We start from the raw sequence: 144,179 nt of genomic DNA on the forward strand, positions 1-144,179 counted from the left end.
GGGAGGTTATCGGTGGCATTACTAAATCGGTGATTTAGTAATGATACTAAATTATCATGCAAAAGGGAACAATTACATACTTGATTGTTTAAGGATCCTCCCTCCAAGTAATTTTCATCTCCAGAGATCTAACAAAAAATACATTAATAGTATGGAATTTCCAGATAGGGAAAAGAAAGAGACAAAATGCACATCATGTTGATAAGGTTATTACTTACAAATACAATTTTGATTTTTCTTTGTGAATATAGTCATGGATAGAAGGATAGCCTGGTCTAGGCTGAAAAAAAAGGGGAGGGAATGTAGTTGCAGGTGCTACAACCTGTCATATAGACTGAATCATTTTGTTACCATAGAAACTCTGGTTGCTATGATGCAGCTCTAAAGCCATCCTTGGTCTTCATGGGAGAACAGCTTGTTCCAACTTGATGCTTCAATATTGCTCATAGCCTCTTCTCCCAAAATACATCTCTCACACGTTGAAATATAAAACATGATTAAAAGCTTATTGACTGAAATGTTGTTCTATGAGTCTTTCAAGTTATTTGTAAAATAATCACTAAAATCTAAAACGTTTTCACTTGACAAAGCATGAGCTTTTGTTTACTTGCAATACATATCAAAAGCTTTCAAACCTAAAGGAATGAATTAATAATTTAAGTACATAGGTAGGGTTCGTGTTATATCAACTTGACAGTTAATTTGTGTCAAAAAATGAAAACTCTGAAATAATAGGCAATTATGAATCTGACTCATAATACACTTTTCCTCAAAAGAGACATTATTTCACTTTAAGTACAGGAAAAAAAGACATTGTAGAAATTTTGGACTTGAGATGAATCTATGAGATTTTCCTCTTTAAAATAAGCAGGCTATATAGAAGACTAACATTTCCCACATTATCTACATTGTGTGTGTTGTCTTGCCATTAAAAATGATTTTTCTTAAAATTACAGAACAGGAAAATGCCATTTTCTTCAATGATTTTCAATGCCACCTTTAATGTTATTCTTTAGTTTATTAAAGGCTTATTTATCCTCCACCCTCATTGGAGATATAGAAGAGAATGCAGTAAACTCTGGCTCTGTTTAGGCTTGAAACCTGATGGGGAATCTGCTTGTAGAAAGCAGGATTCTCACTGGAGACGTGTCCCCTCTAACTTGTGGAGAATGACAGAGATGAGAGGAGCAGAAAATGTGGGGCCTGATCTAGTCATCTCCCCAATACAATTCTTCTTGTGTTGAGAGCTGGAATACCCAAATACAGCTGAAGCGATTACACAAAGCAGCTTTTTCATAGATAAAGGCAAATATCAGAAGGTTCTTCAAAATATTATCTTTTGAAGTTGCCAGCATGTTCAAGAGCCAAGAATTTTTCCTAGTTGTTGCACTTCAATTAATTAACACATACTAGGACATTTCATAGGAAAAGAAAAAAGAGATCTGTAGATATCCCCAGCATTCTCATTCACACACACACACACACACACACACACACACACACACACACACACACCAATTGTCTTATCTATCTTTGAGCTGTAACATTGCCTTCCAACTTGCTAATGGCTTTCTGGTTTGAAAGTTTACAAGATGGGCAACCAAAAGGCAAATATTGAGAAAGAGGATAAAGAAGTCCATTGTGATCTCACGACAGTAGATTTAGCCATAAATCTACTGTTCCACATTCCAAAAAACTTACTTGCATGATCTTAACAGGATTCTTCAAACAGGATATGTTACATGGCAATCCTATGCACACTTATTTGAGCGTTGTTGCCTTCTGTTCAACTTCTGCACAGGGCTGGGCTTCAAGAGATGGGGAAAGGTAACCATTTTCTCACCAAGAAGAGTCATTCCATATGTCACAACCGTTTTATTTTTCCAGATAAATTCCAAACACATCCAGATGTGCATTCATGTATCCGACGATCATTCCAAGGCTTTTGACTAACCAGTTTTTTTTAAAAAACACACAACACTGCTTGGTTTTAAGAAAGCAAGAAATCATTTGGTCGGCTGGACTGTGACCTCATCAGCTGATATGTTCTCCCCAGTGGTCTCCCTGTTTTTGCCTTGTTGCAAAATAAAGACCGAAGGCCCCAGTCTCAGAATCATGCCACTGCCTAGGCATTCATCTCCCTTGTAGAAAACAGCAAACTGGAAGACAGAAGAGTGACAATTTGTACTGTATGAAGCGTGAGGCTGTGATTGAGAAGGGTATGTGTGTGTCACCTGACTACTCAGCTTTTAAACATCCCATATGACGTAGAGCAGGGGTCACCAACCTTTTGGACCTCAGGGACCACTAAATTCATAATTTTAAATCCCGCGGACCACTAATATGATCTGCCTAATGATCAGATGGATGGGCATGGCAAGGTGGTCATGTGACTGGGTGGTCATGTGACTCAATGTCACTCACGTCGAGGGGCGCCTTGCCAGCCTCTACTCGCTACTCCCCGCCTGGGGTCCTTAGGGCCCCAACAGAAAGCAGTTGCTGGAGCTAAGCAGCCACCATGAGAAAGAGTTGGCAAAACAGCTGGCTCAGTTCAAATTGGATCTGACCGAGAAGGAGGCTCAGTAGAAGCAGCTCACTGAGGACTACGAGCATAGGCCTTCCAAGCAGAGGGAAGACCTGCAGGAGTGCAAGGCCAGGTACCGGCGCCTGGAGGCTCAGCGGGCTGAGATGGTCAGCTAGTTCCCGGCCATGACGCTGTCCCACTGGAACGAGGCCCTCCAGCTCTTCGCCCAAAGCCTGTACCATGAGGCTGAAGCAGATCCCAAGTCGGAATTTCTGCCCCCCAACCCACACAAAAAGACCCCGAAGGGGGAGACTCTCTGCAGCAACAGAAACGTTAATTGCATGTATCCGGCCCAGGGGCCGTAGTTTGAGGACCCCTGATTTAGTGCAATATAAAAAATGCAAATAATTTTTCTGAGGACCACCAAAATTTTCTCGTGGACCACTGACCACCAGTTGGTGACCACTGACGTAGAGAATAGGAAGGTGAATTCATGGCTAGCATAATTATTACCATAATTATTAGGTATCTTTCTTAGCCGTGTAAATTGAACTGATAAAAAGTAGCATCTAAGTAAATTATCATAGGATAATTCTTGCATTCAAACAGATTTTTTTTTTTCAGTTCACATGGTAAGGAGAGCTTCCCAAAGAAGTCTGAAATATTGAGTTCATTATAACAATCCAGCAAACCTATCAACAGTGAATCACAACGGGTTATATTCACACATCTTAGAACGAACGCGCTGAATTAAGGAATTCAATGGAGTCTCTCCCTTTTTCCAGCTGCATTATTTCCTTTGTTAAAAATATGCACGATTTAAAATTTGAATTTTCTCACCGTTTTTAAGCAACCGTGATTCAGATATTTCTTAATGCTGAGAATTTTTTTTACCAACTGGGTAGAGCTCTTACATCCTACTCTTTTTCACAGACTCTCGGTTATTTACAGAATCTATTCCACAACGTCAGCTTGCATGACAGGACTTGATAAAGCCTGCAGCTTAACAAGCCCTCTGAATGTTTTTTGCTAATTAATGAAAGCTATCATTCTTCTTCCATTACAGTTGCTATTTTTGCTGTGTTAACTGTGGTGAGAAGGCAACGAAGGGCAGAGAAAGAGTAGAGTTCCACTGTATTTAGTCAAGTAAAGAAGTGTATTTTTTTTCCCCAAAAATTCTCAAATAGCTTTCTCAATGTTTCTCAATCTCACCAACTTGAGAAGATGGGAGGACTTCAAGTCCCAGAATTTTTCTAGCCCGCTTCAGCTGGTTGGGGGAAATTTGGGAGTTGAAGTCCACCTATCTTCAAATTGCTGAGATTGAGAAACAGTTCTAACTGAACATTAGACTACTGAATCTCTCACTCTGTCAAGGACCTAGGAGTACTCATCTCAAATGATCTAAGTGCCAGAGCTCACTGTAACAGCATTGCCAAAAAGGCATTAAGAGTTGTTAACCTAATCTTGCGAAGCTTCTTCTCGGTAACATTGTACTGCTAACTAGGGCATACAAAACCTTTGCTAGACCAATTCTCGAATACAGCTCGTCTGCCTGGAATCCACACTGTATATCGGACATTAATACAATTGAGCAAGTCCAGAGGTATTTCACGAGAAGAGTCCTCCACTCCTCTGCTCACAACAGAATCCCTTATGCCACCAGACTTCAAATTTTGGGCTTGGACAATCTAGAACTACACCGCCTACGGTCTGACCTAAGCGTAGTACACAAAATTATCTGCTACACCGTCCTACCTGTCAATGACTACTTCAGCTTCAACTGCAGTAATACATGGGCAAACAATAGATACAAACTAAAGGTAAACCGCTCCAAACTCGACTACAGAAAATACGACTTCAGCAACAGAGTGGTCAATGCCTGGAATGCACTACCTGACTCTGTGGTTTCATCCCCAAACCCCCAAAACTTTAACCTTAGACTGTCTACTGTTGACCTCACCCCATTCCTAAGAGGTCTGTAAGGGGGGTGCATAAGCACACCAGGGTGCCTATTGTCCCTGTCCTACTGTCCCCATTTATTCGTACTCATTTCCTGTGTTCATGTCCATGTTTATATTTATATCTGTTTTCTTGTACATGTTTGACAAACTAAATAAATAAATAAAATAAATCTTAACCAGGAAAAAAAAGTGGATCATCTTATCCAGGATAAATGTAGACAGAGCAGGCTTGCCTTCCCACCACACCTTTGCTGAGATCCATAGATCATATCAGATATCTTCTGCACATATTCTATTCCATTTCCTTCAATACTATTAACAATGTTTTTCTTGGAGAATAAATGAGGCCTCCTTGCAAGTAAATACCTATAGGTATAGCTTAATATAGCTTAATTTCCCTCATTATTACCATTGCTAGCGGACAAACGCAATACAGATGTTTATAAAACCTTCCTCTCGGTGTTGAGAATCAAACAAAACTCAAGGGAAAATTATTATGAATCACGCCAGCCGTGTTGGATCATGTTCAAACATTCAGCTGTTAATAGTAACGTATAGAACCAAGATTCCTGCTGAGATTTTCTACTCGCTCATATGTAATTGTTTAATAAATCAACCAATAATATGTATGAACAAACTGTCCAGTTATACAGTGCGTGGACAAAATCTGCTTCATACTTTGCTATTCAATTTATCTGTTCAAAAGTGCAACTGAGTGTATTTACAGGGAAATACGTCCTGCGAGGATTAGAAAATTTAAGATAATCACAGAGAAGAAGGCTCAGCACATACCTGCCCTGCTGTAAGATCCCTTATTGGCTTAGACAGAGTCAACCATACTGATCCATCTTGATTTAGGGTTAATGTACAAGGTACTAGGAATAAAAAAAAACAGCCGTTAAGTGATTGACTTTTATGGATTTGATTTGATTGCCCAGCTACATAACTTAGGCTGGCTCACATAATTAAACAATCAAACCACCAGAATTAAATACAGAATTTAGAAAATACCCTTTACAAACACATAAACCCCAATTAAAACCAGAAATTAAAACTTCAGAACCTGTGTTCTCAGCCAATGGTATTTGTAATCTGAGCAAATAACATGTTTCCTTCTATAAACATATCCTGTAAATATTTCCTTCTATAAATGCCCTCTATCTGTGCCATGTGTGCCACCAAGATCTTCCCATTAACAAAGACTAGTCACCTAGCGCCATCAAGTGTTGGAAGCGGAAATTGCACTCCATCATTTTGTTCTGAATGAGTTCTGCAGGAGGTTCCTCAGCAATCCAATGCACTCTGCTTGTCCGTAAAAGATCTCTGTAAAGTGCAGGGTGATCCCTGCAGGGAGCCTTCAGAAGGATGCAAAAATTTTAATTTACAACTGAGCCTCTCAGTACTATATATAGATAAAATTAGCAACAGGTAAAAGGAAACAAAAATTCAAAGTTAAATTGGAAGGCAAAATAAAACTTCTGCTTTGAGAGTGGAGGTAAAAACATCAATCATTAGGTCCTCTTTCTATCACAGCGATGATAAATGCAATCTTTATTGCATTCGTTTTCAACAATCTGGGAAGAATGCTCATTTTATTTGTTTTATAAAGGGGAGACCATAGGAAATATCACAGGGTGGTTTGATGGAACGCTGAGGCGGGCAAATTTAATATTACTTACCATTTTCCAAAAGGCAATGCTAAACTTGACCTACCGTATAGTAAGCTATATACCATATAGAACCAGCTGGCCAGGATTTCTATTTTTTCCCTTTCGATTTCTTCTCTCTTTATTTGAACTATCTTAAAACTATCTGAAGCCTTTTATATAATTAGACCTTTATGGGCTCCGCCTTCCAAAATAAGGGAAGTAGTCTGCTAATTTTCAATAGCCATGTTGTTGGCTGCTAGTAAGATGATCACAGGGGTCTCCAATAGCTATTCGGGACCACAGGCCCCAGGGTGCTGAGCCCTCATGGGTCATACAGTAATTTATTGAAACTAACAGGCTTATACAGTTAAACTAGATCAGTGTTTCTCAATCTTAGCAACTTTATGACACATGGACTTCAATTCACACAATTTTGAGAATTGAAGTCCAAAGTTGCCAAGATCACAAAACATTGCACTATATACTGGTAACTGTTATGGAATGTTTTGTTTCCTGCACAAAGCAAGAAAGGTTGGGCCTAAAACCTAACCATGGTTTGTTTTAACCATAATTAGCTTATACGTAGCTAAAGCTATGAAAGTAACATGAACAAGAAATTATGTTTTTGCACAGGTAGATATTAATCTTAAGTGAGTGCTATAGCTCCAAAATGTCATCATTTAAAGGGCCAAAAAAGAACAAAAGCACTGCTACAAGAGTGGAGACACTGCTCCCCATATAAATTTAGGCTTAAAGGAGCATATTAAGTATAGGTAGTTCTCATTTAGCGACTTCAGTTAGTAACGGCAACTCCATTGTTAAGCGAAGCAGTTATTAAGCAATGCACAACTGCACCTACGATCTTACTTCCACCTTTCTTTGCCTTACAATCCGCATAAATGCAAGAATTGGACATAAAGTTACTGTTTCATCATTGGCGTAATTGCAAAGTTGCTATGTGAGGACTACTTGTGTATCCTTACCCCATCCATGGGAATAGGGAAATATTGATGAAAGAGGCAGCAAGTGGACAGTTTCAGCATGTCCATCAAGGTGCTGCTGCTTGCTCAGCCCCTCCCAGTGCTGCTATCACATTGTGTGACCCTTGATACAATAATCGAAATCTCACAGCAGTTTCCACCCTCACAAATGGGCATCTATTACCCTTTGATAAGGGGAAGAGAGAAGCAGGAATCTAAGGATGCACTGTACAAATCAGCCCTTCCAAACTGCGACAGGAACCATCACTAACAATAGAACTATGGCATCAGGATGATGGTTTGACTTAAAGATGAAACACTTAGGATGAAGGCATGCTTCTTTTAAAGTGAAGCTCAACAGTCTGATCATTTCTTTCATTGCTTGCCGTTTATTGCATACTTTGTGCCAAAGTCCTTTTCAATTTTCTGTTGATCAAAAGCTAGTTTGAACAGGATGTAAAGAAACTTCTCGACACCCGGTTGACTTAACAGCTTTGGTTTTTCTTTTGTATGCAAAAGCCAAGAATCTTGGGCCAGTAATAACCACATTCTTTTAGGCAGCAATCACAAACGGTACAAATGCAAGCAAACTTACCACAAAAACTTCCCCAGAGGCAATGTTTTTATCTACAACAAACCATGCATTACTGCCGATTCTGAGCTTAGCTCTCTGGCCAAACGTATATAAGAAGCAACCTAAGAAAAGCAAGATACATATTTTAAAATATAACCCACAGATATGTTGAAAACAAAAGGGAAAGAAAAGATTAAGAATACCAGCTGTTTAGTCAAGAGGCAAAATGCAGAAAAGAAACACACAACTACTGAATGTATGGTTGACATTTAAACTCATGTTTAACAGTCTCATCCTAACCAACATCCCAATAAAGGGGCAGGTCTTTGATTATGCTGTTGCAACCAGTATGTGGTCCCTTACCCTCTTCCCTCTGGTCCTCCAAACTCTATGATTCTAAATGCTATCATCCAAGCTGGCTAGGAATGAGATTTGTATCTTGAACAAGCTGAATAAGATCAATTACAAGTTAGTACCTACGACTCTGGAGCAGTATTTATTAACAAAAGCACCAAAAAAAGGAAACAGAAAATTAGGTATCAGGTATCAAGTATAAGCTTACTCTGTGAAAATGCTATTAACTACAACAGGATTTTCTGTATTTCATCGGGGAAAAATAGAATTCCAGCAAGCACACATTACAGATTAAAATAATCTGCCAAGAGTTTATATAGATTAATTTCCCTAAAAAACAGAATGTATGGTTGAAATTTAAACTCATTATGCTTAAGAATCAATGTAACAGCTTCATCCTAACCAATATCTCATCTCTAAACCGATTCCAATGTGACTTACTTCCAAGTTCCAATAACACTAGCAAAAAGTAGCTCAAAGTACTTTTAACTCTCTCAATATGCATCGAAATGAAGGGGACACAACTTGTCTTAAGCGGGTAGGCCCCCAATGGTGCTGGAAGTCAACAATCCACAAACGAGCTTAGGTTGGGCAAAGGTAATTTTCGTAAAAGATGTAATAGAAATTTCGGAACATGAGAATGAGTTCTGAATATAATCAGCACTCTTAACCAACAATTACCTCAGTGTAGAATTGCAGCCAGATGTGTTTAAAATAATATATATTAACATGTTAGGCTTTGGTAATTACACAAGCACAAGAATGTGAATGCTGATTGATTGGATTTATAAACTGCTCCGTTGTAATACAATCATCAGCAATATATCTCTGGCAGGTTTTCTGAAATACTCCTAGACAGCAGTCACTGTTTTTTCCAACAACAACTTATTAGCCATCAATAATAATACTGATAATAACAATAGTAATTCAAATAATATAATTAAAATATAGCTAAAATAATTGTTCTGGAAAGTTGTCTACCAAAAGGAGCCTGGAAAGCTCTATTGAGCTTTCAGAGGCATTGCCTCTGAAACTGATCTTTCCTTTCCTTTCCTTTCCTTTCCTTTCCTTTCCTTTCCTTTCCTTTCCTTTCCTTTCCTTTCCTTTCCTTTCCTTCCCTCTCCTCTCCTCTCCCTTCCCTTTCCTTTCCCTCTTTTCTCCCCACCTCTCTCAAAAGATCTGCAGTCAAATAAGATGTCAGATGTCAAAGAAACCACACAACATCTTCTCCCAATGTCCAGGCTTAGTTTAACCCATCTCCTCTCCCACTTGGACTGATCAAAATTCCAGGCGCCATCCTATGGAATCTCTTTCCATATGCAAACCACCTCCTCGAACCCCCCAGGCCAAGCCGAGTAATTATTACTCCTCCTATCTCCCTGAAAAAACATTATTCTCCCCTTACAAGTCTGGTCTAATTTTCAGCATTAATAGATTCCTTTCTTAAGTATGTTTATGTTTAGCCTGCTTTACACCTTTTATTTTTAAGGAGATTAAAGGATCCACATTTTGTTCACTTTATAAAATCCCACTTCCTTAGACAGTATCACCTAATAAAAACAGTAACCAAATGTTTAGTAACTCGCCACTTAGTTCGAAGCTTTTGTGGCCAGATGTTTTTAACAAGAGGATATTGTAGGGGCTTGGGTTTCCAAATTCATTCGAATCCATTGCCAGGTAATAGCATTAGCACTTAGACGTACCACTTCACACTGCTTTACGGCCCTCTCTAAGCGGTTTACAGAGTCATCATATTGCCCCCAACAATCTGGGTCCTCAATTTACCCACCTCGGAAGGATGGAGGGCTGAGTCAACCTTGAGCCTGGTGGGAATTGAACTGCCAAACTGCTCGCAGCTGGCAATTAGCAGAAGTAGCCTGCAATACTGCACTCTAACACTGAGCCATCATGGCTGAAGGTGATGAGACAGTTTGGGGAAAACTAAAGATTTACTGAGTTTTATGTTGCTAAATTCGGGGGGGGAGGGGTGTTAATGTAGAGATCTTTATATTTCACATCATTTAATAGGAACTGAATGAAAAAACACTTGCTCACCCTTATGTCTTCCAAGAATTTTGCCATCTTCAATGGAGACAAAATTTCCTGGACGTGGTTGCAGATACTACAAGGGGGGAAAAACATCCTCTCAATTTAAATTCCATTTAAAAGTAATAACTTTGAAAGTAATAATAAAATAAAATGTACACGTGTTCATAAAAATTGTGAATCAGTAATTTCTCACCTCAAGGAGGAACTCTGAAAAATCCCTTTTACCAACAAAACAGAGGCCCATGCTCTAAAATAAAACACAATTGATGGTCATCCTTTAGGGATTTGGAAAATTCAAATAATGGCACTTTATATCTATCTATTCCCACCTACAAATCCACCTATCTAGAAACAGGCTAGATGCACAAATAATCTTTAAAAAAATATAGTGAACTTTAGAGGAAAAATAAACAATATGAAATGCCGACAGCTCATAGAAAAATATGTGTTCATCAGAAGACTATCCTACTTGGCTGCAATGAAAGCTAGAAGAACTAATTCCTGTCTTAGAAACGATCAAAAGCACTAAAATGGCACAATTGGTAATTTTATCCAGAAACATGATCAATCAAAAGAACAGCTTTTGGTCATTTCCAGATTGCAAAGGCGTCTAAACTAATGTTTTTCAAACTTGGCGATTGATGGCTGGGGAATTTTTGTTGTAATCCACACATCTTAATCAGAGGTGGGCTTCAAAAATTTTAGCAAGGGGTTCTTTGCCCAGTTGCTGGGTGGGCGTGGCCATGGTGGGTGTGGCCTAGTTGGCCTCCTGCACCATGGTGGGCGGGGGTGTTTTTGCCCTCCCCAGGCTCCAGAGGCTTTCTTTGAGCCTCCGGGAGGGCAAAAACGGCCTCCCCAGGCCCCGGAGGCCCTTCCCAAACTTCCGGTAGGCCCATTTTTTTGCCCTCCCCGAGCCTCCGTGCACGCCCTGCACTTACCTGCATCCAAAACGGGCCGCGTGGGGACTCCTGGAGGGATGGGGTGGGCGGGGCGGGGCGGGGCCAGCCAGGAGTGGGATTTGGGGGTTTTCCGAACTGCACAGAATCTTAGCTAGAGGTTCTCCCAAACCCCTGCGAACCCCCAGCAGCAAACCCCTGATCTTAATGGAAGAGTAGCTCTTCCACATATGGACCAGGCTTCAGGGGAACACTATGAAGTATGAAGAGGAAAATGAATGTGTAAGATTGAGAAACACTGCTCTAAGTTATAATGATAGATCCCCCCCTTATAATGATTGAGTTCTTTGAGTAGGAAATGTTACCATGCCTCTTTTTTTTTCAACACATGATAAAGCTGATGTTCTGCAGCTATCTTCTTCACAAAGTCTTTTGTTAAGTCTCCAAGAGGAAAAATCGTTTTCTGCAAAGCTTCTTGAGAAATTTGACTGAGGAAGAATGTTTGGTCTTTATTGTGATCAGCTCCCTGAAGAAGTTTGACAGCTGCAAGAGGAAAATTTGGTTCGATTCTTTAAATCACAGAAAATAGTAACATGGCAGAAAACAATAAAACAAGCCAACATACTATGCAGTTAATACTATATACCAAGAAAGCTGAAGTAACAAATAAAAAATGTGATTTTGTTTCAAAGAATATTCAGTAAAGAGGCTCTTGATTATGATACGGTATCTTTGATATCAAGATGATGATATATAATGTGATATGATACTTTGATATATAATCAATATGATATATGATATACTACTTTAAATCCAATGCAGATGATTTTTTAACCATTTTCTTTCTGCAAAAATGTAACATCAATTAGCTGTTTTCTTCATCTTATTTTCCAGTTTTAATCTAAGAGTTTTGCAGACAAGGCGCCTACTACTAACCATTCATTTCATTATACTAATTGATGCTAGAGATGCTTTTTCAAGAGGCAACTGGACTTTCTTGTTTTTCTTTGAAGACGTTTTGCTTCTCATCCAAGAAGCTTCTTCAGCTCTGACTGGATGGTGGGGAATGGAAGGATTTATATTCCTTTCAGGCAGCTGGTCATTTGCATTCTTCTAGAGCAGAGGTCTGCAACCTTAAGCACTCAAAGGGCCATTTGGACCCGTTTCCCACAGAAAAGAAAACATCGGGAGCCACAAAACCTGGGTGGGCGTGGTCAACTCGATGTCACTCACTTCCACCAGTCACATGACACACACACCGCGATGCCTACCCAGCCGGTCATTAGGGCAGAGAACCAGTTGTTAAAAACACCGGGAACCACAAAACCCTTTTGACATTTCTCTCCCTCCCCTCCCTCCCCCCCTCTCTGTATCTCTTTATGTCTCTCTCTCTCCCCCTCTCTCTGTATCTCTCTGTCTCTGCCCTGGCTGCTTCTCCATCACCTGCCGTCGCCCTTACCTTCTCAGGCCAGGCAAGGAGTGACTGGTAGGGGAGGGCAAGGGGTGGGGCCAGCCAGTGGTGGGATCACCAGACAAGGAGCCACAGCAGAGGGCCCAAAGAGCCGCATGTGGCTCTAGAGTCACAGGTTGCTGACCTCTGCTCTAGAGAGTCATTGAGGCCACTTGGAGGTTTATCTGTGTCCTCAGGGTCACCTGAGTAGTGCAAATGGGTGTGGAGCCTTCTTGGCTGAAGGATGTTTTTCTGCCCTGTGTCCCTTCACTGTTGAAGATAGGCACAGGCTGTTGGGGATGAGTCTGTGTTGTCTGCATTTCAAACTGAAGTGTAAATGATTCCTGTAATCTGCCATTTTTTTCTGGAAATCTGTTTGAAGCTTCTTGTATGTGAAGTGAAATGTCGTCAAAGAAAAACAAGGAAGTCCAGTTGCCTTCTGAAAAAGCATCTTTGGGACAACCATGACCTGGATGACTGAGAATTGATGCTTTAAACAGTGGAGCACTTACTGTTTCTTATTTCAAATCTATTTCTGAATAGTCCTCGTGCTTCTTGTTTGTATTTTTGATGAAAAACTTCATTATCCTCCAGGGAGGTCCTCGCATAGTGTCCAGTTGCTATTGCATCAGCTCCTGGTATGATTTTGAAAAAATAAAGGCAAATTAGATACTATTATTTTAGCAAGACGTCTAATATATTTCCCGACTTTTGTTTTTATGATATTCCTCATATTGATATTTCTCAATATCCCTGATATTTCTGTACCTGTCCCACTTTGGTCAGGAGGAAACATCACTGAATTCAGTAATGCTTTCTCTGAATACAAAAGTGTAAGACTACGCCTTCAATTAAGACACAGATTGATCTGAAAAGCCAGATCTTGATACGCTGTAAAAAGATTGTATGCAAAATTGGGACTGATTTTTAGGTTTATTCCACATCTTCATTTTTCAGAAAGGAAAACACCACTGAAAGTAGAACTTACCAATGTTATTCATAGCATAGTGTAGGAAATAATTGAATTTGATGTTTTTATTACATATAATATCAGGATTAGGCGTCCGTCCAACTTCATATTCATTTAAAAGGTAGCTGTAGGTAAGGGGGAAAAAAACATTAAAATGATTATGAGTTTTTGGAAATGCAGAAGCATGTTTACTGCTCCATCAAGAATCCCAATTACTTGATATAAAGCTAAACACCTGAATCATATCAAATTCATCAGAAGTAGCTGATCAGCATAGAGAATACTCTTTGCCCTGACCAGATTTTACTGAAGTTGTTTCAGTTTATAATTAGCTCATTTTAATCATTTAAAAATGACATGGCTGAAAAAAGGATTGATTTATAGTAGTATTTTTCAAATGACCCTGGGATGCTGCAACCATCATAAATATATGCAGTTCCTATATGCCCAAATTTTAACCATGTGATCAAGTGGATGCTGTGACAGTCATAAGTGTGAGGACTGGCTATAATTTTTTCCCAATGCTGTTGTAATTTCAAACAGTTACTAAATGAATGGTTGTAAGTCAAGGAGTAGCCATATACGATAAATAGGAAATGGTGAATTACTTCCATATTATCCCCAAGAAAACCATGTGGCTGTGTTGTAGTCATCAGAAGTTAAATTCAACTCAGCGAAGTCTGTATCTTTAATTTATCATTTGTAGCTCTTCCAATAAGCTTCCTTTGGGTCCATAGAGGATTGTTTTTACTTGTAGAAGCAAAGAAGTTTTATTAGACTTCAGAATGTTCTAAAATTGGGCCATTTTTCATATATACTTTCTTAACCAAAGCATAGAGCAGTGATGGCTAACTTTTTTGCCATCGCGTGCCAGGAGCGGGGGAGTGCGGGGGGATCTCGCGTGTGCATGCCCACACCCATAATTCTTTGCATCCTGCCCTGCGCATGTGCACCCGACTCCCCCGCGCTCCCCCTGCTCCTGCCACATGATGACACGGTGGGCCCGATAGGCCCGTTTTTCTCTCTCCCCAGGCTCCAGAGGTTTTCTAGGAGCCTGGGGAGGGCAGAAACTGCCTCCCCCCCCCAGGCCTTCTGAGGCCACAAACGGGCCGTTTCCTGCCTCCGCAGGGCCTCTGGGGGGTGGGGAAGGCCATTTTCGCCCTTCCCAGGCTTCTAGAAAGTCTCTAGAACCTGAGGAGAGAGAAAAACAGGCCTTCCCCACCACCACCCCCGAGGCCATCCGGAGGCAGGAAACAGCCTGTTTCCCTACTTCCGGTGGGCCTAGAAGGCCCGAAAATCAACTGGCCAGCGTGCGCATGCGCACCGGACCTGAGTTCGTGTGACCACCAATACGGCTACACGTGCCACCTGTGGCACGCGTGCCATAGGTTCGCCATCACGGGCATAGAGCATTGATGCTTTGCTAGATTATAAAAAGCAGTAGAGGAGAGAAGAGCTAGTCAAGGAAGCTTGCAAAGCCTACATAGGAAACCCATTCTCTTTATTTCTCTTATTAATCTTCCCAGTCACACAAAGCTAAGAGCCTGGTGGCGCAGCAGACTGATAGCATTGTGATCAACACCAGCTGCCTGCAATTACTGCAAGTTCGAATCTCCCCAGGCTCAAGGTTGACTCAGCCTTCCATCCTTTCTAAGGTAGGTAAATTGAGGACCCAGTTTGTGGGGGCAATAAGCTGACTTTGTATAACTATACAAAAGTATGAAGGCTATTGCTTAACGCATTGTAAGCCACCCTGAGTCTCCGGAGAAGGGCGGCATATAAATCAAATTAAAAAAAAAAAAAAAGCTTTCTTTCAGCAAAAGATTTATGAAAATTCTCTTACCTAAACACTTCATTCCAATATTCTTTAACATAGGAAACTTGGCGAAATGGAATATTGAGTATCTGACATACTTTATAGGCATCTTCACAATCTTGATTGCCTTGACAAATTCCCTTTTCATCCACTAAATCCCAGTTGTTCATGAATACCCCAGTCACATCATATCCTGCTCAGATGGGGAAAGTAAGAAATGAGAAAGTATAAGTGACAATACTATACAAGAAAATTTAACATACTGTGGATATCCTTACAAATAATGTTCAATCTTTCCCTTTTAAAAAGTGTTTGAATCATCAATGGCAAAAACTCATATCTCCTACACTTTATCCAGTTTTGGATAACTGTGACTGTGCTAATATAAAATATACTATTCCCAGAATAGTAAATTGTGGACATGACAAGTAGAAAATCTTCATTCTAGCTAGGTGTGTCAAAACATGTAGGCAATAATGGACTGAATAGCTCAGACTAAATGTTTGGATGGAAGATCACTATGAGAGTCCAGGGTTGCAGGAAGGGCCGAGAAGCTTAAAAAATGTGCTTCAAAAGATAGCAAGGGCAAAGCATTTTGAATACACGTAGTCCTCGACTTACAACAATTCATTTAGTGACCTTTCAAAGTTACAACAGCAATGAAAGAAGTGAGTTATGATCTCTTTTTCACTCTTACGACCATTGTGGCATCGCCCATGGTCACGTGATCAAAATTAGGACATTTGGCAACTGATATTTAGGCCACTTGCAGGGTCCCGGAGTTATGCGATCCCCTTTTGCAACCTTCTGATAAGCAAAGTCAACAGGGGAAGCCAGATTCACTTAACAACCATGTTACTAATTTAATTGCAATTAACTTAACAATTGTGGCAAGAAAGGTCGTAAAACGGGGCAAAACTCAGTTAACAAACGTCTCACTTAACAACAGAAATTTGGAGCTGGATTGTGGTTGTATGTTGAGGACTGCCGGCTGCCTGCAATTTGGCAGTTCGAATCTCAGCAGGCTCAAGGTTGACTCAGCCTTCCATCTTTCCGAGGTCAGTGTGAGGGGAAAATAATGGGCAGGGGAATTTGGGGAGGTGAGATGGGTTCAATACTGACATAAATTGCCTGATGCAAGTATAAAAGAAAATTTGTAATCAGCATGTGCACTTGATGAAATGGTAGCGGACATGGACACAGTAGTTCCCTATGTGCCAAAATGATTGGGGGGGGGGGGGCTGAGGCTGTGGAAAAAGAGGAAGTGTATGCAATGTTATGTAATTGCCTACAATTACATAAACAAAGTATGTAATAAAGCAAAGGCTTTATGTTTGCTATGTTTTAAATTCTAATAAACCCCTGAATCCCAAAGTGAGACTTTTGTGGTGTGCTGTCTGTTCAACTATTATTAAGCGCAGCTATGTTCATAATTTGGACCTAGATTGTTGTGGGGCAATATGCTGACTCTGTAAACCGTTTAGAGAGAGCTGTAAAGCACCATGAAGCGGTATATTTTTAGAATAGAATAACGAAGTTGGAAGGGACCTTGGAGGTCTTCTAGTCCAACCCCCTGCTTAGGCAGGAAACCCTACACCACTTCAGACAAATGGTTATCCAACATCTCCTTAAAAACTTCCAGTGTTGGAGCAGTCACAATTTCTGGTGGCAAGTTGTTCCACTGATTAATTGTTCCAAGTGTCAGGAAGTTTCTCCTTAGTTCTAAGTTGCTTCTCTCCTTGATTAGTTTCCACCCATTGCTTCTTGTCCTGCCCTCAGGTGCTTTGGAGAAGAGTTTGACTGCCTCTTCTTTGTGGCAGCCCCCGAGATATTGGAACAATGCTATCATGTCAGCCACATATAGGTGTAAATCAGGGGTGGGCAACTGTGGCCCTTTTACAACCTGTGGACTTCAACTCCCAGAATTCCTGAGACAGCCAAGCTGTCTCAGGAATTCTGGGAGTTGAAGTCCACAGGTTGTAAAAGGGCCACAGTTGCCCACCCCTGGTGTAAGTGCTAGTGCTATTGCTACAGTCCTTCCCTCAGGATTCGCCCACCTGAGGTTAACTACGACCCCCTCTCAAAGGCCTTCGCAAGGGGGATGCCGGGAGTTGTAGTCTCCATATACCGGAACGGAAGTTCTACAAAGCTCGGATGGATGAGGGGGGAGTTAAAGGAGGCCGTAAAGGAAATACGGGGCCGGCTGCTTTCTGCCCCCTCCGTTCTCCGCTCAGGGAAGCCTCACCTTTCCGCCTCAGCAGCAGAGCCGCCACGGCGCTGTCCACCCCGCCAGACATGGCGCACACCACGTGCCGACGAGCGGCCCCCATCATGGTCTGGCTTCGCTGCTTCGAGAGCCGGCCGCGCTTCTTTTTCCCCGACCGCGGCCCCAACCGTCACCTGAAGCGGGGCAGAGGCAGGACGGGGCCCGTCTGTGGGCGGAGCTGAGCTCACAAAAGGCCGGGGAAAGCGGCCTTCTCCTCCGCTCTCCCTCGGGAGGAGGGCCGACTGTGGGAGGAGGGCCTTTCCTGGCCTTTTATCTTTGGGTGAGGAAGAGGATGGAAGCTCGAGTCCTGCCTTTTTTTTGGATTCACCTCAGGCGGAGGAATGGGAGCAACCGCTGGAGGACACCCGTGTGCACGTGTGCGCGCACCTTCCGAGTCAGGGATGGTTCCTGGCGGCCTTAGGAAGATTTTGCAGCTGTTTTTGCCATCGATTGCTTTTCGGGTCTGAGAGAAAGGGACTGGGTCTCCCCGGTCTCGAACCAGAGGCCTTAACCGCTCGCTGTAGCAGACTGGGCCGGTGCAGATTCGCTAAACCTGTTTTGGGATCGCTCGTTTTGAATAGGTTGCTGCTGTTCTGCCAATATGAAGCTTAACAACTTCAGAAATTGTGGGCGCTTCGTCACTGGAGGTTTTTAAGAAACTTGTCTGCAGGGTATCCTGCTTCAATAGAGGGATGGACTAGATGACCACCAAGGTCCCTTCCATTCTATTCTATTCCACTTCATTCCCGTTCCATTATATTACATTATATTCCCATTCCATTATATTCCCAGATTGTTGGGGAAAATATGCTATTTAGTATCCTGTCTTTGCTGTAAGCCGCCCAGAGTCCTCGGAGAGTGGGCGGCATAGAAATATGAATAATAAAAAGTAAAAAAATATTTTACACCAAGGCAAATTCTATACTTTTATGAACCATTCCTTAAACCAGGGATCTCCAACCTTGGGCACTTTTAAGACTTGTGGACTTCAGTTCTCAGAATTCTGGGAATTGAAGTCCACAAGTCTTAAAAGTGCCCAAGGTTTGGAGACCCCTGCCTTAAACCATTATTTTTCCTACTTAGCAACTTGAAGAAGTGTGGCCTTCAAATCCCAGAATTTCCCTACTTTGCATGCTGGCTGGGGTATTCTAGGAATTGAAATCCACACATCAAGTTGCCAAGTTTGAAAAACACTACCTTAAACAGAGGTACTTTTTTTTATTCTTAAGACTATACTATCTTGTTAGTTGATGATTCCCATATTATTCTTGGATAACCATCTTAAGGAACTTATGTAAAGACAGGTCACCTGACCTTTCTTAAAATGATAAACGCTGGATAAGAATTCCCTTTTCCCACTTGCAGTTAGCCTTAATGTAAATGTGCCATGTTTCCTTTTTTTTCTCGTTACTTAATGATTTTTCATTCCTTTTATCAGAAGTGGGTTCAGCCTGGTGCTTTATAACTACTTGAAGTTGGTGCAGGTGTGACCTATGGTCCCTGACCTCTACAGCCACCCTCACCTGGGCATCAAGAGAGCCTCCATCTTTCCTACTAGCCTTTTCCACTGTGTCCAACACATTTCCAAGTCAGTTCCTAGCTCAACGTGTTTTAATGTATCCCTATGAATGAGTGATGGGAGGCCATGCAGTGAAATGGGAAATCTTATTTTGCTGGGCAGCTACCCTGATATCACTGACAGGTGTGGGAGAGCAGCATAACAATCTGAACTGGTAGAAAATGACAATTCTCCTGCATCCGAACCTATGCTTGATTTGTCAGTGAGCAAATCTTCAGATGATCCCATGCTATTTGAATAAATCATGTTGGAAGAACTAGGCAATCCCCCCCTCTCCCCAATGCAGGCTGGAGAATTTGGAGAGGAAGGGATCACGAGAGTTGAGAATACATTGACAATACAGTTGAGAAAGGAATGCAGATTCCGAAGCGGAGAGCCACAAGTGCATAGTCAAACAGGTATATTTCGTATTGTGTGCCAACTTGCTGTTTAATCATCTCTTCTTGTCCAATCTCTGCTCTTGTGAAGGGTGGGGAGAGAAAAATGGGTCAAGCACAGCAGATTGCCTACCAAAATTGTGTTTTTTTAAAAAAAAAATCCCTTCAAAAAGCAGAGCAATGACTAAACAGTATTATTTTATATTATCATTTCTTTCTTTTTGATGATGAAAACAAAATATGCAATTCCTATTTTATGTTGCAGGACAAAACTTCACGTACATCTGAGCTGTTGCAATAAGATAAAGAAATGTGATAATGGTTTTGCTTTTTACAACTTTTTATTATTCATGCTATAAGGAATTCCATGAGGCAAATAACTTTTCTAACATGAATTGCCTTGACAAGCCACTTAGAAATGAAAGGTTTTGGGTCTAACACCCAGTTAACAGCAGTTAGTTGCTGCTAACTCCAATTTTTAATCAGAAAGGTGAATGATTTTAAAAGCTGAACCATAATGAAAGGTAGTTTGGGATAGTATACTGTAGTTTTATACTGAATTCAAATTAATAAAATAAAATTTGCACACGGGGTGGTTGAATATCAAGGAAAAGTCAGGCACACATTCTGTCCTGCCATAAATAGACGTTCTGTATTTAAAAATCTGCCATTCTTAAAGAGATTGAATTGTGATTGTGTTGGAAAAAATATCCAAATATCCATCTGGGTTCAGTTCCAAGTGGGAAAAAAGACAGTGGAAACATGGAGACTGCTTGGAAAGATGGTTTAATGGTGGACAGGATCACATGGTTTGAGTTCCTGAACAGAAAAGGGCCGAGATGCTGAGCGTGCCTTGGTTTTATGCCCTCTCTGAGCTTTGAACTTCCTGGGGCACAGGAAGAGTATCCTGATTGGTTGTTAGACTCTCAGGGGGTGGGGGTCTTAGCTAGCCTTGCTGGCTGATGTAATCTTCCCAGGTGCCATGTGGTGAGTTTCTGTTGCTAGATGGGTCCTATTGTGTTGCAGACTGTTCACTGACAAAGGTGGGGGGAGGCAGGAAGCTGCTTTGTCTTTAAAACATCTTTCTCCATTTCTCATCCAGGGAAATATAATATTCTGCCTTTTTAATATTTCGTAAAATATTTCATTCTTCTAGGAGAGGGGTGAGTGCTAACTTCCTACAATTGTCTTCAGAGACACTGAATATTTTGCAATAATTATTAAAGTGTGTAATCAATATTTAAAATGCTTAACTTTATTTCAGTATATTTGACATACATCTACAATTTACTTTGCACAATTTTGAAACAAATAGTTTTACCAGGAAATACATTTGCTACAACCAAAATTGCTTAAAATATAAAAAACCCATCTTTTCTATTTTTCCTAGCAGCAATATATCAACATTTCAAGTTCACAATTTTAATTTCATGTCTTTTTTTTTACAGTATTAAAACTACTCACCAGTGCAATATTAGTTGCTAAATTCTAGAATTTTTTCCAGTTTGAAAACCATTTTTTTTAAAAAAAAAAAATTAGAATTTCAGAAGAGGTGAATTTTCTTTATTTCCTTCAGGACTTAGTTTCATCAAAGGAGAGTTCAGATCTATTAGCTAGAAGTAGAAAATATATTATTAAAACATTTTACATTCTTGGAAATATAAAGAAACCCATTTGTTAGCAAATCTACATTGACAGTGCAGTGTTGATTACAACCAATTGCACCCAATTCAAATATTAATTTTGCAATAGCTAAGCAATGCCAGCTTTTGACAGAATTTTGAGGTTAAATTTTCTAATATTACATGCAGTATATATAACATCAGTTATTGAACAAAGCTTCAAAGATAACAGTTGAGTAAACCTCTAAATGTAAAATACGTGTAATTAAACTTTTTATCATCAACCCACACTTAACAGTATTAAGAGCAAGATAAAAATAACCTTACCTGCCCTGTAGGTTTTAATGGAGAGGCTTTAGTTATTTCAGGAGTGTTAAGATCAATGAGAGGTTTGTTTTCACATTCCTGGATGGCAACTGGTGTTTTATCTGTTTCAAATTCTATCAACAAGTCCTAGAAAAAGTGTTTTAAGTGTTCCAATATCATATTCTCAAAAATACAGCATGTCAGGTTACATAACATCTATCCCCACCTCCCAAAATACAGTACCTAAATCTTTGATATTCTGCTGCTCCAAACAACCTTTAATTTCAGTGCTTGTGTGATCTAATTCAAAATTTTCCCCTTAATGAGTCATCAGTGTAAATAAGTTTCCCACCTACCTTTCCTGAAAACGGACTCTTAACAAGAATATTTATCTCAAAGTATTAATAGGAAGCACCGATGGACTATTAATATAACCAACATTTGAAATAATTGCATTTAAAATATTTTCAAGAGATATGGATTTGCAAAGCACATTTAAAAGCAAGACCAACAAAATCCTTCATTATTGAAATACCATAAGAGCCTTCCTAGTGTAAAATATTACCGTAACAACTACACTAGGAGGTGATAGCATCTTTCAAATTTTTTGAACACAAGCAGCAGTTGTAACACTAATTTTTACTGTAATACATGCTTTGTATTTTGACATGGCAGATAAAACACAACTTACCTCCTTAGCTAGTATTACTTCTGCTGTTTTCCCTTTTTTAGTAATGTCTTGTTCTATTTCAATAAAAGGTTTATCTGGTGAAAAAGTAAGTGCAATAGGTGTAATTTTTGGTGGAGATAAGTCTCCTTCTGTTGAAGATGGGCTTGACATCCATGTCTTGTTCTTAGTCACACATTTAGAACTAGGTAGAAACAACAAAAAAGCAAATTTTATGCAGAATTCCAACCTTGGAATCATTTATTTCTATTCAGTATATGCAATTGTTTCTTTACCCCAATCCGGCAGGAAAACAAAATTACATGAGAAATGGACTGTCCTTAAAACTTACACTAAAATAGTTAAAGATACTGTTAAGATTTTTGTTTCAATAAGTAATGTATCTTTCGCAAAATCCTTAAAGCTCATGGATCCATGTTTTCATTATAGTACAGTAAAAAAGACAGCGTCCCACAGAAATACATAGTTATGGCAAATACATAGTTACATCACTTGTACGTCATCAGTTGCAGCCAATAGAAATCATAACTCTGTATTTGTAATACATCACAGTATATGAATTGATTATCTGAATAATTCCAATGCATTCAGTTGATGGATACCAGTATGGAATGTCATAGAAAACCCTGAACCTTTTCTAGGGTGTGTTTCATGTTTTTTTCAGAACGAGAATTACTAAAAAGCAAGAAAACAGACAAGCTCAAGAGAGCACCAAGGACCCCTCATTTCAACCCTGAGCTACAAATATTATCCTTTATTGGTATCAGAGAATTCCATACTGAAACCTTGTAGTTTTCTCTAAAAGAGCTAAACTTCACTCAACATTCAAGTCAATATTTGAGCCAGAATCCCCTTTGGGGTTAGATAACCAACTTTATAACTTATTTATTTCCCATCTTTATTTTTTTACAAATAACTCAAGATGGCAAACATATTCATCACATTTTTTGTTGTTGTTCTATTCTCCCCACAACAACCCTATGAGAATTGGGCTGAGAGAAAATGACTGGCTTTTATAGCTAAGACAGGACTAGAACTCATGGTCTCCCACTTTCTAGCCTGGTACTTTAATCAATAGACCAAACTGGTTGTCTATATATATATATATAAATAGCATTTTTTGAAATCCGAGATAAGCACAGGGCATATTAATAAACAATAATTGCAAGGATGAGGAAAAATGGCAGAAGACGTACCTAATTCCTGTAGCCTTTTTAGAAGACACACTGGAGATGTGTCGAAAAGCTAAACAATTAGGGGATGATATTGTTCTGGGCACTGATTGGGAGGTCAGTGCTGGAATTCCCGAGGTACTTCGACCAACAGAGATAGGCAATATAGAATGTCTTCTGTCAGGAGTCCGTAAAAAAGGCTTCACAGCAGAGCAGGATTTTAATACAGTTCTTTCTAATTGTTTGACAGGTGTGGAAAATGCAACATTGCTACAGAGATTAAGAAAACATAACAAATTTAGAACCTTAAAATTTCAACTAAAGAGTCCTTATTTTTAATAGCTTATTCATGTTACGTTCAGTATTAGGAGGATAACATATCACAGTGGTTTCAAAAGACATACATAGTCCTTGTTTATCGATAGTGACTGGGACCAGGAATTACAACAATAAGCAATGCAATTGTAAGGCATTTTGTCATGTAACCACCACATCAACTTATTACAGCAGTTCTGGCGGTTCCAGATGGGCAAATCCCATGCAGTCACGGTATTCCATGGTCACCATTTGCAACCTCCTTCCGGCTTGTGTGCCTGTTAGAAACTGGCAGGAAAGTCGCAAGCGGTGATCACATGAGCTTGGGATACCGTGACATTGTAATCGTGAGCCATTTGCTGAGCATCCAAATCGTAATCACGGAGATGCTGTGATGGCCACAACTATGAGGACTAAGTACCTCTTGTTTAGCAACATTGTAAGTTTGAATGGTTGCTGCACAAGTGGTTGGTCAGCAAGGACTATCTGCATTTTACAGGGTTCCAAGTCAGATACTGCCCCAAACCATGGATAATTAAGCTTAACAATTATGTAATGTAATATTTGAACCGTCAAACATAAAGCTATACAGTGCCTTGCTAATTGCCTCAGTTTGAAGTTTCTGACAAGCTTGCAGTTATCTAATTTGCAAGCACAGAACTTATCTAAATATATGGATATTACAACACTGCCGGATAGCTTGACAGCGTTTTTATTCGTTTTTCCAGGAAATTAAACAATTTGGATTCTATCAAGGTTTCCAGTCACCTATGTTACAGGACAACTCAATGAAGACAAACAACTGAAGTGAAAATCAGTAGCTGTCATCCTATAGAAATTTACCTTTCAATATTGCTACCGGATAATACTGGATTTGATTGCAATACTCTGGTGACTTCATTTTCTGAAAAAAAAAAATATAAGCAGAAAATAGCTGAGTGTTCATATTAATTTTCTTAGATACATAAATATTTAATTGCTTAGATTAATTTCCTTACCTCGCTTTAAGTTTGGAGCTGCTATTTTAGAGTTAAGTTTGAGACTTGAACTTTTACTTGCATTTCCTAATGTGTTTTTTGATAATACTTTCTGAAGACTAGAATCTGAACCTTTCTGCAGATTACTGCTTGCGCTCTCAGATGTCAGTGTAGCTTTATATTTGGCTATATTCACAGGATTTCCTTTAGCACATTTGGGTGTGGGTTGTTTTCCAGATGCATCAGAGTGGGCAGCATTCACTGAAAATCCTTTCATAGGTTTAACTATGGAAATCTTGCTTGTTACAGAAGAGCACCTGGAGATGTCTGCAGCTTTTGTAACACTCGTTTTGACTAGGAAATAAGAAGACAGCACAGACTGCATTATCATTATTGTAGCCAATGTTTTTTAAAAATGTCACAAAAAGAAGCACCCGTCCCTGTTACAATAACCTTATACTATGGATAGCAATAAATATATGTTTGTAATATGAAATCACAAAAAAAATGTTGTGTGCTCTGTTGCAAACTGTACCCCCCCCCCCTTTAGTACAGCATGATGCTGCATGCATGAATGAAAGGAAAAATAGATTGCAGCATTCCATGTCTGGTTGAACTAGTTACTGTACCCCAATGCCCTTCACCCAACCCACTGGAGCAATCCAGGATACTTCCGTCACAAAGGTATCTGAAGCCATATAAGAAAATAGGAATACTTCCTTCATTTTACATGTCATCCATCTGGGTCACCAATGTTATTTGTGTCTTAAAACAGCATCTGAATCTAGTTTTTCTTACTATGAACCTTATTGTTCATTGTTCTTAATTAGAATTTTACTCACACATTTTTAAGATATTATTACCCATGCAATCAAACCATATAGGAATAATTCATCACATCTGTATCATTCTTATATTTATTTGAGCCTAACAAATGAGGTTTACTCAATCACAATGCAGATGAAGATAGAGCAGTGATTTATTGTATTTGTCTTTTATATTCTGATACACTTACACTCAGTTTTAACATATTTAAATTATTTGCTGTTAAATTTCACATTTTTAAAATGCTGCTAAGATATTTGTGCTGTTGAAGAATTTACTCAAGAGAAGCATCACTGTCATTACACTTTAATACAGTTTTGTCTTCCATGAATAGCTGTGGCTCCTTCCTTCTCCACTCACTGTCCAACTCTGACTACTTGAATATGTTTTCATTAAGTCACAGTTCCCAATTCCATACCATACACTAGAATCAAACCACAACTGAATAATTACCACTTCCTCTTTTAGGAGAAATTGACAGACTTGAATTCAAACTTGAATTCATGCTGGAAATAGAGGAGGAGGAGGAAGATGAAGTATTTCTTCGCATATGAACATTATTAGGCGGTTTCAGTTGTCTCGTCTTCATTTCCAACTGTAAAGACAATGATAAATGATTTAGCTGTAGGCCAAAGAAATATAATCAGGTATATTGTTCTTACCACTGTGCTTTGTTTTTTTCCTCATCAAATTGTATCTCTCTCTACCTGGATAATTTCAATTGTAAGTACATGTTTATCTCTTTCTCTCCATTATAGTAAGGGTCCCTAACTCCTGGTCTGTGCGATGCATGTGCAAAACCATACCCTTCCCTTCCCCCCCATGTTGGTCCACAGAGGCAGAAAAATTGGGTACTGCTACATTAATAGCATATGGATTTTCTTCTGTTTAGTACAAAAAATGAGGTCAAATTAGACAGAACTTACTACTTTGCAAATTACATTTCTGCATCAATGGATTTTTTTTGCCATGTTGATTCATTGCAAGGGAGAAAATCGAAACAGCTCTCAAAAGACACACCAGTTAAAATGTATTTTTTTAAATTAAATTTTTATGCCCCCATCTAATTGATACAGAGATTAGGAGCAGCTTAAATTATGAAAAAAAAAAGTACTTTCAGATAAAATATTGAAATGCCATGTATTTCAACATCCAAATCCAATTAATGATTAGTTAAAGAGTATTCACCTTGCTGGGAGTAGGAAGAGTTCTCTTGCTTTGCATGGATGAACTGGTAGAAAATGACAATTCTCCTACATCCGAAGCTACGCTTGATTTGTCAGAGAGCAAATCTTCAGATGACCCCATACTGTTTGAATAAATCCTGTTGGAAGAACTAGGCAATTTTCCTTGTTTGGGCTGCAAGATTTGGATTTGAAATATTTGTAAAACAAATAAATAAACAAAAATCTCATATTATTTCTATTAAATGAAAACTGTCTTGAATAGTTATGCCATCAAACTATAACCAGACCATTAGTTAAGGGGATCAAGTGATATGTTATTAGAATGCAAATATTAAACATTTCAATACTATGAAATCCAATTCATTTATGCTCTCCCTACTCCCCAATGTATACAACTGTTTGAAATACAGTTGAAAGTGTAGACTGTATTGAAAAGCATTTTTCTCAAGTAATACTGAATACTTCACACTGAATCAGCATGAATTACAAAATTCATTTAAGTCTTAACATAACAGTGTGACCTGGTCAAACTTTGGAATGACTTTGAATTGAAAAGGCAGGTCTTCTGCTTTGCTTTGTCTCTTATGAAGACAAAGCTCCTTTCTGCTGCTGACCCATTCAAAATGGCATACCAGTTCATTTTGTATCATAACCAGATACAAAAAAAGGTTTGAACTAGAACCTTTGAAGGTCTGTTTATGTTAAAGCAGAACTAACTACATTTCAAGAAATTGGGGAAGCAACTGATAAACCATCTTCAAAAGCTTCTCCCCTCTGGCTCTCTTCCTTGGCATCTTTAAAGTTTTGCTTTCCTCCCCTCCTCTCCAAGTTAAGATTCTAATTCAAATGTCAAGCTAAATACATTTTTGCAGTAACACCATTAGCAAAAGCAATTAAGACTTATATACCACTTCACAGTGCTTTACATCCCTCTCTAAGCGGTTTACAGTGTCAGCATATTTCCTCCCAAGGATGGAAAGCTGAGTCAACCTTGAGCCATTGACTCAAACTGTCGAACTGCTGGCAGCTGGTAGTCAGCAGAAGTAGCCTGCAGTACTGCATTCTAACCACTGTGCCACCACAGGTCTTAAGCATTAGGCACTTAAATAAGCAATAAGATTCTTACAGATTAAGAGTTGGAAGGGACCTTGTAGGTCTTCTAGTCCAGCCCACTTCCCAAGCAGACCTTACACCATTTCTTAATAAATTACCCTAGCCTCAAACTATATCTAGCAATACCTACTTTCACCTAACATTCTGACCAATCCAGGAAATACGCAGATGTTTCAGATTCAAACAATAACCTTAAAAATCAGGAGCACAGAGCTGCATGCTTTCTCAAAAACAGAAACATCATCATCAACAAACCCATAGATTTAAATACAAATTAGACAGAAAATTCTATTCTAATTAGAATTAGATTGTAATATTGTGACACAATTTAAAGCTTAGATATAATGCAAAAGAAAAATCTTTACCTCGCCTGCTACTGAGTAGTTGTTATTTCTAAGTGCAGGTGATGTTTTTACAGTCTGAAATTTGCTTCTTTTTTTAAGGCTTGTGTCATTCTTTGCTTGGGGTGAGGATACAGTGTGCATTTTAGGTAACTTATCTGTTTTAGCAGGACTTGGCGTGTTCAGAGACACTCGGGGAGAACGTGGGCCCTCCATTATTGTGACAGGTTGCCTTAAACGCTTCTGAAGTTGACTGCTTGGGCTTTCCCATACATAGTATGTCTCTCTTCTAGAGGTTGTTGGCGTTTTATCTGTCACTATTCCTTTTTCAAGGATTTTCAGTTTTGACTTTGATTCTTTCACAAACTTTTCAACAATCTCTGTCTTTTCCTCCTTCATATGAATAGTACTATTTTTTTCTGTTTTGTTTCCACTTTTAAGCTGGAAAGCTAGCAAGTGAGCTTCTTTAAATATTTCCACAAATTTATTTCCTGCAGGAGGGCTCCAAGGTAGATCATATATACGTGATTGAATTTTATTTTGACTCTCTTCATGGGATTCAAGCTGCACAGCAATACATTTTTCTTTATGGCCCACTGGTCCAACAAAAACTTCATCTTCATTTTCACTACGACAGAGAGAAATTAAGTCAGGTAACTGCACATACTTCTCTCTGTTCTTAATGCACCTTGATTTTAATGCTAATTTTACCTTGTGGGAGACAGTGAAATGTCAAAATCAAATTTTTCTTCAGTCAGGAGGTGAAAATCTGTAATTACAGTAGTACATCATACATTAGTATTGTAACATTTATAATGCTTGTTAGTGAGATGGGTGGCATATAAATTTAATAAACAAACATATCTGGGATTCCCTTTTTTTCTACAGGAACCAAATTATTATTCCGTACACCTTCAAATTATTGTACCATATTGCCTCAAATAGGCATTGGTTTCATGAACTTTCAGTTTAATGGATTGACTCTGCTTAACAGATATTCACAGGATAGGAACATCTCTTTATTTATTCTTATTAATGGAATAAATGAACTAGTAATTGGCGTGGAAGCTATGTTAATAGAATTTATAATAGGAAAGGTATTTGCTAGCAAGTCAGCTTCTTTGGAACTTATATCCTAAAAAGGTTCAATGCAAGAAGTGTCTGTACATATAATAAATGGTTCGGTTAAAACATTAGCATTAACAGTAAGCAAAAGTAATTATAAATAAAATTACCTTTGGTTATTTTCATTAGGGATTTATTTTAAACTCAATTTATGACCGCAATTGAGTCCAAAATTTATGTTGCTAAATGAGAAATTTGTTGAGTTTTGCCCTATTTTAGTAATTAGGAAGACACCTTATGACATATTGTTTTAACACCTACCATTGGAAGGAACAGCTGTTGTTTTACATTCTGAATCCAATGTTTTTTTGTCTTCCATGGTATCACTGCAAAACAGTTTCACATCTCATGTTAGATATTAAATACTTAAAACTATCACATTGTTTTGCCAAAAATTAATTGAGAATAATGATAAAAATGGTCAAAGAGCTTTTATAATCCCAACATGTTTCTGTCTTGCACTATAAGAAACTTAAATATTCTAAACATATTATTAATGGTCTAATTGACTGAAGTTTGGTTCTTCTTCTGTTTAGTATTTACATCCATCATATGTACATCCATCATCCTATTTATTTCTACTGTTTAATGTGACAGCAGAGGTACAGTATAGCAAATATCCTGGTTTTGATAGGAACCCAGATCAATTAAGTATTCCTTTTTCTGCATTTTACAGTAGACAAACTAGAGCCCATTTTAAGAACTTGAAGCTTTGTATAAGACAGATTTGAGTTTGTTTTTAAGATTGGAATTTTTATTCCAAATAATTTTTCTATACTTCCTCCCACTAAGAATTTTTGCAGCAAACACTCATTATAATAGGAATTCTAGCCTTATATACAGCAATTTTTCTTTTAAAAAAAATATGGACAGCTGTTGCCATGGAAACTGGGAATTTCAAATATGTTACAACAATGTAATATTAGGATATCTTAATGTACCAGTAAACCTGATTGTGCAACTCCATTTGTGCAACAAATTGAAAAGCATTTTCAGACAGCAAATTATGGTGAAAAATTACAGGTCACTTCCTTTAATACATTACAATAATTTAACACCATATGAAGATGGACTAGCAAACCTGATCACAATTTGGCTTCATAACATTTCAAGATGTATCCTTGCTTAGCTTTTAGATATGGTGATATTTTCAAGTTAGCTTTTTTCATTGCTTCCCAGCTATGCTTTATTTGAACAACACCGGAGGAAAAATCTTCCTCCAAACATAAATTTCCTAGCTAAATCCCTCTCTCTTCTCTAGTTTCATTGAAAACTTTGAGATTATAGCATTTGAGAGCTAAATACATATGCACAGTGCAAGAAGGTCCAATCATTTGGCTTGGCTATAAAACCATCAGAAAAACAAGCTCCACTTTCATCTGTAATCCTTCAGCTTTTTGACAAGTTGGATGCATTACTCTACTCAAAAATTGCATTTTTGAGGCACCTGCAATTAAGATCTATATAAGATCATTTTAGGAGCTTACTTTCAAACCAATAAAACTTCGTGTTCTGTTAGACAGCAGATCCTTTTAGAACACTATTTTTCAACCTTGGCAACTTTAAAATGTACCGACTTTCAACTCCCAGAATTCCCCCCCACCCAGGATGGGAATCTAGGACTTGAAATCCTGAACTTACCCAAATTGGAAAACGCTGATTTAGAACCTTTTTTTTTTTTTTTTTTAAAGATTGAAGCAATGCAACATGCTGAGCAATATGCAGCAGAATACATTTTGCATGGGCCACAAATGGAAAAAGTCTTTCTCTGGAGAAAAGCAAGTTTGTTCTTTATACCTGCAGTGTCTCTTACGATCAGGTGCCTTATAAATTGAATAAATAAATAAAACTAGACAAATCCCATCGCCTTTTTTTTTTTTTTTTGAGGGAGGGGGGAACTAAAGATCCCATTACGTTTCGTGCTCTAATCTGCCACTTTTACATTCCATACCCGGCCCAATCACCTCCAGGCTTTACGTGCCGCCTCACCGCCAGGCCAGCAACCTCCACGAGGCTCTCGTGGACCGTTCACGAATAAATTGGGACACTCCTCGGAGGATTGCGCGCCTGGTCCGGTTTTCCTGTCTTGAGGCGAGCAAGGTATGGCTATGCGGCACCGTTTGTCGTTTGCGCATAGCCTGAAAACCGCTAAATGTAATTCCTTCTCCCCCCGCCCCCCCCCCCAAAAAAACCGCCTCGGGACTAAATTCGAATTCACCTCAGAAAGGGGTCAAAAGAAAACTCCATTCGCCTCTTCGGAATTACCCGCGCGATTCCATTTGAAATGGCCCCCTCGGCCCGCCTCTCTAACCAGTTTCTCTCATTTCATTGGTTGATTTAAACAACGTCACAGCCTATTGACCAATTAGAGAAAAATGACTGTCGCTCCGCCCCTCCTTATCCTGCTTTAGTGCGCCGTGGAACTTGTAGTTTTTGGTTTTGATTTGTTTTTTGCCATTGGCCTTCTTTCTTACCGAGCGACGCTCAAAATTCTTACCGCTCGGAGATCGCTGTAGGAAGACCATAGAGTTGGGGGGAGGGGGGGAACTTGCCTTGCCTAACTCTATGGTCCGGCTTTCTATTATAAGGAAACACAACGACGTTTAATTATTGCACCTTCTGCCAAAGCACATTTTGGCAGGTCACCCTGATTCTAAGGGCTGGCTTCACAAAATTTAGGTTGCTGCAGTGCTCCCACAAATACGCAGGAACTGGGGAAGGAGGAGGGTTTTGAATCACAAGACCACAAGGAATTGTTTTTATTGGGCATACATATAAGAAATTATAATAAAAGAAATCCAATATCTAATTCTACATATTATAACTGCAGCTAGGATAACCTATGCACAAAATTGGAAAAATAACATCATACCAAAAGATGAAGAGGTGATAAGGAAAATTTTGGACTGTGTGGAGATGGATAAATTGATGGAAGAAATAAGATGAAATGGAATACTACTTAATATGGAATAAATAGTTGGAGGACAGGAATAATAAATAAGAAAATATACAATAGAGATGGGCTAGAGATAAGGAAGTATTAGGAAAATGGTATGAAATACACAATGTATGTAAAGTAATACATATAGAAATGTATAAATAAGTATAGAAAATATGTAAGAAATAAGGGAACCACAATTACAAATAGGTGAATATGAAGGAGGGAAAATACAAATTGTGATTATACACTGATACGGAATTGTTGTAAAATGGAAACTTTTTTCCTTTTTGTTTTTGTTTCGTTTTTGTTTTTTAAAGGAAAAAAACCAAAAAAAATTATTTTTTAAAAAAATAATCACAAGAGCAGCCCATTATTTAGCTTAATGCCTGTTATGAGAGAGCAATATATCATTCTGAATCATTGAAGCTGGGATGCATTGTGTTCTAGCATATATATGGCCATTAAGCACAATCCGTGCCTAGATACTTTCATGAATTGTTTATTAGCTTCATCTTGGAGTCCCCTCCCAACGTTTCTTAACTGCCCTCAGAATGACTCCTCTTGTCAACAAAGAGGTGCAGAAACACTGATGAAATTTTCCATGGCTGGCTAACACCTTAAACTGAAACGACCTTGTCTTTCCTCTAGAAAGTGTCAAATCAAATATCCTCTGCACCAGAGTTAAATTTGTTTTTAACATCACCATAGCCTACACTTCTGTTTTTGTTCTAATTGCAATGTTAGTGTTAGCTAGAGCAGAACACACACACACACACACACATATATTTGCTTGGCAATTTGTTTCAAAAAATTCTATATTTTCAAAATGTGATTGGGCCACCACCAGATGATTTATGAAGAATTTAGCAGGCACATACAACTGTAAGATAGGCCATTGTCAGTCTTCATTTCAAAAATCTTCTGCACATGATAGGTTTATGCCTCTGGTGCCTCACCCATCTGGGCCCCAACAGAATACTAGCTAAGAAATACAGGGTTTGATTATAAAAACAAATGTGTTCTCTTCCAATATATGATAAACGAAGTAACATGCAGTTCATTTGGAAAGGAACATATTATTTCTATCAGAAAAAGAAAATTCAAAATACAGATTCGTTTTTCTTTCTGGAAATATTTGAATGGATGAATTAGATTAACAATATTCATTGCTAATACCCTGTTCCCCCCAAAATAAGACATCCCCTGATAATAAGCCCAATTGGGCTTTTGAGCGCATGGCAATAAGGCTTATTTCAGGGTTCAAAAAAAATAAGACAGGGTCTTATTTTCAGGGAAACATGGTATTTATCATGCCATTCTTTGGGTTCCTAATAGAAAATAGTCAGTTGGAGCAGCTAGGCAATTTTATATACTATCTTGGACTCCTAAAGCATGTTATAATCGCGGCACCCAGCTCAATATGTACATAGTTATAGTTTGTATTATTTTTATATTTGTCTCTTCCGTTCAACTTTGCCTGATTCTTGGAGACTCCCTGGACAAGTCCCTGCAGTTTTCTTGGCAAGGTTTTCCAGGAATAGTTTGCCATTACTTCCTTCCTAGGGATGAGAGAAAGGGACTGGCCCAAGATTACACAGCTGGCTTTGTGCTTAAAGTGGGGCTAGAACTCACCTCACTTTATAAATCTGCCTATTTCCAGTTTAGGAGGAGAGTAACATTGATTGATGCAGAGGTGGGTTTCAGAAGGTTCTGACCAGTTCTGGAGAACCGGTAGCGGGAATTTTGAGTAGTTCGGAGAACCGATAAATACCACCTCTGATTGGCCCCTCCCCCATCTATTCTCTGCGTCCCGAGTCCCAGTTGATCAGGAGGAAATGGGGATTTTGCAGTAACCTTCTCCTGGAGTGGGGAGGGAATGGAGATTTTACAGTATCCTTCCCCTGCCACGCCCACCAAGCCACACCCACAGAACTGGTAGTAAAAAAATTTGAAACCCACCACTGGTGATGGTGGTAAAATGTCAGGAATATGGTACCAAGTAGTATCTTTTCTGACTAACTATCATTAAAAACCACAAGTGTATATTTAATAAAATCTGTGAGTTGGAAAAGATGCTATCAGACTCCTACTCTCCCCCCCCCCCACTTCCAAGTAATGCAGGTACGGGTAATTTCACATAATATCTCAGGAAAAAATAATATTGGAGATTTGGGCTGTAATACTATCTTTATATTCTGGGGTGCATATATTTTCTTTCATCCAGATGCAACACTGGTGAAATCCCAAAAGTGAAGGTGAAGTGTATTCTTGGTGTCCTTGCTGGGTATTAATTTAAAACTAAGTAATTTATGGGATGGAAACCTCCCATGTAGGACTTTCTCCGGGAGCCCTTGAGATAAACAGGAATGATTTGCTTTTTCAAATCTAGAAATGCAAATGCTTGTATTGACAAAAAAACAAAAAAACAAACCAGTATTCCAAATATCTTTTCATTAAGTTTTGAAACAGAATGGTGTCTGCTTCAGTCAAGCTTGCCTCCGTTATTCTGCCCCATCCCCACCCTCCTGCTCTGTTCCTTTTGAAGTCACACATGATATAAGTAGGGAGGACTTTTTCCACTATTCCGCTTTTGGAAAAGGATAGATTTAGCGGCTTCTGTTTATAAAGACTGAATAGCCAGTAAGGAAAGAGAACACGAGTGTGATCAGGACCTGCCACAGATCCATGGCATTTCCTGGCATTTCATCCTGTTTAGTTGCACAAAACAGCTTTTTTTGCTACTAATTTCACCGATTAATAGGCCTTTGGCTTTGAGAAAAAAGGCATAAGAGCCATCAAGAAAGAAATGAATGTGTCTAGAAGGTAAGTGACCTAGGGTTCATAATCTGAAAGCAGGAAGCAATTTCACTGTCATTTATCCTTTCCCCCTCTTTAAAGCTGAGTTTTAGGGACTCTGATAAGGAGTTGCCTTTAGAAATACAGAATTGTTGCAAGCTTTGCCGTAACATCTACTGGAAGATTAGGCTGTGGAAGAATAGGCTGTAAACCATAGAGGTTTGAGAACACAGAAGCCGAAGGAATTGAGGATGTGGGCTGGATTACTGGACTCTTCTGTTTGCATAAATTTTAGCTAATAACAACTCTTGGAAGGCCAGAAATCGATTGAAACAGGAAAACAGAGTTAAAGGTTTTTTTATGCTTTCATTTTTCTGGACTTGCTGTTTTAAGTGGAAATTTACATTACATTTATTTGCATGCAATATTTTCTTTTAAAACCAAATGTCTATTGTAGCTGATGTAAAATTTTCTAATTGTTTATGTGGGGTGCCCATATCCATTTAAACATTTGAGGAAAGGAGTGGATTGCCAGTAAATCTGGTTTTCAGATGCTCTTACCCAGAAAGAAGTTGTACAAAGAAATTAAAAGATGTGCTATAGAGATAAGTGAGTTTAGGGCTGCAGCATAGGACATTCTTCTCCAGTTCAGAAGTGGTCCAGCTGCAAGCCATTCATAACATTTTTAAAAAATTATAAAGTCAATTGAATATTATTGCAGTACAAGAGTACTGCATATCATGATTCTATCACTTAGCTCGGTGTTTTCTTGGCAGTAAGACAGAATTAGCTTACCTTCTTTCAAGATATATATTTAGTTTCTCAGTATTGTAATCTATTTGGTGAGTTCCTATCTATGCGCTAACTAGGACTCCATTATTAGGATGGCCAAGTTGAATAGATGATGCTATTACTGTGATAAAACCAATGCAAGTCCATTATAAATAGGTATTCCAATTCTATTTCCAAAATAAGCAGAACTACTCTTAGACCACTAAGAGTACATTAGTACATTAATGTACTAATGTACATTAGTACATAAGTACTAATGTACATTAGTACATAAGTACATTAATCACCTAAACTCAAAGTGAAATTAATGAAACATATGCATAGGATTTTTCTTCTTCTTTTGATTTCAATGGGACTTTTGCTTCCAAGTTCCTTGCCTTAATGGAGAAAGTAAGTTCACACATATATTTAATGAGACAACAGATATATTCAACAAGTTGTAATGCATTTGGAGACATGATTTGTTTTTGTTGCTCTCTCCCTTTTTTCTCTCAGTTCGCTAAATTAAAAAAAAAAATGAATAGAGCAAGATTCAGACCACAATGTTAAATATGCTTATTTTCCTTCAAGTCTTACTGAATTTAATGGGATTTATTTCCAGTCAAAATTCCATATTTAGAATTGAACTGCATGTATCCAGTATGCCCATCAATATTCTCAACAATTTGAAATTCAAATTAAATGCCGTTCAGAGAAGGAACAGTTAATTTCCTTAATTTCCTGTAAAGCAACAATATATGCATTTTTAAAAAAACATCTAGTGCATATAGGAACCAAATATCTGACAAAGATATTTGCGTTTTAAGACTGAAGATTACCTGTCTGTTTTGTGGGTGTGTCTTCAAGACAAACCTAACTTCATGGTAACTACAGGGACTAATCCTAAACCCTGTTAATTTTGTTGTTCATCAAGCAACCTTTGGGAGGGATGATAGGGAAGGAAATTGCTAATCTTGGTGCTTTTATTTTGGCAGGATTCATTGTCTTCGTGCTCATCGGTCTAAGCCATCAGCATACTCTAGAGAGAACTGGCACAATTCTTTTGGCTGCAAACACTGGTGTGAAAATGAGCAAACAACAGTCCGCGTACTCTATACACTGATCGTCATGGTTATTCTCATTGCAGTCTGGGGAGTATGGGCAAGGAAAGATTACTGAGCTTACTTAATCTTTCTTTCTTTCTTTCTTTCTTTCTTTCTTTCTTTCTTTCTTTCTTTCTTTCTTTCTTTCTTTCTTTCTTTCTTTCTTCTCTTGAGACTCAAAAATTCAAGATCCTGTTGAAGACAATATCAAAAATAGCATTTTGAAGCAGTGATTTCCCCCCCACACCCTTCAATTCAGGAATGGGTTTATACTACTTTCTCAACTTTCTTAAATGTAAGAAAAAAATGTAAAAAGATTATTTTGATATAAATAATACTAACATGTATAACACTCTTAAATTAACTATTAAATAGCCATGTTCAAAACAGTTTTGTCAATAAGTTGCTGATCTGGAGATGCCATCATGAATGGCCTTGAATCGTATTTCAGGCATCAAAATACGGACATAATAATTAGGAAAGAATTGAGGTGGTAGATTGACTATGCAGGTGGTAGATCCAATTCAATATTTGGTAAAATGTACCCTGTACATGCTTCACTGATTATAAGTCTCATTGTAATCTGGGATTTAATTCTGAATTAACTAGACTATGCTCTCTAAAAAGGTAAAGGTAAAGGTTCCCCTTGCACATATGTGCTAGTCGTTCCCAACTCTAGGGGGCGGTGCTCATCTCCGTTTCAAACCAAAGAGCCAGCACTGTCTGAAGACATCTCCATGCTCATGTGGCCAGCATGACTCAATGCCAAAGGCGCATAGAATGCTGTTACCTTCCCACCAAATGTGGTCCCTATTTTTCTACTTGCATTTTTTACATGCTTTCGAACTGCTAGGTTGGCAGAAGCTGGGACAAGTAATGGAAGCTCACCCCGTCACATGGCACTAGGGATTTGAACCGTTAAACTGCCGACCTTTCGATCAACAATCTCAGTGTCTTAGCCACTGAGCCACCGTGTCCCTCTTTACTTTATGCCCTCTATTCAGGCTAAATTCAGTTATTTAAAAAATGGGTAGATAACAACAATGCTATGTTCTTCCTCCCTACTATATAATGTTAATAGAAAACTGGATAACCGGAATCTGAACTCCTATGTAGAGGTTTATATTATTTAATTTATAGCTAAGTGTGTAGCAGGATTTCTAACTCAGAAGACTGAGATCCGGTGATGCTGAACTTTAACTCATGCAATTATTGGCCATCATGGCTAATGGCCATCCTGATTAAAGAAAACAAAGTACTATAGCCCACATTATCTGGAGGGCATTGGGAAGCATAAAGATGCTGCAGTGACATTTTTGGGGTTCTTCAACTAGTATGGAAAGGAAAGGAAAGGAAAGGAAAGGAAAGGAAAGGAAAGGAAAGGAAAGGAAAGGAAAGGAAAGGAAAGGAAAGGAAAGGAGGAAAGGAAAGGAAAGGAAAGGAAAGGAAAGGAAAGGAAAGGAAAGGACTCCAGGAGTCCTGCCATTTACGTAACCATTGGCATTTAAAAATTCTTGTCATTTCCCTTTTATCTGCAGCATGAATGTAACACTTGCCCATAATACTGAAGGATTGGAAAGGTGAATTAATTAGCATTAGAAAAACTGTCTGAGTTCCTGTGGTAAAGGTTATATTTAAACATGTGATTATTATAGTATTGTTTCTTTGCTAGAGGATCACCATTTATTGCCCAAGATTTATTCACAGAGGCTGAGAACACATGACACCAGACTTCCTAAATTTTATGACCCACTGAAGATAAAAATTATGAATCTCATTATCCAGTTAATATGGTCAATATGCGTGCTGAGTAAGGATCATGAGAATTATAGTTCAAGGTATCTAGAACATGACAAGTTAGGGGTGGTTGTTAAGACACCCATAAATACCAGGAAGAAAAGTTTAACATTCAGTTTTCCTAAAACCATAGAACTGTAGTTGAAAGAATCCACAATGATCCTGTAGCCCAGTGTTTCTGTGCTTTGTCATTTTTAAGATATGTAGACTTCACGAATTCCACACCTCTTAAAGTTGCCAAGTTGATATGATTAGACCACTGATATGGTCTAACCCTCTGCAATACAAAGTAGGCAGAAAAATGTCCAGCTTTTTATAAGCTTCCAAAAATAGAGAACCCACAATCTCCATAGGCACACTGTTCCATATTGTACAAATTTTACTGTTAGAAAGCTGTTCCTTATTTTTAAATGGTCTACTTATCAGCAACCTGTACCTGATTTTTCTTACATTTTTAATGGCCCTGGAAAAAGAGATGCTGATCATCGTCCCCATGGCCCTAGGAATATAGTTATTTTCTGGCAAGAAATAATGGAAAACTATGTGCAGCACATCTGGGAACATTGGATTGGGGAAATTTGATTTAAACTATGTGTAGGTTGCTTAAAAAACTAATAACGGTGGGCTTTACCAACCACAAGCGTTCCTTTAGATTAGAAAGCTTAGCCTGAAATTTCAGTTTTTGCAGCCCTCACCCCTACCCCCAAAGTCTAGAATAACACCAAGACTTCCAAAAGTTGTCATGAAATTGTAGCTGATGGAGAAAATGGTTCTGAGATTAATTAAATTAGAAGTACTTAACTTAAATCTAAATGAAATCAAGCTTAATATGTGACTTGGTTTATCAAGTCAACTGTAGTTCGTGGCCAGCAAAATGGTTTATACTTATGACCTGTATGAATTGGAGATTAACTGGTTTCGTTTATTATTTATTAATTTTTCACATTTTTGAACCACCCATCTCTCTCTCAGAGAGGCGCTCTTATTAACTTGGCCTCCAAGGTATGCAGAGCCAAAAGAGGTACCAAATGGGTGCTATTCACTTTGTAGATGCTTCAAAAACTCATGTCACCTCCTAAAACTTCTAAAATTATGGGAATTTTTTACTTTCTTTAACTCAGACACTAGGCTGCTCCTTTGCTGCTGCTATAAACATTGAAAAGTGTGGTGATTTAGAAGCAAATTGAATTGTGAAGGGATTTCTTTTGTGTGTGATTTTTATGCAGGGATTCCCCTCAGACCTGAACATCATCATCATCATCATCATCATCATCATCATCATCATTATTATTATTATTATTATTATTATTATTATTATTATTTATTTATTTATTTATTTATTTATTTATTAAATTTGTATACCGCCCTACTCCCGAAGGACTCAGGGCAGTGAACAGCCAAAAGATAAAATACATATAATACAAATGTTAAAAAACCATTAAAATACAATTAAATAATTATTTCAAGGGTCCTCCCAATATAAAAAGGCAAAGAAAGGCTGCCTTAACAACTACTTCATAATAGAAGCTGAAGATTTCTACCTATCTCTCAAGATTTTTTACCAACACCCAAGCTAGACTATCACTCTGAAGTTTTTTAAAAAAATTTTTAAAAATCATCCAGGCTCAGTTCATCTCTCAATGTATTCTACCACTAAGGGTAAAATTGACGAAGCATTCACCCAGGGAACAACAAAGTTACAGCACATCAGTTTATGTTAACTGCGTGCGAGACATTTTTCATTTATGTTCAAAAAAGGATATGATTTAAATCTACCTGCTCGCCACCAGTTAAAGTTACCAAAAATAGAAGCTTCATTTCAGCCAGCAAGACAAATGATATATTCCATGTGCCATTTGTTTTGTCAGGGAACGAAAACAAATCTTTAATTTTCCATGATAAAATGTGCTACCAAGGCTGAGCTGTGTTCAAAGCTCTTTATCCTTTTCTCATCCATTTCTAGTTTTTCTTTTCTTCCTCAGCAAGATTTTTAAAAGGTAACTTGTCGAAAAAAACCTGTAAAACCAATCAAACTTTTACTATTCCGTGTTGCCTAATCCTTCATAAGAAAATATTGCAAATATCTTAATGCAGTAGTAAGGGCTAGGTTAGAACACACCTTCAAATACACTGTTGGAAAACTGGGTAGTACACAATTTTATTTTGTGCTAATCCTTTTTTCTTTTATTTATTTTTCAACAAGTGCTTACGTTTCAGATTTCACGGCTGACATCTTTATTTCTTCTACAAACAATATAGTACAATGCATAATTATGGTGCATATTCTAAATTTCCCATGTCCGACTGGGCAATGTGTAAATGGGTCAGGAGTTAGTGGACTGAAAGGGTTTTTAGCTTGATATGTGAACCGTGAGCTTCTCAACTTTGATAACTCAAAGAAGCATCTGGAGATCAGGTTTTGTTACAACTTGTATGAATACATCAAATGCATCTAGTTTACCAGTAAAAACATTCGTTGGCCAAATCTACAACTGTCTATGTTATAAATCTCTGAGGAAGGTGGGCAGTTGAAATATAAATAGCTAAACGTCAAAGTCTCAGGTCAGTTCTGGTGGTGTCACTCTGAGGAGTGTATTTACCCAATTTAAATGTCTTTAATTTGTTTGGGGAGCAAATTTGACATAACCCCAAGGAAGCAGTAGGACAGAACATTTTCTACATTTTTAAAGTGTAATCACATGCATAGATCTATAAAATAAAAATAAAAAAAGCTGCAAGATTTGGAACAAAATGCTCCATGTTCAAAGATTAAAGCTGTCAGGCTTTCCCAACCTAGCATTAGCACAATAAATGTATTGATCGTGCACCTTCCAGAATTTCCAGCCAACATGACCACTGCAGTTGCTATTTCAAAGACAAACAGAGGGCACCAAATTGAGAAAATCTAGATTAGGGCAATTCAGATCCAAGATTAAGGAAGAAATCTTCCAAATATGATCTTGGGCTTATTCCATTGGAGCACTATAGATATCAATCTGGTGCAACCTGCATTTTCTAGCCTACTAATAACAAGAAACCAGCTGTGAGTGATGTTCAGAAAGCTTGGGAAGAAGTAGACTCCCATGACCACCTGAAGAAAAATAACATCAATTTTCCAGAAAAAAAGGGCATTTTTAATTCAAAGGTGCAACAAAAAAATCAATCATAAGAAGAGGCTTCCCCAAAGGAAAAAATATAACGGAATGAGTTATGATCTAGTAACATGGCCATGCTATGCAGGTTATGTTTGGTTGAAACAAGAAGGTAGAACAACTGCAATAAGACTATAGAAAAAATAAAATTAGGGTTACAGCAAAGCGGAATTTATCTGTGTTGGGTGCATCTGATCAAAGAAGAGACGATAACCTCAAGATACAAAGTTTGGCCAAGGGTAGGAGAACTCGAACAACAGAGTGAGATGGAAGAAACTTAACAGTACCTATGAAAACAAATGACTAGTACATACCATGGTTATAAATATGGCTATTGGAGATGCTACAAAGAAGTAGAATTATCCTCCTGGAGAACTCAGATTAACTCTCAATTAAAAAAATTAATTAATTAAATTAAAATGTTTTTAAAAACTCACATGGAAAAAGTCTCTGTTTGGAGCAACAGAGTATGAGTTCTGTGAGACTTTCATTAGACTGAAATGAGATGAAAGCAGGGAATCGGTACAGAATTATCTTAAAGTTCCCATTTTTTTCATTGCCAAAAATTCTATTGATAATTTGTTGCAATTTTTTAAAAAAATTTTGATTTATATGCCGCCCTTCTCCGGAGACTCAGGGCGGCTTAAAATGCGTTAAGCAATAGCCTTCATTCTTTTGTATATTTATACAAAGTCAGCTTATTGCCCCCCACAACTGGGTCCTCAATTTACCTACCTTAGAAAGGATGGAAGGCTGAGCCAACCTTCAATTTTACTCACTGCTCTGTGTTTCCCAGAAAATAACTGAGACTTTGAGTCAAAGAATCATGGTGGCATGCAAAGCAGGGAAAGGGCCTCAGAATTCTGCAATTTTAAATTTTAATATTTACATTTGACAATCATTAATTACTGGCAGCAGAGCACTTTAAAAAGCTGCATCATTCTGCTTCGTGTAATAAAATTGTGCTTCAAATCAAATCAGAGATTCCAAAATACATTTAATGCTGGCATAACGAGAGGGAAAAAATTAAAATAAAATTTCTTTCGGTAACAAACTGCTGTCGTTCTAATGCGGTCATATTTCTTTGGTTGCCATTCTGCAAATGATGCCATCCAGCAGGGTGCCTATTTTTTCTTCTTGTGGAGTGAGTTTATATACCTGCAAAGATAATAGAATGGTGACTTTCTCAAGGGACAGCATGATTCTACAAAGTATTTATTTCTGTTTGTTTAAAATGGTTTGAAGAGGGTCATCTGCTCAACGCCTGGAGAGCAGATACCACTGGCAGTTTTACATTTCAGAGTTGCCCTGAAAGGGGCCACGGAGGCACAGAATAAAAGAAAATATCTCAAGAAACCTCTTCTGAAAATGTAGAAGTGCAGAAAGAAGCCAGAAACTCAGTTGTATACTAATATGATCTTCCTCTGAATTTCAGTAGCACAGGAGACATGACACTTAACAGCTTACAAGTTGCTTACCCCTAAGTTTATAGGTTGTGTTATGACATTTACATTTTTTATTAGTTACATCAGTCTTCCTCGTTCTGCTACTTTCCAAATATGTAGCTGGAAGTTAGGAAAAGGCTTGACTATATTGACATTTAGATTTCCAGGCAACTGAAACCAATTCAGTTTTTTTGGGGGGAGAGGTAAGATACGTAAGCGAAAGATTAAGCAAACACCCTTTTTATATGTTTGCAATCTTATACATCCGTATATGAGAGAAAACTACCCTAACCTTGATGATAATAGTCAAGTGATCACCTGCTACACTGCATTGAAACTTCAATGTTTTAATTTATTAAAATACTTGTTTATTATCTCTTCTTACTCAGAGAAGCTGAAACAAACCTTCTTAATTTTTTGTATGTCACTTATTTCAGAGAGATCTGCTATGGAAACTTGCTGGCCGTCTACTTGACTTATTAGATCGTTCACGTTCGCAGTTTTCTCTTCGTGTTCAATCAAAACTATGAGTACTGCAGAGTCGCTATCAGAAATGCCGAATTTTTTGAAGGCATCTGTAATCTAACATTAAAGGAAAATATAGTCTTGTATTAGTCATAGTCATTAGTACCTGACAATCTAGACGCTATTCCAAAAATAACCTTCCCATTTAGAAGATCCAATGATCTACATATTATTTTCACTTAACTGAGAATAAGGTATTTAATATTTCCTTCTTTCAGCTCAATACTTGCAGTCAATATTGAAAAGCTGATTTAGAGCATAGTACAGATTAAGAATGGTTAACATTGGGGGATATGTTTTAGCAACAGCAATAGCACTTAGACTTATATAGCGCTTCATAGTGCTTTATAGCACTCTCTAAGCAGTTTACAGAGTCAGCATTTTGCCCCCAATAATCTGGGTCCCCATTTTACCGACCTCAGAAGGATGGAAGCCTTGAGCTGATCAGGACTGAACTCCTGGCAATGGGCAGAGTCAGCCTGCAAGAGCCTTGGTGGCACAGCAGATTAAAGTGCTGATAAGTAGCACCAGCTGTCTGCAATTATTGCAAGTTCAAATCTCACCAGGCTCAAGGTTGACTCAGCCTTCCATCCTTTCGAGGTAGGTAAAATGAGGACCCGGATTGTGGGGGCAATAAACTGACTTTGTATAAAAAAGAACACTGCTTAGAGGGGCACGAAAGCCCTACTAAGCAGGTATATACGAAAGTATGAAGGCTATTGCTTAACGCATTGTAAGCCGCCCTGAGTCTCCAGAAAAGGGTGGCATATAAATTGAACTAATAAAATAATACTGCATTCTAACCACTGCACCAACATGGCTCTTCTGTTTTGATTATGCTTTGGTCTCCAGTAAAATGGGAAGCTGCAGCTGGAGGCTAGCAAAAACAAAACAAAACAAATCCCAATAGTAGGTGAAGCTTCTTGTATTATTATACTACTTTTTCCTCTTCCTTTCTCACTATAATTCAACTTTTTTTCCCCTCTTTTTCTCCTGACAGTATACCAACCCACAAAGCGGAAGAAAAATGATAGTCCAAAGAATAAAGGAATATGTCTGTAGAGTGTGAAGCTGCATGAAACAAATCAGAGGGACTACAGTATCTCAGTCCCAGTTATAACTTTCTCACATTATTGTTCGGTGAAAGGTTGAATATGATTTCAGCATTAAGTGTTCTTGTCTTCATTTTGCCAATTTTGTAAAGATGAACAGCTTTATTTGCAGCTACTAGTATCTGAAAAGGATCAACAACCTGCCAGAGAAAATATAATGAAGTTTTCAACTGCTGTAACAGTTCTAGAACAACAACTTGCATTTTTTAGTCTAATAAAATGATACTTTAGGAAAGCAATCCTCTACTTTATGGCTATGGAATGGAATAGTAATGGAACAGTACATTTAGGCTAACTCTGTATTTATATTAAAATTTAAACTATGCATCACATTTCTACCCATGGAAAGATAAGACACCTATCTCTTAATATTTATAATTTAGCTTTCAGGAAAATAATAATGCTATTCTGTTTAAAAGAACTTCAACAAAACACTTTTCACAGAAATAGAGTCAAGAAGGAAAATAAAATCACTAGAAACCATGTTCCAGAAGTTTGAGCAGGCAATTTAAACATTCAGGTGAAAATTATTTATTTCCTTAAAAGTTTCTACTCACTGGATTTTTTTTTTTTACAGACAGTATGTGACTTAGTGAATTCTGAACGTTACTAAATACGTAAAGTGGAGACAAGTTGCTTACCATTGAAGGATTAATTAATGCTCCATCAATAGCACCTTCCATTGCTTTCCCCCGCAAAATAGCAGCATTTTTCACACCATTAAATAGGATAAGAGTCACAAGGCAGTCAGGAAACAATTCTAACCGATGTGTTAAACATTCCATCTTCTACCAAAACAGTAAGCTCCTTCTGAATTAATCAAACCTGAAACATGTGTAAACATTTGAAAGTTACATTTGGAAACTGTTTAGATTTAATCTTCTATATTTGGAAAACAGAGACGTAATGAAGTTTAAAGATTAATTCTGTGAGATGACTAGAAGGGATCAAGTCTATCCTGGATTGCTATGAAGCGCGGCTAGTGATCTATCCGATGTTAACATCTGGAAAATTAAACTGAGTGGGTTTGTGTTTCAGAATTGATTAGGTTTTATGAAACGTGATCTTACACTAATTACCTGTTCTCCAACAAGCCTTGGCTTTTACATTGGAACAGCTTCCAGAATATTTTTTTCTACAGAGAAAAGATCATTGCTGTTCTCCTGAATTTTTTTCTCAGCCTTTTTGCCCCAAGTAAGAAAATTGTGCCAATATGGGTAGGATTATCAACATTTTTTTAAAAATGTGAACTTACAGTTAATTAATTTTCACAGCTGCCTGAGTATCCAGAGTTCATTTGTAGCGACCGTGTAAAAATTCTTTGCTCCCATGCACATATAGGATACCTCAAAGTTCTTATTAGCTCTTCTTCAAGGTCTTTCACACAAAATGACAATAGATCACACTCAACATTGTAATTAATTATAAGATGCACCTTTATAAAAATAGCTTTTCAAGCTCTTCGTTCCGACTTACACAAAGTGTGTTCTCATAGCAGAGACAAAGTAAGTTAAAGCTGTTTTTTTAATGTGCTCTTTACATTTTCATTTGACAAAAAACTGGTTTAGTCATAACATTCGATACCGATCCTGCTAATTTTTAGTTAACTATTTTTTTCAGGAGAATACCTACTGTATATCTTTCTATATCACGGGTGTCAAACTTGCCATGTCACATTGATGTCACGTGATGTATCGTGACATTTTTTGCCTTCGCGGAGCAGGGGTGGGCGTGGCCTGCGCATGACACATCCAGTCTGCGGGCCACTAGTTTGACACCCCTGTTCTATATCTATCCCATGGTTTCTTAATGACGCATTGTCCCATCTAAATTCAAGAAATCTTCCCTCAAGATTAATTCTAAAATATTAAGTTTAAAAATTGTTTTGTTGATGATGCTTGCTAAAAGAAAGGGAGGGAAAGAGGGAAGGAATGAAGGAAGGGAGGAAGGAAAAAAGGAAGGAAGGAAGGAAGTTCTAAAATTAGGTGAGGGTTAGGGTTATGGTAATATTTATATTGTGATAATTTAAAAAAAATAAGTCAGTAGAAAAGAAAAACAAAATTTAACATGGATAAAGGAAATTCACATTAACCTTTGCTAAAATACGACCACAATTGAGTCCAAAATTTATGTTGTTTAAGTGAGTTTTGCTCCACTTTACCTTTCTAGCTAGTTGCTAAGTGAATTTATTTATTTATTATATTTATATGCCGCCCTTCTCCCGTAGGACTCGGGGCGGCTCACAGAATAAAATCATTGTAGTTGTTAAGTTAGTAACAGGGTTATTAAGCGAATCTGGCTTCCCCATTGACTTTGCTTGTCAGAAGGTTGCAAAAACTGTTCACATGACCCCAAGACATACTGCAACCATCAGGGAGGCTGCAACAGTTGTGTGAAAAATGGCACTTTTTTCAGTGCCATTGTAACTTTGAATGGTCACTAAACAAATTGCTGTAAATCGAGGACTACCTGTATAAGTAATATAGTATAGTTAGAATTATGATATATTATTTGTACTATTATGTAAATAAAATACCACATTATTAATCATAATGCAATAATTAAATTATATTTTTATATTATACAATCATTAAATTATATTTAAGGCTATAATTGAACTATATAATTAATATTCATTATTTATAATTCTATAATAATTACCACTACATTAATTAACACATCTATTGATTAATGCATGTTATTTATTAATGCATAATAGAGCCAGTTTGGTCTACTGGTTATTAATTCATAAATGATCTAAATAGGATGATAGAGCAGGAACTCATCAGATTTGCAGATGACATCAATTTGGGGAGAATTGCTAACCCTTTGGAAGATAGACTCAAGATTCAGAATGACTTTGACAGACTTGAGTCAACATTGGGCCCAGAGAAGAGGGGGTCAAGCTGTTTTCCAAAGCACCTGAAGGCCAGACAAGGAATAATGGATGGAAACTGACCAAGGAAAGATTCAAGCTAGAAATGAGGAGGAACTTTCTGACAGTGAGAGCAATCAACCCGCGGAACAGAAGCTGCCTTCAGAAGTTGTGGGAGCTTTATCACTGGAAGCTTTCAAGAAAAGACTGGACTGCCATCTGTCAGAAATGATGTAGGGTCTCCTGCTTGGGCAGGGGGTTGGACTAGATGACCTACAAGGTCCCTTCCAACTCTGTTAATCTGTTAAAGTAGTGAGAAAAGTAGGAAACTGTATTTAGGCAGAAAAAAAGAAATGTACAGGTATAAAACAGCTTGCCTTCAGGAGTTGTGGGTGCTCCCTTGCTGGAGGTTTTCAAGAATAGTCTGGGCAACAATTTGTTAAGGATGATACATATGTCTCCTGCCTTAAGCAGGGGGTTGAACTAGAAGACCTTCTGATATCCCTTCCAGGTCTATGACTCTATTAAGGGGCTGGCCTAGGAATCAGAAGACCTTGAATTATATTCCTATTTTAGGCATAAAAAGCCAGTTGGTTGATTTTGGACCAGTCATTCTCCCTCAGCCCAGCCTACCTCAGAGGATTGTTGTGGTGGGGAAAACAGGAGGACACAGGATTGTTGTGGTGGGGAAAACAGGAGGAGGACACAGTATAATTTAGGTTCTCCACCTTGAGTTGGTGGGATAAAAATGAAATAAAGAGTGCAGAGAAGAACAACAAAGATGATTAGGGGACTAGAGGCTAAAGCATATGAAGAACGGTGCCAGGAACTGGGTATGTCTAATTTAATGAAAAGAAGGACTAGGGGAGACATGATAGCAGTGTTCCAATTTCTCAGGGGCTACCACAAAGAAGAGGCAGTCAAGCTATTCTCCAAAGCACCTGAGGGTAGAACAAGAAGCAACGGGTGGAAACTAATTAAGGAGAGAAGCAACTTAGAACTAAGGAGAAATTTCCTGACAGTTAGAACAATTAATCAGTGGAACAACTTGCCTGCAGAAGTTGTGAATGCTCCAACACTGGAAGTTTTTAAGAAGATGTTGGATAACCATTTGTCTGAGATGAAATAGGGTTTCCTACCTAAGCAAGGGGTTGGACTGGAAGACCTCCAAGGTCCCTTCCTATTATACTATACTATACTGTACTATACTATACTATACATTATAACTATAACTATGTAAACTATACTATACCTTTACTATTACTATACTATAAACTATAACTATATTATAACTATATCTATACTATAACTACACTATACTATAACTTTACTATTACTATACTATACTTACTATACCCTATACTATGCACTATACTATACTAATGTAAATGAAGCGAGCTCTGATAGATGACCACTGGATAACTTTCTATTCACTCTATTCTAAAAAGCAATGCATCCAGTTGGAAAAAGTACAAACTCAGCCAAAATCCTTTTGGTTCCTCTAGGACAGTGGTCACCAACCTTTTTATCGCCGCGGCCCGCTGAGCGCGCGCAGGGGTGGGGGCACGGCCCAGGAGCTTTTGCGTACGGCCCATTGCGCACGGCCCAGGAGCCTTTGCGCTGCAGCGTTCATGTCCCCCGGCCGCTGCGCGGCCCGGTGCCAGGTACTCCACGGCCCGGCACCGGTCCATGGACCGGGGGTTGGGGACCACTGCTCTAGGAGGCCTCTAAGTTGTCAGAAGAAAGGAACATTCTAATGACATACAGCTTAAAGGTTGGTTAGGTCAAGGGGATCCACATGAGTTAAAAGTTGTCTATCGTCAGAAGATGATTTGAGTCTATGCTTCAGTAATCTACAAAAAGAATTATAACTGTTTTGCAAAGAAACTCAGTAATTAGGAAATGTCAATTAAAAATGACAAATGTATATGATCACATAAACTGCTGAGTTAACCGAATCCTTTGTCTAGAAGGGTATAAAACCATTGTACCTAATTTCTGTCTTTGTTCAACGCTTCATGTACAGAGCTTTGAACCTATTGCGCAATATACAATTTGTCTCTGATTAACCCAAAAGTTGTGTTTGTCTTATTAAATCCACAACAATACTAACTATACTATAACTTTACTATTACTATACTATACACTATACTATACTAACTATAACTACTATTACTATACTATACACTACACCACACTATACACTATTCTATTCTATATAAAAAAGATAAATTATATAAATGCAGTAATTTTAATTATTTATTATTATTTGAACTTCACTCCTTCTAAGGTAATCTACAGAAGGAGGAGGAACAACGCTGCACTCATCCCACCTTTCCCTAACCCGTTTGCTCTTTTTCTTTTTCTTTCTTTTTTTTTTAAAAAGGCCACGGTAGGCATTGGATCCTTTCTTAAAGGGCATTTTTATACTGGTTTTTTTTTTCCTCCTACGGTGCTCTCCAGGCAACATTGCAACCCCCCCCCCCCACCCATCCACCCCAAACCCATCACAGCCCCTGAACACCTTGAGCACCAACAAAGAAGCATGCAGAAAAAAATTCACTCCTTAAGAAAGAGAAAAGGAGAATTTTTGCACCAGGGCTGTAAAGTAGGCCGGCACTACACCACACCCCCCGCCCTGTTTTGCTATCCCGGGGTTAGGAGGCCGCAGCCGGGCGAGGCCCACAAACCTGCATGCGGGGTCAAGAGCAGCGGCCCGCCGAGGCTCCTCCTTCCCTCCAGCCGACCCGTTTCCCGCCGGGAAGGCCTCTCCGGCGTAGAAACCTCCCCTCGTTCCCCGTTGCCGGTCTCCTTCCGCCCAGGGTGCCTGGGCCAAAGCGGACGGGAGCCGCCGCGCCATGGAGCGCTCCGAGGCTTCCTGCTTCTCGGCGGCCTTGAGCTGCACCTTCCTCGCCTCCTGCCTGCTTTTCTCCGCGTTCAACCGGCAGCAGCGGGAGGCCTACATGGACGAGGCCTTCCACGTCCCGCAGGCGCAAGCTTATTGCGCGGGGCGATTCCAGCAGGTAGGCGGGCGGGCGGGCCAGCGGATCTCCGGACGCAGCACCGTTGCAAAGTGTGGAGCTTTGCAGGCTCCATAGGCAGCTCCTTGGGGTTGCCTTCTTAATTAATATCCCGCAAAATAGACCTTCCCTCCCTCCCTTTTTTCCTATCACTTCTCCATCCTCGCTTACACGAAGCACAGGACCAGCCTCTTGCCTTCAGATTCTTTTGGACTACAAATCCCATCCTCTTCCCTCACCATTGCCTTTGCCTGGAAGGGGCTGATGGAAGTTGACGTTCTTCAAATCTGAAGGGCCCGTTTGGTTGGAGGGAGGAGAGGACAATCTCCTCCCTTTTTTTCCCAATAGACCAGGGTTCCCCCCAAGTGGTCAATATCCATCCATCCGCTATTTTGTTGTTACTGTGTTTAGTACTATGAGTTTAGAATAGAATAGAATAGAATAGAATAGAATAGAATAGAATAGAATAGAATAGAATTTTTTTATTGGCCAAGTGTGATTGGACACACAAGGAATTTGTCTTTGGTGCATATGCTCTCAATGTACATAAAAGATACATTCATCAAGAATCATAAGGTACAACACTTAAATGATAGCCATAGGTTACAAATAAGCAATCAGGAAACAATATCAATATAAATCGTAAGGATACAAGCAACAACAAAGTAAAGTAATATTTTATTAAATTATGTTAATAATTTAACATAAATTGTTAAATTTACTGGATAATAAATTTAACATAAATGTAATTTAACAAATTGTTAAATTTACTGGATAATAAATTTAACATAGATGTAATTTAACATAAATTGTTAAATTTACTGGGCATACATTGTTTCAATTTCTGCCATCAATATAGGGCACTGCACACCAAAACAATTAGACACAAGGACAGTTTTTCCCCGAATGCCATCACTCTGCTTAACAACTAATTTCCACAACATTGTCAAATAATTTGTTAAATCTGTATTACTATCATTCTTCTCTTCCTTCTTAGTATCTATCCCTTCCCACTTATTACTATAACCATGTTGCTTGTATCTTTCAATTTATGTTGTTTTTATTTGTTTCCTAGTACAATTTGATTGCTTATTAGTAACCTATGATTATCACTAAGTGTTGTATTTATGATTCTTGATGAATGTATTTTTTTTTCTTTTTATGTACACTGAGAGCATATGCACCAAAGACAAATTCCTTGTGTGTCCAATCACACTTGGCCAATAAAGAATTCTATCTATCTAAAATAAATGTTTGGAGAATTTGGGGAAATGCAAGGAGCTGAAATATGTTTCTTGTTTCGTGTTTTGCCTACATAGAAATTGTCCGTTTGTAATATTCTTTTTCATTTTATTTTTTTCTGATAGTGGGATCCAATGATCACCACATTGCCCGGTTTGTACTTGCTGTCAGTTGGAATCCTGAAGCCCATAGGCTGGCTCTTTGGCTGGTCTGAAAGCATCCTCTGCTCTACAGGAATCCTCCGATTCATTAACCTGCTTTTCAGCATTGGAAACTTCTATTTATTATATTTGCTCTTCTGCAGGATACACCATAAAAAGGTACATGCTGTATATTGTATCTAAGATAGTTTCGCTTTACATGATAGTTTTTAAAATATTAATATTATGCATATTCCAATATAATATTTTAAAATTAATATGTAGATGTAAAGATTAGATGTTGAAAGATGATTTTATTACGTATACTTAAATATTACTATTGTTATTAGTATTGTGTATTAAAATATTGTATAATTAAATGAAGGATTATATATACGGCGGAGCAAATACTAACTTGTCAATAACTTCAATTTTAATATTGATAATATTATATTACTGAATATTATAAATGTAACTAATATTATCAATATTATCATTATTATATGTATCAAAATTAACGATACCCAGATGCCACGCTGTTCATGTATTCAATACTTATGTATATTTAAAAATAAAATTATATAAAAATATTTAAAATATCTAAAACACTTTCACTCTACATAAAGCAACACTAATATTTGACAAAATTCTGAAGTCTTCTTGGATGAAACCTTTTTGCACACATTCCAAATACATGTTCTTAATTGTTATGCCTGCAACTATCTTGTTACCAGCTTTATTTTACAGGTAGTCCTCAATTTATGACCGCCGTTCAGCCCAAAATTTATTTTGTTAAGTGAGAAATTTGTTAAGTGAGTTTTGCCCCATTTTACGACTTTTCTTGCCACATTTGTTAAGTGAATCACTGAAGTTGTTAAAGGAGTAACACCGTTGTTAAGTGAATCTGGCTTCCCCACTGTCTCTGCTTGTCAGAAAGTTGCAAAAGGTGATCACATGACCCTGGGACACTGCAACCGTCATAAATATGAACCAGCTGCCAAGCATCCAAATGTAAATCGCGTGACCCTGAGGATGCTGCAAAAGTCATCAGTGTGAAAAATGGTCATGTCACTTTTTTGTCACTGCCATTTTTGTCAGTGCCATTGTCACTTCGAATGGTCACTAAATGAACTGTTGTTAGTCAAGGACTACCAGTATTGAAATGAAATAAGCTATTCTTATTTCCCTCTCCCAGGGTATCTCATCTTTGTGGTTTTAGTTGTCTTATTTCATTTTTTTTTTTAAAATTTGATTTATATGCCTCCCTTCTCTGGAGACTCAGGGCGGCTTACAGTGCGTTAAGCAATAGCCTTCATACTTTTGTATATTTATACAAAGTCAGCTTATTGCCCCCACAAACTGGGTCCTCAATTTATCTACCTTAGAAAGGATGGAAGGCTGAGTCAACCTTGAGCCTGGTGAGATTCGAACTTACAGTAATTGCAGACAGCTGGTGTTAATCACAATGCTATCAGTCTGCTGAGCCACCAGGCCCATTTAGAATCTAAAATCAGTTTAATCTTATTAATAATTATCTTATTTATCAATTAATAATTGATTAAACTTGTATCTGGTTAGCATTTTTTTCTGTCAAGTCTTATGATCAGTGGTGGAATTAAAAAATTTTTACTACCGGTTCTGTGGGCGTGGCATGGCTTGGTAGGCATGGCGTGGTGGGCGTGGCAGGGGAAGGATACTGTAAAATCTCCATTCCTTCCCCACTCCAGGGGAAGGTTACTGCAAAATCCCCATTTCCTCCCAATCAACTGGGACTTGGGAGGCAGAGAATAGATGGGGGCGAGGCCAGTCAGAGGTGGCATTTACCGGTTCTCAGAACTACTCAAAATTTCCGCTACCGGTTCTCCAGAACTGGTCAGAACCTCCTGAATACCACCTCTGCTTATGATCTTATCTTATGAAGGGGAAGTGAGTTTTTAAAAGACATTGTTGACATTTCATTTTGGGATAGTGATAGTAGTGATGAGAATTTGCACTGAGACGCAGAACCTGAAAGCCAAATTGGACAAAAAATAGACATGCTTCTCTCTTCCTCTACTTTGCTTTACATATACATACAATATACACTTTCTTTTGCTCCTGGTGCTTCTGCATCTTTTATTATTACCTACCAACTTTATTTCCATTCCTTAATATTAAAAAAAAATTACAAATAATCAAATACAGGTAGTCCTCCACTTACAACCACAACTGAGCCCAAGATTTCTGTTATGTGAGACATGTGTTAAGTGAGTTTTGCCCTGTTTAACGACCTTTCTTGCCTCAGTTGTTAAGTGAATCATTGTAGTTGATAAGTTAATAACCCGGTTGTTAAGTGAATCTGACTTCTCCTTTGACTTTGCTTGTCAGAAGGTCGCAAAAGGGGATCACATGACCTTGGGAGACAGCAACAGTCATAAGTGTGAACCAGTTGCCAGGCATCTGAATTTTAGTCACATAATGGGAATGCTACAAAGGTTATAAGTGAAAAATGGTCATAAGTCTCTTTTTTCAGTGGCACTGAAACTTTGAATGGTCACTAAATGAACTGTTGTAAGTTGAGGACTACCTGTAACAGGTGTGTTAGTGAAATGTTTTATTTTAAATATGTGTTTGGTGCATGTGTATGCTAATTATTAAATCTGCAAATTGTAACCTTACCTTGTAAAAGAAACGTTTTGTATCTAAAAGGAGCAAAATCGCTTCTTCTAAAGTGATGTCAATGTGTGAATCATAGAAGCAAATTCGACTCTGCAAATAATGTTTTTGCTCATGGGCAAACATAATCAGTTACTGAAATGCAGCAATATGATTATTCAAAATTCCATTAATTGGACAACACTTTTTTTTTAGGAGCTGAACTTTAACGGGGTGTGCTATGGTTTAATGCTCATATTTTTATCTTAAGTTATTTCCATTTCAAGTTCCTAGTGAATTTGCCCATGTTGTTTTTAATTTTTATTAGACACAATCGCCCTGATTCTTTTTTCTTGTTTTCCCCCCCTATCTTTTAGGCTGCCTCTGGATTCCAGAGAATCCTGTCAACCTTGACACTAGCAATATTTCCACCTCTTTATTTTTTTACATTCCTTTATTATACTGACACGGGGTCCACGTTTTTTACCCTCTTCGCCTATTTAATGTGTCTCTATGGCAATCATAAAACCTCAGCATGCCTTGGATTTTGTGGGGTTATGTTTCGCCAGACGAATATTGTATGGACTGTCTTCTGTGGCGGAAGTGTTGTTGCAGAAAAACTAAGTGAAGGCTGGAAAGTGGAATTACTGAAAAGCAAAGAGAAGAAAAACTTACCAACACAAAACATCTTTTCAGAGTCAATCAGGATTGTTCGATTTCTCCTTGGGTACTTTATGTCACTTAAAAACTTCAGCAATCTGATTCTCTTGATATGGCCATACATTACTGTGATAGTGTTATTTGCTACTTTCATTGTCCTTAATGGCGGCATCGTTCTTGGGGACAGGAGCAGCCATGAAGCCTGCCTGCACTTCCCTCAGCTATTTTATTTTTTTTCTTTTAGTCTTTTTTTTTCCTTCCCTCTTCTAGTGACACCCGGTAAATTTATCAATTTTCTCCATTCTGTGAGGATCTATTTTCTGCGATACAGTGTCCTCACAATTGTTTCTTTATTCCTCATCTGGAAATTTACTTACGCCCATAAGTATTTGCTTGCAGATAACAGACATTATACATTTTATGTTTGGAGAAAAATCTTTCAAAGACATGAGCTTGTCAAGTACTTATTAGTTCCAGTTTATATATTTGCTGGCTGGAGTTTCACAGATGCACTGAAGTCAAAATCTGTTTTCTGGAACTTAGTATATTTTGTATGTCTCTTTGCAGTCACAGTTCCACAAAAGCTTCTAGAATTCCGTTACTTTATTTTGCCATATATTATATACAGGCTTAATATTCCTATGCCATCACTTTTGAAACTTTTCTTAGAGTTGATTATATATAGTTTGGTGAATGCAATAACTTTCTATCTCTTTTTGAACAAACCGTTTCACTGGCCAAATAGTGAGGAAATCCAGAGATTTATGTGGTAACATTTTGGTTCCTAAAACCTGTTCTAGAGCTTTTTGTTACAAATAAGAGGTTACCATTTTAAAACTTCATCAAGGAAAATGAAGTATTCTGGATGTTTTTGTATTGGAAGAAATGTGAAATGTGTAGGGTTTTTGGATTGTTTTTATATAAGGGCACCATCAGTAATTCTTAAAAGATCAGGGAAATTATTTTACCCATATTCCCAAAATAATGTGAATGTAATGGACATTTTGATTATACTACAGAAATCATAAACCTTGACTGTTTTCATTGTATTTCTGTACACATGTATCAAGTAATTGAAAATAAGTTTGATTTGATGCCATTCAATTATTATACTGTCTTTTTACCGATTTTGGGTAATATTGTTTTGTGCTTCTGTGACATTTAATTTTTTTATAATATTTGGGGTCCAGGGATACAGGTAAAAAGTCACACAATTATCAGTTTATTGCAACTAATGTGCTTCAGTTTAAGGCTGAAATCTTGAATATTTTCCTGGCAGGAAACTTTCAATCAGTGGGGCTATGTAGAAATAGATAGGATTATAATGTGAGCAAGGAACAAATTGATTATGAGCTAAAGAACCATACTTAAATCACATATCATGGGCAAATATTGTATAATATACTTGATTTGTTAATCACTGAAAGAACTTCTAGATACCACAGGTTGCTATATTGAGGACATAAATAAATTTGTAGCCTCAGCATAAATCATAAGTCTTTACAGGGCCTGTTGTTATTATTAACCAAATATCAGTTCTCAATGATATAAGATGACAGTTCTGCTGATTGATTTTGTTATCAACGTAATGTCAAACTATGGCAGTTAAAATGTGTTTTTTTTAATAAAACCTGAGATTTTTTCATTCTGCATGCTAAATGCCAAAAAATAAAAACCAAATCAGTGTTCCTTATATTTAAGGGCCATGATACTTGAGGTGAAGCATGCTTATGTGAAAACAAATATTTAGAACTGTACTCAATAAGAATTCTTAGCAATGAATAAGGTAAAATAAATATAGTTTTTCATCACAAACCAAATATTAACACAATTGTGTTAATAAGCAATAAATGATAGACTTTGTTTTAGCTTTTTTGTCTCTGTGAAATATGTTCAAGAGTGCTCTTCCAGTTGTAACGGATTCCTCCCTCTTCATAGATATACAAAGTAAAATTAGAAAATTTTGCAAATTAGAAAATGTATCTTTAAGGAACCTTCATATGATTCTTAATTGGAAGTGTAGACATGGTTATCGTGATTTAATTTCTCACATGAGGAAAAGGCTCCCACTGAAAATTATTTGTACAGTATCTTAGCTTTTGCAGATTGTTCTTTTGATTTCAAAGTTACCAATTTTAAAGTGCATGTCAGTAGATTTGTCACCCTATGCATCTTTAAAAATTGTACAAATAGCACTTGGCTTTGGTAGACTTTGTGTGGAGAATAATCACAAACATCACACTTGCTCACAAAGTTAAAAGAGAAATTTTAATTTCCTGTGAAACATGAAGAAGAAAAAGTTGACAATTGGCTCTTCATTTAATTTTATATTTTTTGGAATTATTATTGTCCCTATTTTCCAATATTTTATCCTTATGATTATCATGGCTTTTTTTTTAGAATAATATTTAATTTAGTCAAAAAAAGTTAAAATACAAAACGCCAAAATATTTTAAAAAACAACAAAAAAAACATTTTTAAAAAGTGTCTTAAAAAGAGATTAACACATATACACATAACATCTTCCCTAGTTGAATGCTGATCAATATAATACAACCATGTTAATTTCCCATCCCTTACAAAACAGGCCAAAATAATTTTAAACTACTTTGGGTAACGAAATGTCTGCAAGAAAACAACCGATTTTTGAGAGGAATCAGAAAGAAACCCATCACTGGCTAGGGATATGAAATACTTGCTAACAGGGATGACTTTCCCTTTTGGAGAACATACAATGTAAAAGAAAAATACTCTATTAAAATCATTACTTGGAGGAGTTAGGAAGAATAAGCACACAAAGTAGGTTCACAAGGTGGCACTGTTGAGCTGTGCTTACTGTACAATTTGCGGCGTTTTTAACAGCTTTTGACAGAAAGTTTTAGAATAGTAGCCTGCAAAACGTAAAGAAAAAATATTTTAATAGAAAATTGAAGGGCGGGGTTGGTCCTTGAAAAATGGAATTTTATATATAGTGGAGCTATCCTCTTCTTCTAGTAAAATGCATCTAGTTATAATTGGAAAGCAGACCAATGTTGAAATAAGATGGATGTCTTTCTAAAATATTTATTCTCTGAAACTGGAATTAGTTGTGCTTTTAAAAATGGATCATCCAAGGGTTTTTCACCATCAGATCCTTTGTCATGCTAAATGTCACCTGTGTTCAGATGGGGCACTTGGAGTCAAGAAAGTCTGGTCTCTAAAATAAGTATTTCTCTTTGGCATCCAGAAGTGTGTCTTCTGGGTATGGCCAACAAGGTCAAGATGACAATTGCAAAAGGCTGTCATCTTGACTTTCTTTTATATACCCTATGGAACCCTAGTGCAGAGGATTTAACTCGATTTCATTGAGGACCACATCAGGGTTGTGTTTGACCTCGGGGGGGGGGGCATGGGGGCATGGCCAGGGGTGTGTGGCCAGCTCGACATCACTCCTGTTGGGGGCACCTGTGGTGGCCCGAGTGCTCTGCCAGTGAAAAGAGGCTCCTGAGCTCCATTTTCGGCTGCTATGGCCTCCTGCAACCCTCTGCCAGTGAAAACGGAGCTCGGGAGGACCGTTTTCACTGGCAGAGTGTTGTAGGACGTCTTGACAGCTGAAAATGGAGCTTGGGAGCCCATTTTCATTGGCAGAAGCACCATGGGCTGATCCTTCACTGTTTCCAGGGCGGTCCTGTGGGCCAGATCTAAATACCCCGCGGGCTGGATCTGGCCCCCAGGCCTTTAGTTTGACACCCCTGCCGTAGTGGTATCGCTTTAACCTTTGAACATGCACAAGGATCTCTTCCTTCCTTCCTTCCTTCCTTCCTTCCTTCCTTCCTTCCTTCCTTCCTTCCTTCCTTCCTTCCTTCCTCTCTGTCTGTCTCCCTCTCTCTGTCTCTGTCTGTCTGTCTGTCTGTCTGTCTGTCTGTCTCTCTCTCTCCCTCCCTCCCTCCCTCCCTCCCTCCCTCTCTTATTTGGATAGCTTTGCCCTTCCACTATATTACACTATTATAAATGGCCCATCATGGTGCAATCTTTGCTATGTTGTTTACAAAACACTCCACAGATATGAAAACCTAAATTAAATCCAGTGATCGGCATCATAATGAGCATAAATAGCTCAGGAACACTGGCATTTAATTTGCCTCAACAAATGCTAAATTTCCTTCCTTTGGTAGATTTAACTTTGAGTTCAGAGCATCTTGAGTGTCCAAACTTGAACTGGCATCAATACAACCAAAGATATATCATTGCGGCAACAAAAAAATAATGGCCAAGAAGATGGACAGATTCATACACTTAACCTTGTGATACATTCTTTTAATATCTTGGAAAAATATTTTTCTCTTTCTTTTCCATGGTCGTTAGGAAGTTGTGATACACTATCTCTAATTCCCCAGTTTTTCCCCCAGATTAAAAGGGAGTGAATTAGTAACAATTGTACTTAGCCACTGTAATGTCTCTCTCGAATTGTCAAATGTACAATATTGTATGCCACCCAGGATTGTATGTGAGAGGTCAAGTTATACAAATGCAATGAATGAATGAATGTATATTGTCATCTTCCAACTGTATAGAACATCAACAGCTTGATAAGGCACTGCTTTGTAGAACTGACATCTGCAGATTTCTCCAGAAATGATCTGAACACAGCCATTTATTTATTTATTTGTTTATTATTTGTATTTCTATGCCACCCACTCTCCGAGGACTCTTTTGGCGGCTTACACCAAAGACAGTATACTAAATAGCATATTGCCCCCAACAATCTGGGTCCTCATTTTACCCACCTCGGAAGGATGGAAGGCTTGAGCCTGTGAGATTTGATCCACTGATCTGCTGAACTAGCAGTCAGCTGAAGTAGCTGCAGTATTGCACTCTAACCACTGCGCCACCTTGGCTCATGGAGGTTGTGAATTCGATCCTAGGTAGAGGCAGATGTAGGTCTCCTGCTTGAGCAGGGGGTTGGACTAGATGACCTGCAAGGTCCCTTCCAACTCTGTTAATCTGTTAATGGAATTCAATAGGTAGCCATAAAATGTTATTTGGATTTTCTACATTTTTAAAAAAATATATATTTTAAAATGAAAGCATTTAACCAAAGTGGTACATTATAGATAAACAATGAAATTGATTCATTATAATTCTTTGACTTCTTGCATTTAATCCTCATGGCAGAGATTTTATATTTATTGGGACTTTTCAGTGCAGGGGACACAAATGTGTAATAAAAACTGTTTTTTTTTTTTAAAAAAAATGAAGGCTAAAATGCCCAATACAATTACTGCTCAGGAGAATTCATTTGCTGATGGTATAGAATTGTAAATAACTACAAGATTAGTGATGCCTGTCAGAAAAAGAAGACAGCAGGTTAACTCATTGTCCCTGTTATAGAAATAACACTAAAGGGAAATGTAAATTTATCACTGTATTTATTCTGTGTTCACTTGCTAAATTATTCCTCCTGTTATTTAAAAGAATATAAAATGTATGCCTGTTTATTTTCCAGAATGCTTTTTAATTCTAATTTTCTTGTACCATGTGTTACTTATTTTGATATGTGCATACATTTTTCTTTAAAATACTGGTGCATCCAGAATTTTGTCTTGTTTAAGTCAAATATTCCTTTTGCTTTGATGTGAGCATTTTTGTTTGCATGCTGCAGAATTGCCAAATGAATGTTTTTTTCACTGTATGTATCACATATGGGAGCAGGATTAATAATAGAACATTATTAACATGATTTCACACTCCATTGGCACCACAACGGATTTCTTTTTATTGATTAGGTGTCTTAATATTTCTATAAAATCACAATTCTCATGACTGGATTGTTACAATATTAAATATAATTGGTAAAATCTATGAAACACTAACTGTGTTGCCCCCATATTCAGATGTAGTTTTAACTAGCTGTATCTCTATGAATTCAGCTTATTAGTATGATTTTACCCATAACTGCCTGAAAAATTGCCCATGGAAATCATTGGTTTTATTTCACCATATAATTTAAAATCTGGGAATCCCAAGAATAATCTCTGTAACTAACATTTCCTTCTCCTTCAATAGACATGTTAAGAAAAAGGATATTTTTTTAAAAAAAAACACCAGACTTTATTTGGAAAGGTGTTTGATTTGCTGAATAGTTTTTCTTTTTTATTTCCAATTAATTTGCTCCAGAATATATTTAGAAAAAAAATTAGACAATCTATGACTCCTTGGGTCATTGTTTCAGATATATTTTCTTTCCAGATATCTGTATTGCCTTTATTGGGAAAGTTCTTTAAAAATTCAGTGAGATATTCAAAGATGTTTCTGCCTTGAAAGTAGCCCTTGTTGAACTACATAAGTGTACAAACATCAACAGCTGGCCACAGAAAATGTTTCATGACATAAGGACCAGGGGTGCGCTTAAAATTTTTTACAAAGGGGTTCTGTGCCCGGTTGCTGGGTGGGCGTGGGCATAGTGGGCATGGCCTAGTCAGCCTCCTGCACCACGGCAGGGTGGTTTTGCCCTCCCCGGGCTCCGGAGGCTTTCTTTGAGCCTCTGGGAGGGTGAAAACTCTGGAGGCCTTCTGGAGGCTGGAAACAGGCCCATTTCTGGCCTTCCCAAACTTCTGGTAGGCCTGTTTTTCGCCCTCCCCGAGCCTCCGCACATGCCCTGCACTTACCATCATCCAAAATGGGCCACATGGGGACTCCTGGGAGGGGCGAGGTGGGATGGGCGGGGCCAATCAGGAGTGGGATTTGGGGGTTCAAGAGCACAGAATCTTCTCTCCCGAACCCCTGCGAATCCCCAGCAGCCCACCCCTGATAAGGACAGAGTTGGTTGATGTACCTACAAGCAACTATTCTTTATTGTAAAAAAAATATATCTTTGTATATTTTTGTGATAAACTGGCTGAGACAGGGAAAGTGGTATGTAAAGTAATCTCCAGCTTTCTAACAAGATAATGTTCCAAGCACTCGGAAATTATTTTGCTGCATCCTGACTTCTTTCCTTTTTACAAAATATAAGAATGCTTCTATTATAGGAAAACTTGAGAAGGGGTGCAGAATATTTAGAACAAAAAGACCCATAAAAGTACCACTATTGTCAAGAAGGTCTGGCAATGTGACTCTCCTTTACAGTAGTGACCAAAATTGGGAAAAGGGTATTTTCTAAAACTAGCTAATACCCTGTTTCCCCCAAATTAAGACATCCCCTGATAATAAGCCCAATTGGGCTTTTGAGTGCATGGCAATAAAGCCAAGCGCTTATTTCAGGGTTCAAAAAAATATAAGACATATTTTTGGGGAAACATGGTAACACCACTTTTTTTTTTGGAGTAGTACCATAAAATTATATATCAGTGGAAAGATAATTTAATCAAGAATGTAACTTATGAAGGATTTGCTATTAAAATAGCAGTTACAGTATAAAGAAGAAAAGTGAAACACATAGAAAAAAAGAGATATACAAAAATTATCACCATGTCAGTTAATACTTAGTTGGGTAACCTTTAGCATGAATACAACGTCTTCCCATGGAGTGAACCAAGTCTTTCAGTTCTGCAGCTGTTATAAGGTGAAACCAAGATTGAATGATGGCTTCTATTAACTGGGTTTTATTGCTGGGTCGCTTCTGACTAACAAGTTTCTTTAGTCGGTTCCATAGATTTTCAATTGGGTTAAGGTTTGGGCTATTCCCAGGCCATTCCAGCAGTGGAATATGATTGTCTTGAAACTCCCCCCAAAAAGTGGTGTTATTAGCCATCAAACCTCAAAAATACACTTTTCCCAAAAGGTTTCCACAATTTTGTTCACTACTGTAATTCTCAGGATTTCAGATTAATTTTTAATGCACTGGAGCACTAACACTATTGGAAATAGGAGATTCATTAGTGGAAACATGGGCCATTTAGCATTCAATTTTCAGAAAGGACATAATATCACACTCTCAACTCATTCTTCAATTGTATAAATTGAAATCATGCAATTACAGAGATGTGCCTAGCTTAATGCTGGCACTAGTCCTAAATGCAGGTCAAAACAATCTAACCCTGAGGGGTGCAGCTTTGAGAATGGGAAGGGGCATACTCCGTTAGTCGGGAGGACGCTTCGCGGCGGTTGACATTTCCCGCCATTTTGCTTGTGGGTTTGGCGGCGGTGGTGCTGAGGGGAAAAGACCCAGCTCGCGCCTGCCATTGTGGTGCTGCGATATTAAAAGTCCAAAAAGATAGTATAGCGTGTGTTGCTTTTACGTCCAACAGATGGCGCTGTTTTTCAAAAGCATATTTTTACCTGTCACAGGTGTGACATCTGTATAATATAGGTATATAAAAACACGTGTGTATTCGAATTCAACGTTGTGTCAAAATTTCAAAGCAATCGGTGAAGAACTTTAGAAGATTTACGATTTTGAACAAACGAACATTTACATTTTTATTTATATAGATGTAAAAAAGGGCAATATGTAGTCTTTGGGATGCTTTTGTGTGCTACAAACCCCATCATCCTTCATCAGAGACTACTGGGGTTGTGCAACAATCTCTGGAGGGATATTCATGATGTTCATTGCCCATCTCAGATAATGAACTCGTTAACGTTTAATTGGACTGTATATTTGGTTTATGAATAAAATATAATTTGATTGAACTGAATAATTGGGTTTTATGATCTTAGACCTAGATGATAAACAAGGTCTGAAGGATTCTCGTAAGGATGTAGAAAAGAGATACAGTGCATGCATTGTATGAATGTAAGCAGAAGCTTGTAGGTTAGCCTTTTCCGTAATATAGTGTGCTTTTGTTTTCAGCTGAATATTTCTTCTCTTAAAGAGGCAGGCAACAACAGCAGAAAATAAGCAAAGCATGCCAAACAATTTGAAGGACCTCTCCTTTGCCACAGGCACTTCTAAAACACCTTCCAGTATTCTAAGCATTGCTTGTGAAGGCTGGGAATAAGAAAAGCCACATCAAGATGAATGATCTTAATATGGCTTTTGAAAAGCTCAGAATGTTCCTATGCCCAGTGTGCTACCTTTTGTCCCAATTAAAACTATTTTTGGGGGAAAAGACCAACATAAAGGCTGTGTCATTTGCATGGCATCAGTTTTCATGAGGCATGAGCTCACTCTACATTGGTCCACACCCGGGGTGGGTTCTACTTACCTTTACTACCGGTTTGCAACGGGATCGCGTGCGTGCCTTACTTCTGCGCAGATTACCGATGACGACATCCAGGGCGGTGTATGGAGTCTCCCGCCAGTTTTACTACCGGTTCTTGCGAACTGGTCCGAACCGGGGGCAACCCACCACTGGTCCACACATCTTAAAGTTGCCAAGGTTGAGAAATTCTGATCTATATCTATCTTATCTATGTATCTGCTCTCATTATGCAATTTGGGATGATCAGAGCTGGGGCATGAATACCCCACTGATCCAGTGGTGAAATTCAATTTTTTTTACTACTGGTTCTGTGGGCGTGGCTTGGTGGGCACGGCAGGGGAAGGATGTTGCAAAAGGAGCCTGTAGTACAGTGGACTAAAGCACTGTTATTAACATCTGCTGCTTGCAATTACTGCAAGTTCAAATCTCACCAGGCTCAAGGTTGACTCAGCCTTCCATCCTTTCAAAGGTAGGTGAAATGAGGACCCAGATTGTGGGGGCAATAAACTGACTTTGTATAAATATACGAAAGTATGAAGGCTATTGCTTAACACATTGTAAGCCCTGATCCTCCGGAGAAGGGCGGCATATAAATTAAAGCAAAAATAAATAAATAAATAAATAAATAAATAAATAAATAAATAAATAAATAAATAAATAAATAAATAAATAAATAAATCTCCATTCCCACCCCACTCTGGGACCAGCCAGAGGCGGTATTTGCCGGTTCTCCGAACTACTCAAAATTTCCGCTACCGGTTCCCCGAAATACTCAAAATTTCTGCTACCGGTTTTCCAGAACCTGCTGGATTTCACCTCTGCACTGATCCCTTTCTCTCTCTCTGTCCCAGAGACAAACTCATATCCGCATCAATTATTGTAAGGTGATACACAGATTTTTCTCACTCCTAACACATATAATTCTAAATTCCCCCAGTGATAGATAAGAGTTTTTGTTGCTCGGTGCATCTGGAGCTCTAGAAAACAGTTCTGCTAAGATTTCCCGTCAGTCAAAGGTATTCTGCCTTATTAGCAGGAAGATATATGACAAATTTATTTTAACAAAATTAATTTGAATACTTCGGTAAATGAATCCATTCCATGGAAGCCTTCAGCAACCTATCCAAAACAATTTGCATTCTGATTAGGACAAGACAAGAATGTCAGTCTGGACAGTAACATATAAAGAAAGTGACAGTAAATCGCAAGCCTCTGGATGAGATTATAAAATGTATCACAACAATCTTGCATTCATAGTGAAAACTGTATTGGAAATCTTATCATTTCCTTCTCATGTATTCCTTTCCCACCAGAAGTTTAAAAAAAATGATGGCATTCTCACTTTTAAAGACAAGAAACTGCAGCATAGCAACCGATCAATAATTTCAGGATTTCAGATAATTATGAAACAAGGCTATTATGTATTTGTCAACTTTGAAAACCTGTCAAACCACCAGGGTGGTACACAATTTTTAGCTTATTAGCAAAAGCCTGCAACAAGGGAAGCCAGAGCTTAGCTATAAAATGGCATAAAAAGGTAAAGGTTCCCCTCGCACATATGTGCTAGTCGTTCCCGATTCTAGGGGGCGGTGCTCATCTCCGTTTCAAAGCCGAAGAGCCAGCACTGTCCGAAGACGTCTCCGTGGTCATGTGGCCGGCGTGACTAAACGCCAAAGGTGCACGGAACACTGTTACCTTCCCACCAAAGGTAACATTTTTCTACTTGCATTTTTTACGTGCTTTCGAACTGCTAGGTTGGCAGAAGCTGGGACAAGTAATGGGAGCTCACCCCGTTACGCAGCACTAGGGATTCGAACCGCTGAACTGCCGACCTTTCGATCGACAAGCTCAGTGTCTTTGCTACTGAGCCACCGTGTCCCACTAAAATGGCATATAAAATGACAAAGCTACTACATTTGTGCTGCAAAGACCCAAATGGCAACTAGATCCATTTCTGGTTACTCTAGAAGGAAATCTCAGAAAGTGCCTGATATTAGACTTCCAGAATTCTCTGCAAAGCCATGCTGGCTAGCAGTGATGAAATCCGGTTCTGTGGGCATGGCTTGGTGGGCGTGGTGTGGCTTGGTGGGCACGGTTTGGTGGGTGTTGCAGGGGAAGGATACTGCAAAATCCCCATTCCCTCCCCACTCCTGGGGGAAGGATATTGCAAAATCTCCATTCCCACCCCACTCTGGGGCCAGCCAGAGGTGGTATTTGCCGGTTCTCCGAACTACTCAAAATTTCCGCTACCGGTTCTCCAGAACCTGTCAGAACCTGCTGGATTTCACCCCTGCTGCCTAGGAAAATAGTTCACATATGTGGAGAATGCCACATATGTTAAAGCAGTATTTTGCAACTTTGAGATGTGTAGCTGGCTAGAGAATTCTGGGAACTTAAAGTTGCCAAACCTAAAGTTGAGAAACACTGCACTAAGGAAATGTTTGATTATTATTTATCCTGCCAACATGGGGCCACTCAGTGGGATGGAATGGGTGACAAAAACCAGGAAATCCAACAATAAACTTCATAACTTATTCTGCATTAAAACTATAAGGGTAGCACCTCTCGTGGGTTTTATTCCTGAGGCAGAATAGAAGTCAGGAGTCAAAGCAACAAAGTTTAAGCATCAGTGCTTTTCTTTTCATTCAAGGACTGGAGGCTAGCATTTTAAGTTGCTTGACTGTGGCCCAGTCACAGAGGGCTGTAACATGAATCAAGTGTGCATTTATTTCAGAGCTGAACTAAGAAATGTGGTGACTCCCCATACAATACTTATTAAAGTTTGTGTAACCATTTGAATTGATTCTAAATTGTGTCGGCAGGGATATTGATTGATCATTATTACCAAAGCATCTATATTCCATTGATTATCAGTTACATGTAATAAAATGCATTTTTGAGCATCAATGGAGAATGAAGGAGAAAATATCTAGAAGGGGGGGAAAAAACCCAGCAAGAAAGAGGCCAACCAGTTGAAAACAAAATAATCCTGTGTAGAGGTAAGGTCAATAGAAAATTAGATAGGAAGGTTGTCTTAGCTGCCTGGAAGCAATTAATAGGGACACTAAGGTTTATTAAATATGGCTTGCTGCCTTTTGTTGCTCATTGACTAAATTACTCGTGACATAAAGAGCAGGTAGATGAGTTTCACAAGAGAGCATAGCTATCAGCACCCAAACTCTGACCTCTGAAAAAACCTAGTACACCCTTAGGAGATACCAGATCTGCTATATAATGATTGTGTGAGAGTATCAATGGAGAATGTATTTCAAGCATTTTGAGTCCTACTAAATGAAGATATTGATGTCCTGCTTGGGAGGCTCACTTTCTCTCTAACAATTGTTAGTTCTGAAGTGCAGAATTGTCCTGCATAGTGAGCCTAAGATTATTAAACAATATTTTGTTTTTACATTGTGCTGAATAACTCTGTGTATAACAAAACACACATATAGTAACGCTAACACACATTAGAGTGAAGCAGCAGATTCGGGGTATCATGAAAGGCCAGTAAAGTGTTACTTAATTTGTTTTTCTTGTATACTTCCTTCCCCCCCAAGGAGTAGCCTGTTTCCCCCAAAATAAGACATCCCCTGATAATAAACCCAATCGGGCTTTTGAGCGCATGGCAATAAGGCCAAGTGCTTATTTCAGGGTTCAAAAAAATATAAGACAGGGTCTTATTTTCAGGGAAACACGGTAGTACTCATGAATGTAATTTTTTTAATCAAAATAAATTATTAGTTATAATTATTATGTATTATTACATAGTTTGGATTTGGATTTGGATTGATAAATACAAAGATACGATTAATATTTCCCTTTTTGTGGTTCCCTGATGTTACAGCATTTGAACCCGATGGATGCCATCTGAATGTCATTAAAGAAAATTAAATCTCTTTTCAGTTATTGCATCTTAGTGCGTGTCTTTTTTTCTTGGTATAACCTGGAAACTCTATCCCCAGTTACATTCTTTATTTTATTTGTTTTTAAAAGATTTATGGTTGCCCATCTCGCAACAGTGACTTTGGGTAGCATACAAAACCAAACAATAATGAGAACAATCCAAGTTAAATGTTTGAGGCCAACAAAAAACAACAACACTAGTCACATCAGAGAGTTCACTTCACTTGTCTTTCTGACCAACAGCCATTTTGAAAAGCTAACAGGGTCAGGGCTATCCAGATTGCTGGGGGATGGTCTTCCATACAGCAGATGCTGCAACAGAGAAGATGTGGCTCCTGGGTCCAACAAGATGGCATTGTTTGATGGAAGGTACCTGGTATACGCACCTCCATAACTGTCTGGTTTGGCTCTGCAACCAAACAAGACAAACACAGACTTCAACGGATAATTAGAACTGCAGAAAAAACAATTGGTACCAACCTGCCTTCCATTGAGGACCTGCATGCTGCACGAGTCAAAAAGAGGGCTGTGAAAATATTTATAGACCCCTCGCATCCTGGACATAAATTGTTTCAACTCCTACCCTCAAAACGTCACTATAGAGCACTGCACACCAAAAGAACTTGACACAAGAACAGTTTTTTTCCCTAACACCATCACTCTGCTAAACAAATCATCTATTTCTCTAAAAAGAGTGCAGAGAAGAGCAACAAAGATTATTAGGGGACTGGACGGCTAAAACATATGAAGAACGGTTGCAGGAACTGGGTATGTCTAGTTTAATGAAAAGAAGGACTAGGGGAGACATGATAGTAATGTTCCAATATCTCAGGGGCTGCCACAAAGAAGAGGGAGTCAAACTATTCTCCAAAGCACCTGAGGGTAGAACAAGAAGCAATGGTTGGAAACTAATCAAGGAGAGAAGCAATTTAGAACTAAGGAGAAATTTCCTGACAGAACAATTAATAAGTGGAACAACTTGCCTGCAGAAGTTGTGAATGCTCCAACACTGGAAATTTTTAAGAGCCTTGGTAGTACTAGGGTTTAAGGCACCCTGTTATTAAGCTGCTTAAGACCAGCTGCCTGCAATTACTGCAGGGTTCGAATCTCGCCAAGGCTCAAGGTTGACTCAGCCTTCCATCCTTTCTAAGGTAGGTGAAATGAGGACCCAGTTTGTGGGGGCAATAAGCTGACTTTGTATAAATATACAAAAGGATGAAGGCTATTGCTGAGCACATTGTAAGCCGCCCTGAGTCTTCGGAGAAGGGCGGCATATAAATCAAATTAAAAAAAAAAAAAAAAAAAAAAAGAAGATGTTGGATAACCATTTGTCTGAAGTGGTGTAGGGTTTCCTGCCTGGGCAGGGGGTTGGACTAGAAGACCTCCAAGGTCCTTTCCAACTCCTATTCTATTCTATTCTATTCTATTCTATTCTATTCTATTCTATTCTATTCTATTCTATTCTATTCTACTCTACTCTACTCTACTCTACTCTACTCTACTCTACTCTACTCTATTCTATTCTATTCTATTCTATTCTATTCTATTCTATATAATTCCCTCAACACTGTCAAATTATTCACTAAGTCTTCATTACTATTACTCTTAACCTTTTTATTGTTCCTATCATCTCCTCCCACTTATGACTGTATAACTAACTTGTTGCTGTAACCTTACAATTTATATTGATTGTTTCCTAGTATGATTCGATTGCTTATTTGTACCCTATGACTATTATTAAGTGTTGTACCTTATGATTCTTGATGAATGTATCTTTCTTTTTATGTACACTGAGAGCATATGCACCAAAGACAAATTCCTTGTGTGTCCAATCACACTTGGTCAATAAAGAATTCTATATATCTATATCTATTTTGCCATTAACTCTACACTAGAACTACAATGACAGATTTTTTTATCACATTCCCTCCCGAGTTTATTATTTGAAAATAAAAAGTAGAAATGTTTCCCATCTCTCTCTTCACTTGTAGAGGGAAAACGTGTGGGCCGAGCAGCCTTTGCAGGCAAAAAGGAACATACTTAAGCAGAGTAATTGAGCAGATCTGAACGATAATACTGGAAGATATTAAACCTGGAAACTGTCTTTGTAAACAAAATTAGTGAGCTATTTAAAATGACATCATTAACATAGCTGTCAGGGAAAGAAAATCCTCCAGAAGGCAGAGCATTTAAAAACCCAGTCGTGAAGTACACGTTGCTCTCATTTAAAATGGAGTTTAAGAAAGAGAGATCAATTTGGAGGGTTATTTTTTCCTCAGTATAATCATGAAGAGAAAAGGATAAAATTGTAGTAAGGGTTTTCTGTCAAAATACTGGAAAATAAATAAGATTGAGTTCTTTCTTTCTTTCTTTCTCTTTTTAAGTCTCAGTAGGAGACAGAATAAAATCCCTGCTGAAGAGTTTTATTATCTGCTTGCCAAAGGAAAGCACCGAAGATGGCTGCATGTAGGCAATTAGGAAAATTAAGCCAATGGAGGATTTTCTCTGTGGGTTTTTTTAAATGAAAGTTTTCCATTTTTGTTTATGAGCTATTGTGGAGTAATAGTGACAATGTAGACTGAGAACTGCCTGAGTTTGGAGTTCAATAGAAGAAGCACATTTAAAACCAGGTTTTCACAAGCAGCAGGTTAAATGGACTGTACCAGTGGTGGGTTGCTACCGGTTTGCCCCAGTTCAGATAAACTGGTAGTAACAGCAGCAGGAGGCTCCTCCCACCTGCCTGGGCGTCATCAAATATGCTCTGTGCATGCGAGCAAACCAGTAGCAAAGGTAAGTGAAACTCACCACTGGATTGTACTATTCTATCTGTACAAGAAAGATAAAGCAACTAATTTTTTTCACATTTCAGAACTGTTTATATTTCTAAAGTGTGATTGCATATCTCCTCAAAGTGGAAGCCAAATTTGGTTCATATTGAAAGTCAGATATGAAGTGGTCCACACAAGCTATTCTTATATAAGTACTGCTTTGATAAATTTAAGAACAGGAGGAATATCTGGAGGATTTTCAAAAAAGGCATGAAGGTGGCCAGGATGATACGTTCAAAGCTATTGTCCATGTTCAATCACAGCATTGGGCTGCCATCTTGACTTTTTTGACTACACTGTGCAGGTACTCTTGAAGATCGGGTACACATCAGTGGTGGGTTGCTCCTGGTTCTGTCCGGTTCTTGAGAACCAGTGGTAAAAGTGGCAGGAGGCTCCACCCACCGCCCGGATGTAATAAGGTATGATCTGTGCCAGTGGTGAAATCTAATTTTTTTTACTACTGGTTCTGTGGGTGTGGCTTGGTGGATGTGGCAGGGGAAGGATACTGCAAAATCCCCATTTCCTCCCCACTCCTAGGGGAAGGATATTGCAAAATCTCCATTCCCACCCCACTCTGGGGTCAGCCAGAGGTGGTATTTGCTGGTTCTCCAAACTGCTCAAAATTTCTGTACCGGTTCTCCAGAACCTGTCAGAATCTGCTGGATTTCACCCCTGATCTGCGCATGCACAGAAGTGCGCTTGCATGCGTGAGCAAAGCGAGCACGCACACACGTTCCTGTCGCGAACCGGTAGTAAAGGTGAGTAGAACCCACCCCTGCTACACATTATATATACAATTGCAGATGTCGCTGTGCAGTTTAATTCACAACAGTCACAAAGACAATATAGTTTTTTTTTAATTTTCCATCTCAAATTCTTTGGGTATATATCATTCATAGCAGGCTGTTGGGGACAGATCCTGTGAACCCACAAAGAGGCTGTGTTAGTTATGTTTTGCCATTAAGTAACTGAATTAAAAATGAAAAACATATTGTATTTTGGCCTCACTGAGTTTATTCTTTTTATATATAATAATTTTATTAAAATTATGACAAATGAATGCAAACTAAAAATAAAAGAATAAAAAGAGAAAGACAAAAAGACAGAAAAAGAAAATAAAGAGAAAATAAGAAAGTAAATAGAATAGAAAGAGAAAATAGGAATATAGTAGAAAAGAATTGGCTTCCCCTTCATCATAAATCATTAGGAACTCATAACATTCTCTTAAAATACAACAAATGATCTCTTCTTCCCATTCCCATCTCTTACCCCTAATAGATTGCTGTTCAGGGTTAGGGCTAGGGCTAGGGCTAGGGCTAGGGCTAGGGCTAGGGCTAGGGCTAGGGCTAGGGCTGGGGCTAGAGTTAGGGCTAGGGTTAGGGTTAGGGCTAGGGCTAGAGTTAGGGCTAGGGCTAGGGTTAGGGCTAGGGCTAGAGTTAGGGCTAGGGTTAGGGCTAGGGTTAGGGTTAGGGCTAGGGCTACGGCTAGGGTTAGGGATAGAGTTAGGGCTAGGGCTAGGGTTAGGGCTAGGGCTAGAGTTAGGGCTAGGGCTAGGGCTAGAGTTAGGGTTAGGGCTAGGGTTAGGGCTAGGGTTAGGGTTAGGGCTAGGGCTAGGGCTAGAGTTAAGGCTAGGACTAGGGCTAGGGCTAGGGCTAGGGCTAGGGCTAGGGCTAGGGTTAGGGTTAGGGTTAAGGTTAGTTCAGTCCTGAACAGCAAAAGTCCTGTAAGGGTTACCAGAGATAACAAATATTTTAATTATATTTTATTTCTTAATTATATTTTTCTATTAACAATTTTCAATCTTCTTCTAAACTGAAGAAACTTCTTGGATGAGAAGCGAAACATCTTCAAGGAAAAACAAAGAAAGTCCACTCGTCTTTGAAAAAGCACCTTTGGACAACCATGACCTGGATGACTGAGAATCTCCATAGTCCTAAAACTTGATTTCTTTTCATTTTTTTTCTTTGTTCCTTCTCACAAAATTCTTCAAAGACTTTAACAAGTCTCTCTTTTAAATCTATTATAGATAAGCTATCCAGGTCACTCTTCTGATTTGTTATTTGTATATCCCTCTTAATTATTGAGACATCAGGTGATTTCATTTGTATATTCAGTGCAGCATCTTTTTCCATATCCATTTTCTTAATCTTGTTTAATAAACTTTGTTTCTTTTGTATAACTTTTTAAAAACACAATCTATCTACAGAGGCAAACATTTCCTGGTCCATTGTTCAAACATATCCTTCAATATCTTAAAATTTAACAAATGTAAGTGTTCTTCTCCTTTTATTATAATCCTTTGGTCCCTTCTGCTTCTCTTTAGTGACCAACTTTCAAAGTTCCATTCTATCATTTAAAAACAAATCAAAACAAAAATGTTTTTCCATAGGAAAATTTTTTACAGTCAATTACAAAATCTTATCCCATCTGGACCCTTGGTCTGTTTGTAACTTTCAAAATTAAAGTTCTAATCATTCTTTTGTTGTTCATTCCAAAAGATTTTTTTTTTAAAAGAAATTCTTAAACTTATTTTGTTAAGGACCTTTTTTATTTATTAATCACATTTAGGCACCACATATCTCACTATCCAAGTTGGAGGATTGAAGGAAACTTCACCCAGTGCTTTAAAGATTTCTAATAACTGAAAAACAGCTAGCATAGAACTTATGAAAGTGGTTGGAAAAGAAAGTAAACAAATCCAGTGTCCTTAAAAAAAGGACAGTTTGAGTGAAGAGGACTATTCCTCATCTCCCAGAGTTCTAAAACCACTGGAGATCACTGTCTTGCAGCCTCTAAATCCTTGAGAGAAGCAACTGTACAGAGCACTTGTGGGAAATCTCAAGTCCTCTACTTGTCCGTAGAGGAATTATGAAGCCAATCTACTTGCTGGCTCTTCATTTCACTGTGTTCATAGGCTCTGCTTTTTAACAGAACTGTCTTTAAGTTTTCCATTTTTTTTTCTCCTAACGCACTGAGTTTACTCTTCTTGACACAATAACTTTTTTTTTCCTGGAACAAAAATACGTGTTGCATGGCAACGCTTACATGCTCCTGCTGTTACTCCACCTACATACCCTACCACCCTCAGCCCTATTAAAAACTCAGTTTAAAATATGTTAGAATTTACTGTTTACCTCAGAATTTACTGTCACCAATTTCCCAAGAAAATATTTACATGCATTTGGTCACACAGGCAAAAAAATAAATAAATCAAATTATAATTGATTTATTGTAGAGTAGTTCATTTTAAGTCAATGACCACACTTCGTATTGTATTGGACTGCATCTCTGAGGCAAACTTATGCTCAGCATAATTACATCTTGAATTCCTCTTTTTCTAAACATCCTGCAGAGTGAAATGAGATTTTTCTTCTGACACTTTGGCTTACGGAAATATTTTTATTTATTTTATTAACATTTCTATGCAGCTCTACTCCACACGGCTCAGAATAGTGAGCTGTTTCTCTTTCTGTCCAGACAAAAGAGCTTTCCAAATACAGTGGTACCTTTGTACTCAATTGCTTTGAAACTCATCAAATTCGGTACTCAATGCATTTTGACGTGAACATTTTGCCCTGGTACTCATTGTTTGTTTGGTACCCAATGCACAAGCTAGAACCTGTCAACGTTGGTTGCCTTGTCACTCACTACATTATTCCTTACGGGAAAAATGTGTTTGGTACTCATTATTTTTGGTACTTATTGCATCTCCTGGAACCAATTAATGATGAGCATTGAAGTACCACTGTATCTGCATTTGGGGACTCTGCTTTTTTGCTAAATATTGAAACTCCATTTCAAGCATTAACTCTGACAGGACTGCTGTTTGTTAGTTAAAATGCTTTCTGGTCACTGAAATATGTCTATGCTAATTTCCCACCCTGAGATTTATTCTTTTTTAGCTCAAAGAGACCACATAGTATGTCTGGAAAAGCCACTGGTCACTTGTTATCTCCCCCCCTCTTTTTTTCCCCTCCTAGCAGCTAACACTACTTAGGTTTTAGGTGCAACATTTAAAGCACATTTTTAATGGCTAATTTGAAGTGTTCTGCCTGTGGCTGGAGGGAGGCTGCATAAAAATGAGCTCATTTCAATTCCACAAATGCAATGCATCCATTACTTAACTCTGCTAGCTAGGGAGCAAATGGTTATCATCCGATCATACTTTATAGCTTTCTGAGATGCCAGGAGGAAATTAGGCATGCTTCCTTCATGTCACAGCAGTTGTCTTCCAGTTAAAAATACAGACGTTGAAAGTAATAAAGCTTCAGCAAAATGCATCTTTCAACCTTTCCAGTCAAGTACTGTAGACCAGTCCCGAATCCCATTTGTCTCGTGTTGATGTGCCCATTAAAAAGGGCTCTATCAGTTTAATCTGATGTTACATTTACAGTAATTCCCAAGGAGCTTGAAACAAGATCTGCCAATATGATCCTTTATAAGATTGACAAAGCTAACAGATAGTGAGAAACATAGGTTAACTTAGCACTTAAAATCCAGTCTTTCCCAGACTCCTCTAATTTACACTCTGCTTGTTTTAAATCCCAAATTGGCCAGAATCTAAAGTTCATATTAAAAACTTGAAACTGTTAATGAAGTATATTTAGAAGAAACTATAAATGTTCAGCTGATAAGCTGCAATGGAGTACAAGGGAAGATGCTTCGTTTTGTTTGAAAATTGGCCTTATATGTTTTTTTCCGGTGGCTAAATTTTCTTATAAAACCCAGTTAGCAAACTAAATCTTCCTTCATTTGATTTGATTTATTTATTTATTTATTTATTGGTTCGATTTATATGCCACCCTTCTCCGGAGACTCAGGGCGGCTTACAATGCATTAAGCAATAGCCTTCATACTTTTGTATATACCTGCTTAGTAGGGCTTTGGCCCCCCCCCACAAGCGGTGTTCTTTTTTATACAAAGTCAGCTTATTGCCCCCACAAACCGGGTCCTCATTTTACCTACCTCGAAAGGATGGAAGGCTGAGTCAACCTTGAGCCTGGTGAGATTTGAACTTGCAGTAATTGCAGGCAGCTGATGCTATTTAACAGCACCTTAGTCTGCTGCGCCACCAAGGCTCTTCCTTGATTTGAATTAATCTGCTGGGAATAATCAGCAATTGAATAGTAGATTTGTTCTATTAATTAATAAGGGCATGCAGAATTTATAATTCAAAGAAGAGGAGGTGCAGGGCGCACACGAAGAATCCATTTGCAACTCTGAAGCATTATGTCTTTCCATAATGACTTCCATCCTCCATCATGAAGCTGATCTCCATTGCTGCAGTAGAATTCTGGGGAAAGATGCTTATCGGTAGTTTAAGACGTTGGAAACACTTTTGCATGCACGCCCACACAAATTCTGAACATCGTTTGCCCTTCAATCCAAAGTGATGCATGACTCTATTAAGCACTGCCTATGATAAATATTAGTAAAGGCTAAGAATAACTGTTTGGCTTTTCAACCAATTTTTCAGAGCTAAGGAAATCTTTCCGTAAACACTGCAGAAGGGAAAATCTGTACACTGAAAAGTTTTAATGAAGAAGACTGAGCACCTTTAGCAAAGGTTGGTTACCACCTTTAAAGTGCTCCATGGCTTAGGACCTGGTTATCTACAAGATCGCATTCTGCCACCGATTGCCTCCCACCGACCGGTACGCTCACACAGAGAGGGCCTCCTCAGGGTGCCGTCAGCCAAACAATGTAGACTGGCGACCCCCAGGGGGAGAGCCTTCTCTGTGGGGGCCCCTGCCCTCTGGAATGAATTATCCCCGGACATACGAAGGATCCCCGACCTCCGTGCCTTCCATCGTGCAGTGAAGACCCTGTTATTCCAGCAAGCCGCTCTGATGGGATAAATGATTTTAATTTGGTTTTAATGGGGTTTTAAAAATTGGTTTTAAAATGAGAGTTTTAAATTCGGCCTATGATTTGTTACAGATGAAAATACCTAACCTGATATCTGTAAATATGTGTGCTTGTTTATATGTCATTGTGTGATGTCATTGTGTCACTTACCATTGGTTAGTACTTACCATTAGCCCCGCCTTCTCTGTATATAAGTTCTTGCTCCTCCCAGATTAGTGCCTGTCTAATTGTGTTCCTGAGGAAGAAAAGAAATAAATATTACTATTACAAGAAAGCCTACAGTCTCTTATATATGGGCCTAACCAGGATAACCAAACTAGCAACAAATTGGTAGCAAGAGGATGGTTTGGTAGGCCCAACCGAACATAAAGATGCAAGACTCACATAACGACAAAAGAAGACCTGCCACCAGATACATAACGAAAAGAATGGCAGCTCAACTAACTCCTGACAAATATACACCACTTGAAAATATTAAGAAACAAACGCAATTACAAGAAAATGAACTGCTAACACCAAACAAAGAAGATGAGGTAAAAAGAAAAATACTAGAATTAATAGAAACAACTACAGCTGAATCAAATCTGCTTGTGAAAATCCGCAGCATAATAAACGACCACGGAACAGCAGCAGATAACGAAAATAACAAACAAGAAAACTGCAAGGTAAGAAATTCAACCTCTGACTTCAAAAATGACACCAAAGATGGCGACAGCTTCCCGCCTTTTTCATGGCAGCCATCTTACCCACCTAATACCTCTAAAATGCCTGACCAATTACTAAAAGAATTCCAAACCTCAAACTACGAAATAAAAAACAAAACCTACCAAGAAGATGATTACCCGAGTCCAAAAACAAATAAAAAACAATTATTTAAACAAAACAAAGCTCAACCTACTGAAGTAGAAATAGACAATGCTATACAGGTGCTAACTGCAGCACTCGGGACTAAACTAACAATACCAAACAAACAACCAGAAAATGAAATAGAAAATTCTAAACTACCATCTACCAAAGGCCAAAAAGAAATAGACTGTCTAAAGAAAGGCCTAGCCACCCGAAGAAAGACAAGCTGGCAATCATACTTACCTACTGAAGAGCAGCTCCCTGAACAACCCGGCTCCATTGGCAATGGCGGCCCGCCTCAAGCTCCACTTACTGACGACCTCAGAGAAGACTCCCCGATGAGCAGAGCAGCACCCCAGGCATTCTTCAGTCACCAGAGGCCCTCCGGAAACAAAGCAGAGCAACAGAAGGCCGTCTGGGACTTCACCCCAGGAGCTGCAGACACAGGAACCTCCCTCATCGACTGCTGGAGAAAAATGAGGACTGAGCATGCCCAGAACGAGCCTGCAAAGAAAGAAGAAGGAAACATAAATACAAGTCAGCGCAACATAGAGATAAGTAAATACAGACATACATCTACCATACCCAGGCCTTATTGTGAGTATGCTAAGGTCTTAAATCATGGACAGCTACTAAACATGAATAACACCTCACTACACTCAGGGACAATACCTCCAGACTTTATAAAATTGAAATTAGATGGAAGCAACTTAATGGAATGGGATCAGTGTTTACAGATTGTATATATGAAAGAAAATGTTTTATTTTTTATTGATAACCCACCAAATAAGCCTTGGACCTATGAAATAGACTGCCTCCACCACAAAGCATACTATATGTTAATTGTTTCTATTTCCCCAAGTATACTCCCCAGTATAGAGCATAATTTAACTGTATTTGAAGTATATCAAAAATTATTCAGACTGTTCTATAGCAAAAATGTAGCCACTACCACAAAAATCTCTAGGGAATTCTATTCTGCCAAACTAAAACATGATACATCCATGAGTGAGCATATCTTGAATTTAAACGCTGTAAGAGCAGACCTTATTCAAAGGGGAGAAACCATTTCTGACAACACCATGAAAAGCATTATAATTAACTCACTAGATCACAGCTGGGATAACTACATTACACTAATAGATAACCTAAGTATAGAGCAAATTACTTTAGAAAACCTTACCAATAAGCTTATTACTGAAGATAGACTTAGAAGAGAGCGATATACACAACAAAGAGAAGGTAGAAATCAAAGAAGGACTGATTTCAGGGCCAGAGACAGATACCCACATGAATGTCTCACATGTGGATCTGAAAGACATCAGAGTAGAGACTGTCCCAAGAATATAGGATACAGTGACTCATATAAACACAAGGATAGAAGAATACACTTTTTAGACAGAACCTCCCCAGATTACAGGTATAAGAGAAGAGAATCACCACACTCTAGAGAAAGACAAACATACAGAAATAACCCTAGAGAAAATAAGAAAGGATCACTATATGGAATAAGAAATAATAACACTTTGATATCTGATTCACTCAACACCTGGCTCATAGATTCAGGAGCCACATGCCATACAACTCATAATAGAGAAATATTAAGTAACTTCACTGAAAAGAAATATTATATTAAAGTAGCAAACCAAAATAGAGTCCTAGTGAGAGGAATAGGAGACACGCATATAAAAGGTATAGGAAAAATAGAGGGGGTACTATTTGTGCCCGAAATTCCAAATAACATATTGGCAACCCTAAAGTTAAGCTTAGACAATGCAATAGAAACCACTTTCAGAGGTGGAAAGGTATTCATGACTAAGAACAACAGAAACATAGGTAAACTATTTACAAATGATGGACTAACATACCTACTGCCACAAGATAACGAACTAGTCTATGCAAACTATCAATTAAGAAACAAAAAACCAAATTCAGATAGCCATGATGAAAATAATGATAAGAATGCATCAAACACTGATACTAATATGTCTGAAAATTTAAACAATGGAAAACCTATTCACGATAATTGTAGTCACTTACTCCACAGAAAGCTAGGACACGCGAGCTTTCCAGTCATACGAAAAATGTTAGAGTGTTCCGAAGATTTAAAAATAAAGAACTGTAAAAATTACTTAGAATGCTCTGTATGCAATTCTTCCAAAATTAAAAACAAGCCAAAACCCAAAAAAGCCACCCGCACCACACAATCAACCTTTCAACTAATTCATATGGATGTAGTAGGCCCATTAAAACCTTCAATTAAATACAAAAAAAGATACTTCCTGACCATAGTCGATGACTATAGTAGATTTGGTTTTGTATACACCCTTAACCACAAAAGTGAGGTTTTCAAAAAATTTAAGGAGTTCTTTAAAATGGTAGAAACACAATACAATACCAAAATCAAACAAATAATGACTGACAGGGGGTCGGAATTCCTATCCAACGAATTTTCAATTTGGCTAAAATCACAAGGAATATTGCACTTTAAATCTTGTCCATTTTCCCCATTCCAAAATGGAGTCTCTGAAAGGAAGAATGGTTTGCTACAAACCATGGTTAAATGTGTGTTAGATGATGCTGGTTTAAACCAGTCATTCTGGGCTGAAGCCCTTAATTATTCCAATTACACTATAAATCGCTTATGGTCCAGTACAATCAATAAGACCCCATACGAACTCATGTATGGAAGGAAACCAAAAATTGGGCATTTACACGTATTTGGTGTATCTGCTGATGTATATGTGCCCTCACAGTTAAGACGCAAAGGAGAGAAAGTATCCAAAAGACTGATATTTATGGGGTACGAATCAGGAACCAAGGGATATCGCTTCATTGATAAAAATAATCACTTCATTGTATCCAGATCTGCCGTGTTTCATGAACACATGAACTGGTCAAAATTACATCTCAATGAAATTTACCCAGAATCAAAAAATATTACACACACGCACGCAAAACATCACACATCAGATACGAACCCCAAATCCACATCTACTAACAGAATCAAATGCCCAGTAATAGTTAATGATGAATGGAAAAAAGGACACCCCACTTTGAAAGTAGATCAATTAACCGAAAAAGAAGCTAAGTATATGCATAGCGATGAACATCCCCAGAATAGGCCCATTAGATCCAATAGGGGCATAATTCCTAAAAGATTAGATGATTACGTACTGTCTATCCAAGCTAAACACCTGACTCCTAACACATATGATGACATACTTAAGCTACCCCTAGAAGAAAAAAGTAAGTGGGAGGAAGCAATGAAAAAAGAGATGGACAGTTTGAGAGAACTAAATGTATATACACCAACAGACCTGCCCACTGAGAAATCCCCTATTGGCACTAGGTGGATCTATAAAATCAAGGAGCTAGAGGATGGTAAATTCCTATACAAAGCCAGGTTGGTGGCTCAAGGCTTTGCCCAAAGATTTCCGGATGACTATGAAGACACTTATTCCCCAACCGTTAGATCAGAAAGCGTGAAAACAGCACTAGTGTTAGCTTCTATCTTAAATCTGGAAGTATATCAATTTGACGTGCAGACAGCCTATCTGCACGCTGATCTAGATAAAGAAATTTATGTGAAAGCACCCCCAGGAAAGGATACAAAAAAGGGAGAAATTTGGCTATTAAACAAGAGCCTTTATGGACTAAAACAGTCCGGTAAGCGGTGGTATGAGTGCTTATCAAAGATACTTAAAAATATGGGTTTTGTAGCTACTTCATCTGATTTTTGTTTTTTCACAAAAAAAAATAATGATTCTATTGAATATGTTTTGATTTATGTTGATGATATATTGTATTTTGGACACGACAAAATTAAATGTGATAATTTCGCTGAACAACTAGGCAAAAATTTCAACTTAAAAATATTAGGAAAGGTAAATAAGTATCTAGGAGTCCAAATTGACAAAACAGATAAGGGGTTCAAATTATCTCAGAAAGACAAGATTATGGAACTCATACAAAAATGTAATTTAATTAATTCAAAAATTTGTGATACTCCTATGTCAACTGATTTTTATAGGAATGTGTATAATGAGTACGAACCATTCAAGGATAACACGTTATATCGATCAATTATTGGGTCCTTATTATACATATCTAATTGGACCAGGCCTGATATCACCCTTGCTGTAAATTTGTTGTCAAGACATGTAAGCAATCCTAACTCATACCACTGGGAAGGAATTAAGAGGATTCTAAAATATCTAAAGTCTAGCATTGATATGTGCTTATTCTTAGAACCATTCATTTCTGAAAAACCAACTTTGACCTGCTACGCTGATGCTGATTGGGCTACTGATTCAAAAACCAGAAAAAGTACTTCTGGATATGTTTTTCTTATAAATGGCTGTGCGGTGCACTGGTACACAGGCAAACAGAATTTAATTGCCACTTCCACAGCGGAAGCCGAATATGTTTGTTTATCCAAAGCGGTCAACAATCTAACTTGGTTCGATGACTTGTTAACCAATGTGTGGGATGAACCTGTTTATCCAATTATTATCAATGAGGACAATAAGGCAGCAATTGATATATCAGCTTCCGAAGCAATAGGTCAACGATCTCGACATATCGATATAAAATATAAACATGTAAGACAACTGTCAAGTATAGGATTTATTAAAGCTATCCATTGCAATACTAGTGAACAAATTGCTGATATCCTCACTAAGCCATTGCCAACCAAACAACATATGTATTTGACTTCCAAACTTGATGTGCATATATAATCTTAATAACCCACCATTAGTTAGGTATTTTAGAGGGGGATTTGTTACAGATGAAAATACCTAACCTGATATCTGTAAATATGTGTGCTTGTTTATATGTCATTGTGTGATGTCATTGTGTCACTTACCATTGGTTAGTACTTACCATTAGCCCCGCCTTCTCTGTATATAAGTTCTTGCTCCTCCCAGATTAGTGCCTGTCTAATTGTGTTCCTGAGGAAGAAAAGAAATAAATATTACTATTACAAGAAAGCCTACAGTCTCTTATATATGGGCCTAACCAGGATAACCAAACTAGCAACATGATTTAATTATTTTAATCTGCTTTTAAATTCTATTTTTGTACATTGTTTTTATTTTGGCTGTTCACCGCCCTGAGTCCTTCGGGAGAAGGGCGGTATATAAATAAAATAAAATAAAATAAAATAAATAAATAAATAAAGAGAAAATGGGGCAAATTGCAAGTTTCATTCCAAAATGTCTGACTGTGTAGGAATACCGTGTTTCCCCAAAAAGGCAACCTACCCCGAAAGTAAGTCCTAGCTTGATTTTTTTACAATATAAGCCCTACCACCCAAAATAAGCCCTAATTAAGACCCCGTCCACTCCAGGGTGCACTGGTAAAAATTAAGCTAGGGTAGGGATGGGGGAATGGAGCTACAAGCAACAAAGTTACAGTCATGCAGTCATAAGTGGGAGGAGATGGGTGATAGAAACGATGAGAAGACTAATACTAATGCAGCCTTAGTTAATAGTTTGACAGTGTTGAGGGAATTATTTGCTTAGCAGAGTGATGGTGTTTGGGAAAAAACTGTTTTTGTGTCTATTTGTTCTGGTGTGCAGTGCTCTATAGCGTCGTTTTGAGGGTAGAAGTTGAAACAATTTTATGTCCAGGATGCGAGGGATCTGTAAATATTTTCACAGCCCTCTTTTTGACTCATGCAGTATACAGGTCCTCAATGGGAGGTAGGTTGGTAGTAATTATTGATTTGTTGATTTGTTGAATGGTTGATAAGAATGTTGATTTCAACGAAGTTAGAAAGAGTTTAGGAAAGATTCCATGGATGGGGAAAAAACAACTTAAATCTATTCTCCAAAGCACTGGGCAGGACAAGAAGTATCAGATGGAAGTTTATCAAACAGAAAGCTCCTACCTGCTCCTAACTAAGGAGAAATTTCTTGACAGCGAGAACAATTAATCAATGGAATGACTTGCTTCCAGAAGTTGTAGGTACTCCATCACTGAGATTTTCAAGAAGAGATTGGACAATCATTTGTCTGGAACGGTATAGGGTCTCCTGCTCAAGTAGCAAGTTGAATTAGAATACCATCAATGTCCCTTCCAACTTTATTATTCTGTATTCAATAAGATGATGGCAGCTTTAATGTATCGGCAGCAACATTTTGGGGGCAGCTTATGGGGAACAGCCTACTGGCTGGGAAATTCTGGCAGTTGTCCATACATCTTCAAGTTGTCAAGGTTGAGAAACACTGCTTTAATGTAGTTGCTCAAGAAAACCTGTATCCCTGGGACTTGTTTGAGTCTTCATTTAGCATTACTATAATGTTAGGGGATGTGGTGGCTCAGTGGCTAAGACGCTGAGCTTGTCAATCAGAAAGGTCAGCAGTTCAGCGGTTCGAATTCCTAGTGCCACATAACAGAGTGAGCTCCCGTTACTTGTCCCAGCTTCTGCCAACCTAGCATGTAAAAATGCAAATAGAAAAATAGGGACCACCTTGGTGGGAAGGTCACAGCGTTCCGTCCGCCTTCGGCGTTTAGTCATGCCGGCCATATGACCACAGAATTGTCATCAGACAGCGCTGGCTCTTCGGCTTAGAAACGGAGATGAGCACCGCCCCCTAGAGTTGGGAATGACTAGCATGCATGTGCGAGGGGAGCCTTTACCTTTTAATGTTAGTGAAACTTCCCTCACAAACATTTTTTCCCACTCACATTAGTGCTGTCAACTTGGACGAGTGGGCCCTCTAATTAACAGAGGGAACAAATGACATCAGGTATATAGTGATATCATCACACAAAGGATGCCAGTTATTCACAACTCCCACAATTTCAAGCATCTTGGAAAAGATCTCTGAAGATTGAATGTTTTTATAATACCTCAGTTTAGGAACGTTGAGCTGTATTGCAGAAGCAAAAAGTGGCGCCTTTTCAAACATCCATCTATTTTTTTTTCCAGAGGGAAAACACTGAGGCTGTTTATTATGCTCAGAACACAGCACCAGTGTCCAACTTAACTTCAACCCCTAGGTCACTAAAAAAAAATAAAAATAAAATGGAAAATGCAACAGCTCAGTTTAGGGAGTTAAGATGCGGTGGCAAGAATCAACCGCCTCAATTTATCTTCTGGAAAAGGAATGGTTTCTAACAGTCGTTTTTTGAATGCGCAAGCTCCTTCTCCCAGCAGCCAATTTTCAAGAGCACCTGCTACTTGCTTTCAGCACATTCACTAAGCCACAAAAGGTTTGGGGGGGTCCCTGATGTAAATGCAAGAATGAATTCAAAAAGAAATGCAAACTGTATTGCTTAGCATAATAAGACAGGAGGAGGCTTTGCCCCTTTGTCCACAAACGTGCTGAGATTGATATGATGAAGAGAGATCTCTCCCTCCTTCTTCTCATCGTGCTTGCTGTTGCTCAGGTTTTTGGTTTTTTTTTTTTACTTCTCCAACTGACAGCATCAAGCCCTCCCTCTGGGCAATGTATCAAACTGCACAATAGACCTGATGTGTAAATGCTGATTGAGGGATTAGTGAGTTCAACCTGCAGAGCATCGCCTGAATAATGAAACTCCTGGAGACAGTCAGCGCTGTTCTTTTGGTGATTAGACCCATATTTCTTCACCTTGGATCTTTCAGCTTTTCCTATTCTTCAATTTAGGGCCTGATTCCAGAAGTGGAGTGTAGGAATCCCTCAATGTTTGTACACACTTAAGAGCAGAGGTGGGATTCACTTACCTTCCGTACCAGTTTGCAAATCGGAGTGCGCGTGGAAGCGCGCTCACTTAGCTCACACGTGCCTCCTCTGCACATGTGCACGGCCTTCTGTGCATGCGCAGTGCTTGCTCATTACGTCCGGGCGAGTGGGAGGAGCTTCCCGCAGTCACTGCTATCGGTTCACCCGATCCGGAGAGAACTGGATGAATCCCACCATTGCTTAAGTGATAGGATGAGCAAGAAATCTAAAAGTAAAATGAGTTTCCTTCTCTGAGCTGGGTGAACTTCTCAGCCATCCATTCCAATTTCAGAACTGTCAGACATTTGGCTACCCTCAGTTTTCTCTCCCTACAACAACCTACACACAATGCTCTTTGGGTTAAATTGGCTAATGTTTATGATGTGGTTCGGAGATGAAGTTCAATATAAATGCTAATTATTAACAACACATCTTGTCAGTTAGTCGAAAGATGACTAAAAAAGACTGGAAGGGGAGGCGGAAAAGGCAAGAAGCGTAACAAGAAAATATTAAATGGTTTTCAATTAGGGGATCTTGTATTTTTTTTTTTCCCCATCAGCAAATAAATGCCTGCAATTTATGCAAAAGATGCTTTTGGCAATTGCGGACTATGTATTCTAAAAGAACAAAAGAATCATCTCATAATCTCGTTTTTATCAACATTGGACATTTTCACATAAGAACTTTGTATGGGTTTAAAAGCAGCTTTGGACTTCAGTGATTCCCTCATTGCTAGTTACCTTCAGTTACTAAAGTGATTTATTTCTGGCTCAGCTACAGAATATTTAAAAGCACAGAAAAATCATTACTGAAAATCCCCCAGTATGTAGAACTCTATTTTTATCCAGTGGTGGGTTTCAAAAATTTGTTATTACCGGTTCTGTGGGTGTGGCTTGGTGGGCAGTGCATGGCTTGGTGGGCGTGACTTGGTGGGCATGGCTTGGTGGGCGTGGCAGGGGAAGAATACTGTAAAATCTGCATTCCCACCCCACTCCGGGGGAAGGTTACTGCAAAATCTCCATTTCCTCCCGATCAGCTGGGACTTGGGAGGCAGAGAATAGATGGGGGCGGGGCCAGTCAGAATTTTTACTACCGGTTCTCTGAACTACTCAAAATTTCCACTACCCGTTCTGCAGAACTGGTCAGAACCTGCTGAAACCCACCTCTGTTTTCATCCCATTGCTAACTCCTGACTAGCAGTGATACCACACAGTTTAATCCCGTTTTAAGGATAAATACACATGCAGCCCCATCATACTATTCTCTTTCTCTTTATGTATAGTACAAAAAGAATTAATGAATAATTTGCCAAAGACTTAAAGAAATAAGGTAAGAACATTTAGTAGAATGTACTTCTCACCAATATCATTCACAATATGTCTCTGCATCTTTCAATCCTTGTACGCTAACTATCCTTTCTTCCACTAGGGCTATTCATTGCCTTTTTGTTTTTTAAACTTTTTGTTTCTTTAAGCCTGTAGAGATTCTCAGTCATCCAGGTCATGGTTGTCCCAAAGGTGCTTTTTCAGGAGGCAACTGTGCTTTCTTGTTTTTTCTTTGAAGACTTCAAAGATGTTTGACTTCTCATCCAAGAAACTTCTTCAGATCTGACAGAATAGTGAGGAATGGAAGGATTTATATTCCTGGCAGGCAGCTGGAATCCTTGACCTGGATGACTGAGAATCTCTACAGACTTTTAGCTATACAATTTGGGAAGGACACCCTTTGAATAATGTGGGAGTAGGAATGAATTTCCAGATGGGGGGAAATTGCAGACTACAGGAACCAGGAGCACTACTTAGGTGACCCTGAGGACACAGATAAATCTCCAAATGCTTCAATGACCCTATAAAAGGATGCAAATCAGGGGTGGGTTCTACTTACCTTTACTACTGGTTCGCATCGCGCCCATGCCCGCATGCGCAGATCACCTATGATGACGTCTGGATCAGTGGGAGGAGCCTCCCGCAGGTTTTACTACCGGTTCTTGCGAACCGGTCCAAACTGGGGGCAACCCACCACTGATGCAAATGACCAGCTATCTGCAAGGAATATAAATCCTTCCATTCCCCACCATCCTTCAGAGCTGAAGAAGCTTCTTGGATAAGAAGCGAAACATCCTCAAAGAAAAAAACAAGAAAGTCCAGTTGCCTCCTGAAAAAGCATCTTGAGGACATTTTATTTTCTTTGCTTCCAGGGATCTCATCAACCATCCAACCACAACTGTCTCAGTCTTTCCTTCTAAACTTTTCTTCAGATAAGCTGAAACTGCCTTTAACACTAATCACTCTTCCGTTTAGTCCATGTTTATTCAGCACTTGTCCATTTTTGCTCCTATTTCTTCTTGTTTTAACACACACATTGTATGAGTAAGTCATTTCCACTGCATTGTCTTCTGACATATCCAGTTCTCACTTCCATACAACAAAATAAGCAGAAACAATTTTCATGACTTTTGACATTCATACCTTCAGACAGTACACCACACATACATCATTTTCGCTTAAATTTTTTTCTATCCATATTGCCATCTTTAGTAAAAACTCCACTTAGTAAAATTCATCCATTTGCACTAGTGTCTCACCGTTCACATATATTTTTAATTATTCATTCTGTTCCTTTGTTAAACACAACTACCTTGGTCTTTGGTGTATTAATTTTCAGATAGATGTTCCTTGTTGCATGTTAATAGACTAAATACCATTTGTAGCAAATCCTCTGATTTCTTAAGCAAGAACATGGCATAATCTACATGCAAAAATATACGTATGTTCATGTCCTCAAACAATATATTTCTAATGCTTTAGTGTGTTTACTTATATATTTCTCTGTAAACACAATAAACAACTAAATGGACAATGTGCTTCCTTAATTTACTCCCCAATAATCTGTCTTTCTCACATTCATACATTTCCAGAGATTTTTTTAATCTCATAATTTGAAACAGGTGATACTGAGATAGTAAGCATCAGATATACTTCAACTGAAATCTCTTCTGCTGGGAAGCATTGCAAATTATCTATTTTGAATTGCACATTTCATTTATTACTATTATTACTATTACTATTATTACTATTATTATTATTATTATTATTATTATTATTATTATTATTATTATTATTATTAATTTTATTTCTATACTGCCCTTCTCCCGAAGGACTCAGGGCGGTGTACAGCCTGATTAAAAGCACAAAGACAGACAAAATTTAAAAATAATTAAAATTATTAAATGATAGGCCCAATTTATAAAACCCCAAATTTAAAATCCCATTTAAAACCAATTAAAATCTTTACATTGATAGCCCAGCCTGGCGGAACAACAAGGTTTTGAGGGCACAGCGAAATACACGGAGGGCACAGCGAAATACACAGAGATTTACCTGAAGAAACAAATCTTTTTGAGATTAAGGGAGGCTAAGAGAAAAACTGCACTTTACACCTATTGGCCTCTATCTCTACTTATTAAATGGAGGTTTAGTTGTTATATCCCATTTAAGGTTGCATCTCTTACTTTTTAAGGTCATTGGGTTCCGTTAATTGCCATGCCTTCTTTTGATTCTTCTGCTCCCTTGACCATGAGATTTTGTCTGAGGCCTACAGTTTACTTGGAGATGTTTGTTAGGAAACTTTGGGCATTTGCACACAGATACTCTGTGTCCTTAATAATCATCCATATACTTAGGAGTGATGGAATGTATTAGCTACTGTTCAAAAACCAGAAGAGTAACTTACATACAGATTAACAGAGTTGGAAGGGACCTTGTAGGTCTTCTAGTCCAACCCCCCGCCCAAGCAGGAGACCCTACACCATTTCTGACAGATGGCAGTCCAGTCTCTTCTTGAAAGCTTCCAGTAGTGAAGCTCCCATAACTTCTGAAGGCAACTTCTGTTCCATTGGTTGATTGCTCTCACTGTCAGAAAATTTCTCCTTATTTCCAGGTTGAATCTCTTCTTGTTCAGTTTCCATCCATTATTCCTTGTCTGGCCCTCAGGGGCTTTGGAAAACAGCTTGACCCCTTCCTCTCTGACAGCCCCTCAAATACTGGAACACTGCTATCATGTCTCCCCTGGTCTTTCTCTTCACTAGACTAGCTATGCCCAGGTCCTGCAACTGCTCATCGTATGTTTTAGCCTCCAGTCCCCTTATCAGCTGGGGTGCATGCTCTCTAGAGCAGTGATGGTTAACCTTTTCGGCACCGTGTGCCAAAACTGGAGCGCGCGCATGCCGGAGTGCCGGAACCTGGAAGAGAGCAGCTGCTCAGTGCGCACAGGCGTGGTGGCCGGCTACTCTTTTGGCTTCCATCACACGCATGCACGCTAGACAGCTGGTCCAGTGCACATGCACGCCAGCCAGAATCGGGAGGAGAGCAGTTTGCCGTGCGCATACATGCCTGACCAGCTGGCCAGCGTGCATGCGTGTGATGGAACCCGGAAGAGCAGCTGGGGATGGCGCACGTGCTCACAGAGAGGGCCATCACGGCTCTAGAGTCTCAACATCTTTTTTATAGTGTGGTGACCACAACTGGATGCCGTACTCTAGGTGTGGTCTTACTAAGGCTTTATAGAGTGGTATTATTACCTCCCTCGATCTTGATTGTATCCCCCTGTTAATGCAATTTAGGATTGCATTGGCTTTTTTAGCTGCCGCCGCACACTGTTGGCTCATATTTAATTGGTTGTCCACTAAGACTCCAACTTCTGGAGATTGTGCTATTTTTTTCCTGCTCCCTTTCTTCTTTTTCCTAAGTATGATTTTTTCCCCAATAGTCACATGATCATAATTTGGATGCTTGGTAACTGACTCATATTTATGACGGTTGCATTGTCCAGGGATCATGTAATTCCCTTTTGCAACCTTCTGACAAGCAAAGTCAATGGGGAACCCAGTTTCACTTAACAACCTGATTTACTAATTCCCCAACTGCAGTGATTCACTTAACAACCATGGCAAGAAAAGTCATAAAATCAGGCAAAACTCATTTAAAAATGTTTCACTTAGCAACAAAAATGTTGGTCTCAGTTGTGGCTGTAACTTGAGAACTACCTGTATAGCTAAAAGAAGTGCCAGTGTAAATTTAGGGACAAATATGCTGAAACATCATGTATCAACTCTGTAGCTAGAGAATTAAATTCTTTTTTTAAATTCGCTTGTTCAAATAACAAATGTGAAGGGTATCCACTATAGATTTGTTTTAGTGAAATAGATTAATTCATCAATACAGGCCTGGCAGTAATGCACAGGATGTATTGCTTAAAACCATTCTCAGGTCTAGCGTTCAGCACACAGCAGCATATATTTGAGGAAAATGTGCATTTATGTATTATTCTGTTGCTAAAAAGATATAATTAAGAAAATTACATACACTCACACATTACAAATAGTTGCATTTATTCAGTAAGTTCCATGCACATTACGGATAAAATCGCCTCTCTTCAGAAAGCTCTATACAACAGTATTTATTAGGAAAAGTTGTATTTTGTGGCAGCGCAAAAATAACGTATAGAGAATTTGACAGAACAGAATAATACACAAATGCCCATCATTCTGAAACCGATTTAAAATGATTGGCACATTGCCAGTGGAAATGCTGACTGAATGGGAATTGGGAAGGAAGTTGGATTAATTCTCACATACTTGGTCTGCTACTTATATTACCAGCCGATGTATAGACTGTACTAAAATGAAAATTTAGATTCTTGATCACACAAATAAAGTTTATAGCCAGAGAACTTGCCACCACTTGTGAATGAATTTCTCTTCCCAAAGGGATTCGGTAAAGGTAAAGGTAAAGATTCCCCTTGCACATATGTGCTAGTCATTCCCAACTCTAGGGGGTGGTGCTCATCTCCGTTTCAAAGCCGAAGAGCCAGTGCTGTCTGAAATCGTCTCCATGGTCATGTGGCCGGCATGACTAAATGCCAAAGGCACACGGAATGCTGTTACCTTCCCACCAAAGGTGGTCCCTATTTTTCTACTTGCATTTTTTATGTGTTTTTGAACTGCTAGGTTGGCAGAAGCTGGGACAAGTAACGGGAGCTCACCCCGTTACACGGCACTACAGATTCGAACCACTGAACTGCCGACCTTTTGACTGACAAGCTCAGTGTCTTAGCCCCTGAGCCACCGTGTCCCTCCCAAAGGGATTAGAGGTTAGTTTATTTCACTGCTCACCTTTTCCATGAGAAGGAAAGATCTTTTCATTGAGCTTACATTTTCACAATGATTAGAATTTGCTTCTGATTGCTTTGGCATCATTATCTATGCTGCCTAGTTAAGTTTTATGTTTTGTTTTGTTTTTTTAAAAAAGAAAATGTAGAATCTTAACACAAGATACAATTGGGTTAAAATCAGTGGTGGGATTCAAGTAATTTAACAACCGGTTCTCTGCCCTAATGATTTCTTCCAACAACCAGTTCACCAAACTGCTCAGAAAGTTAACAACCGGTTCTCCTGAAGTGGTGCGAACTGGCTGAATCCCACCACTGGTTAAAATATTTTGCTTTGTGCAGAATACAGAAGTACATTCTGTAATGATTGCTTAAGGAGTGAAGAAAGTTAAATCTGTCTGGACATTATGGCGAACAAGAAAGGGAACCACCCACAATTTCCACTATCGGTTTTGGCAAACCGGTCTGAACCGGCTGAATACCACCTCTGATTAAGACAGCATTCAAAGGAAGAACAAAATGATGTTCTCCAGAACCTAAAACAAGCCCTCTTGGAGTAATAGCTCTGATCCAGATGCTCTGGATACAGTCTTCGCAGAGAATTCAGCCTTTTTGCTAAACTCAGAGTTGATAATTTGAGTCTTTTTCTCTCCACTGTAATTCAAACACTTTATCTTCAGTCTTATCTGGAAAGAACCTAATGTGGAGGAAAGTCGATACAAACCCTGACAAGAGGGTGACAACAATGTGATAGTTTGAGAAGCCTTTAAGCCTCCAGTTTGCTTGCTGAATCTAAATTAACTCTGGGTAGGAGAGAATGTGCTCCCTTATGAAGGAACTTGCTCAAAAATATGAGAGAGCCCCAAAGCAAACATACTCAGTTACCAACTGAAGATCTGCTGGAGTCAGTTTCTCATCGCATTTGTCTGGTTACTCATTGAGCCCAGCTCTCATTTAAGCAGTGCAAAAGTTTGGTGCCTAAGGGCCCAACTCTTTGGAAAAGGCTGAGCTCAAATATGAGGCTACGTGCATCAGTACTAACAGGGGCAGCTTTCTATTCCTTTTTTTTTTTTTTTTGGAGGAGGAGGATCTGAGAAGACTAAAAGAATATCCTCCTGCAGATCAACTTGGATTTTGTGCTGCCAGAGATGAGTGAATTGACTGGGATAGGAAAGGTTGGATCATCTGTATTTTGGAAACATGCTTAGTGCATTAAGCCTGCCTGAACTTTAAAACAACAAATTCCCTTTTGTTCCTGCAAAATGTCAGTAGAGAAATTATTCCTTCTGCTGCATCTTGAAGGGCTCCAGGCTGCAGAAATGTGCATACCAGGGGTGAAATCCAGCAGATTCTAACAGGTTCTGGAGAACCGGCAGTGGAAATTTTGAGTAGTTCAGAGAACCGCCAAATACCACCTCTGGCTGGCCCCAGAGTGGGGTGGGAATGGGGATTTCACAATATTCTTCCCCCAGGAGTGGGGAGGGAATGGAGATTTTGCAGTATCCTTCCCCTGCCATGCCACCAAGCCACACCCACCAAGCCACACCATGCCCACCAAGCCACGCCCACAGAACCGGTAGTAAAAAAAATTGGATTTCACCACTGGATTCAATCCACTCTAGACCAAGGTTAGTCCAGTGTTCAGTATGATGAGAGGGCTATGTTGATGAAGGGCAGAGCTTCTCAATCAGCGCTAATTCATACTAACTATCAAGATTTATAAATCAAGGGTTGTGGTTCAAAAATCTATTTTGATGAGCAGCCCAGCTTTCACCACTGATGCATACATTCAGTGAGTTGTGAAGGTCACACAACGTGGACTTTGTAGTACCAATGACATGGACATAGTAGCATTGTTGTACTTGCTAACTAAGATGGCTTTTTGTATTTTAATTTGACTTATGTTTCTCTGTTTAAATTATATGAATGGTTTACCAAACCATTGCAGACTGGTAGATAGAAAGCTCTTTATTGGTGTATGGATTTATTGATAACTTCTAATGTTCCTAAACTGCAAGATAAAAACTGTATTTGCTTTATAGGCCAGGACAGAGTAAGATTATATTCGTTTTAACAGGATGTAGTTGTTTGTCTTCTGATGAGAGAGCAGAGCTCATTAGTGTTAATTGGGATCTGGTTTGTCTCTTTGTGAACTCCAAACAACCTATCCTCATTAATATGCTAAATCTTTCTTGCTTGGATGATCTGGATTCTTGTTTACTTTTATTTATTTAAAACATTTATATTACTCCCTATATCTAATCAACTCTGGGCAGCTCCCAATGAAACCTTAAAACAACAAATTAAGTCATGTTAAAACTGTAAAACTAAACAAATTAAACATCCAAACACGAGGTCAACCATCTAGTGTGCAGTTATCCAATCTTATTGTGGCACTTGAGAGAAAAGCCAGATAGCTTTAGGGAACACTAAGAAGATAGAGGCCTGACAGACTTTAGGAGGCAGCAGGGGTGGGCTTCAAAAATTTTAGCAAGGGTTTCTCTGCCCGGTTGCTGGGTGGGTGTGACCATGGTGGGCGTGGCCTAATCGGCCTCCTGCACCATAGCAGGGGGCGGGATGTTTTTGCCCTCCCTGGGCTCCAGAGGCTTTTCTTGAGCTGCTGGGAGGGCGAAAACGGCCTCCCCAGATTCAAGAAGCCCTCTGGAGGCTGGAAACGGGCTGGGAGCGCAAAAATAGCCTCCCCAGGCTCCAGAAGCCCTCTGGAGGCCGGAAACGGGCCCGTTTCCAGCCTTCCCAAACTTCCGGTAGGCCTGGTTTTTGCCCTCCCCGAGCCTCTGCACGTGCCCTGCACTTACCTGCATCCAAAATGGGCTGCATGGGGACACCTGGGATGGGAGGAGTGGGCAGGGCCAGCCAGGAGTGGGATTTGGGGCTTCTCCAAACTGCACAGAATATTAGCTAGAGGTTCTCATGAACCCCTATGAACCCCCAGCAGCCCACCCCTGGAAGGCAGAGATATCCATAGATCAGGGATTGCCATCAGAAGGCAATACTTAGGGTGGGCACACTTCTAATCCCTTTCCCTATCTGAACTGCTTGGATGAGTTGATTTTATCCTATCAACTCATCTAGATCGTTTATGAAGATGTTGAAGAGCACTGGTCCCAAGACAGGACCTTGAGGTACTTCACTGCATGCTTCCCTTCATGTGGATGGAGTTCCATTAAGGACTATATACTGAGTTCAGTTAGTCAGCCAATTGCAAACCCATCAGATGGTGATGCTGTCTACCTCACATTGTTCTATCTTATCAAGTAGTAGGCTGTGGTCTACTTTGTCAAACACCTTACTGAACTCTAAGTGAACTATAGCCACACCATTTTCTTGATCCACTAATTTAGTCACCTTATTAAAGACAGAAACAGATCTGTTTTTAACAAACCTATGCTGGCTTCTAATGATGACTTTGTTCATTTCTAGGTGCTCACAAATTTGCAGCTTGATTATCTTTTCTGGAATTTTCACAGGTTATTGATGTCAACCTGTAGTTTATATCTTTCTGGATCCATTTTTCCCTTTCTTGAAGATTGGAATCACATTGGCTCTTTTCCAGTCCTGTGGCAGTTCCCCGTTTCTCCAGGAGCTCTGAAAGAGTTTGCTTAGTGATGCCAAAATCATATCTCCCAACTCCATCACTCTTCTTAAAAACCTCCAGTGTTGGAGCATTCACAACTTCTGGAGGCAAGTCGTTCCACTGATTAATTGTTCTAATTGTCAGGAAATTTCTCCTTATTTCTGAGTTGGTTGTCTCCTTGATTAGTTTCCATCCTTTGCTTCTTGTCTTGCCTTCTGGTGCTTTGGAGAATAGGTTGACCCGCTCTTCTTTGTGGAAGCCCCTTAGATATTGGAACACTGCTATCGTGTCACCCGGTCTTTCTTTTCATTAAACTAGACAAACCGAATTCCATGGTCTTTGGGAGAAAACATCTAGTGATTAAATATGCAGAACCAATTAATCCAAAACCTAGTGAATTTTAATAAGGAACGTTTCCTCTTTAGATTTCTCAATCACGATGTGCTCCTTGACTTATTGACATATCTTGCAGGCATAATAATAAGACTCTTGTTGCTCATGCAATTTTCTAAAGTACATTCTGTGGTCTTCATTTCCTGAACTTTCTCCCAAGATATAAACCCCAGGCATCTAATAATGATCAGTCAAGGCAAATCTAGTCATAGATGTCTTTGAAAAAAGAGTTGTAGAATACATTTTTTTCAATACTGGTTATTTTCTGAAACCAGGGACCTTTCGAAAAATCTTCATATTACTATATCTATGCACCAGTGGTGGTTTTCAAAAATTTTTACTACCGGTTCTGTGGGTGTGGCTTGGTGGACATGGCATGGCTTGGTGGGCATGGCATGGCTTGGTGGGCATGGCTTGGTGGGCATGGCAGAGGAAGGACACTGTAAAATCTCCATTCTGTCCCCAATCCATGGGAAGGTTACTGCAAAATCCCCATTTCCTCCCAATCAGCTGGGATTTGGGAGGCAGAGAATAGATGGGGGCGAGGCCAATCAGAATTTTTACTACTGGTTCTCTGAACTACTCAAAAATTCCACTACCGGTTCTCCAGAACTGGTCAGAACTGCTGAAACCCATCTCTGCTATGCACAAAGAAATTGGAGGAGCCATTTATTGAATGTTCCTGAGTTATGTTAGCCTATCATACCTCTCGCTTTTTACCTAGGATTACTTTTGTTGTTGTCTATTATTGTCATTATTTGCAGTAACATCACCATCCTTTTGCACAGTTGCCAGCCCTCCTGGATACATCAGACACAAAACAGACTAGGTGAGATAATTCTACTTTATTGTATGGATGTGTTAACAGAATCGTACAAGCATAAATTTCAGACTTCCCACCAACACTTTTAACTGTCTGATCAATAAGAGTGAGTCCTTCCTAAATTTCTTCCTCTGATCGGTAGGTCCTTGGGGGAACCCCCTTTTCTTGTCTAAGTGTTTCCTAGGCAACATCTCTTTCCTTTGTCCCGCAAGGCCATCCACAAATTCCATTACAACTTGGTACCCAGTATATGTCAAATAAAAGAAATATTCAGGGAAGCTAAATAGAGATTCTCAATCATCCAGGTCATGATTGTCCCAAAGGTGCTTTTTCAGGAGGCAATCATCTGCAAATTTGATGAGTTTCCCTTCTATTCCCTCATCTAGATCATTTACGAAGATGTTGAAGAGTAGTGGGCCTAAGCAGAACCTTGAGGTATCCCACTGCATGTTTCCCTCCATGTAGATGCAGTTCCATTGAGGACTGAGGGCGGCTGCCATTTGGGAATCCATCTGGTGGTGGTACTGTCTATCCCACAATATTCTATTTTACCAAGATGTAGGCTGTGGTCTACTTTGTCAAATGCCTTGCTGAAGTCCAAATATACTACCGTGTTTCCCCAAAAATAAGACCGGGCCTTACATTAATTTTTGCTCCAAAAGATGCCTTAGTTTTCTGGTTAGACCTTATTTTGGGGGAAATACAGTACATTTAGTACAGATGCACCAATCTGGCTGACACTTAACTGGGGCTTATTTTGGGGGGTAGGGCTTATATTACGAGCATCCTGAAAAATCATGCTAGGACTTATTTTCCAGTTGGGTCCTATTTTTAGAGAAACAGGGTATGTTCACAGCATTATTTTGAATCTCTAATTTAGTCACTTTGTCAAAGGCAATAAGGTTTGTCTGGCATCATCTATTTTTGAAAAACTCATGCTGGCTTCTACTCATTGCCTCTAAGTGCTCACAAATGTGCAACTTGATTATCTTTTCCAGGATCTTCCCAGGTATTGATGCCAGGCTGATTTGTCTGCAGATTTGTGGATCCATTTTTTCCCCCTTCTTGGAGATTGGAACCACATCAACTCTTTTCCAGTTCTCTGGTAGTTCTCCATGTTACAGGAGCTTTGAAAGAATAGGTTCAGTGGTTCCGAGATTAGGTCTACCAGCTCCTTTAGAACCCTGGGATATAATCCATCTGGTCCTGGTGATTTGAATTCATCTAGAATGGATAAGTATTGTCTTACTATTTTCTTGCCTATTTTCTTTTCCTATTCTATCTCCTACTGTGCTGCTTTTGGTAAGATAGACTATTTTTTTTTCTTTTTGTGTTGAAGACACAAAAGTCGAGGAAAATTAGAGACCCTGACAAAAAGCTGTCAGAAACTCTCCATAAAACTTGGATATTGCACAATGCTTGATATTAGAGCAAAGGATCTAATGGGAAGAGTCTTTTTCAGGGGTGAAATCTAAAATTTTTCCCTACCGGTTCTATGGGCATAACTTGGTGGGCGTGGCAGGGGAAGATTATTGCAAATTATCCATTCCCGCCCCACTCTGGGGCCAGCCAGAGATGGTATTTTCCGGTTCTCTGAACTACTCAAAATTTCTGCTACTGATTCTCCAGAACCTGTCAGAACCTGCTGGATTTCACCCCTGGTCTTTTTAAATAATGTATTATCGCATTTAATTGCATTGTGTGTAAAAGAATATTTCTTGGAAGTGAACATTCTTCCAGCTAAATGTTGCATTACTTATTGCAAAAAGGAATAACAAAACCAGAACCATGAACAGAAGAATTCTGTTCCATCTTCAGAAAAGTGGGCAGGATTCTCTGTTCTATGTGAAAAAATACAACTTCTGGAGATAAAAAGCCCATAGAAAGTATCCCATATGAGATACTTCTTCGAACTGTTTTACATTTGTCCATCTCACAATCTGTTTAGTACATGAGGACATAAAATGACTGAAGTGCTCAAAATAACAGTGATACTTGCATTGAGTCATGGGGTTTGGTAGAACAGTCTGAACCACTGAAGTAAAATTTTAAGCCTGAAATATGTGAATGCATAAATGAGCAAATTGTGCAGATAATATGTGCAAGGAGTACAGTGAAAAAAAGGTCTCTTTTATAAGAAACATATGCACAATTTTCTGGGACGCGGTGGCTCAGTGGTTAAGGCGCTGAGCTTGTCAGTCGAAAGGTTGGCAGTTCAGCGGTTCGAATCCCTAGTGCTGTGTAACGGGTTGAACTCCCGTTACTTGTCCCAGCTTCTGCCAATCTAGCAGTTCGAAAGCACATAAAAAATGCAAGTAGAAAAATAGGAACCACCTTTGGTGGGAAGGTAACAGTGTTTCGTGCGCCTCTGGCATTTAGTCATGCCGGCCACATGACCACGGAGATGTCTTCGGACAGTGCTGGCTCTTTGGCTTTAAAACGGAGATGAGCACTGCCCCCTAGAATCGGGAACGACTAGCACATATGTGTGAGGGGAACCTTTACCTTTACCTATGCACAATTTAAATTTTCAATCTCATATCCCACCATTTCAGATTTTCTAAACCTCTGTCAGATGGAGAGAACATTATTGAGGTATGATGAAAAAGAAGTTTTCAAATGAAATGAACATTACATTTCATGTCTGCAGAATAAGCTGCTAGGCAAGGAATTTAAGTTATTGTTCAAGAAGGCACTTTCTCATTTAAACTTTGTCTATGACCTGTTCTACTACAGCCTTTGTATGTCTTCCTTTTCTTTTTCGTACCCCAGTTTTATAAAAAGCACGCAAGGAAATCAGTGCAACAGTTCATTCTGTTTCAAACAGAATCAATTATCCTGAGCAATAAATTATTCTTTTATTTACCATAATTTATTCCGATTTAGTGTCTCTGGCACACTGTATGGATTGTCTTGTTTTGAGAAGAGAGCACACAAACTTTGACGACGACAATAATTGCCTTGTTCAACAGAAGATTGTCTGCAAAAGTTCTTTCTTTATAAGATCACAGAACATAAAGGGAAGAAGAGAATTAGAGATAAGAAAAGGCAGTACAAAAATAGTAAAGAAAAGCAAAACGAAAAACTGATAAAAGAACTTCTCAAAGTAATACCTTTAAGCTTTTTAGAGCCTTACAAAGCAGAAGATATACTACCTTGTCAAAAAAGAGAAAATACTTTGGACTGTATTTATGAGATGTGTGAAAAATAAACATAACCGAAACTCATGCTCTTAACATTTTCTTTTGGTAAAACGGAGATACCAGGTGCTATTCCAATGGGAGAAGAATCCCATCTATTCTCTAGCCCTATTTTAATTTAATGCAAATTTTTCATGCGCCCCAGATGGTTTTGTTTACAGACCATGTTAAAGCTTCCTTCCCAGCTGTAATCAACAATAAAATCTATGCTCCGAAGGGACTGATAATCATTCATAATTCTTATGAGCTTGATAAAGGAGGAAATTAACAGTTTTGAATTCATGGCTCATTGCAGTAATGTGGAGGTGTGTTCTCATAGTATCTTTTCCTCCTCCTCCACTTAGTTTCTGCTCCTCCTATTTCTATTGTCTGGAGAAGGGCCAACTCAACTACAGGAATGTTTGTTTCGAGCAGTAAAATGTCTCCGGCTGAACTTGTGTTTTTAAATCCTAGAAAAAAGGGCAGAAATTGGCAAGTCAAAATGGGTAGCATCCTCAACCAATTTTATTGGTTGATTGATGAACTGATAATTATAAGCGCAATTATTTATTCCTACAAGGCATTTTCTACCCCTTGAATATTTAACCATAATTTCATTACTATTTTCCAAGGGTCACATTTAATCAGTCTCTGGGACATCTAACTAGCTCTCATAGTTACCCTTTTCCTTTCCGTCATACACTGAGCAACACTGAGCCATGATTGTGCAGTGGTTAGAGGCAGTATTGCATGCTAACTTTGCCCACTGCCAGGAGTTTGATCCTGACCAGTTCAAGGTTACTCAGCCTTCCATCCTTCCAAGGTCAGTAAAATGAGGACCCAGATTATTGGGGCAATATGCTGACATGATAAACCACTCAGAGATGTAAAGCATTGTGGGATGGGATAGAAGTCTACGCTCTAAGTGCTATTGCTATTTGCTTTCTCCAGATTTTTGCATTGGAGCATCTTCTATGCTTACTCTGGATTTTTGCATCCCCAAACCAGATCTCCAAGTGTTTTCTAAACTAAACAATGGTTCCTATACAGTAGTGGGTTTCACATTCTTTTTTTTTTTAATTTATTTTTATTCAACATTTACATCTTTAAAATCTTAGTTACACTTTTACAGCTTTCCAATACCGGCATCTTTAGTAATATCCATTTTATCCTTCAGCCAATTGTATACATATACATTTTGTTTGTTACATACTTATTCATATAATCACTAAATTATATACTGTACATACCTACTACACATTAAATATTGCATTTTCACTATAATATCTTCTCTTAACAGTCACTATACATTGATTTTAGATTTCTTTTCCAGCCAATTATACCACCTGTTCCATGTTTCACAATAAATCGTTTCCTCTCTGTCTTTGAGTTCCATCGTTAACTTATCTGATTCTGCACACTCTAGCACCTTTTTTATAATCATCGTGTTTGATGCAGCATGTTGTTGTTTCAAATTTTGGGCGTGGGGTTCACATTCTGTTACTACCGGTTTGCTGTGCCCGCGTGGGCGCTCACTTCATGCACACATGTGCCCAATTTACGTACGTGCCTGCCTTCAGTGCATGTGCCCGGCCATCCGTGTATGCTCTTTGTTCATGTGTGTGCCTTCCACGCATGCATACGGCCTCAAAAACATGCCTAAATAGAATGACATAGAGCTGGGGCGGGGGGGGCAGGCCCACCCACTATTTCCACTACCTGTTCTGGCGACCCAGTCCGACCCAGCTGAATACCACCTCTGTTCCTATAGCTTTGTTAACTTTTCCATCACTTTTTGTTAACCATGGCATTAACATCTCCCAATTTTAAATCATTTGTCAAGGTTTTGACCACCACTAATTTCGGCTGCCTTTCTCTCTTATCTTGATCTCTTTCTCCCTCATCAAAGGGTCCCCTTTCCTATTTTTCTTTTGCCTGAGCTTCCCTCTCATTGTTGTTGCCTGTCAGCAGCCTGTGCAGATTGTAGCTGATTCCGACAATGAGGAGACTGGTGTGGTGCTGCGTCAGCAGCCTGTGCAGCTGGCGCTTGAGTCGGACAGTGAGGAGGCTGGAGAAGATGTGGTGCCAGAGGCGGGGATTCAGCCAGGGCCTTCAGAACCTCCAGAAGCTCCCATAAGTGAAGAGGAAGAAGAGGAGGAGCCTCTTCTCAATGCACGGGTGCGCAGAGTTGTCAAAAGGCAGGAGCGCTCCTCAGGAGGAGGTCTCCTTGAGAGTATGGCTTGGGGCTAATTGACCACTCCCTTAGCCTATTTAAGGAGGAACGCCGCTTGCAACAAGCTGTAGAGAACAACTTTAGTTCACTCTCCTTCGCATCTGCAAAATTGCTTCTGGGTTTTCTGCCAACTCTAGTAAGACTGTGATTACCTTATCTTAGAATTCTGGTAGGCTGTTAAGACAGTTCATTAACAGCCTTTGCATGATAAAGAGAAGTTATTTGAGTAAAATAAGCTTTGTATAGAGTTTGTGTATGCTGCATTCTTTGGGGTCCGTAGCTGGGGCAGAACATTCATAGTCCCCTCTTTTCTCTTGGAAAGTGCCTTCTTGTTTTATTTTTTTCCCCACATAAACCAAACCGCCTCTTGTTTACCCATTTCTTCTCACCTGAAATCAATGCTCTTCATCATCTTCATAAATGATCTAGGATAAGTGGAGTAGAAGGAGAGAGTTCATCAAAATTGCAGACAATGCCAAGTTGAGGGGAATTGCTAATACTTTGGAAGACGGACTCAAAATTCAGAAGAACCGTGACAGACTTGAACATAGGACCTTATCCAAAAGATGCATTTGATGATGAGAAAAGTAAAATCCTGCACTTAGGCAAGAAAAACCAAATACACAGGTATAGAATAGGTGGTACCTGACTTAACAACAGTAACTCTAAGAGGCATCTAGGTGTCCTAGTGGACCACCACTTACCATATTTTTCAGAGTATAAGACGCACCGGAGTATAAGACACACCTTAGTTTTTGGGGAGGAAAATAAGAAAAAAGCTAATTGGCAGGTGAATCGGCCTCCCAGAACACCCCAAATCAGCTGTTCCCAGAGGTGAATTTTAGCAACAGATTCCTTGGTTGTGAGCTCTGTGCCTTGCTTTTTTTCTGCCTCTGAAACTTCTGAAACTCTCAGAAAAAACTTTATTTTCTGCCTCTGAAAGCCTCTGAAACAGCTTCAGAAAAAAAGCCTCTGAAGCTCTGTTTGGGGGCTTTTTTTCTGAAGCTTCATTTCTGATGCTTTTTTCAGCCTCTGAAAACTCTGTTTGAGAAACTGGCTGGGGCTACATTTGGAGTATAAGACGCACCCAGATTTTCACCCTCTTTTTGGACGCACCTTTTTTCCTCTTTTTGGAGGAAAAAAGGTGCATCTTATACTCCGAAAAATACAGTAAATATGAATCAACAGTGTGCTGCAGCTGCCAAAAAAGCCAATGCACTCCTGGGCTCCATCAAGAGGGATTGTATCAAAATCAGAAGAAGTGATAGTACCGCTATATATTGCACTAGTGAAGTTACACTTGGAATACTGTATCCACTATGAGTCCAAAAAAATGATCCTGAGACCCTAGAAAGAGTGCAGAAAAGAGCAAAAAAGATGGTGGCTGGTGGCTAAACCAAACAATGAACAGTTAAGGAAACTAGGAATGTCTAGCCCCGTGATGGCGAACCTATGGCACGCGTGTCACAGGTGGCACGCAGAGCCATATTGGTGGGCACACGAGCATTCCCTAGCTCAGGTCCAGCATGCATGCGCGCACTGGCCAGCTGATTTTTGGGCCTTCTGGGGCCACCGGAAGTCGGCAAACAGAAGGGGGTGGGGAAGGCTGTTTTTGCCCTCCCCAGGCTCCTAGAAAGCCTCTGGAGCCTGAGGAGGGCAAAAAATGGGCCTACCAGGCCCACCGTGCCATCACATGCCAAAAGCGAGGGGAGCGGGGGGGTCATGCCCGCATGCGTGGGGGGGGCAGGGCACATAGAATTATGGGTGTGGGCACACACGCGCGCAACCACCCCGCATTCCCCCAGTTTTTGGCACGCGATGGCAAAAAAGTTAGCCATCCCTGGTCTAGCCTAAGAAAGAGGTGGATTAGGGGTGCTAGGATAGTTGTCTTCCAGTACTTGAGAGGCTGTAACAGAGGGGATCAACTTATTCTCCAGAGCAGCTGGGGGCAAGACCAGAAGCAATGGGTGGAAGCTCTTTGAAGAGAGATTCAATCAGGAGTGGGCTGCTGGGGGTTTGCAGGGGTTCAGGAGAACCTCTAGCTAAGATTCTGTGCAGTTCGGAGAATCCCCAAATCCTACTCCAAAGCATTAGAAAAAGTGCTTTGAAAAGTTAAAAAAAAAAAAAAGTTGGCCACGCCCACAGAGTCACATTACCTCCCCCAAGCCACGCCCACAGAACCAGGAGTAACAAATTTTACATTTCACCCCAATTTCAGCTGTTTCAACCAGAAACATTCCAGCAAGAGCATGTAAAGAAAGCTTAAGCTCGAAGAATATTGTGATCCCTGAGCCTGGCTAATTCTTGATCTTCCTGAATGTCTGCAGATGATAAGAATGGAGTCAGTGGTGGGCTGCAACTGGTTTAGAGAGAGAGAGAGAGACAGAGAGACAGAGAGACAGAGACACACACACACACACAGAGACAGAGAGACACAGAGAGACACAGAGAGAGAGAGAGAGAGACACACACACACACGGAGGGAGGGAGGGAGGGAGAGAGAGAGAGATAGAGAGAGAGAGACACACACACACACACGGAGGGAGGGAGGGAGGGAGAGAGAGAGATAGAGAGAGACACACACACACACACACACACACACACGGAGGGAGGGAGGGAGGGAGGGAGAGAGAGAGACAGAGAGAGACACAGAGAGAGAGACACACACACACAAACACAGAGAGAGAGAGGGAGGAAGAGAAAGAGAGAGAGAGACAGATTTAAAAATTGCTTTGTAGGGTTAGCACAATTTCAAAGCCTCAATAAAACAAGGGATTTAAGGCATTAAGAAAATCCATGGAATTCAGACTCTCCTGACAAATTCTGCATTGACACCCCCCCCAAAGGAAACAGAGCAAGTCTTATACGCAAACAAAACCAGTACAATGGACTATGTGTGTGAGTTTGTGCGTGACGGCAGATATAGAAGAAGCGAATGCTGACAGCACAGTATTTTAACCACAGTGGCACTTTTCATTTTCCTCAAAATATCAGAGCAGCTGTGGTTCCAAACAACAGCGTTCCCCACCCCTCTTTTCAGTTAGCAAAGGAAGTGAGCCTGCACTGGAAAAGCATAAAGTCATTAGAAAGCACTTTGCACCAAATGTACTGTAGTCTTAAAGACGGGGGTATTTTCAGCTGCAGTTTCTGCAAGGCTACACAATGCAGGCATCTGAATTTTAATGACCCATTAGGGGCAGTGGCTTGGAATTCTGCACCACTACAGATGACACACTAGGACAATGGCAGTTGTTGCTTGACAAAGAAGCTGATTTTTTTTTTTTATCCCTGTGTCCATGGGTCATCTGAGAAAGAATAATTCAAGTCAGAAAAGAAACTGCAGTCATATATATATATATATGGTTAGGCAAAATGAATGTTGTTAGACAAATGAATCAGTCACAGCAACAGAGCTTCTAAAGTATTTTCAGGGAAATTTGCCAAGCAGGGGGGAAAAAAAATCTATACCTCCTTAAATTGCTTGGCAAAGCCCAGATAAGATTTTCAGTCCTATTATTTTCAGTTAATTATTTATATTGGTGAACAACACAGAAAACCACATGCCATAAGCATTGTAAAACTTGCAAGATCAGAAGTATCAAAGGAATGCTATCAAATCCAGTCTATGAAGATTTCTGGGCAACAGCCAAGTACCCCTTTAATTTTCCCACTGAAATCAATGAGGTTTCAAAGCATTTTATGCTATACCTGAACTATATTTTCTTACGGAAAGTATCACTGGGTTTTGTTTTTTTTGGCATCCCTGGGTCATATGTTTAATCTAATTAGACCACCAATCAAAGCATTTTTTCCACAAACAGCAATAGCATTTAGACTTATATACCGCTTCACAGTGCTTTTACAGCCCTCTCTAAGCGGTTTACAGAGTCAGCATATTGCCCCCAACAATCTGGGTCCTCATTTTACCTACCTCGGAAAGATGGAAGGCTGAGTCAACCTTGAGCCTGGTGCAGTGGTGGATTCCAACTGGTGTTACCACCGTTTCTCTTCACACACGCGTGCCAAACTTGGTTCGCTCGCACGCGTGCTGAACTTGCGCTGCGCGCAAGCGCATTAGATTTCTGCCAAGCTGAGGCGCAACAATCCACTCTGCCATGCCTTTCATCTGGGCTAAAAAACGACAAATAAAGGTAGGTATAACGCGGGGGTGGGTGGGAGGGCCCAGCTCACAGTCATAGAGAACTGGTTCGCTGACGTCACATCATCACTACTGCCGGTTCGCCCAAACCAGGCCTTACCGGGAGCAACCCACCACTGGCCTGGTGGGATTTGAACTGCCAAATTGCAGCCAGCCGGCAGTCAGCAGAAGTAGCCTGCAGTACTGCACTCTAACCACTGCACCACCATGGCTCACACAATTGGTTTCCATTTGATAAACAGTCTAATTCATATTTGCAGATACATTGAATTCTACCGATTGGAAATTTCTTACAGATATTTCTTTCAGCATCAGTGAAAAGCCCTTTGTGGGAAAAGATTCTAAATCTAAAAAAAAAAAGAAAAACTCTTTATTATATATTTATGGAAATGGATAAAATGCAACAGACATGTAAATGTAATTGACAACCATGTTTCCTACTCAATTCAGTAGTTGTTGCCTCGTGATTTATGCACTCATGGAGCGAAGACAGCTAGATCCAGCTTTAAGTATCCATCTATTTCATGTTATCTCTTGCAAGGAAAATGAGGTGCTCTATTTCGTTGTTGGTTATGTACCAAGACAATCTTTTCCCTCCAGAATACAATTTTTTTCTTATAAAGAAAAATAGAAAGGAATAGAAAGATTTATTTGTACTTTGACTTGAGTCTGATTTTGCACTTTGTGAAATTTATAGAACATAGAGCAATAGGGTTGGAAGGAACTTTTGAGGTCTTTTAGTCCAACCCCCTGCTCAAGCAGGAGAAGTGGCACGCGGAGCCATGTCACCTGGCACACGTGGCGTTGCCCGTTCCTCTTCTGGGTTTCTGGCGTGCATGCCTGCGTGATGATCAGCTGGCCTTTTTGCATGCGGCAATGCCGGAAACTAGAATAGCTGGTCTTCCGTTTTCCTGCGTGAGCATGCACGCCAGCTAACTGATCGTTGCCTGCGCCTGCGCACCAGAAACCCGGAAGAGTAGCTGGCTGAAACCGGAAGTTCAGTAGCTGAAACCGGAAGCTCATTTTCAGACTCGCAGGCATGTGCCCTAAGTAGCTCCTCTTCTGGGTTGCGGCCCAGACACGTGCACACTCCCTTTTTGGCACTCGGTGCCAAAAAGGTTCACCATCACTGCTCTATACACGCCAGACAAATGGCTGTCCAGTCTCTCCTTGAAAACTTCTAGTGATGGAGCACCTACAACTTCTGGAGGCAAGCCATTCCATTGATTAATTGTTGGAGATATAATTCAGCATTATGTTACATGTAGCCCTTATGTCAGGGGTCCCCAAACGTGGCAGTTTTAAGACTTGTGGACTTCAACTCCCAGAATTCTCCAGCCAGCTGGCTGGAGAATTCTGGGAGTTGAAGTCCACAAGTCTTAAAGCTGCCAAGTTTGAAGACCTCTGCCTTATGTAATGACCCATTGCTTAGAGACTGTTCAAAGCTACAACGGACCCCCAAATTACAGTTCCAGACAGTTGTACACACACGTGCATACAGAGCCCATGTTCACATGATCACATTTTGGGCTCTTGGCAACTGACTCACCTTTGGAGGCCAAATGCAACATTCTGTGGTCATATGACCACAAGTTATGACATGTTGTGACTCCAACCCCCGAGCCCGTCTTATCGGAGGGAGAAGACTCCAAAAGTGAAGGAGAGGAGTTGGCAAGGCCTCCCTCTCCAGGACCTTCCTCTCTGGCAATGCCTCAGGTGTCTCCCAAAGGAGAAGAGATAGGCCAGGAGCCAGGCATCTCCAAGCAGCCGCAGTTAGACAGTGACGGAGACAAGTCTTGGCTGGATCCCCGCCAGTGTCGGAAAGACAAGTGCACGCAGCAGAGAAGGAGGCGTGCCAGAGATTAAGCTGAGTCACTGGACCACACCCCACAGGGGATAAAAGGGGGTGTGGTGGCCATTCAGGCTTTGTGATGGACAAAACTGAACAGCTAGCAAGTCATACTGTATCTCTGGAACTTCGTTATCTGCCTTCCTTGGATTTATTATGGACTGGACTTGACAATTCTTTGGTTTTGTAAATTTATTTTGGTTTATCTGATGGAGGAGGAACACCTCCCTCTGTGAGTAAAGTTTTTGGCAAGCAGCTACTGGGTTGCTGCCAAGTCTGTTATCAAAGAAAATTATTGTCTGCAAGTTTATTTTAACTCCTGGCTGACTGTTTGTGTGCGTGTGTGAGACGGGGACAGAACATGACATTTGTTGTGACCCCGACTCCCGAGCCTGTCCTAACAGAGGAAGAGGACTCAGAAGGTGATGGGGAGGAACTGATAAGGCCTCCCTGAGGCAATGCCTCAGTTTCCATCCGAAGGCCAAGAGGAACAGCCTGGGATATGCCAGGAGGAAAGCATATTGGAACAACAACAGATAGGGAGTGAGGATGATGAATCCTGGCTTGATCCCAGGCAGCTTCAGAGGGAGAAGCATGCGCAGCAACAAAAGAGGCGTGGGAGGGCCAGAGATTGAGCTGAGTCACTGAGCCACACCCCACAAGGAATAAAGTGGGTGAGATTGCTTTTCAGGCTTTGTGACGGTCAAAGTTAAAAACCTGAGAGTCACATCACATTACCTGAAATCTGACTTGTGCATATTTGGATTGAACCTTGGCTAACTCTTGCTTCGTGGATTACTTTTTGCTACTGAACCGGACTGAGGATAAACTCTCTCTTGCTTACTGTGAGTGAAAACTGACTTGGCAGGCATTTCGCAGTTTACTGCCAAAACTCTTATCTGCAAGGGTTTCTAGTCTGATTGCTTAATAAAATCTTGGCAGGCGTGCCTGGTTGTGTGTTTGCCTGTGTGGGGAAGGGGGACAGAACAATTTTTTTTCCAGCCTTTTGTTTTGGTTTCTCCCCAAAAAACTTCCATGGGAATACATGGATTCACTTAACTGCTACAAAAAAGGTTGTAAAATTGGATCCAGTCAGTTGATTGCCTCAATTTATCACCATCACGACTTACAACAGAAATTCCAGGTTCCATTACAGTCAAGGACTACCTGTAAGGCCTTTAACCTTTAATGACTTCTCCATTGATCTCTTTATAGACACTGAAATACTATTTCAAACTGACACCAATAAGTTCACAAGACTAAATCACGGAAGTCAATAAATTCTCATATTTTTATTCTCCCACAAAGAAAGGGTGATGTCCATTTTTGAAATACATACTTTGTTGAATAACCTGGAAATACAACTGAAGAAGAAAATTTTAACCGAGGGCTTTTGCAGATACTTTAGTAATGATTCTGCAGGCGCCTGTACGTGGTAAATTAATGAAGGAGTTAAAGACTTTTGGCAAACCAGCTGGTTTCAACGTTAAATTACAGACTACAATGGGAGGGGGGGAAATCATCCAGTTTTTTTTCAAAAAAGATATATGGGTGGGTCCAGTGGTGAAATCCAAGTTTTTTACTACAGGTTCTGTGGGCGTGGCTTGGTGGACATGGTGTGGCTTGGTGGACGTGGCTTGGTGGGCATGGCAGGGGAAAGATACTGCAAATTCTCCATTCCCACCCCACTCCAGGGGAAGGATACTGCAAAATCCCCATTCCCATCCCACTCTGGGGACAGCCAGAGGTGGTATTTGCCGGTTCTCCAAATTACTCAAAATTTCCGCTACCGGTTCTCCGAACTGCTCAAAATTTCCGCTACCGGTTCTCCAGAACCTGTCAGAACCTGATGGATTTCACCCCTGATCTATACCAGTGGTATATACCAGAAGCTGGGCTCAGCTTGAAGGAAACTGTTGTTGTTCAGTCTTACAGTTTCTCTGGGCTCTTCATGACCCAACAGACTGCAGTTGTCTGTCAGAGTCATTACTTTAAAATAATGTACTTTAAAAATGCTGTGGGTGACTTAAATGATTTATGCAACACTGTAGTTGGTAATAATAATAATTCTGGGACAGAGAAGTACCATTTTAGACTGCACATGAGAAGATTAAACAGTTGAATGCTTACCCATGAAAACTATATTGGCAGGCATTAAGAACACTTTTATTATTTCCCTTGTTTCTATGAACTAAATTAGCTTTGGAAGTAAATTGTCCTCGGGATTTGCCGCGTTCTCTTGCTTTGCTTTGATTTCCCTAACATTAGTGGCCTAGTGAGAAAGGGGGAAAAGTTCATAGTGCTCTGCAGCCTTATTTATATTGCTTATTTGATTTCAATTGTGCTGAGCTGCTAGCATTCTCCCTAGCAATATTAATAGATTCGGCATTATGAAAATGAATTAAACATAGTCACTTGAAAAGATCACATACAAGCTTCTAAGCACTTAACGTTAGGTCCTGATTAGAGAAAATAAAGCATTCAGTTTTCTGTATGAGCAGACTATAAACTTGGTTTGATGGGCTGCCATTCCTCGTAAGAGGAAATCGTATTTCTGATAAGAAACAAATGGGCTTTTACAAATACAGTATGTTGCGAGAAGAATTCACATTGGGAAAGACAATATGTCCATGTCTCTTGAAGATCATCATTTTTATCTCCCAAAGCCCTAACAATCTCAAAATGAAACAACTCTGGGACAATCCTGATGTCTGTTTGGTTATTAAGTGTCTTAAACAGGGGTGAAATTCAACCGCTTCTATCCGGCTTGGGCTAACCGGTAGCGGCGGCTGCGGGAGGCTCCGCCCACCCATGCGGACCTCAAGATGTCGCTTTTTTGTGATGATTTAAACCTCTGCGCATGCACAGAAGGCTTTGCGCATGCGCGGATGATGGCACATGCGAGCGAAGTGAGTGAGTGCGCAGCGCCCGCACATTTGCGAACCAGTAAGGAAGGTAAATGAATTTCACCCCTGGTCTTAAATATTCGATATGAGGAATGCACGAATGAGCAATTTATACAGCATTTAAGAATTTCCAAAGATTGGAACTGACTCTAGGTGAAGTTTATCAATATTATTCTGTTTTGCTTAGACAGAGGATCTGCATTGTCTTTTCAATGCACACTCTCTCGCGCGCGCACTCTCTCTCTCCCCGCTCTCTAAGTTTTAATTGCTTCTTGCCCTTTAGGGGTTGTCATGGAAATACAAAGTGTTGGTCACTTAAATATTAATTAGCATGTGGAAGAGCAGCTGAGGTGAAGCCCAGAGCTGTCAGGTACAAGAGATCAACTTTGGTGAATAAAGGCCACATTATTGCAGGCCTAACTGTATTTTAAACATCCAACCCAAACATGAGTTTTCAATGAGTATTGAATGAGTATTCTCCATTCATCCTTTTGAATGGGTATTCTCCAATACCTATTCTGGAAGGCAGTGGTGGGATTCAAATAATTTAACAACTGGTTCTCTGCCCTAATGAGCAGCTGGGTAGGCGTGGCCATGGTGGGCGTGGCCAGGGGGTGTGACAGGCAGCACTCGGCCTCCTGCACCCTCCCTGGGAGCAAAAATGGGCCACGGGGGGGCACTGCTCCCCCTCGTGCCCAGTTTTGGACCTAGGAGGCCTCCCTGAAGCCTCCTGGGAGCGAAAACTGGCCGCGGGGGGGGGCACACCACACACCCCTGTGCCACGTTTTGGGCCTAATAGGCCTCCTTGCACTTGCACTTAAAAAAAAAAAGTTACAGTCATACAATCGTAAGTGGTAGGAGATGGGTGATAGGAACGATAAGAAGATTAATAGTAATAGTACTGCAGTCTTAATGAATAGTTTGACAGTGTTGTGGGAATTAGTTGTTTAGCAGAGTGATGGCATTTGGGAAAAAACTGTCCTTGTGTCTAGTTGTTCTGGTGTGCAGTGCCCTATAGTGTTGTTTTGAGGGTAGGAGTTGAAACAGTTTACGTCCAGGATGTGAGGGTTCTGTAGATATTTTCACAGCCCTCTTTTTGACTCGTGCAGTATACAGGTCCTCAATGGAAGGCAGGTTGGTAGCAATTGTTTTTTCTGCAGTTCTAATTATCCGTTGAAGTCTGTGTCTGTCTTATTTTGGCCACTACTGTAAGTCATAGTGCCACTTGAAGTATGAAAATCAGATGGATGACTTTAGACCAGTCACTCTCTCTCAGTTCAACTCACCTCACAGAGTTTCTCATGTGGGAAAAATAGGAGGAAGGAGTATTAATCATGTTCATTACCTTGAGTTATTTATAAAATAATAAAGAGAGGATTAAAAATCTAAAAAAAAAAAAAAACCCTCCAAGGGGATACCATTGTCTGATTGAACTCACTGGTTATTCCACAGATTTTATTTCCATTTTATATTGCTCTTATGGCATTCAACAGCCACTCTTCAACTACATAATTGTGAAAAATGTTCCATAATTCAAACTGTTCACATTATCGTACATTTTCTCTAAATGAACACATTTACAATACATGTTTTCATATTCAAATATTTTTTTTAAATGACATGGACTGCATACTAGCTAGCCAGGATAAAGCAGCACAGCATTTCCCAAATCTTACTCACTGTTACTATTTATATTTCTTCAATAAGAATTCTAGCAACCTCTTTTCCACCAGGCAAATTTCATAAATGATTACATAAATAATTCCCTTGTAATTTTTTTATTCACTGGTGCCCTGTCTCCCTTGATGTCCCTTTATGAACAAAAAACAAACAAACAAACTTTTGTGCAATCATGAAGGGCAGATGCAGTCTTCACCCAGATGTTAAAAATTTTTATTTAGCCACTCCAAAGCAAACCACATCATTACTTTAATATTTGTCCAGTTACACCATCTGTACCTCCAACCTAAATATATTTCAATATAGTGTATTCATGTCAGATGCAAGGAACCAGACTGTGAGTTGATCAGAGAAGTTTCTTTATTGCTACTTGCCTATTTACAAGAATCTCACCAGACTAACAACACTCTCTTGAGAATAACCAAATAAAGACTTTGGGGATCTAGGGGTGGGGTAAGGGCCAGGTGTCTGTTACTTCCTCCCCTGCAGGAAATCTAAATTAGCCACTTTCTTAATCCCACCCCGTACTCAGCTGCAGATCCACCAATATTTACGGCTTCCTTGCTATGACTTTTATCTTGGACACTAACATACCGTATATATCTTTTGTTTAAAATCCACTCTGTGATTTTATCCGTGATTTTATCCACTCACTGTCTTCTAAACTGATACCTATAAATATCTAAAATGCTTCTTTTAGCAAACTCAATTCAGTTTTATCCTAAACATTTTCATCACTTTTATTCGTAATTCCATTTACTCTGCTCTGCTGTGTTTAGCAATTTCAACCTGTTTACAAAACACTTTTCTCATTAGAAGTGTTCTGCATTTTTCCTGCTGCTTCTAATTAACTGTTCATTTCTCTCTTTGAATATATTCTGTTTACCTATTCTTTTTTTAATGTACACTGTATATATTTTGGTTATCCTAATATCTCACAGCAATTACTTTTATATGCATTTTACCTCATCCACGGCCTCTTTCACTTCATCATTATACCAAGCATTTAAAAAAACGTTTTCCATTAGTATAACTCTATACACTTCAGTAGCAGATAATATTGTTATATTTTTCACCCCACTTCAAGCATCTTCCACCTCCTCTTTTCTTACATCATTGGAGTATTAATTTATCTCTCAATATTTTTTTGTACAGGGATTTACTTTCTTTTCTTCTTGTTTGTTTCTTTATTTCTTTTGTTTTTGTCTGTGTTCATATCTCCCTGAAAAATTGTTCTTAACATTACCAAATAATGGTCTATCCCACTTTCAAATTTGTCATCAATTTTATATCCTTCCTTAATGTTTTCAATCTTTCATCACAAACAATCAAATCAATCATGCTTTTAAATTCATATTCATTCCCTTTCCAGCATGCATATGAATAGATGTATTCGAAGCAGACCATTTTTCTAAGCATTTATTTTTCTGTCTCTGAATGGCCCAATCATTTTTTTCTATATTTTTCTCATCTCATTTCCACCAATCCATTCATGTCACCTGGCAAAACATATATATTTTTTGCCTCCTGGATCACATTCATTCAGAATGTTGCGTAGTTTTTTTTCCCCAGACTCATTTCTCGTTCTTTCATTATCACCATTCAGTGGAGCGTAACATGCAATTATCACCAACCTACGATTTTCTACTTTTATAGGCACCAACAACAATCTAGATGACACAACCTTCTGACATATGTTTAAGCCCCCTTGTTCATAATTAAACCTACACCTTTGCTTCTCTGCATGCATTCATCAACCCCATTCTATAAGATCAAACCACCTTAATTCAGATGTATCACATCCTTCTCCTTTTTTTTTAGTTGCACACACACACACACACAAACACAAACACACAATTCTTACTTTTACTTCATTCACTAATTCCTGCTACTTAAAAGGTATGTCTCTTACATTCCAAATTACAATCTTCCATATGCCAATAGAACCAAACAGATCCATAGAAATTGAACCCCCACCCCATCAATGCTATCGTCAATTTGGGATTTTGCATAGTAGTCCCAAAGGTGCTTTTTCAAGAGGCAACTGGACTTTCTTGTTTTTCTTGGATGACTTTTCGTTTCTCATCCAAGAAGCTTCTTCAGCTGATAAGGCCACTGAGCAGGAACTATTCGTAGGCAGATTTCTCCCCCCTTCCTTTTCTTTTCTTGTTTCCCTTTTTCACTTCAAGGTTTCCCCACATCCCACATCCCCTTCAACAAAAAATATCGTACAAGCTCCTGCAAACCAGCAGAAGGCCAATATTCCCATGCCACCCCCTCGGCCTTGACCAGCACCAGGAGCCCAGTCAAAACATTGTCAGACATATCTTCAACCTCATCTGAAGTGAGTGACTGGGAGGGGCAAGGGGTGTGGCTGGGCATGTAGTGCTACCGGTTAGGGTGAACCGGGCTGGACCAGCTGAATCCCACTACTGCATGTTCCAAATTGCTTCAGTTATCATATCTCAGGCATATCACTTTTCCTTTTTCCTTTCTTACTTACCTTCCACATCTACTTTCTAGGAGCAAGCATTATTTGAAATCACTAGTCATGTCGAAACATATCAGGAAGCTCTGGTTTATTTTGACCACGGTTGCAAACAGCCTAAGTGTTCACACATAGCACTAATCCATAAATGGCTGCATTCACACATGACACTAAGCCAAAATCTTTGCTTAGCACAAAGTATAAGACCAGCTATTCTGGCTTGTTCAATGAATATTATTTAAAAGCAACCAAGGTTTTGCGTAGTTATGGACCCAACCAGGGGTGGTATTCATTTACCTTCCCTACTGGTTCACAAATGTGTGCGTGCGCATGCGCAGAGCCTCGAAAACGTGAAAAAATGGGACGTCATGACATCCGCGCGAGTGGGTGGGGCATCCCGCAGTCACCCCTACTGGTTCGCCTGAACCGGCAAGAACCAGCTAAATACCACCACTGAACCCAATGATTGCAACTGACTTCTGACTGCACTGTTCATTTTAAGTTAGAGAAATGAAACATAGCAAAGGTAACTTGGAAAAAAAATATTCCAAACTTAGATTTGATTTTGCTTTCCATTTCACTGAGCAAAATAGAAAGAGAAAGAAGAGGAAGAAAAAACATCATTCAAAGAGAGATGGAAAGGCTGTTGAGAAGGACTGATTAAAAGCTGCCCTCTGGGACTCAGTCATTTTTTAGAGTCCAAGGATGGCTCTTGAGTCCAAGGATGGCTCATTTAGCTCTTCTCCTCCTCAAAGCCAAATCTATTTTTCCTACCTTTGGCTCGTGGAATGGAGAAAATTCACTGTTCCGCAAAGCTCTGAGCCGTTAATCAGAACTGTTGAACTCTTCAAGTGCACCCAGAAAAGTGGTGGTAAAAAATAATAATTATAGAGATGAAATGGCTGCACATCCAATCTAGCTGATCATAGAGATGGAAGGAAAGACAGTGGCCCATTTTCTCCTCGGAAAGTTACTCAACTCGAACAGCGTGTTGTTTTTGAGTTTTGCCTTAATGGACAGTTGTGATGTGGGAGACGATTTCATTGTATGATTATTTCTGAATCTCTAAAGGAAGGTAGGATTTTTCCCCCCCGAGTCCAGAACCAGTCTCAGTTCGAACAGTCATATCGCAGGCTGCATTCCAAGCAAAAGAAGTGAGGGAAAGGGTTTTTTAAAAAAACTTTCCATATTTAATTAAAATTATCATGTCTTAAATCATTATTCGCTTCTTCCACCACAAGTGCTCACAAGGTATGGCCAAAAGAAGTCAAGATGGCAATCATAAAAAGAACAGGCTTCACTTCAGTTGCATCGAGGTAGCTGCCATCTTGATTTTTATTTATTTTTTTAGCAAGCTCTGCAGACACCCTTTGGCCACATTAGCAGTTAGGCAATTTCATAAGAACTGTGGCAGGGTAAAGTTCCCGGCTGGAGATAAATAACTGTGTTCTGCCAAGACCATAGATGTATTCAGAGAAGGCAGTTGGCTCAGTAGAAACTTTGCTTTCTCTTTTCGTACGTTTCTTACAGGGCATCCTTCTACATCAGAGGTCTTCAAACTTGGCAGCTTTAAGATTTGTGGACTTCAACTCCCAGAATTCTCCAGCCAGCTATGAATTCTGGGAGTTGAAGTCCACAAGTCTTAAAGCTACCAAGTTTGAGGACCCGTGCTCTACATGGACTGTAAAGATCAACAGGAGGTTGATCAAGCATTTGCAGTTGCCATATTGACTTGTTTTTGACCCACCCCTGCAGATGACCTTGTCTCTTACCCTGACATAGAATCATAGGGAAGGACTTTTGAGGTCTTCTAGTCCAACTTCCTGTCCGAGGCAGAAGACCATATTCCATCCTGGATAAATGGCAATCCAGTCTTTTCTTGAAAACTTCCAGTGATGGATGACCCACAACTCCAGGAGGCAAGCTATTCCATTGTTCTTGCTGTTTTGTTCACTGGTTCCAAGATCACATGTGCCAACTTCTTCAGTACCAAGGGAGTAAACCACCTGGTACTGGCAATTTCAATCTTCTAAAGCAAATAGGTGTTCTTTTACCAATTTAAGATCCCAAAATGTACTTGAGTTACCAGAATGCCAAGGAGAGAGATTCAAGTCGAGACTTGAAAAAAGAAGCAGATTTTATTTATGACCAAAAACAAAATACTGGGTGGGACTATATCCAGAACATATAGATACAATGTATATGAGGAAATAGCCACCTCTTGGGGAAAGTATGGCGTCCTTTTATACCCTCAGAGACATCAGCTTAGTACCCAATTCTGCTCCCTGGCGCATGCCTTCCCTGTAGCCCTGCATTGACTGTTCAGCAAGGAGCAGGGGCAGGGGGGCTAAGTGCCTAGCAACAGAGGGGCTGGGGGTGTAGCAACCCTACTTCTTGAGATATCCACCAGGCACGGAATGGTACAGAAAAACAGGATAACATAGAGATGAGATCACTAGTAGATGCAAATGGCAGAGATAATTCCAATTCTTAGCAAAGCAATTCTTACAGAAGCAAAACAATAAGTCAAACCAATTCCATTGACTCTACTATTATGTCCCACCAATTCTACCTTTTCTATTATTATTATGTCCCTTCACCAATTTCTTACCTATTTTGACCTGCCTTTTAATTCTGTCTCTCCTGGTGCTGCTTTTGATAAGTTGGGCTATTTTTTCTTTTTGCCTGAAGACAGATGGAGAGAATGAATTAAGTAGTTCCATTTTCTCCTTGTTTGCCATCATTTTCTTGCCATCTTCTCCCATTAGTGGACCAATCATTTCCTTGACTTCCTTCTTGTTTCTTACATAGTGAAAAAAACTTTTTGGGGGGTTATTTTTGGCATTTGTTGCATTTTGTTCTTAATTCGTACTGTGACTTAGCCTTCCTGATTTCATATTTTTTGCTGGTATGCTGTTTTAGTTATGAGCCCCTCTTTCCATTTTTTTATATTTATACTTTTTGTCTCTGGGTTTATCAGATGGTTCTTTATGCAGTCATGTTGGTTTTGTCTGGGGTCTCTTGTTTTTCTTTGTCAGTGGTATTATGGTAGAATGGGCTTTTATAATCTCACTTTTCAGAGCTTCCCAAGCATCTTGAGTTGTTTCAACTTTAGAATCTCCATCCATAGAATCCTTCCTAAATTCTCTCTTAGTTTGTTGCAGTCAGCTCTCTAAAACACTAGTTTGGTATTGTTCAATTTGTGATATAGAATTGGTATTTTATTTTTCAGTTTCCCCTGAACCCGAAACTGTTAGTCCCTCTAGGATTGTAGCGTAATGGCAGCCCTGACAGAAAATGTTCCAACTCTGGAATATCTTGCTCCCTGAGATGAGATTGGATCCCACCTCCCTGACCTTCTGCGAGAGCCTGAAAACCTGACTCTGCCAATTGATTTGGGACCCCAATGGGTTAGAGTGCTCCTTTCCTCCCCATCGTCTAGTTTTATTTATAATTTGCATATTATTGCAATTCTATACATTTGAACATACGTTTATGGTTTTATTTTGATGTTGTAAGCTGCCAGAGTCACCTTACGGCAAGATGGATGGCCAAAAAATAAGTAATAAATAGTGGCAGGAAGTTTGCCTCTTGCTCAGTGCTATGTTCTGTATTCCCGCAATAATACTGTACCCGCCATTCCTCCAGAATCAAATTAACAGCATTTCGTTGAATATGCTTTGTCCACAGTCCATCTCAGGTCATAATTATACAGCATTGCACCTATTGGGGATAAGGAATTTGGAATTGAAATTAGAGTGTGAGTATGACTGTATTTCTTTGCTTTCTATTAATAGGGTGGAAGGAACGGCCGTACTGGCATCGTATAATAACACCATCAGTGACTTCCTTTTCAGAGGTAAATCTTTTATAGTTGAACACAAAAGATGAGAAATAGACTTATTAAAAGAAGGGGAGGGGAAGGAAGAAAACTAATCAGGGCTTAAATGAAAACGTCAGGAGATCTGAAGGTACAACTTGTTCCATGTGCTGCTCTTGAATGTTCAAGCATTGTGATCAAACCCCCACACACGCATGCATGCAAAGGTCAAGTGGGAAAACAGGCTCCAGAGAATAAAATGGAGAGGCAGCCAAAATCACTTCAAAGCCAAGTGGAAAGCAAAGTGCCAGAGAAAAGGGATGAGAAAGGAAGGTAGGAGAGAAATTAAACTGTCAGCAATAAAACTCCTTTTGCACAAAGTATGAATATTATGTTGCAAGGAGTCTACCCCATTGATAATAGTGTTGTATAACCATCTAAACCAGTGGTGAAATCCACATTTTTTTACTACCAGTTCTGTGGGCGTGGCTTGGTTGGCATGGTGTGGCTTGGTTGGCTTGGTGTGGCTTGGTGGGCGTGGTTTGGTGGGCATGACAGGGGAAGGATACTGCAAAATCTCCATTCCCACCCCACTTCAGGGGAAGGATACTGCAAAATCTCCATTCCCACCCCACTTCAGGGGAAGGATACTGCAAAATCCCCATTCCCTCCCCATTTCTGGGGAAGGATATTGCAAAATCTCCATTCCCACCCCATTCTGGGGCCAGCCAGAGGTGACATTTGTCGGTTCTCCGAACTACTCAAAATTTCCGCTACCGTTCTCCGAACTGCTCAAAATGTCCGCTACCGGTTCTCCAGAACCTGTCAGAACGTGCTGGATTTCACCCCTGATCTATACCAGTGGTGGGATTCAAATAATTTAATAACCGGTTCACCCAAGGTCAGACTGGCTATCATGGGAGGCATGGCCCATCCCCGTTCTCCAGCTCTGCCACACATGTGGGACGAGCCTCTCGTGATAGCCAACCTGACCCTGGGCTTACAAGTTGTTAAATTATCAAAGTGGATCCTGGGCGCTGCGCTGCAACGGAGAAGCAGGCAATGGAGCGGCCATCACGAGGAAGGAGGAGGAGCAGAGAGAAGAAGGAGGGAAAACAGCCTTCTCCTTCCCTCACGCCGGCTACTTCGTTGCCCATTTCTCCATTGCAGTGCAGGCAGAGTCCAGGATCCACTTTGATGGTGGGGGAGGCAGATAATTTAACAACCGGTTCGTGTGAACTGGTGCGAAACGACAGAATCCCACCAGTGACCTATACTCAGTGACAGTGTCTGTCTTGCTGGAGCAGTGACGTTCTATCACTTTTCACTTCACTTTAGCAAATGCAGTCATCTTCATGGATCATCTTCCTCTGTTGAACTTTAAATAAGTAAACAAATTAATAAATAAATGCACAAAAAACCAAAACCTTGTAAATTGGGCATGTTTGACACAGAGGGCTAGCATTCTCACTTTAGAGCACCCAGCCTCCATGTTTTAATAGTTGCATATCAAGTAGAAACCGAAAAGGTAAATTTGGGTTTTTTTGCTTAGAAATACAGCCATGAAGAAAACTTCCTACTTTTGAGGAATTAGTCAATGCATAGCTGACTACCATTGCGTATCAACGCATTGGTATCCTCCAAGAAAAAAAAAAAATGGAGCAGCTGCCATTGTCACCTGTCAGAAATAGACTTGGCAGCAAAAAAAAAACCCAAGTGGCAGATGAAGGCTTTCCCAACAAACTATTTGCTTGACTCATAGCTGGAAAAATTCTTCACATCAGTTATGCAGGAAAGGTAGGAGGGGAGGGAATTTCTGTTTCAGCTACTAAATTACGTTTTGTGCGCATGGTCCTTCTGACTCAACAACTGTCTCCATCTGCTTTGTGCAGAAGCAATTACCGTATTTTTCGGAGTATAAGACGTACCCTTTTCCCCCCTAAAAGGGGGTGAAAATTTAGGTGCGACTTATACACCGAATGTAACCCCGCCCACCCACTGGCTCCCACCCTTTGGCCTCTGCCTCGCAGCAGTTACCTCCTTGCAAGCAAACAGCAAGAAAAAACAACTCCTTTCAGCTTCAGCAAGCCTAATTAGCACAAGTTGATTGGATCGGCCTCCCGACTCTCAGCTGATTTGCCCTCAGCTGTTTTGCGCAGGGCTCTGCTGCTTGCTGCAAAGAGGTAAATTGCTGGAGCAGATTTTTTTTTTTCATTGTGCTAATCAAGCTATGCTGGAAACGAAAATGAAAGTAAAAGGAGGCTGTTTGCTGTTCGCTGCAACAAGGCAAAATTGCTCAGAGGCAGAAACAGAGGGAGATTTCTTTTTCTTCTTTTCCTCCCCCAAAAAGGTAGGTGGGTCTTATACTCGGTGTGTCTTATACTCCGAAAAATACGGTATAGATACCCAGGAGGTAAAGGCAGGTAACCTTTAAAGATTTGTGAGATAATGTAATGTTATGTGGGAATAACTTTGGGAGACAGTAGGAAAGCCAGGGACTAGACAACAGGCGTATAAAAGGTATCTCGACCCACGGAAGGAGGGAAGGAAATTTCAGAAGGGACTCTTCCTTGTTTTCTAAAGAGTAAAAGGAATGGAGGGAAGAAATATTTTCAGTCTTGCAAGCCAGTTTGGTGTAGTGGATAAGGCATCACGCTAGAAACCCGCACACTGATACTATACAATAAAGATAGAGCAAGAACTTGGTAGATCAGGGGTGTCAAACTCAAACTCAAACTCAAGACCCGGGGGCCGGATCTGGCCCACAGAGGCCACCCTAGAAACAGTGAGGGACCAGCCCATGGTGCCTCTGTCAGTGAAAACCGAGTTCTGTTTTTGCTGGCAGAGGGTTGCAGGAGGCCGTCACAGCCCAAAACGGAGCTCGGGAGCCCGTTTCCACTGGCAGAGCGCTTGGACCACCACAAGCAACCCTAACACAAGTGACGCCCAGCTGGCCATGCCCATCTGAGATCAAACACAACCCTGATGTAGCCCTCAATGAAATCAAGTTTGACACCCCGATGGTAGATAGATGGTCCAGAACTGGATACAATATTACAAGTGTGTCCTGGAATACTGTGTCCAGTTCTGGTCACCATGATTCAAAAAAAAAAAATGCTGAGTCTCTAGAAAGAGTGCAGAGAAGAGCAACTAAAATGATAAGAGGTCTGGAGGCTAAACTGTATGGTGAACGGTTAAGGGAACTTGTTATGTCTAGTCTAACCAAGAGAAGGACTGGGGTGACATGATAACTCTGGTACTTGAGGGGCTATCAGACGGAGGAGGGGACAACTTACTCTCCAAAGCACCTGAGCAGGTGGCACAAGTAGCAGATGCTCACACTTGTGCATGTACAGCTCCACTTGCATAAGCGGTGGACATTTGTGCTTGCACAAATGGAGTTGCGTGCATTCATTCATACGCCTGCTGCTTTCACGGAACTATCCCCTCTCCGCCCCCACCAGTCTGCCAATAGCATTTAGCAATAGCACTTATATACCGCTTCACAGTGCTTTTACAGCCATCTCTAAGTGGTTTATAGAGTCAGCCTATTGCCCCCAACAATTTGTGTCCTCATTTTACCAACCTCGGAAGGATGGAAGACTGAGTCAACCTTGAACCAGTCAGACTCGAACTGTCGAACTTCTGGCAGTCGGCAGTCAGCAGAATTAGCCTGTAATACTGCATTCTAACCACTGCGCCACCATGGCTCAGCCAAGCTGGAAAGATTGGAGGCCACTGCTTTACATTCTACCCTTCCAATCATACTGAAGCTCCATGACACTTTTCAAATCACTTGGGGGCCTCTAACAGTTGTGATTGGGTGCAATTGGTGAATTTTTGAAATTGTTTTTGTATTGCAATTCGTTGCTGTAATTCAAAGGACGGTGCAGATGTAAAGACCTCACTGATCATGCATTGACATTAAGAGGAGCGTGCAGAAGAAAACCTTGTATGAAATGTTGAGGGAATAGCATTTCACCAGAAGAGGAAGAAGAATCTTACTAAGCTGTTCCACATGAACTTCTCCAATGATAACTATCCCTGCCTGCAGTGTTAGAAAATGAATATGGATTGAGAATAATCCATCTTTGCTGTCATTGCTGAGAGCCAGTTTGGTGTAGTGGATAAGGCTAGAAATCCGCACACTGAGTTCTAATCCTGCCTTAGGCACAAAGCCAACTGGATGGCTTGGGCCAGTCACTTTCTCCAGTCCCAGGAAGGAGGCAATGACAAATCACTTCTGAAACCTTGCCAAGAGTCAACACCAGGGGTGGGATTCAGCCAGTTTGGACTGGTTAGGGTGCACTGGATGTTAATTTTAATCTGGTTCACTGAACCGGTTATTCCAAGGACTGGCTGACCCATCCCACCCCGCCCCCACCCCTCCCAGGAGTCTCCACACAGCCCGTTTTGGAAGCCAGGTAAATGCAAGGCACACACGGAGGTTCTGGAAGGGCGAAAAACAGACCTACCAGAAGTCCAGAAACGAGCCTGTTTCCGGCCTCCAGAGGGCCTCCGGAGCCTGGGGGAGGCTGTTTTCGCCCTCCAGGGGGCTCCAGGAAAGCCTTTGGAGCCTGCCATGGTGCAGGAGGCTGAGTAGGCCTAGGGTTGCCAGGTGTCCACTATTTGAGCGGACAGTCCGCTTTTTTCACATTATGTTCACTATTTTTTTTCACAAAATAGTGGACATTTTTTTTATTCAAAAGCTTTATGATGAAATGGTACGTAAGTTTTGCGAGTCAGAATTCCATGAAGTTTTGCGCCATGTTCCAACACGTTGGTTAAGTTTGTTTAAAGCGGTTGAAAGACTTCTTTTAAACTGGATACCTCTAAAATCGTATTTTATTTCTCTTGGATCTGATGAGTGCCATAAGGTTATCTGGAATCTTATTTCGGATCAGGAAAATGAACTCGCAAAGGACGATGAACCAACAATTTCAGAATTGTATTTATATTTCACGCACTTCTTCATGTCAATAATGCAAGACACCCTACTGAAGCTGGAAAGCAAGAAAATTCTTGCATGTGATCTTCACATTATCATGTGTAAGCTGCGTGATTCTTTGCAAAAAAAATACGATGAGCAGTTTTTTGGAATGAAAGTTTTATTTACCTTACGTAAAAGACATTTGCCTGAGAATGCCGTGCAAAAGTTCAAGAAAGAAGCCATCAACGTGTATCAAAGAGCCATTGCGTACCTAGAAAAGTGGTATAATTTCACCGATTCAGTATATGAGACGCTAAGTTGTTTCAATCTAATTGATCGCAATAATCCTCCAACTTTAGAAGAAATGACGAACATCTGGTTATTATCACCATGGCTAGAAGAACTTCCACCCAACACTCTCTTCGATGAAATTTCTGCCTTAGAAGAAGTTTATGTTCATCTGCAGGGCGATTCATCCCTTGATAAGTGGACGTACTTTTTCAAGAAAGAGCCAGCTCCGAGTTTACTGAAACTGTTCCAGTATTGTGCATCAATTCCGGTATCAAATGCAAACGTTGAACGAATTTTCAGCGTCATGGGAAATTTGTGGATTGACGAACGTAACCGACTGCTTGTACCATCAGTCGAAGTGAACTTTGTATATTTTTTAATATTTCTCAACGTTGTACTGAAATTAAAGAATTATTCCTTAAACACAAAGAATTGATTAAAGCTGCGCAGTCAAATAAAAAATACACACGACAGCAAAGTAAAATGTAATTTAATATTTTACATATTATTATAATATATTTGATGTTTTGAATTTTAAGTAAAGTTTTGAAGCGATTATTTTAATATGTGTTAAAATGTTTGTAAGAAAATATATAATTTAATTGTAATTTTTTTTTTTTTTTTTTTTACTATCAACATATCAATTTTAAATTGGGTTTTAAATTCCTGGGGTTTTAAATTGAGCCGAATTCATTTAATAATTTTAAATTATTTTAATTGATGTTGTCTTGTGTTTTTAATAGGCTGTACACCGCCCTGAGTCCTTCGGGAGAAGGGCGGTATAGAAATAAAATTATTTATTTATTCATTCATTCATTTATTTATTTATTTATTTACTACTTAACCCCCCCCCACTTGTCCGCTATTTTTTGGAAGCAGACCTGGCAACCCTATAGGCCACACCGTCATGGCCACGCCCACCCAGCAACGAGGCAGGGAACCAGTTGCTGAAATTTTTGAATCCCACCCCTGGTCAACACTGACTCAAAGTAATACATGAATAGACCCCCCAATCACTGCTGTTACTCTAAATTGTGTCTTGCTATATTTTGTTTTCACCAGCAGGATCCCAGCAAAACTTTAGATCTAGATTGGCCTCTTTCTTCCCCTAAGCTTTCGCCTGTCCTCTCCTGCCCCCACCATTCATCCTTCTCAAAGTGGTGTTTCTGTCTTACCTCTCTGGCCACCTGCTTGTTTACTGAAAGTGAACATAAGCAGAAGAGTGTGAAAAAGACACTTTCAGCATGCTCTGTTATGTCATCATCCCTGCTGGGAATGGGATAAAAGCTCCGAGCAATAACAGCAGACCTTCCGTCTGAGCATCTCTTCTCCATCCAAAGGGAATTAAAACTGAAAAAGGAGAGAGGGGGTTGGAAAAGGGCACTCAGGTGACCTAACAATGCAGTAAGCTTTGAAATACAGGCATTTTGAAAACTGGATATTTTTTTACCATAGTCAACATCAGAATGGAGCAGGAGAAGGAGAGAGAACTACAGTAGTGGCCAAAATTGTGGAAACCTTTTGGGAAAAGTATATTTTCTAAAACTAGCTAATAACACCACTTTTTTTTTTTTGACTAGTTCAATAAAATTATATATCAATGGAAAGATAATTTAATCAAGAATGTAATGCAATAACTTTTACGAAGAATTTGCTATTAGAATAGCAGTTACACTATAAAGAAGAAAAGTGAAACACGTAGAAAAAACGAGATATACAAAAATTATCACCATGTCAGTTAATACTTAGTTGGGTAACCTTTAGCATGAATTACGACTTTACAACATCTTCCTATGGAGTTAACCAAGTCTTTTAGTTCTGCAGCTGTTATAATGTGAAACCAAGATTGAATGATGGCTTCTATTAACTGGGTTTTATTGCTGGGTCGCTTCTGACTAACAAGTTTCTTTAGTTGGCTCCATAGATTTTCAATTGGGTTAAGGTCTGGGCTATTCCCAGGCCATTCCAGCAGTGGAATAGGATTATCTTGAAACTCCCCCCAAAAAGTGGTGTCATTAGCCATTAAACCTCAAAAATACACTTTTCCCAAATGGTTTCCACAATTTTGGCCACTACTGTAGTAGCTTTGAGTGAATTAATTTCTCAGACTGAAAAGAACTGATGGCAAATTGTAATTATCAATGGAAACATAAAGAAACATAAACATAAAGTACTTGAGGTTTTTGATATCAAGCCAACCTTGTCCTCAAAGAAATAGATTTTAAAAAATAAAAGGAGTTCTGTGAACTGTTTGTCAGCATATGTTTTTCAAAAAATAGCTTTCTTTCAAGTGCCTGAAGAAGAAATTTGATTAATTGAAGTAATGCTTTATGTATAGGCAAGAGGGTACCTCAGTGAAAATAAATTCCAGGTAGTGACTGGAAAATTCAGAAGGACTGATATTTTATTAACAAAACATGAAAGAAAGAAAATAATGGTGCAAAAGAAACCATTTGGGGGAAAAACAAAGAACCGCCATTGAAATAAAGATAGGTTGTGACAGGACACAAAAATTCACCCTAGTCAAAGAGGGGGAGTAATTCCTAGTAGAGTTTTAGGATGTGCAAGCTGTATAATAGGAGTTCCTTTTGGTTTCTGAGGCAGTGTGGTTCATCCAGTAGATCAAGGGTGTCAAACTCATAACCCATGGACCGGATGCATCACGCGCTGGCCACGCCCATCTCCGGTTTAGCAAAGGGGGGAAAAGTCGTGATACATCATGTGACGACAACATGATACCGTGAGTTTGACACCCCTGATTGAAAGTTCTGATCTGGACTCAACTTGCTGCTGTTCTCTCCCACTTCTTCATAACATGTAGAATTCATATTATTTCAGCTGAAAGGAGAAACTAATTTACTCCTATTACGGAATGTCACTTCTTTGAGTTTCTCTTGAGGAATGCTTGTAATTCACTGAAAAACCCTTCCCAGGATAGGGTATATTGTTGCCATTATTATTCCTGACTTCATAGCCTGAAAAGCTATAGCTTCATCTATTTTAACTTGGCAATTTCTCATAGATACACACTCAAACAGAGAATTCAGCACTTTTGAAGCAAATTCTTTTTGATGTTAAAGGTATTGCTTAGTCTACGTTTCCTCTAGAGTATCTACATTGATAATTAAACCTGAACCTGGACTCTTGCTTGTTGTACAGGACTCTGCTGGAGTAAGCTAAGTGGAAATAGATTGAAAGACAACCACAAATTATACAGTAGTGCATTAATAGATGGGTAATTTCCTAATTTTTCCCAGAATACTCATATCTCTTATGCATAGGCAGAGTATCAGTGGTGTTATTTCAGTGGTGTTATTTCATTATTTCAGTGGTACTTGGAGAATTACCCAACCCAAATAAAAATAAATACAACTGGAATAGTTACAGACTTTTGACTCCTATTAGAAAGTTTTGGGGGGATGAAAGAAAGTTAAGCCACAATTCAATGGTTCTGACTCCTGCTTTTGATAGGTTGGACTGTCGTCGTATGACAACTATAACCTGGATAACTGAGAATCTCCATAGATGATAGGTTAGATTATTTTTTTTTCCCTTTTGTGTAAAAATGATGGGAAGAAGGAATTATGTAGTTCTGCTTTTCTCTCTGTCGCCCATCATCTTCTTCCCCTGGAGTGGGGTGGAAATGGAGATTTTGCAATATCCTTCCCCTACCACGCCCACCAAGCCCCACCCACCAAGCCACACCATGCCCACCAAGCCACGCCCACAGAACCAGGAGTAAAAAATATTGAATTTCACCACTGGAGTTGTCCCATTCCAACAAGGGTAGGTGCCAGTGGGTTGCCTCCGGTTCGGACCGGTTCACAAGAACTGGTAGTAAAACCGGTGGGAGGCTCCGCCCACTGACCCAGACATCATCATGGGTGATCTGCACATGTGCAGAAGCTTCTGCGCATGCGGAGTAGAGCGTGCGTGTGCAGAAGAGCGTGTATGCGCAAGAGCAAAGCAAGCGCGGGTGGGCGGGCACAATGCAATCCGGTAGTAAAGGTAAATAGAACCCACCTCTGGTAGATGTTCTGCTCTTGTGTTCTTCTGAATGCCCATAGCACAGCATTGCTACATCTAGTTTTTTAGGATGACAGTAGCAGACAGGACTGGCTGTGAGAGAGTATGCCACCATCAACCTCAAGCACTCAACAAGAGCCTTGGTAGTACAGGGGTTTAAGGCACCCTGTTATTAAGCTGGTTATTAAGACCAGCTGCCTGCAATTACTGCAGGGTTCGAATCTCGCCAAGGCTCAAGGTTGACTCAGCCTTGCATCCTTTCTAAGGTAGGTAAATTGAGGACCCAGATTGTGGGGGCAATAAGCTGACTTTGTATAAATATACAAAAGGATGAAGGCTATTGCTTAACGCATTGTAAGCCGCCCTGAGTCTCCGGAGAAGGGCGGCATATAAATCAAATTAAAAAGAAAAAGTACCTAATTCTTCTCACTACTGGACATCTGGACATGTCACCTCTGATGTAAATGGAACTGGGGTGGAACAGATTTTGCTCACCTTGCACCTTCAATCCTGCTTGTTTAAGGGAAAAGCACTTCTTTAACACTAGAACAGCTGAGGATGAATGAAACATGTCTCTCCTGGGCTGGCAAATGAAATAAAGGCAACTTCATGGGACCCAGCAGAAAAAAATTATATCCTTATCCTTTAGTAATAAAGAACTGGCAGGGAAGAAATACTTTATGATGGAAGATATTTTTATCTTTATTCTGAAGAATTTTAGTCTTCAGAAGAATGAAACACAAATGTTAATTGTACGGCATGCTTGGTGTCTTATGTAGTGCTTAAATATTAATGTCCTCCTTGTACAATATGTTATTAATAATGTATGGATATGCCATACGTTGCCATAATTTTTAAAGGTGATATGAAGAAAACGTCCAAAACCAGAAAATGTGTATTGACATCATGTCTTTTTTTTTTTTTAACAGCTAAGTGAGTCAAACTTTCTCTTAGAACTTTTCTGGCAATTTTTTTTAGACACTGATGTCAAACCAAGGAAATGTTAGAATAGAGGGGAAGAAGTGGACATGAAAGATAGATTAATTTTCTCTTTCCTCTGTTTGATCCTTAAAGATGTGAGGCCCAATCTTGCCAGCTGCCAGCTGCTATTAACCGAGTATTTGAACTGTGACCCGGCTTGAGTGTAACATGCAGCAATGATTGGCTTGACATGGAAAATGTCTCCACCAAGACTCTGGATTGCAAGTTACCCAATCCAGGACTAGAGAGAAACAAACTGGCACCAAAGTGGTATAGGAAAAGTATTACTGATTACCTTGCCCCAAAGTACCATAAATAATATATGCCCTGCAAAGGGAAACTGTTTAATTTCAACTTAAAGGCATTAGAACCATGAAAACTTTCAAAGGCCTAAACACAAACACAAATGTTGCACTCAAATCAACCTTGCAACGGGTTTAGCAAATCTATTACTCAGTGCTGGGAGGCTGCTTGATAAGACACAGTAGGAGCTCCTTGCTCTCTCTCCTTTTAGCGTTAACATTTACTGTATGATTGATATGATCCCTAAATTATAACTGCTCACACTCATTGTGTGACAATGATTGATTGCTTCCCAAGTGTCCGATTTATTAAGTGAACCTAGTGGGAACAAAGCATAATAAAGTGATCCTGTCCAATTACTAAAATAGCATAAATGGTGAAATCCCTCACAGATTAGAATCCCCATGGAGGGCTACATTAGAAAGAAAAAAAATGACACTTATCTTACCCTGTTAGATCCCCTCTTTTTTCCCCCCTTTATAAAAAACCCAAAATGTTTCAAATTAACCCCAACACTTTTCATTTAGCTTAACCATATAGAGCTGATTTCACGTAAACTTGACGGTATGATCTTTCTTTACTATGCCATACTAGCCTCTTTCTTTCCTTTCTTTTCCTTTTCTTGAGCAGGAAAAGAAACAGCCAGACTTCCTGCTTTGAATACAGGTTCATGAGGTCAATTAAACATGAGCTATCAGTGTGCAGCAACAGCAGCCAAAATAGCTAATACAATCCTTGGTTGTATAAACAAGAACGGCATAGAATCAAAATCGTGTGAAGTACAGGGGTGAAATCCAGCAGGTTTTGACAGGTTCTGGAGAACCGGTAACGGAAATTTTGAACAGTTCGGAGAACCGGTAGCGGAAATTTTGAGTAGTTCGGAGAACCGGCAAATACTACCTCTGGCTGACCCCAGAGTGGGATGGGAATGGAGATTTTGCAATATCCTTCCCCAGGAGTGGGGAGGGAATGGGGATTTTTTATTTTATTTATTTTATTAGTCATATTTCTATGCCGCCACTCTCCGAGGACTCTGGGCAGCTTACAACAAAGACAGTATATTGCCCCAAACAATCTGGGTCCTCATTTTACCCACCTCAGAAGGATGGAAGGCTGAATCAACCTTGAGCCGGTGAGATTTGATCTGCTGATCTGCTGAACTAGCAGTCAGCTGAAGTAGCTGCAGTACAGCACTCTAACCACTGCGCCACCTCGGCTCATTTCCTTACTGCTCATTTTGCAGCATCCTTCCTTTGGAGAGGGGTGGGAATGGAGATTTTGCAGTATCTTTCCCTGCCACGCTCACCAAGCCACGCCCACAGAACTGGTAGTAAAAAAAAATTTGAATCCCACCACCGCCTCCAGGGTCTCTTCCAACTCTATTCTGATTCTTATTCTGATCTGTTATACTGAGTTTAAATCCCTTTTCCTCCTTCCTCCTTTTTTTATGGTGGCATATCAAAGGTTTTAGGGTGAATCTCTGCTACAATTCCTGTTCTATCTCTTTAAATGCGCATATCAGTTCATGCTGTCTGTATCCTGATCTGGTTTGCCTCAATAGGCTGACAATTTCAAGCTGCTTTGGAACATCTTAATTACCCTCCAGTCAATATAAAAAGCTTTTCTGTTAAGTAACATGTAGAAAACAATCAACTGCCATAACATTTTTAAAAAATTAACAACGTGGGATGACATTTTCAGGCATAACCCTATGAAGATAATGTCTGTCAAGCTTCCAGAAGATGCACTGGTAAATGCGGAAGCAACTTCAAAACAAAAACAGTCATACTTTTGTTTGATTGTTTGCTTGAAAGAAATAGGAAGACGTATTTTGAAAGATCAACTTATCATTAGATATTTGCTGACTTTGACGCCGTCTCTCTTTGTTCAACAAACTGAACAGAACTGACAAGATAGGCTCAAAGCTTATAGACGCCTCACTGAGAAAGGGAATGATTGTGGCCAACTCAAAAGGAGGGAGATGTGGTTATATTCCTTAAAAAGACCAAAATGAACTTTCTCTGGATTCACAAATATCTACTCTGGGGGAAAGATGTAGTCCTGGTTTGGGTCCTTTGAATCAAAAGCTGGTCTATAACTTCAATCCAGGTTTGGTCTAGGGCAGGGGTGCCCACGAGGTACTTAGATCTGGCCCACGGGGCCACCCTGGAAACAATGAAGGACCAGCCCATGGCGATTCTGCCAGTGAAAACGGGCTCCCAAGCTCTGTTTTTGGTTGCCACGGCCTCCTGCAACCCTCTGCCAGTGACAACCCTCTACCCTCCTGAGCTCCGTTTTCACGGCAGGAGGCCATGGCAGCCGAAAACGGAGCTCGGGAACCCGTTTTTGCCGGCAGAGTGCTCATGCCACCACAGGCGCCCCCAACAGGAGTGATGTCGAGCTGGCCATGCCCCCTGGCCATGCCCTCACCAGCCCCCCCCTCCCCCGAGGTCAAACACAACCCTGATGCGGCCCTCAATGAAATCGAGTTTGACACCCCTGATCTAAAGTATGGCATTGAAACAGTGTTAGTCGTCCTAATGAATGGTCCCTTTTCAGAATAAGACATGAAAGCATTTCCATTTGGGGTTAGCAGCTTTGGATGTTACTGATCATGCTATTGTCAGGTTTCGATGTCATCTCAAATAAATTGCATTTTCCAAACAGATAGTCTTTGATGAAATCTTTCATTTATTAAGCACGACAATCTGTCCCTGATTATGTCGAAGCCAACACTGACTTCCTGACCCCAAACCTTCCCTTTCCGTTCCCCAATTCTCTGCGTCTCATTGGCCATCTTCCAAATCACTCTCCCCATATCTACTATTTCAGCTCCCAGAAATGTCCCCACTCCCAACCCATCTCCTAGGGGATATTATCTTCAGGGAAAATAAGTAGGTGAAAAGTCAAGCATCCTCTTGCCAGCTGCCCCCTCTTCTCTTCCTTATGTCAGCACTGGAACGAATGTAGTTTGAAGTGCTGACAGCTATCTTGCTTCAGTACAGAGGTGGGTTTAAGCAGGTTCTGTCCAGTTCTGGAGAACTGGTAGTGGAAATTTTGAGTAGTTCGGAGAACCAGTAAATACCACCTCTGACTGGCCCTGCCCCCATTTATTCTCTGCCTCCCGAGGCCCAGCTGAGCGGAAGGAAATGGGGATTTTGTGGTAACCTTCCCCTGGAGTGGGGTGGGCATGGAGATTTTACAGTCTCCTTCCCCTGCCACGTCCAAGCCACGCCCACAAAGCCATGCCACACCCACAAAGCCACACCCACAGAACCGGTAGTAAAAAAATTTGAAACCCACCACTGCTTCACTAGGTATGGGAGATACAATTGGAAAGTACATGCAGGGAACCTGAGGAGATAATAAAATTGGCCCCAAACTATAAAACCTGAATGATGGCTTTCTGAAAGATTCCACCTTCTTATTTTATTGTCTTTGTCAGTGCTACGTGTGTCATCCTCGTGAAATAAATGATAGCTTGAACGTTTTAAGAACAGACTCACTGGAATAAGAATTGATTGGAAGAGCAAAGATTAGAGGTTAGGATAATTAATCAGGAAGTTCTCAATGCACAAACAGAAAGAAATCCTCTTTCATTTCACCAAAGTCTCTTCAAATTTGTCTTCTCAGATGAGACAAAATCAACAAAGATGGAAGAACAGCTATATTATAAATTTCATCTCTCTCCCACTCTCCACAACCGTTTGGAAATACCAAGGAAATTGCTTTGTGTGATTCAAAGGTGAATATATGAGTCATTCAGTTTTCCTTTCTCTGTTTTGCCTGTCTGATACTGTAGCAGGGATGAAATGCTCCAGGTTCAGACCAGTTCAGCTGAACTGGTAGCGATGGCGGCCAGTGGTTTGGAGAGCCGGTAGCGATGGCGGCATGAAGCTCCGCGCACCTGCCCAGTTGTCATTATTTCCTGGTTTTAAGCAGGAAGTAACCTATTTTTTTTACCCTCTGCACATGCGCAGGAGGGTTTGCACATGCACAGAGGTTCCAAGCATGCAGGTGATGCATGCGCGCAATTTCAAACCAGTTGGGAAGCTACTGTATTTTTCAGAGTATAAGACACTCCAGACTATAAGATGCACCTACCTTTTTTGGTGAGGAAAAGAAGAGAAAGAAATCTGCCTCTGCCTCCCAGCAATTTTGCCTTGTTGCAGCAAACAGCAAACAGCCTGCTTTACTTTCATTTTCGTTTTCAGCATAGCTTGATTAGCACAAGAAAAAAAAAATCTGCTCCCAGCAATTTACCTCCTTGCAGCAAACAGCAGAGGCCCACGCAAAACAGCTGAGAGTTGGGAGGCCAATCCAATCAACTTCTGCTAATTAGGCTGTGCTGAAGCTGAAATGAGCTGTTTCTTCTTGCTGCTTGCTGCAAGGAAGTAAACTGCTGGGAGGCAGAGGCCAAAGGGTGGGGGCCAGTGGGTGGGCAGGGCTATATTCGGTGTATAAGATGCACCTAAATTTTCACCCCCTTTTAGGGGGGAAAAAGGTGCATCTTATACTCAGAAAAATACAGTAAGTATATTTCACCCCTGTACTGTAGTCTGTTTTCCAAATATTGGAAAGCTTTTGAAGAATTGTAAAATGTTTTCCAGATTATCTTCTTTTAGCAGCCTTCAAAATTGCCAACTGATACCCAAAACGTTAGGGACGGAAGTTGTGGGTGCTCCAACAGTGAAGGTTTGTAAAGTCCCTTCCAACTCTGTTATTCTTTTATTCTGACATCCAAATGCCATACCAATTAGTTCAATGGGATTCCCATTTACCAACATATATCTCTGGGGAGACTTGACTTGATTCTAGAGTCAGTCAAAACCAATTGACTTCTCTCTTTTATATACTTGGGTTTCAGATCTCTCTCTCAATCAATTTTTGCCCTAAAATGCAACATTTTCTTTATACAGAAATAACACAGCAGGGAGACCTAAGACCTTTTCATCCCATTTTCTTGATAACACAATTTAGTCATATTGAAAGCCCATATGGAGTCCTGCCAGAAAACAGCGCCATATTCATTTAGTTCCTTTCAGAATTTTTTCAGTTCTTGCAAGTTATTCTTACTCATGCCATGCCTGGTTTGATAAAGAAAACGAAAGGTTAACAGTTCTTTTCATTTTAAATTATTTTATCACTGAACTGGAATCGTTGTTCAGACTGCTTAGGGTTTAACCCATTCAGTTGATGAATAATATGTTGGATATCTGATTTTCTGACGGCTTTCTTCCATTATTCAGCAATGATTTATGCAACTGTCTCAGTTGGGGGAAAAAAACTTTAATGTCATCAATCTAAATTGCTTACTTCCAATCTGCGCTTTAGCTTTAAGTTATTTATTTTATATGTCTGCGCACAATAGCTCTCAGTTATGGGAGAAATCAGATCGTTAACTTTCCAGTTTTCATTTAAAAATTCTGAGGACATTCCATCATCAACCATTCTAATCAACTACTTCATTAATAAAAAGCATAATAATAATTTATTTATTTATTTATTTATTGAATTTCTATACCGCCCTTCTCCTGAAGGACTCAGGGCGGTGAACAGAATAAGATTTCATATACATATAATATTTTTTTTTATAAACAGTAAATAATAAATTGAGTCAACTTAGTGTATCTGCTAAGACCTTGGCATAATAATAATAATAATAATAATAATAATAATAATAATAATAATAATAATAATTGTTATTGTTATTGTTATTGTTATTGTTATTGTTATTGTTATTATTATTTATTATGGATTTGAGTACAACAAAAACCACTGGGAACATCAGGTTGAGAAAGTTTTAGAGAATGAGAAACTCAAGATCTTGTGGGACTTCAGGATTCAGACTGACAGGCACTTGGTCCACAACACACCTGACATACCAATAGTTGAAAAGAAAAAAAGTATGGTTCATTGACATTGCAATACCTGGTGATGCATGGATTGAAGATAAGCAGCAAGAAAAAATCACAAAGTACCGGGATTTGCAAATTGAAGTTGAGCGACTGGAAAAAGAAATCGTGTGTTGTCCTGATTGTAATTGGAGCCCTCGGAGCAATACCCAAAGGGCTACCCCACTATTTAGAAATTCTAAATTTACCGGACTTGAACATTTTGACTCTACAAAAAACTTTGTACTCGGAACAGCTTACATCCTCCGACGATAACTTAACAGTTCCTAGGTCCTTGGTTAGGACTCGAGCTGCTGAGTTATTAACCAGCCTCAAAGGCTGTGAATCTCACTAAAGATTAACCAATAAATAATTATAATAATAATAATAATAATCCAATTTCAAGAAGAGCAGAGAAATGGTCCTTAAGGGCTGCAATTAAAATTATACATCTTTCAAATGTTTTAATTACTTTGGGATGAGTGAATTTAACCTCTGCTTTATCACAATATAATATGATTTCTGCTGGTGGTGGGGAAACAGTATCTTAGATCAATTTTTACATTAATTCATTTGATTTCTGTTTTTTTAGATTGCAACTCGTTTAGCCAAGCGATCAGGACTGTGAAGCTGTGAAAAGCAAAATAAAGAATTTGAATCTGTGGGGTTTGCCTACAAAACAGAATGATGTTCAGGTAAGTATTACCTTTTCTGGATTTCATCTTTCCATAGCCCTCTTCGCTGCTTTTTCTAGACTTGATCTCTGCTCTGATTTTTCTAGAGCAGTATTTCCCAAACTTGGCAGCATCTGGGGTTAAGACACTGAGCTTGTCGATTAGAAAAGTTGGCAGTTCGGCAGTTCGAATCCCTAGTATAGGTCTCCTGCATGAGCTGGGGGTTGGACTAGATGACCTCCAAGGTCCCGTCCCACTCTGTAACTGAATATCTAGATGTGTGGATGGGCTAATGGGGAATTCTGGGAGTTAAAGTCCAAACATCTTCAAACTGTCAAAGTTGAGAAACACTGCTCTAGGGCCATAGACTGTACTCTAATTCAGATGTAACAAGAAGCCATGGATTACTTTTTAAATGTACCAGAATGCTCCAGGAATGAAGCATCCATTTTTGTTGTAAAATAAGCAATTTCTCGTGACGCCCTCGCACAATGAATAATGACTTGTCGAAGTTAAAATTAGTATGATCAAGTTACAGATAGATCATGGTTTCAAAGTATGATGATCTAGATCCGTGATGGCGAACCTTTGGCATGGATGCCACAGGTGGCACGTGGAGCCACATCTGTGGGCACGCGAACATTGTCCTAGCTCAGCTGCAGCATGCATATGCGTGCTGGCCAGCTGATTTTCGGGCCTTCCGGTTCCATCAGAAGTTGGGAAATGGGCTGTTTCTGACTTCCGAACAGCCCCCGGAAGTGTGGGGAAGGCTGTTTTTGCCCTCCCCAGGATCCAAGAAAGCCTCTGGAGCCTCGAGACGGTGAAAAACGGGCCTACTGGGCCCACCGTGCCATCACATGCCAAAAGCAGGGGGAGTGGGGGGTGTCACACACACATTGAATTATGGCTGTGGGCACACGCATGCGCGGCTCCCCTGTGCTCCCCCCGGTTTTGGCACACGACGGCAAAAAGGTTAGCCATCACTGATCTAGATAGAAGGAAAATGTTTTCCCATTTCGGGGTAGGATTCATGAAGCAATAGAATAGAATAGAATAGAATAGAATAGAATAGAATAGAATAGAATAGAATAGAATAGAATAGAATAGAATAGAATAGAATAGAATAGAATTCTTTATTGGCCAAGTGTGATTGGACACACAAGGAATTTGTCTTTGTGCATATGCTCTTGATGTACATAAAAGAAAAGATACATTCGTCAAGAATCATAAGGTACAACACTTAATGATAGTCATAGGGAACAAATAAGCAATCAAATCATATTAGGAAATAGTCAATATAAATCATAAGGATACCAGTAACAAGGTTACAGTCATACAGTCATAAGTGGGAGGAGATGAATCTGGCACTTTCTAGCCAGGACATTAGCAGTAGAAGCCAGGGGTCACTTAATGAGTTAGAAAATCACTTTCTTTTTTTGTAGTATTTTTTTTAATTCAACATTTTAAAGTGAAAAGAAAAAAAGAAAAATATAACATAAAGATGTTAATATAATATAAAGATGTTAATGACAAAGAAGTAATGACAGTTGTACAGTTAGCATACTGCTATCCACAAAAACCAGAATAATCTGATGATATACAACAGGGGTGTCAAACTTCAAGGCCTGCGAACTGGATCCGGCCTGTGCGGGTGCTTAGATTTGGCCTGTGGGGCCGCCCTGGAAACAACGAAGGACTGGCCTGCGTTGCTTCTGCCAGCAAAAATAGAGGTCGGGGAGGCCGGACGTGGCCCACCCGGACTCCATTTTTGCTGGCAGAGGGCTGCAGGAGGCTGTCGTGGCCGAAAACGGAGCCCAGACACACCGCACGCAGCCCCCCCCACTGCTCCATTTTTGCTGGTAGAGGGTTGCAGGAGGCATCACAGCTGAAAACGGAGTCTCGACGAGTGATGTTGAGCTGGCCACATACTCCGGCCACCCCACCCCCCGTCCCCCTGAGGTCCTGATGTGGCCCTTAATCAAATCGAGTTTGATACTCTTGAAATACAAGGACATCAAGTCAAGTCCTGTGTAGATGGGGGGTGGGGGGTGGAGAACACTGGAACATTCAAAGAAATGGTAATCTTTTCACAAGGCCCTTCGAGGACTGCTTCTCCACGATTCCTGCTAAGGAACCCCTAGAATTGTTTTCTTCAACTACAGGAGGAAAGGCAACAGAGAAGCCTTAATTACAGGACTTAATCACAAGGCTTCACTTGGGAACTGTGTGATCCAGATCGCATGCAGTTTTGGGATTCATGCAGCACAGCAGTACTACAACACCACATTTGGAAGGAAAGAGTTGTAGAAAACACACAATTCTGAATATATATCTTTCATTTGTCTCACTAACACTTGCTTGCAAATAGATCTTATGTGTCTTGGCTCCATGTATGCGTATGGCTTAGATGATAAAATCCTGAAATCTGACTTCTGTAATTTAGTGTTGTGGTCCCAATGCAGCAGGGAAAGTCAAGTCCCCACCAGCAAAGGTTTTTCCAAGGCCTATTCATAGAGTTGCCAAGTGTCCACTATTTGAGCGGACGGTCCGCTTTTTTCACATTATGTTCACTATTTTTTTTCACAAAATAGTGGACAATTTTTTTATTCAAAAGCTTTATGATGAAATGGTACGTAATCTAAAGCTGTACAGTCTAAGAGAATAAGGATAGGAGAATCGCGTTTTGTCTTTTTTTTCATAAGTTAGAATGAGACAAAGATCGAATATCCATTGAACTCGATTCTCCGAAAAAATTAATGATGAGATTAAAATAAAAATATATTATAAAATTATGTACAGTTCACATTTTTAAAATGTATTGTAGTTTGTGTCGACTGACCTAAAATGGCATCAAGTGATGAGAGTGACAGCGGCGAGATTTCGAATTCTTTAAAACGAAAGAGAGGAGTGTGCAAATACACCAAAGACTGGGAAGCTACTTTTGCATGGATTACCAACAACGAAACCGACAGAACTAATACGACGGCCTGCTGTAAATTGTTTGTAAGAAAATATATAATTTAATTGTAATTTTTTTTTTATTTTTTTACTGCTTAACCCCCCCCCCCCCGCTTGTCCGCTATTTTTTGGAAGCAGACCTGGCAACCCTACCTATTCAATACTCATTTTTCCAAAATAAAAGCAATGCGAATAGATTTATAATTTTGGTGATTGCTGGATGATGGTCTGATGTTGTTATAAATCACTAATAAGGCTTCGATGACAAACAAAATAACATCATTGGTCATATATTTATTTACTATATTTATATCCTGCTGCAATCCAGTTAAGGATTTTTCAGAGGTTCACAGATAAAGACATATATACTACTAAAAATTCCATAGTAAAAAAATCAAAAACAAAATAGAGAGGCCAATAAAGAAGAATATTTGTAGCTCAGGGTTGAAATGAAAGGGTCCTCAGTGCTCTCTGAGCTTGGTTGTTTTTATGCAGACCTTTCATTACCCAAACTCCCTCTCCTTAGTAGCACTGATGATGTAACTTATTTGGGTAATGAAAGGTCTGCATAAAAACAACCAAACTCAGAGAGTACTAAGGACCCCTCAAAATAAAATTTAAATCAAGACTACAAAATAAAAAATAAATTGAGTTGGTTCCCAAATACTCTATGAAATGACTCCATTTTAAGCTGTTTGTAGAAGACAGGGAGCATTTTAATTTTAACTGGGAGACTGTTTCACACCATGAAGCAGCCCTTCATTTACTTATGGGGTCTACGACAACTTGCCATGGCCAACTTGCCGCAACCAACTTGCTACAGCCAACTCGCCCAAGCCAACTCACCCAGTGGTGAAATCCAAAATTTTGTACTACTGATTCTTTGGGCGTGGCTTGGTGGGCATGGTGTGGCTTGGTGGGCGTGGCAGGGGAAGGATACTGCAAAATTCCCATTCCCTCCCCACTCCTGGGGGAAGGATATTGCAAAATCTCCATTCCCACCCTACTCTGAGACCAGCCAGAAGTGGTATTTGCCGGTTCTCCGAACTACTCAAAATTTCCGCTACTGGTTCTCCAGAACCTGTCAGAACCTGCTGGATTTCACCCCTGAATTCGCCACAGCCAACTCACAACAGCCAACTCGCCATACTATTGAAGAAATAGTAGAATAGAATCATTAAAGAAAGGATGCCAAAGGGGGGTGGGGGGGATGAGAAAATGAAAGGTGAATGACAAAAATTAAATTAACTTTTTAACTATTTTAAATAATTATATTGACTTGTTGAATTGTCCCGTAGCATGTTGTCCTATGTCAAGTTGGCCAGGGCGAATTGTCCTGTGCTGAGTTGGCCATGGTGAGTTGGCCCATTCCACCCTTATGCCCCCTAAGTGGTGGACCCTGATCTGCTTCTCTTTTGAGGTCATACAGGTTGGACCAATTCTAGCTGGAAAAATTGTCAGCCTTTTATGGTGAGCCAGATCAGGAAACAAATCCCACAACAGACACTAGAAGTCTACTTGACTGATAGAGTAACAGAATTTTGAAAGCCTAGTAGCATTTCCCCTGCCCTCCCACTTATATCAAAGGAGAACAATCTTTAGTTTCTTTCTCACGCTTCCATGTTTTCCCGGTCTAAGCTCATATTTTACTAATGGTCATCACATAACTTCTCCAAGGTCATATCTACACAAGACCATACTCCTGAAGGTAACCTGATGCCAAGCAAGTTGGCCGTGGCGATCTTAAAATAGCTTTAGAATTGTACTCAGAAGCCAGGGGTGAAACGCAGCAGGTTCTGACAGGTTCTGGAGAACCTGTAGCGGAAAGTTTGAGCAGTTTGGAGAACTGGTAATGGAAATTTTGAGTAATTCGGAGAACCAGTAGCGGAAATTTTGAGTAGTCTGGTGAACCGGTAGCGGAAATTTTGAGCAGTTCGGAGAACTGGTAGCGGAAATTTTGAGTAGTTCGGAGAACCGGCAAATGCCACCACTGACTGCCCCGGAGTGGAGTGGGAATGGAGATTTTGCAATATCTTTCCCCCAGGAGTGGGGAAGGAATGGGGATTTTGCAGTATCCTTCACCTGGAGTGGGGTGGGAATGGAGATTTTGCAGTACCCTTCCCCTGCCACGCCCCACTAAGGCATGCCCACCAAGCCACGCCCACAGAACTGGTAGTTAAAAAATTTGGATTTTACCACTGCCAGAAGCTCTATGATTGTAGATATTATTATAATGTAAATGATGGTATAATATAGGATAGTGAACCATAGAAATAGAATTTATGTAAATATGAATGTTATGGATGATATTGATGCTCATATGGAAATGCTGTAATGAGTGTCAATTTGTGTTTTGTGTTTTAAATGTTGGAAAAATTTAATAAATATTTTTTTTTAAAAAAAAGAATTGTACCCAAAAGTTTATTGCTAGCAAGTGAAGGCATATAACACATAAGCTGCCTCTTCTGAGGAATCAACCATATTTCTAACAAGCTGTGTATAAAATAAGAGTTTGCATTTGGCACTTCGTATGGCAGAGAGTGCCAATGAAAACAAAGACAGGCCCCGAATGCAAAGCTTTTCTAAACACAGACCTCTGCAATTACCACTAGATGCTCTTGGAAACCCAGATCTGTATTTTGAGGGTATTTTGTGTTTGTTTCAAAAGAAAGGGCCAAATCATGTTCAGCCAAATTACTATAACAAAAGAGAAACAGGCAAAATAATAGGTGGGAGAAAGACATTGGAATGCCCTTTCATTCATTAACAACAAAACCCCCATTTCCTTTCTCATCTCACCCTTTTTCAGGCTCGTTCGTTTGCTCCCTGCTCCAATCTTGAAGCGTGAAAACTGCATTTTTCACACACGCGTTATATAGGCATTTGTAGGTTATGAGGTTTCAAGATAGAATAGATAGATAGAATTCTTTATTGGCCAAATATGATTGGACACGCAAGGAATTTGTCTTTGGTGCATACGCTCTCAGTGTACATAAAAAGAAGAGATACATTTGTCAAGAATCATAAGGTACAACACTTAATGATAGTCATAGGGTACAAGTAAGCAATCAAATCATATTAGGAAACAGTCTATATAAATCTTAAGGATACCAGCAACAAGGCTATAGTCATACAGTCGTAAGTGGGAGGAGATGGGTGATAGAAACGATGAGAAGATTAATAGTAATGCAGCCTTAGTGAATAGTTTGACAGTGTTGAGGGAATTATTTGTTTAGCAAAGTGATGGCGTTCGGGAAAAAAATGTTTTTGTGTCTAGTTGTTCCGGTGTGCAGTGCTCTATAGCGTCGTTTTGAAGTCCAACTTTCCTCATCTGGGCATTCTGGATTTTAATTCCCTGACTCCCCTACTCAATATTGCAATTTGCTGAGAATTCTGGGAGTATATAATTCATTGTATTATTTAACAAAAATTTTTAAAAAATATGTACGCTATGTCAGAGTTCCCCAATGTTTCCGGCTTTGTGGACTGGCGGGGGGTGGGAGGGGATAGCTGGCTAGTGCATGCGCGTGCACTCATCCACTGCTCGCATGTGAGGATGGGCATCGATGCGGGCACGCTCACCGGCCACTTCCACAATCCTGTTGCAATCCCCTCATGGTCCACGGCCGTGGCCCACAGGTTGGGGATCCATGTGCTATGTTATTTACCACATAACGTAACCTGAATTTTAACCCTGTCAGTGAAAAAAAGGCCTAGAAAAGCGAATTCTCCCAAATGTTTGAAGATATTGCTAGACAGTCTTCTTCCGAGGTATATTTGACAGCTACACATACCAACAAGCCATTGTTGCAGATCAGCTATCAATTTTACCTTCTCAATATTGCATAATAATTTTTCTGATCAGCCCACAATTTTTGATATCTTGGCAAATTCCAAATATCAGCTGAGAGGAATATGTGCACCTTTTACACACAAATCTCAATTCAGAGTAAAAAAAAATCTACAATTTTGAATGGATCCAGTCTAGGGAAGGCTGTTCTAATGGACAGCCTCATTCTGACATCTTTCAGAAATATGTTAGCTTAATCCTCTTGAATGAAAATGGTCAGATCGCAGTCCTTTGATGGCTGAATATTGGCCAACTTTGTCCATAAGGCAGGGGTCGGCAACCTTAAACACTCAAAGAGCCACAAAGGTCCTAACTGGAAACCTCCCGTTCAATTCTGGAGCTGACTGGAAGTCCGCTTCTCTCACCATAGAGTCTCCTCTAGCGTGGCGTCCTTTTTCCTTTACCTGTCCTAACTGAAAGCCCTATCAATTGTGGAGCCGACTGGCGACAAGGAGCCGCAGCAGAGGGATGAAAGAGCCACATGTAGCTCCAGAGCCACAGATTGCTGACCCCTGCCTTAAGGCATGAACTTAGAGCAAATAACTAGGCCCTACTTAGCAGAATATCAGGTGGGCTTCCAAACGAACACAAAGTGGCAGCTCGCGCATTTTGCAGCCAGAAAGAAATGCACAGTTCTAGCTCAGGAGGTAGTCAACTCCAGCAGTTATGCCTCAGCTAGGGACATTAGCAAGAAGTCAAAATCTGTAGGAAAAGAGGGGCAGTGTTCTGATTGAATCTTCCCTTTTTGTATGAGCATAATTAGTTTAGTTTACTTTATTGTCATTCCACCTCGCACAATGAAATTAAATGCCATCTTCAGTGTACATTATAATTATAAAAATAAAACACAAACACATATTCTTCACATGAATTGAAAACTGATATTGCATTAATATCCATGGGGTCCATGGCAGGGGTGAAATTTACTTACCTTCCCTACCGGTTCGGAAGTGCTCGCTTTGCTCGCGTGCGTGTCACATGCACACGCGGGACCAGGAAGTAATGATGACCGGGAGGGTGGGCAGAGCCTCGCGCTGTGTTGCTACCAGTTCTCTGAACCACCGATCACCGTTGCTACCAGTTTGGCCATACCGGTCCGAACTGGTAGCATTTCACCCCTGGTCCATTCGGTTGCGATGGGTCAGACACGACTTCGCAATTAACAACAATTGCATTAATATTGCACTATACAGTAGAATTCAATATAGTTACTGCCTTAGGAGTAATTCCTGAGTTTAATTCCTGTTCAAAAGAAGTAGGGCTCTGATTATGATGCCTACCCATCTTTTGTAGACTCTGAATACACACACACACACACACACACACACACACACAATGTCTCTTTTATCCACGAATGACCTCTAA

General features: G+C 39.6%; 4 protein-coding genes and 1 long non-coding RNA gene across 11 annotated transcripts; 1 reads left to right on the forward strand and 4 right to left on the reverse strand.

Moving 5' to 3' along the window:
• Positions 1-1,860: 1,860 nt before the first annotated feature.
• TRMU (tRNA mitochondrial 2-thiouridylase) lies at positions 1,861-17,992 on the reverse strand. 2 transcript variants are annotated; one of them, XM_034442073.3, is made up of 11 exons: positions 17,469-17,992; positions 15,251-15,416; positions 13,426-13,532; positions 12,950-13,072; positions 11,358-11,530; positions 10,285-10,338; positions 10,098-10,164; positions 7,710-7,810; positions 5,696-5,840; positions 5,278-5,360; positions 1,861-2,159 (listed from the first exon to the last, which is right to left on the reverse strand). In XM_034442073.3, exons 1-11 carry the CDS (start codon positions 17,554-17,556, stop codon positions 2,007-2,009), a joined length of 1,260 nt encoding a protein of 419 aa, XP_034297964.2. In that variant the 5' UTR covers positions 17,557-17,992; the 3' UTR covers positions 1,861-2,006. The 2 variants fall into 2 exon arrangements, with proteins under 2 accessions (XP_034297964.2, XP_034297965.1); XM_034442074.2 differs by lacking the exon at positions 15,251-15,416 and having other exon boundaries at positions 17,469-17,794.
• A 2,686-nt stretch (positions 17,993-20,678) lies between these two features.
• Positions 20,679-31,440, reverse strand: GTSE1 (G2 and S-phase expressed 1). Of its 4 annotated transcripts, none has more exons than XM_034442069.3 (12): positions 31,335-31,440; positions 29,378-29,442; positions 28,703-28,760; positions 28,016-28,619; positions 26,539-26,709; positions 25,804-25,945; positions 24,547-24,879; positions 24,392-24,452; positions 23,258-23,503; positions 22,065-22,245; positions 21,395-21,520; positions 20,679-21,058 (listed from the first exon to the last, which is right to left on the reverse strand). In XM_034442069.3, the coding sequence occupies exons 1-12, from the start codon at positions 31,361-31,363 to the stop codon at positions 20,981-20,983; spliced, it is 2,094 nt and encodes a 697-aa protein (XP_034297960.2). In that variant the 5' UTR covers positions 31,364-31,440; the 3' UTR covers positions 20,679-20,980. The 4 variants fall into 4 exon arrangements, with proteins under 4 accessions (XP_034297960.2, XP_034297961.2, XP_034297962.2 ...); XM_034442070.3 differs by having other exon boundaries at positions 31,068-31,373; XM_034442071.3 differs by having other exon boundaries at positions 31,081-31,365.
• A 9,240-nt stretch (positions 31,441-40,680) lies between these two features.
• Positions 40,681-50,998, reverse strand: TPRKB (TP53RK binding protein). 3 transcript variants are annotated; one of them, XM_034442065.3, is made up of 6 exons: positions 50,825-50,998; positions 46,014-46,135; positions 45,400-45,583; positions 44,776-44,898; positions 43,527-43,703; positions 40,681-42,834 (listed from the first exon to the last, which is right to left on the reverse strand). In XM_034442065.3, the coding sequence occupies exons 3-6, from the start codon at positions 45,541-45,543 to the stop codon at positions 42,751-42,753; spliced, it is 528 nt and encodes a 175-aa protein (XP_034297956.2). In that variant the 5' UTR covers positions 45,544-45,583; positions 46,014-46,135; positions 50,825-50,998; the 3' UTR covers positions 40,681-42,750. The 3 variants fall into 3 exon arrangements, with proteins under 3 accessions (XP_034297956.2, XP_034297955.2, XP_087730400.1); XM_034442064.2 differs by lacking the exon at positions 50,825-50,998 and adding an exon at positions 50,324-50,579; XM_087874274.1 differs by lacking the exons at positions 46,014-46,135; positions 50,825-50,998 and adding an exon at positions 50,324-50,402.
• On the forward strand, positions 50,492-57,197 carry ALG10 (ALG10 alpha-1,2-glucosyltransferase). The gene is made up of 3 exons (XM_034442063.3): positions 50,492-50,656; positions 52,021-52,215; positions 55,047-57,197. The coding sequence occupies exons 1-3, from the start codon at positions 50,492-50,494 to the stop codon at positions 56,100-56,102; spliced, it is 1,416 nt and encodes a 471-aa protein (XP_034297954.1). The 3' UTR covers positions 56,103-57,197.
• A 19,998-nt stretch (positions 57,198-77,195) lies between these two features.
• On the reverse strand, positions 77,196-82,886 carry LOC148112940 (uncharacterized). The gene is made up of 3 exons (XR_015728816.1): positions 82,787-82,886; positions 78,143-78,403; positions 77,196-77,288 (listed from the first exon to the last, which is right to left on the reverse strand). It is a non-coding gene; the product is annotated as an uncharacterized LOC148112940 (long non-coding RNA).
• Between the last annotated feature and the right edge of the window lie 61,293 nt (positions 82,887-144,179).

The sequence above is a fragment of the Pantherophis guttatus genome, chromosome 7 (assembly GCF_059756535.1).
Source record: "Pantherophis guttatus breed Tessera chromosome 7, ASM5975653v1, whole genome shotgun sequence".
Lineage (NCBI taxonomy): Eukaryota > Metazoa > Chordata > Lepidosauria > Squamata > Colubridae > Pantherophis > Pantherophis guttatus.

Excerpts from the sequence above, each read along its gene's own strand:
- GTSE1 (XM_034442068.3), bottom strand. The coding sequence starts at position 31,251 with ATGCGCAAACGACAAACGGTGCCGCATAGCCATACCTTGCTCGCCTCA. Across the intron at positions 28,761-29,377 it reads AACAGCTGTTCCTTCCAATG|ATTTTCACCTCCTGACTGAA; the intron begins GTAGGTGTTAAA and ends CTGTAATTACAG. Across the intron at positions 21,059-21,394 it reads CATTAAAACCTACAGGGCAG|CTAATAGATCTGAACTCTCC; the intron begins GTAAGGTTATTT and ends TTCTACTTCTAG.
- TRMU (XM_034442073.3), bottom strand. The coding sequence starts at position 17,556 with ATGATGGGGGCCGCTCGTCGGCACGTGGTGTGCGCCATGTCTGGCGGG. Across the intron at positions 10,339-11,357 it reads ATGTGTTGAAAAAAAAAGAG|AGCATGGGCCTCTGTTTTGT; the intron begins GCATGGTAACAT and ends GTTTTATTTTAG. Across the intron at positions 2,160-5,277 it reads GGGATCTTACAGCAGGGCAG|TTTGCTGTTTTCTACAAGGG; the intron begins GTATGTGCTGAG and ends TCTGTCTTCCAG.
- ALG10 (XM_034442063.3), top strand. The coding sequence starts at position 50,492 with ATGGAGCGCTCCGAGGCTTCCTGCTTCTCGGCGGCCTTGAGCTGCACC. Across the intron at positions 50,657-52,020 it reads GCGCGGGGCGATTCCAGCAG|TGGGATCCAATGATCACCAC; the intron begins GTAGGCGGGCGG and ends TTTTTCTGATAG. Across the intron at positions 52,216-55,046 it reads GCAGGATACACCATAAAAAG|GCTGCCTCTGGATTCCAGAG; the intron begins GTACATGCTGTA and ends CCTATCTTTTAG.
- TPRKB (XM_034442065.3), bottom strand. The coding sequence starts at position 45,543 with ATGGAATGTTTAACACATCGGTTAGAATTGTTTCCTGACTGCCTTGTG. Across the intron at positions 44,899-45,399 it reads CATTAATTAATCCTTCAATG|GTTGTTGATCCTTTTCAGAT; the intron begins GTAAGCAACTTG and ends TTTCTCTGGCAG. Across the intron at positions 43,704-44,775 it reads ACCTTTCACCGAACAATAAT|ATTACAGATGCCTTCAAAAA; the intron begins GTGAGAAAGTTA and ends CTTTAATGTTAG.